Source organism: Trachurus japonicus, chromosome 6, assembly GCF_045865225.1.
Source record: "Trachurus japonicus isolate A0001 chromosome 6, Traja_1.0".
NCBI classification, from domain to species: Eukaryota; Metazoa; Chordata; class Actinopteri; order Carangiformes; family Carangidae; genus Trachurus; species Trachurus japonicus.
Window position 1 is genome coordinate 8612532 of NC_140912.1, and position 119906 is coordinate 8732437.

Consider the following 119906-nt stretch of genomic DNA (forward strand, 5'->3'; position numbering starts at 1 on the left):
GGTGGCTGTGATGGAGTGTTGGAGAGGTACAGGAATGCTCTCAGGGACATTCCTGCTGGAGCAGAGAAAGGTGTTTCTTATGCAAGGAGCAACTCTGCATTATGGTGCTGCCTTATCAATGACCTATTGAATAAGTGACCCTGTGTTATCGGAGGTCAATTTGTGTTGCTCTCAGAGGCTGATTCAGATTGTGGAACGGTTTGTGTGAAAGGATGAGGATGAGCCACTCTGAGAAATATAAGATGTAATATCTGTCAATGCAGTAATTCTGAAATTGAAAAGCACCAAATAAGATTTTTTTTCTTTAAATTCAAGTCAAAAATTGTATTTCTATTTTTTTCTTTAAATAATTGTAATTCATACAGAAGTTTGTCAGACTTTTGCAAACTGCATAGCATTGTGTAAGCACTGTGTGTAATTATTTCATCAGTATGGTGGGAATATACCTCCTGTTGCCCGGAGACATAAGAAAATGCCCACGTTGCACTTTTGTAATAAGAGGTTTGTCACACCATGCACAGAGCTGTACACTGCACTGTGTAGAAAATATACTTATCTATGGTAGTAATTTGGCCTTTGCAGGCATGCAATGCACACACACTCACACACACACCAGCAGCAGCATCAGCTTTTATGTCTGGATTTTTTTTACACTAACCTAAAATGCACATTTCTTGATTGCCATATGTTTTGCGATGCCTAATTGCAAATAATTTCCTGTGCATCCTTTATGCAACCTACATGTTCTAACTTACACTGACTGCAATATGCCACAACTCTATTTTATTTTCCCCCAAATTCTCAAAGCATTGTAGCTGTGCACACAAGCAGTGTAACTGTCATAATTAGATTGGGGGAAAAAAATTCTAAGGAAATTCACATGCGTTTTGTGATTACAAGAAATAATTTGCATTAAATACTGAAAGCTTATTCAAAGTAAGAGACACTGTTGTTCAGTGGGTACTGCAGGCTGGATGAGACACTTCCTCCCTGCCTCCGATCGATCAGTCAACCACAGAGACAGCTAATAAGCCACCTAGCCGAGCAGTCAGTCAGTCAGTCAGTCAGTCAGTCAGTCAGTCAGTCTGCTGTTTGGGCAGGGTGGAGGCTCGTAGACGGGCCCTTTGTCTGAGCAGAGAAGTCCCAGACACAACAGTGGCCAGCCCCGGCCCCTCACAATGGCTCTCCACACAAAGGCCCACACACTGGGACAATGGGCCGGGCTCAGAGTGGGGGTGGACGACTGGGCTGAGGTTACCCACCTGCACACTTCAGAACCGGACCCCCCCCCTTTACACACACACACACACACACACACACACACACACACACACACACACAGCCCCCACCCATCAGCTTTAAAGAGCTGCTGCAGGTGTCTTCCTGTGCCAGTGGCACAAGGAGGAAGCAGGGAGATGCTGTGTGAGTGAAAGCATTAATTTGGGTTTTATAGTGGAGGATGTGCCATGACAGAGAGACACAAGCATGTGGAGTTAGAGCTGGGGTCAAGGAGCAGCTAGCTGTGGACAGAGGCTCTGCTGCAGCTACATCACCCATATACCATATAACATTTAGATCAAATTACATTAAATCAATTGAAACAATATGATGAATTCAATTAGAACAAAAGCAGCTTTATTCTGAAGCAGTGGTGTGGCTTTTAGGTTTTACTGCTATTGGTGACTTTTTTTTCAGTGTGGTGATTTTAGCTTACAGCACCTCATCACTGTGTAAATGAATAAAACTAATAACCGGCCTATTAAAAATAAAACATTATAAATAGATATTTTTATTTTGAATTGCTAAATATAGATTCGGCATGAAAGATGTAGCTACACTCCTTACAGAAAAATCACAGGGAAAAAAAAGTTTTTTTTTTCTTTTTTAAAATAAAATTACCAAAAATTAATTTAAGAACACTAGAAGTGGCAGGAGCAAATTAACAACAAAAAAATAATTTAAAACACACCACACAAGGCAACATATGTGGAAACACACTCACTTGCTTAAACACACACATACTACATACACACACACACACACACACACACACACATAGAAATACAGACTCTGCTGAGCACAGTGAAATAGGAAAATGTATAAAATAAAAATTGAAGTTAAGCAGTTGCAATATTTTTACCTTTCAGTTGAGGATCGTATTCTGAGTTCAGAGCACTTACATTTTTTCCATGAAAGCCATTCCCATGATAAGTTACTGAATGTTACTGGCTGCAACAAGTGGTCTGCTTTCCCCATCCTCCTTTTCATTGGAGGACCAGAGTGTCAATCATCAGCCGGCTCAAAACGCTGGTGGATTCATATTGGGAGTGTCACCACATTGTAGCAGGATGCACAGACCCTCTCTACACTTCCAGCTGTGTGTTTTCCACATTAATAAATGATGGAAAAAAATTAGGGAATTTTTTTTTCCACTTGTGTGAACTTGTTGGTTGTCGTAATAGATAAAAAGCAGAGACTGTGCATGTGTGTGTGTGTGTGAGAGAGAGAGAGAGTGTGTTAAATGATGTATTTACACCAAGTGTAAAAAGCAACAAAAGACATATTTAATTTTCTCTTTTAATTGATTGCAACACATTTTATAACCACACATTACAAAATGCACATCAAATATTTTATCGGGCTCAGTTTGCAACCTTATTGATAAGGAGAAAAAAAAAACTACCAAAAATATGCTTTTACAAAATAAGACAATTATAATAAAGTAAATGCCACTTTGGATAACCGTAATCAAAAACCCATTTTTATTCTACATAAAAAAAAAAGCTTGACATAAATAAGTTAGTATAATTTCTCAGTGTTTTTACAAAATTATGTACATAGGTACATTGCAAAGATTTACACAAATACACAGGCATGGTGACTGCATTTACTGAGACAAGCTGTTCTCTCTCTCTCCAGGTGTACACTGGTCTCTTTGAATATAACCCACACTTTAGGCAACTAAAGGGAAGCTTTTAGATGCTCACATTTGCATCGTCAGCAGGCTAACAACATTGGTGAAAAAAAAGAACAAAACATTAATGGAAAATTTAAGTCTAAGGTTATCACAAAGTAATACAATGTGAAGTCAGCTGAGAAGCACAGGCAGTGTTGGCAACCATACCGAAGCAACCATGTATTTGGTATTGTAGGACATTCACCCTTTATTATGAGAAAAAAAAGAAAGGAAAAAAAGAGAACTCCTCTCTGAAGAGCAGTAAGGCTGATGAAACAATAGGAATACAGTCATGAGAATGACGACTTTACACCACAACCTGTGCAGTTTGCATGGTCTTTGTCCTTCAATATCTTGAGTACCTCAAAACTCCAGAGGAAATCAAACACACCGTTACACCGTGGCAGAGGTGTGCAGGAGTACTTGAGAAAAAAACAAAAGAAAACTAAACACATCATAATCCAGATTTCAACTGATGCTAAAAAGCACCTATCACAAAATAAATACTTTCTTTAAATTGCTCATATTTTTTTTTTCCCTGTGTCAATTTCCTGGGGAAATATAGATCTTCTTAGGAGGAACCTGCACTTGGTGACACTGAAATGACCAGAGGAAAGAAAAAAAACAACAAAAAAACAACAACAGATGAGCTACATTTGTACCGTTCTTCACTGCTGAGCTCGGAAGATGACGGAGTGAAGATACACTGTTAAGAAACTGTGAGAAGCTATGGTTTTTGTTTTACATGTAGCAATTAGGGACCGTGTCAAAGTCACATGCCTTTCAGAAAATAAAATAAGGAGGAGAAAAAAAACAGCATTTTGGAAAAAAAAAACATGTATCAAACTACACTGCAATTCTTCAAGTCAAATCAAAATTCACACCTTTTTACATAAAAGGATTTGTGTTCAAATCATAATGTTATCTTATGTGCTACATATGGAGAGAAATATAATATAATATATATATTTATTTACACACAGGTAGTAAAAAAAAGGAGCAAAAAAGGAAATCAAACCTAATTGCACACTGCTACATTGACTGCTTTTAGAGGCAGTAACTTTTAATTGAGTGCCACAACTTTAGTGTTTCTATTCAGTGCTTCAACAGCGTCCTCCCCCATCTTCAGGAGAGCTGATATGTTTCTGATGCTGTGTAGTTCCTCTTCCAAAAAAAAAAAAAAAAAAAGACAAAAAAAATATCGGCCAACACTGAGCTTCCCCACAGAAAAAGAGGGGAGGGAGGGAGGAGGGTGGGGGGGCGTACATCTTCAGCTCTGTGGGACAAATAAGATAAAAAGAAAATAAATAAACACAGGAGGTTAAAGCATCATCATTTCAACACTGACACTTTTTTTCTTCTTTACAAAAGATCTGAGAGTGAGAGCAGAACATGTGTGTGTGTGTGTGTGTGTGTGTGCACTTTCACTGGACATGTGGGCAAAATATTATGACTGTGTGTCCTTCAGTAGCTGTGACAGAGGAGCAGAGAGGACCGACTTGACACAATCCAAAAATATAGTGAGACACACAAACACACTGCAGACTGTCTATGTGAATGTTGCTGTTCTTTCTCTTCTTACTCATCCTTATTGTATTTAACAGCACTGAAGCAAACGATTCAAATCAGACAAATAAAAATAGCTGAAGATGAGGTTTCACTTGCATTTTATTTTATATTAATAATAATTTGTGCTTTCCCCCCCCCCCGATCTGGCAGTAAAACAACAGCATGTCCAAACTGATATTTTCCAGAGAGCCACAAACTCCTCCAGTGTCTTTTTCATCAGAAACACCATCTTTCCAGTTGTGCTAAAATAATTACCATCCCTAAAACGACTCAGCTGTTCTTGCACAAATTAAATCCATATTTCTATTAAGAAGGCATGATGTGGTGTGTGTGTGTGTGTTGTGTGTGTGCTCCCCTGCAGCCCTGACACTTCCCATGCTGCCACGACAATAACTGATTTCATGCCCCTGCACCCCCCTTCCCTCCCCCCCATCTCTCCCCCTCTGCCGCGGCCAAACGAGCACACTTGATTTCAGACCTTGCACGGCTCTTCTTGCACCGGCAGAGACAGATGTGTGTGTCTGTGTGTGTGTGTGTGTGTGTGTGTGTGTGTGTTGCAACGTTACTGTGCAGCAGCAGCAACACACACACAGGCGCAGAGAGAGAGAGTGAGAGAGAGAGACCAGCCCCTTCCCGTCCCTGCTCTGCTCCGTGCTGAGGGCAGTGGCTGCTGACGTGTTACTACTACACTGTTGTTCAGCAGTCTTGTTGTTTACAGTTTAGTCGGAAACTCGGGCTCGGGTCGTGGCAGGCTGCTGTAGTAAAAGGTGGAAATGCGCAGCCACGTTTTTTTCTGCTCGGTCTTTAATCTGAGTTCCTCGTGCATCGATCGCACGACATTCAAACAAGTGTGAAGCGCAAAAAAACAAACAAAAAAAACAAAAAACACACGCACACAACTCTGGTGAACTAAGTGAAGCAGCTGCTGCAGCCGCCTATACTCCCACTGTTACTACTACTACTATTACTACTGCTACTATCACTACTGCTGCCTAGTGAATGGGACCGACAGCTTTCAAGTGCACACGTACTGTTTCATCTAAACTGTGCTGTAGTGTGGTATCACTCCACTGTGTACACAATAAAATGATCATAGTCAAATGCACTGCAACACAACAGCTGGAAGAGGGAGACGTCGTGTGTAGTTTAGTACAATGAGGCTCGTAAACAACCCAGTGTGTCTGCTGCTCCCTGCACCAGCCCTTTGACGTTTTTACTCATATTTTATATTGTGTAAGGTTTAAAATAAATAAATAAATAAAGAGTGTCTTACCGTGTGTCGTCCTCACGTCTGTCTCTTGGGACTGGTCTTTCTGGGTGTGTGTTCTGCAGAGTGGCTCAGACTTGGACAACTAACGTCCTCTGAGCTGGTGTGTGACCTCTTGTTTTGGGCCGAGGGGTCTGCAAAAGGAAAGTTCACCGTCAGTGTGAGGAGAGGAGAAGAAGTACCGAAGAGAAACAGATGGTGAAGAATTAAATTCCATCCTTTAAGTTAATATGTCATGTTGCATGTCTACCCAGCCCCAGGTGATACGTTTTTTATTTTATTTTATATATATATATATATATTTTTTTTAAATTAATCTGCTCCCTTTTTACAGTCTATCAACATACTACTCGGTGCATTGTCTGCTGGGTGGAGCAGCAGCCCCGTGCTGGACGTGCTGCCCAGCCCCGGAGCCTCAGACCCGCTGCAGTCCGAGGCTGCGGGTCTCCGGGTCTCCGGGTCTCCGGGGCTGACAGCAGCTCTACCTCCCCGGCTCTGGGCTCGTACCGTGGCTCGCAGGTCTTTTCCTCAGCCCGGTGCACTGCTCCGTACACTCCATCTGCCCCTCGGACCTGTCGCTGCTGCCGTCGCTCGGAGTCACCACAACACAGTTATGATTCCCATTAAGATCCACATTGTTATTCCCAGCGGAGCAGACGCCCTTCTCCCTCCGGAGCGGCCGGTAGTAGAAATCCGGGACATCTTTGCGATCCACTAATTCCCACTGGAGCCTGTCGTTGGCCAGCGGCGTGTGATTGGCGAAGTCGAAGCCCCACTTGGCGGAGGCAGTCTCTTCCATCTCCCGCAAATGTCCCTTTAAATCCCTCTTTAACTCTTCGTGATCCACCGAGCCGAACAGGCTCCTGCAGGCTGACGGTTTGGGGTGATCCGACACCCGCGGGTCCGTCCGCTCCAACGTCGGGCTCCCGTTTGAAAGTCGCACATCTGACATTTTTTGTAAAAATTCCCCCCCTCCGAAGAAAAGAGACGGTTTGTGTACGAGCCGGCAGCGTCCAGGTTTCAGCAGAAAAACACGCCGCTCAGAAACAACAGGTTATCTCCTCGTCGCTGAGCAAGATCCAAAACAAGCGTGAAACGGCTTATGCCATGCAGACGGACGGCGAGGGCCGCGGGGAGCTGATCTGGAGCCGGCGCTGCTCTCCGCCGATCATCAAAACAAAGTGCACAGGAACTGAAGGCGCTCTGTCAATCTGCTCCCGTAGTGAGAGAAACTGCAGACAAACCTTCTCAGTACCCAATATGGCGATTGAGAGATGTACTTGGGATTGAGAGGGGAGCTTGACTTTAGGGGGGTGGGGGGGTGGGTGGGGGTGGGAGGGAGGAGGAGGAGGTGGAGGAGGGGAGGGGGGGATGATTGACACACAGAGCTATTTAAACGCGAAGGACGACGCTCATTGGTCCAATCGCCTAAGCCCGCCCACTTTTCTTAAGGTGGACCGGGCGTCGATGCCCGCAAACTGCTTTGTTGTGTATGTTCACACTAAAAAAACCCAAACTTTTAAATTCAAATGCAGACAGCTTTTGGCAACAAACACAACAATAACAGCCTAAACAGTTACAACTCGCAACACGTCTCCAACGTTTCAGTTCGATTATGTGTGATTATTATTTGGGTAAAAAATCTCTCAAAAATATACATTTTTGTATTTTTCTGAAAAGCAGTATTCTTCTTGGTTTAGTCATTTCAGCCACTGCATTTTGAAAAAAAAAAAAACTGTTGCCCTAGCTCTGAAGATTGTTGATAAATTTAAACATCAACAGTGGAGCATGAACAATTAAATTTAAAGAAAGAAGAAGAAGAAGAAAAAAATCCCCTAACATCAAACATAAGATTTGGTAAACAACAAATTACAATATTTTGAGTATAGATGACTCCAGCATCTTCCCTCCATTTCCATACCATACCTAGAACACATATATTCTAGACATTTACAATGCATAAAGGCTATACAGTATTTGCATCAGTAACACAAAATCAAAAGACTGTCAAAAAAATAATCAGTATGATTGGGAAAAATACGTTTTTGAGTTATTTAACAATCACTGACAATGGAATGACTTGTAAGTATTCCACCTTAAAAGAGATGACATTCTCAAAATGCATAGGGCTTCAAGGTGTGGGTCCTCTGCTAGAGTAGCTGTGCACCCCCATCACAAAAGGTGAAAACTAACCATTGATTGACATTAACAAAAAACAAACTACGAGCAGAGTTAAAGTGTATCTTTATGACACGGTTTCAACCAATAATGTGTGAGTGAGTGGGGTAAGTCAAGGTCAGCACACACCTGACCCTGCCCTCACTTCTACTGGCCCCCAGAACATCAAAAGAAGAAAAGATACAAAACTAAAGAGCTGCACATATGTCCCCATTTAAGAGTCTGCAAATGAGGAAAAAAAAAAAATCAAAAGACAGAGAATGACACAAGGCCATGCTGGCTGAAAGTTAGAAAATTCTTAGTTACACCACCGTGAAAAATCTCTTCTTTCTGACAAAATCTAATGCCAATCTTGAAAGAAACATTCTACTAATGGAAATAGAAAATTAATTAAATCTAAAAATAATCTACAACCAAAATCAGTTTGTTTTTGAATGGCTCTAAAAACCTGTTGCTTTTCTTTTTGGACAGTTTACACTCACCACCGCAAAGACAGAAAAAACAGCCCCAGTCAAACAGATGTTGGCCTTGTGCTTGCATCAAATTGAGAGAAACATGATTCGCTTAAAATAGAACCATAACCTGTTTGCGAGAAATGATGCAATTTAATTTTACTGTTAGCAATTATTTACCTATGGGGTCACAGCAGGCTATGTGGTGCAGCTGTGGCCGCTTGCACCGCCGACATTATGACTGGGACAATGCTGCCCCCTAGTGTGCACTCTCAGAAAGACCTCAGTGGGAATACAAAGTCAACAGGAAACGGACGTTATATCAAATGCTTTTAATAATAGCTTTTGATAAATAGTCACATCTGTACATATACACATTTATATGATACAACGATTTTTAAGCACAAGCAATCAGTAGGAGTTTAGGCCACGCCTACCATTTACATAAACATCAGTCCATCCACGTCTCGGCTGAGGTGTAGTGGCCTACCTTCAGTCAGTCCATTACAGTAAACAGGTCCCTTGTGACTTCATCATAGACTGAGCCACTTGATGATGTAGAAGTTCCTCTTGCCCACTCGGAGCAAGGTCAGTCCGTTAGACAGGATGTGGAGTTTAGGGATCAGCACTTGGTCTGGTTTGTCTGTCCGGTTGTGATTGATCCACACGGCTCCATCCGCAATCATCCGATACCTGCATGCAAACATTTACACTGTCAGTAAGGGTGGGGTTGGTTTCGTCTACATGACCTGTCTGAAAGAATACACCATGAACAAGCAAACACATTCAACACACACTGGACTGAGCTGCAGAGCTGAAGCTGAAAATTCTAGTATAAGAAAAGCTGAATATTTGGACTTTTATTTGAACATCATTCAAATATTTTTTCTATTTTGACTTTTAATAGATATATAGACAATACATTAATTTAATAGATAATGATTAAACATCTTAATCAATATTCATTCATCATATAAGTTTTATACGTTGAAAACCTGATGCTGCCACCAAAATACAAAGCAGTTCCACTGAATTTCATTCATGGCTCATGAAGTTAATGGAATTTAGCATTTCAATGGCAACACCTCTCTCCAGAAATGAAGACCAGCTGACAATAACGCTACACAATATGCTGTCAACAGTTTCCTCCTGGAGCTGCTTTCTTTTGAATAAACTGGTACTAATGAAAAAAAAAACTGTGTAGATCGCTACAGAGAACACAAGTAAGAGATGTGTGTGGGCTGACTCTACAACTTTAATTCACTTGTTAACAGATTATTGATTTTGATGTCGTTTTTAAATATTTTTATGGTGATTATTGGTGGAATTGGATTTTAAAAAATGAAAGCAGGGTGGGTGCCTACCCTCTGGGTCCTTCTGGGATCGCGCTGACTCTGCGGCAGACGTCTATCACTGTGGTCCCCGGCTCCAGCAACAGCTCATGAAAAGGAGCCTCCTTGAAAAGCTCCTGAAGCTCCTCGTCACTCATCTCCTCCAGGGCCTGCACACTGCTGTGGTACAGTGCGTTGGTACATCTGCAGTGATCAAATTAAATGTGTTAATTAAGGTGAATTAAGGATTAAGGATTTTTAAGAATGTTAAAAAACAAACAAACATAGAAATGGTTCTGACCTCTTTGCGCTTTCGAGGCCCTCCTTTCCATGCACCAGTTTGGTCACCTCTGCAGCCAGGCGTTTATGTGCGAGGCGTTTACCTGGATCCTCTCTCTGCTGCTCCATCAGCTTCTCCACCTCGGCCAGAGGCAGGAAGGTGAAGAGCTTCAGGTACCTGAGAAAAGACCACAATGTATACGTGATGTCAGCCTCCTGTTACAGTACCAGAGAATACCTTCAGAAAGGGTTCCAAGCTCTTCGTCTGGCCAACACATTGTGATGTATATACATTTAAATGCTTAAAACTGTCATTTTGCCCAGTGCAGCTGCTCAGTAGTGCATAATAACAAAGAATACATAAACCTTTGTCAAAATAATTTGTTCAACCTCAGTTTAGAAAGTCTCACAAATCCTGTGTATGTCCCACAATACATCCTACATGTCAGGACCAAAATTCATTAAGTCCACTGACAGCTAATCCATGAAATTTTGTGGTGAGGAACAAATCAGAGCAAGGGTATAAAACCATGTCTAAAGCTCCAGTGTCTCCTGGAGCACCATGGGCCTTGGTTATTTTGGTATTTGACTGGCCACCCAACCAAACCGAGTAATTGGAGGAAACCAATGACCCAACAGTCTCTGTGCCTGAGCCTGTTGGAAGGATGACCACCACAGCAGCACTGCATTGGTCGGGTCTTTACAGCAGACTGGCGTATCAGAGGCTATTTTGGATAAAAGGTACATGACAAGCCCACTTGGAGTTTGCCAAACAACATTTAAATGACTCAGAGACCGCATTAAACGTCCTTATCTCTTATCTGATGAAACTAAAATTGAAGTCTCTGGGCAGAACTCCAAACACTCTGTCTGGTGAACAACACCTGGCACTGCTCATCAGATCCTTGCAGTGGACCATGGTGGTGGCAACCTCAGGCTTATGTGGGCGCTCTCAGCAGTAGACACAGCAACACTGATCAGAAATGAAGGAGCATAAATGCAGCTGAGGACAGAGAGGTCCAGCCCCAGTGTACAGAGTCTCCACCTGAGACTGGGCTGAAGGTTCACCTGTTGGCATGACAATGAGTGTCCTCATCTGTCCTTGACTGGCACAGCCAAACGCTGGTGAAACTGCAGTTTTTACATAATAAAAAATTTGAATAGAGATTCTAAATCTGTGTTTACTTTGTCTTTGTAGATTATTAAGTGTAGATTGAAGCACAAAAAGGCCAAAGTGCAAAAACTGATTTGGTCCTAATAGTTTCCGGAGCCTCTTAGTCTAGACTAACAGTAGACATACTCAACCGGGAAAAGAAGGTGATGGGTCCTAAAGCACCTCTTTATGGGACGCTTTCAGCTATTACACTTTATGTTCACATTTCTTGCTTTTAATTGTATGTTTAAAGGGATAGTTCAACATTTTGGCAAATTGGCCCATTGCCATAATCCCTATAGTTTTAGGAGTAGGTTTGTTACCTTTAATTGTCGGTGCAAGCTATTTTTTAGAACGGCGGAGCAGAGCCGTGAGCTGCTTAGAGCTACGGAGGCTTATGGAATTTCTTGGTTTCCCTCATCAAACTCATCAAATACACAATCCAACAACTCCAAAACGCTCTGGTGGACAAGTTGTGACCTGCACATTCACCAGCACCACAAACTGCTGATGCGCGTTCCCATCGGAGGCAGTTTTTCGGCAAGCAGTCTCTGCATTTGTCTCGAACTATCCCTTTAATATTTCCTTTTTTTTTTTTTTTTTTACTATTTTGGGACTTTAAAAATTGTATGTTTTTTTTTCTGTTTCCAATTCATACTGTTAAATGTTTTGTTTTTATGTAAAGCACATTGAGTTGCACCCTTGGTATGAAATGCGCCTTGCCTTGCCTTACCCTTCGATGCTGCTGTCAGGCTGCCTGAGAAAGAATTGGTAGAGTTCAAATGGCGATGTCTTGTCTCTGTTGAGCCACACTGCATTGCCTGCCGTCTTCCCCAGCTTGTCCCCCACAGAGCTGGTCACCAGGGGGATGGTCAGGCCGTACACCTCCTCACCGCTCATTCTGCAATCATACGAGAAATTCAAGTGTTACACATCTGGATTGGTGTATCTGTGTAAAACTTGTGTGGATTGTTGGTTCACACTTTTCATTTTAATCAAACTCTAGAGTTGATATGATCATAATGTGTTATTGTTTTACAAAACTGTACTGTAAAATAAAGATGGCCGCTCAAAGTCTGAAGACCTTTGTTTTGTCTGATCTGCATAGCGATAGAACACAATTCATAATCCTATTAATGATCAGTATGTTTATAGAGGATTTCCATAATGTCCATCAGAGCAGTAACAAAAAGAAACTCTGCATAGGCAGATTGTATTGGGGGATTAGGATTATAAAGAATGGCTCTGATCAGTTACACAGGACATTAGTTACATTTTCTGGAATGTGGAATAACTAAGAATCGCTTAAGTAACAACTTTTCTATTTTAAGGGGGTCTGGTATAATATGTCTTTTTATATAGAAGACAGAGCTTTGTTATAGTCTGAATACAATGGACTTTTACTTGTGGAGGGACTCATGGACAGACTAGATCCCAATACCAAGCTGGTCTGTGTCTCCTTGTTGAATCTTGCTGTCAGTTCAGGTAGGTCAATGTGTCCTTCTGTTGTCTCTGGCCAAGCTCACCACACCTGTCAGTTTATGTGTGTGTGTGTGTTTTCTGTTTTGTACATTGTCTGGCAGATTGTAAAACTATAAAAAAAAAATTCCCTCTGGGATTAATAAAGTCTGAACTGAACTGAAGCAGTTACAACCCATCCCTATGTAAACAGCAGCTCACCTAATAAAATGAAGTGCTCCTCTGTGGATTGGAGGTCTGACTCCTAACAAGCCACATCACATTTTCTATTGTGGACATTTACCAAGGTACAATGACATATTACATAACTTAACAGATTTTTTTTGTTTTGTTTGTTCAACAAAGTTTGGGACCAAGCGCTCTGTCTTTCTCCATTCAAAATCCAAAGCACTGCTCCCACAGTGAGGTAGGCTACTGCACTCTTTTAAAGTAGGATGGACATTTACTTTTGAATGTATTCATGGCCTGACATCAAGTTGCCCAGCTGGTCGGTGCCTCCGAGCTGAATCCTGCAGCCGTATATTTGGTTCAGGTGGTAGAAGTCATAAGCTTGGAACACCTGGTAGGTGAACTCGGTCAGGCTCATACCGTCAGCGCTCTTCAGCCTGGCCTGCACGCTGTGGCGGCTCAGCATGGTGCCCATCCTGAAGTGTCTGCCGGCCTCCGACAGGAAGGCCACGACGCCCCGGTCCTTGTACCAGCTCAGGTTGTTGAGCACGGTCACGGTGCCCGGCTTCCTGGAGCTGTCGTGAAAGTGCAGTTCGTGGTTGGTGAATATCCTGTGGACGCTCTCCCTGATGCTCCGGGTGTTCGCCTCCACGACGTCCGCGGACATCCGCTCCCTCTCGCTCGTCTTCCCGCTCGGGTCTCCGATCTGCGCCGTGGCCCCCCCGAGCACCGCCAGGACGTGGTGCCCGGCGCTGCGGAAGTGCAGCAGGCCGACGATGGCCAGCAGGTTGCCCACATGGAGGCTGTCGGCCGTGGGGTCAAAGCCGCAGTACACGGTCTGAGCGCCGGACTGGAGCAGCCGAGGCAGCTGGTCCTGAGCTGCGTCCTCCGGGAAAGAGTCCTTGAGCAGACCGCGTTTACTGAGAGAGAGGAGCAGTCCGCCGTGGGCCGCGGAGGAACACTGGAAGTTAGACCCGGGTCTGCGGCCCAGACCCGGTGTCCTGAGGAGAACACAGGACCCATGCCGCGATACATGACGGCAAGTCCTCACCATGGACGCAGCCATGTTGGACAATGTGACAAACAGAGCGAGGAAGCATGGAGAGGTTCGTTGGGAGAAGAGCGCCCTCTAGTGCACTGGTCCTCAAAGGAGGAGAAGGGCCACTGTCCCGTTCAACTGGCCCTCGCCCGTCAGCCTGCAGTTGTTTAGATAGCACTCACTTTATGACCCCAGGCTCCCGGTGTCCTTTTTGACACCTCACTCCTTTATAGTCATTAGTGTGTTCTGTCTCTGCAAAGTAAACAAGTTGAACCGACGTGCAACCATACACACATTGCATCTCCTGAGGTCAGAGGCCCAGGAGCAGTTTGACTCACCCACTGGATGAGCCTGGCCATGGCCATGCAAGTCTAGTATCTGACAGAACAAGGGGCTTAATACAGGTCCTCTTGCCCTCATGTTAAACATCCATTATAGTTTTAAGACCACCACCTAGATCCACACAAAAAACAAACTACAGGTAGCTATAGAAACAATAATTGAGAAAACTATACCACCCCTCTTGCACTATACTGTAATGACTCTATTATTCTTTTTCTTTTCTTTAAAAAAAAAAAGATTTTTCATTTTTCAAGTTACAGTTTCACACTGCACAAAACCTGAATGTTTTGTTTCCTGATGTAAAGTTCCACTTCCTCTTAAAGAATATCCTACTCAGGTCAGTATTTAGCCAAATATTGACCTGAGTGCACTGGTCCTCAGTAAATCTGTTTAGGATCTTATTGTTTGCCTAGCCTATAGGGGAAGCGTTAATAGTTACCGTAGTGCCTTAACAGCACATATGCAAGAAGTCCCGTCCCCCTGCTATTCATGTATTTTATTCACTGAAGACATCCAGCAAGCCTTGACAAACCACAACATTAATTTCAAGACCAAATATACATGATGTTTTTAAGAGCCACAGATGGATACATCATATATTTAAATAAAGGCTAAATGAAAAAGTGATTTTTGTCACTCATGAACTCACATAATAACGTCATAATATAATATAATTACAGGCTGTTATGTAACTTGTTCCCTTTTCTGCATTCAACTTGTTGACCAGTATACTATAAAAATCCCTGACTCAAAAGACTGTATGCTCTTCATTACATCATACTAATATCGACTGCAAGCCAACAGATGGCGACCTTGTGTGTGGTTCAGCTAACATGACATAACTCTGCATGTTATGTATTTCTAGATGTTTGTGTGTGTGTGGAAATTTTAGTCTGGAAAATAATCATTTATTGAAATAACCACAGCAACCTACTTCAGCTGGAAATGAAATCAACTCTAGCATTAAAACAAACATACAGAATATAGTGGATTTTAAAATCATTTTATTTTGAAATCCATTCAATGTCAACTTGTTTCATTGTTTAAATGACTAGATATACATTCATCAAACATTTACAGTATTGTTACCAAGCCACAGTACACATTAACAACACATCCAAAGACAGTCTCTGATGTCTCTTTGCATGACACTATATCCACAAAAACAAACTCCTGGAAGAGAAAAGAAAAAAAAATCAAATATCTAATTCTCATGACTGCTGCCCCCTGGTAATATATTTCTTTCTGTCCGTTTTGGGAAATACAAATAAGCTAATATTAATCAATATTGTTGTTGGTGTTTGTATGCTGTAAGGCAGAGCACTAATTAACTTATTCCAGAAGGAGTAAGCGAGACAGATAGAGCAAGAAGGTAGAACAGTACCTTTCTATGTCCTGAGCTAGTTCACCAAAGGAAGACTAGGTTTCCCTGATACAAGTTAAAAGTCCCTTGTCGATTCAACACAAAACAGACATTCGTAAGGGAAAGCAGACATCACAAATTTACATGACTTCACCTCCAGGGCCTGCCTCTACATTTTCAACCATTTTTTGACCAGCTTTTTATTATTTCTTTTAAAGTCTGCCCTCTCTTTAAAGCAAATCCTTCACTATGAACTGTAAAATGAAACTTCAATAGCGCTTTCAAGCCTCTATCTTACTGTGGTTTACACAGAATATTTTCCTAAATGTGCTGTGACATCATTTCCTCTCTGCGTGGCCTGATTGTGTCGCCAGCAGCTAAATCTAGCTGAGGACACCAACAGTATACAATTCTAAGTGTGTGTGTGCACAAGTCAAGTTTTTTTTTTTGTTATGAATCTCTTGTGTTTCATGGTATGCTTCACACGCTAAGGCACAGGTTGTTTGTGGTTAATCCGCCAAGCATACAAAGGAGCACCTGAGTCCCCAGAGTCTGCGAGGGGGGGATAAACCAGAGCTGCATTGAGTGAATTCTGCATGTGGGACTGACATTCTGTGAGAAGATAATAATAAGTAAGAGGCAGCTTGAAAAGTCGGTAATCTACTCATGGCATAAGAAATATTAGGTGAGTTAGTACGATATAGCAGCGAGTGAGGGGAGAAAATCAGACAGTAAGCATGACAAAAAAAGATTATACAACAATATATACTGCATTTTCATTACTGCATCTTCTGTATTGTAATAGCATGTGATATGATGGCAAATTATGATGGCATTCACTGTATGTGAACAGAGACGTGAGCAATAAAATAAAATAAAATAAAGGTTGTTTTGTTCAATATGAAGAGGCAACTGATAGTATGATGAAACTCTGTGCATGTTAATCACCCTATTTGTTGTCTGAATGTGCAACCTGAGAAGAGAGTATAAAAAGAGGAGAGCAGTGTTCCACGATCTATGCTGAGTAGCTCACTATTTCATATGAGAAGTGTAGTTTCCATTGTATTCAGAGATCATGTAGGCCGAGCTTTGTGAGCTGTAACGTACAGCCCTTGGATGCTTCATAACAGCACAGTTTATCAGATAAATGAAGTACAGATGAAATGAAACCAAGTGCATATTGTAGATGTGATGATTCTCTTTCTACGAAATGGCAAGTGAACAAAAGCAACGTCCCTGCTGGGATTCAGGTCTACGGATATTCAGATGACTAGTTGCCCTATTGACTCTCAAGTCTATTTACACTGCACTCTTCGTGCCATTTCAAATATACAATGATTCGATTTAGTCATACATATATACTTTAGTATAAAAATATGATCCAATACAATTATAACACAATTATGTGGCATTTAAGCAAAAAGAGAACATACAGTACATAACTACACTTGCTGTAGAATTTAAAAGTTTCTTTTTTAACCAAACAAAGGAATACAAAAGTTGATCATCATTAGTACCTTGTATACCTCAAGAGTTAAAAGTTGGGGCGGGCAGTCAGTGCGATCATTTCAGCTATGTACAGTACACTCTGTTTATACAATGTGATCATAAACACAAGGTCCATTTCTCATAACTGACTTTTCTATCAGTTCATCATGATTTTAGGAGATTTTGGTTGGATAAGCAGATGGGAGGGGTGGGCAGGGGCATTCTCTCACAACTCCATAGGCTATATATGATGCAAGCTATCATGCACGTGTTCACCGTCAGCATTCCTTTACTGCAGGACTTCTGTTTCCCATGTTTACATTTGTTTTCGTTTTTTTTTCTTACAAAAGGCAGCATGATAACAAAATACAGGAGTGGCCTTTTCACATCATAACAGATAAAGAACAAAATCATCTAAATGATGCCACATGAAATACACATTTGGTCTTCATCCAACATTATATACTTCTGAAAAATGTCAAGACTCATTTCTTAACTGTTTAAAAAAAAGTCTGACTGGCTTTAGTTTATTCACTAAATCAAATATAGATGGCCAGGGGCTTGTGTTTGCCTTTTGTTGTATAGTTGAACCAACACAGAATCCTTTTTCACTCACAATGACATGTTTCTGATGAGAAAAAACTTGGTGTTGGTTTCATCTGTGAGGCCACACCATTATGATTTTCTTCTATGAAGAAGAAACAATGCTTACCATTTGCCATCATATGAAAAATGTGCACATTAGACCCCTGAATCTTAATCGACTGCATGTGTTATGACGAGTAAACACAGCCAGTGCAACACAACAGAAGGCAGAAGGACTGACAGGGGAACGAGGAGAGAGACAGCATGAAGAACTGAGAGGAACAATAATAATGAGATGTCATTTTGAGGGACTGGGCCTCAGTGAGTGAGAAATTAAGGAACAGATGAATTCATTTCTAGCAAATCCTCCCTAAGTCTGCCTGTATTAAGGTCGTCATGCGGTTTATCTTGGTCTTAGCCCTTGAATACCAGGACACAAAACAGGATGGAGTGCCAAATGTCTGTGCATGTGTTTTGCGAGAAAGGCATTCAACAGAGGTCCAGTATAAAACTGTGTGTTCTTCACGTATCACAAGGCGTGTTTGTGCTTGCAGTGTGTGCACACAATGAATTTGCGTCTGTGGACACTTAAGTCTGTAAAAACGTCAACTTATGCTTCTTTACTCCGAAGTGGAAAAACACGACTGCCTAAACAGGTTGTGTACACGCTGAGAAATAAAGGGATGACAATCCATACTAAGTCCTAATGCTACCTCGTTAGGAAGAGGAAGATATTGATCATTTTCCAGTATCAATACAAACAGAGTATGGCTTAGATTGCTTACAGTACAAATAAATGATTAGAATCAGGAGCCTGGTGACAGTCGTGTCTCTGTATAAAAAGGTGAGGAAACGTGCTGGAAGGCTGGTGCCTGGACAACCAGCCTTGCTTGGTAGCCAATTTGGCAGAAGCTGCCTTGCTTGAAATCTGTATCATTACTGTCTTAACATCGCGGCTGCCACAGAAGTCATTTGGGTGCTGTTTAACTGTGAAGGTCAAGGTATATGGCTCTTTGCTCTTTGACATCAGTATAAAAATGTACTCTCTAACGTACTGCTGGAGTGACGACTATCAAGTTCACCGTCTGTCCTCATTTTTTGTAAAGGGTGGGGATAAACAGAGGTCGCCTCAAAGACTTTCAATTAGTATTTAGTGTTTACATCCAAGAGGTTTGGTCTGAGATTGCATACACTGGTGTCTGGGGGACGAGGGGGGGGTCAATCAGCTGTACATCGCAGCTTTGCATACATGACTTCTCTGCCTGGGAAGGTCCACACAATGGAGTGTGTGGACCTTCAAACTGAGAGAAGCATCAGCATGTTGCCTAGACCTCAGGCTTCTTGTGCTGGCCGAAGCTAATTCTTGCTGCATGAGGAAAGGGTTTGGGGTGGGGGGGGTTAAGTGGTTCAACCCTAGCTTATGGAGGACTCTTCTTCTTCTGTCCCTGAAAAAAGGAGATGGTCTGTCGAGCGTCTCTCCCGGTTAATTCGTCCACAATCCTCAGTACATGTCTCTGTAGATCTCCTGCAGCAGTGGGTGCAGCGACGTGTCCTCTGTCTTTTTGATCTCCTGCACCAGCTGTGCATGCTCAGTGACCAGCTGCCGGAGGTCAGCCAGTTTCTGCAGCAGCCGGGGGAAGAGGAAAGAGTCGTCCGGATGATTGGCCAGCAGATGGAGCTGAAGCACCTGCACAATGCTCTCCTGCATTCGCTCGATGTGCGGCACATTCACCAGGCCCGGTCGATCTAATCACAGTACAGGAGAAATACAGTTGAGTGAGACCCTTCAAAATATCAGTAGCAACAGTAGTATGATCTCCTGATAGAATAACATATCTAATAGAAATCTTGTGTTATTTGAAGTATTTCCCTTACCAAAAAACCACATGATTCACATGTGAAAAATTTTGCACATGGGAAACATGTGGTTTGGGCCCAATTTTATATGAATCACATGTGAATTCCCATGTGAACCCATTTTCCACATGTGGTAACATGTTTTATACATGTGCTCTATGTGATCACATGTGTTACCATGTAGAGCACATTGGGCCAAAACCACTAATGGTTGTACATGCATGCAAATAACAGTATTCCCATGTGCAAAATGTTTCATATGTGAATCATATGTGAAGTTTTTCTAGTAAGTAAAGGCTTTCAAACAGCAAAAACATATAATATTCTATGCAGCAAATTCATCCTCACCTCCACAGCAGATGATGGCGGCCACAAACAGAGCCAGATCGCTGTCGTCCAGCTCCAGTGCATTAAACTTCATGGCAAACTGGAACTTTGGCTCCATCATGTCACTGAAGGGACGCCGCAGGCTCTTGAGGAACTCCCGGGTGATGAAGCCCGAGCCGTACGCTACAAGGAGCCCGTCCTTATTCATGCTGGAGGCGAGCATGGCGAAGAGAGCCTCGTACACTCCGTATTTCAAAAGAGTCACCTGATCGTTAAGGTCCAGGCTCGAGAACCCGGGGACAGACTTTGCGAACTCTGTGAGCTCCGTGACAGTTTCCACCGACGTGCACTGACAGACGTGGAAAATCCGAACCTCCGCATCCCTGTCCTTCAGCACTCCCGCAGCGCCAACCATCTTGGCCACCAGCGTCTGCTCTGCCAGTTGGAGGGTCTCCATGTCATGGACGACGAAGGGCTGAGGACAAAGGAGAAAGAGACACACTCTCATAAGTCATATGTGTTAAGTATGGTTAAAAAATGTGTCTAATTCCAGGGGAACACAGCCAGTACACTGTGTACAGATTACAGACTTTGGCCTACATAAATAAACCTGACCTGACTCAACTGCATAAATATGGAAAAAGCTGAATCAGCAATGAAAAACTCTAGTGACTGTGCTGTTTACACAAAATTTTTACTGGAAGGACAGGCTAAGCCCAAAGCCCTTATTGACACTTGAATATTTCCACAATGACATAGTTACTCTCCTTGACCCCACAGCTCCATAAATCCATCTAACACTCTTACACACAAAAGTTGCAGGTGTAAACAGCTTCTCTACAAACAAAGACAGACTGAAACTTTGTTGACAAATCACTCTCAACATGTTAAAAAAAGATGTGTTCAAAAGTGTTCAAAATAACCTCATTAGTGGGACACAGGTATGTGGATGTTAGCAGTTTTGAATAGCAGTGATTGATTCGAGTTAATAGGCGCTTTAAGCTGTGTCACTGTTCCAGCATCTGATGAGCAGCTCCACCTGCTGCTGCCCATCATATCACAGCTCAGACTCATGAACACTGTGCTAATTGTGGCCGGAGCAGCAAGGGGGAGGCATGAGGGACGTGACGCCGAGCTGTTTGATCTAGTGGCACTTCTGCGTCGATACAATATTTGATTATCAGGTATAAAAATGGGACTATTGTTACATTGTTTGTATTGAATGTTGATGAAGTATTCACCTAAAAATGCTTTGAAGCAATGTTTATGCACAATGCTACCTGAGCTTCCCTAATGGATACATAACAGCTAACAGCCTGAACTGATTGCAGAAGCAAACCATCACCATATTGTTACAATAACCACAGAGACATTTCAATATTTAATATCAGCTCATGCCAATTTGAGTTAACACCTTTTTTTTTTCAAAATTTATTGCGGGTGAGAAACATAGTCAACAAAGTCTGGCAGCAAAACAACTTCAATAAGTAACTAATTACTACACTGAGCCGATAGCTGATGGAACTATTGTAGACTTTGAGGAACTGAAAGAACTATATAAATTAGATGACACAAATTTCTTTCAATATATACAACTCAGAATCATACTGAACATGGATTTTTTGCTAAACCCATCTAGAGTCGGTGGTGGTTACTAATGTAAAGGATGCAGTCAATGGGAGAAGTGCCACTAAATTGTAAAATTATTATGCCAGACCATTAAGTGTAGAATTATTAAATTATTTAAATTATCTCTCACTCACTACAGAACAAAATATTTAGCTAAATTACTTATTAAATTGTGTGTGGTACAAAGTTATCTAGTTATAACGTGTATTTCTATCATATAAATATAACTACTGTATGAACTGAATGTATTATTATGAGTTGAATAATCTTTTGGATCACAGTTATAAACTCTCCACAGTCCAGTGCAGAAAGTGAGAGCTTGGCATTTGTTTTAGCTGTGTTTTTATTTTTCATTTTGTTAAGGTTGTAAACTGTTCAGGTGAATCACGATACTGCTGAACCAGTTGAGCCGGACAATAAAATCAGCTGCGCACAAATCTGCGCCAACACCGACACAATTATGTTTCCTCCCAGACGGTGAGTCTGATGAGTCAGTCCTCATGGAGCTGTTCTGTCTCCGTCTCAGGAACTCCCTGGACACCTGCTGCTGCTCACACTTCTTACACAAGGACAATTAAGTAGGAGTTCCTTAGGAAAGTTTTCTGTATCAACCGTGCAATAGTGCCCTGAGTGTTTATAAAAATAAAATAGAATTAAAATAAATAGAGAGTTATGTAACGTTAAGCATTTGATTTGAAGATCTTTTTATGCACTTCTACTTGCTATTATTGAAAGCGCTGTGACACCACAAAATCAGAGGTGCGTTTCCAGCTGCTTGTTTCCCAGCGCCTGTGGAGCCCACAGACTCCATCTGGCCTCTCCAAAAGGATACTTGACTATTTGGGAGCTTTGATCTCTAGAAGTGGGGAAGGTCTGTGTTTGAACATGGGTTTGCACTTGGAGTGACCTGTCGCTCTTGACCGATTTCACACCTACACACATCCATCCGTGGAATTCACAACAACTCCCAGCCGCAGTCCCTGACCCTCCCTTTAGCTGACCCCTCCGCTCCAATGAAAACACAGCGACAGAAACGAGGCTGAGGGAATATTTTCGGTCAGATCGGGGAGGGGTGATGAAACAGAGTGCAGGAATGGGGGTGGGGGGGGCGAAGTGATGGGCTCATACGTTGGCTCCTTATGTCGTTTCCATGCAGACAGACGTTTCCTTGTCCAGTTTGTGTGCTGGCTTGCACTACTGATTGAGCAAGTTATTTCTGTCATTGCCTGGCTGCAGATAATCTCCGAGGTGGTGGCTGCCAGGTCATGTTGAGACATGATGATGATTACAAATTTTCTGCGCTGTCAGAATGACATTAAAAATAGCTCAAATGGAAGAGGAATAAATTAAAAGTTGCAAGATGACATGACTTTGACCTGTGAGGAAACTCTGGTAATGAAGAGAGCCATGAACACGCAATCCACACACACATACACTCACACCACTACTCTTAATCAACATACGGGGGTGCTGGTCTTGCCGGTGAGAATGGTTCGAGCCTTGGCCTTGTTCATGTTGAAGTTCTTGAGGTAGGCCTCATAGATCTGTCTGGCCAGCGTCTTCTGGTCGGCTATCTGAGGGTCCTCCACCTCCCTGTCCCCCGTCACCATCTCCGCCTTCAGCTTTAGCTTCTCTGACTGAGGCATCCGACCAAAACGAATGGCTGTGAACAGCAGAAAGAAAGACAGATTGAGAATTTGTGTCGGTATTAATCAGGAGACAATATATATATATATCTATAAATGAATTAAAAACACTGGATGTGACATGTATTGTGTTTTTCTGTACAAAATCAACAGGCCATGCAACAGAACATGGAAAAAACTACTGTGTAAGACAGAGGAGAGCTCGTAACAAACTCAGCTTTAAAACTGTTTAAATACCTTGAACACAAAACCACAATTACCACTTATTCCAGATGCTAACATCTGGAGGAATCATTTTCAAAATCTCTACAAAGACACCCTATGAAGTAAAAAAAAAAGAGTCCAAGTCAACACAAGCAAAGAAAAGAAAACATTAAATGTATCCAAAACTATTAAATCCATCCAACAGAAAAAGGAGCAGTAGCAACGAAATGTTCAAAAATAGCATCACTGGAGAGCAGTTCTTGGACTGTTCTCCTGATAACCGGTGCCAAAGCCCCCCTGAGTCTATGATTCTGAGTATCCTGTTGTTTTCTAAATGAATGGACTTTCCTTGTATCTGTGGACCTTCAGTTCAAAGACAGAGAAGTCTAAACCTCATTTTAAGACATGATTTGTTTCTTTGGTTTATACAAGAAGACAACAGCAAAAAATAGATGTACAAACAGAAAATTGCACTAGATCCAAAGAAAACTGCTTTCAAATGACTCCCATCTCCAAAACAAGAGGCCAAGAGGTCAGGGAAACACAGAGCCCTTCATTACAGGAGGTTCTTTCAGAGATACAGGAAGTAAACCTATTTCAATCGAAAATAATCTTTATGTGTCCTTAAATTATGAACAATTCTGAGTCCAAATATTCAATCATGTAATTGAGGTGCATACAGTAATGGTGTGTTAGTAATCTGGTTCCTGAAAGAACATCTGTTCATCATCTGGAGCCGCTGGGTGTAATCAAATGACACAATTCCACAGGACGTGATTAAACAAACCTTTCTTGCAAAATTACACTGCAACATTTCGTGAGTCAGATAACATTAATATCTAATATAATAATTAACATTCACAAACTTTTTTACCCTTAAGGTCCAAACTTCCATGCCAGTAACGCACAACAGAAGCAGGATGTGGAAACAGAATCACTGTCCGTTGAATAAAATAAATAAAAGGGACTTTCATTTGTATGCATTACAGCTATAGGAAATTGTGAATGAACACACTGGGTTACAAGCCGTCACGAGGTGTGCTGGAAGTGGGCAGTGGTTGTGTGAAGTCTGCGCCAACACCATGCAAGAGTTGTTTTTCTACGAGAGGATGCTGGCATCTCTCAGACGGCCTGATCCCATTTGACTAATGAGATTAGAGGTGAACTGTTTTTAACCCCTCCTCACCAATTGAAAAAAAATCGAAAATAAGCACAAGCTGGTGCGTGCACACATCCACACACATACGAACACCCACCTCCCTCTGAGAATCCAAAATCCAGCTGAACTCACTGCCTGCATTTACAAGACCATAAAAGCATAAAAGGAGATCTGAGTTCCCTGTTTTCCAACGAGCCACCCTGCTGATGAAACAAATCCAGGAGCACTGAGCAGGGCCGAGCGGGGGGATGAGATGTGGAGCTAGCAGACAGCATGAGGGCCCATTAGATTACTGCTCACAAAGTGGATGGATCATCTGAAGCTGGTAAAGCCCCACAGCAGTCGCCTGGGCAGGAGCCAAGTCTAATTAAGATGAGAGGAAGTGAGTGATGCTAAGCTGAGCATAAGTCCATTTCCTATGAGCCGGTGTGAGGGGATGAGTCTGTGACTCAAGTTGGGAGGGGGGTGCAGCCTAAAGGTGGGAGGGTGACAGTCTGTCATTCAGTAGAATCATATGTGTGTCTCTGACTCCAGGGTTAGAGTTAGTCACTATCGTTACTCTGAATCTGTTATTTTCTGCAAGAACACAAAACGCAGTGTTTATTACAGTGCAGAGCAGCATGAGATCAGAAGGATCATTAGGTTTCTGGAATCAAGAAGCATTCAATCACTTGTTTGCCGTGTGATAATAGAAGCACCACACTGCGGAGGCAACAGCAGGCGAAGCGGTCGTTAGCTAGTCTGCATCATACTTCAGAAATGAAGTAAAGCACATGAGTGGTAAAGTTTCACCCAAGGACATTTTTGCAGCATTCAAGAGTAGCCTAACTTTTGGCTTTGTGCTTTTTCATTGGAGAAGTTGATCTTAGCATCCTACATGACACTTTCAATTTGATCAAATAAAAGATGCACTGTCCACTTTAGAATAAAGCCATGGAGTACTGCCATCCCCCATACCACATAAGGAATAAATATATTATGCATATTTTCTGATACTAAGTCAGACTCTATCTCAACTAAGTTTTGAATAGTTTATATTTTATTATAAATAAAACAGAGCATCAGACTGTGACTCAATCTGAATGCACATATAACTTATCTTGGCTTTTTTGAAACTTAATAATTTCTCATTTCACATATTTTTTTTATATAATGACAAATAATAAGAAAAAAAGAAAAAAGGAAAAAAGAGCCGTGAGCCGTTTCAGTAAGGAAGAACCAGCATGGTCAGATTCAACTGGAATCGATCAGCAGTCGATGCAAACTGAACGACATACAACCAAAATTAGCAGTTCTCTGGTCCTGTGGCATCTTAGACCACCAGACCTCATCGGGTTGCACTCGCGTCTCAGATCTCCTTCCTTCCCATCTACGGTTACATTTGGGCCAATGAAACTCAATACACATATACCATGAGAGGAAGTGCAGCGGACAGGAAAACTGCTGCTGCTGCTGAGCTTTAAGGCATTATATTGTTATCAAAATCTAGTCTATGGCTTAAGGAAACACTGGAAGGGCTTTTAAGTCAAAACCCCATGACAAAATGCAGAGGCTCAGTCCACCCATGTCCACACATTCAATAACACAATCTGCACAGTCTATATGTACCCAGCGCCTACACTGACAGGATAGCAAACTGCCCCTTTCCCCCGACACACACGTCATCTCCTAAAATCTATTTCAGAACTTTTTTTTCTATTAGGACATTGACCTTGGCCAAGGGTCAGCATGCCATGTTGTATGTTTACACAGAGTAAACAACATTGGCCAGAATCTCATACTTTGACCTCAATATTCTTGTATTCCAAACAAAGATAAGCAGCACTGACGAACGAATCTGACGTAAGGTATTAAAGAAAGACGTGTGTTTTGTTTTTTGGGGATTTCACAGATGTTGCAGTTGCAGGTGACTAACAAGTTTGTACTGAAGTATCAAAGTATCAGACTCTAAACATGAGTCAGACTGGAAAAAAAACAAAACAGGATTTGCTGAATGTATTTCTCTATGAAGGAAAGACTTTGAGCTGTAGTATTAAAACAAGGTTGCAATTTAAAACAAAAGAACCTCATACTTTAAGGTCACTAGGTTCATTAGCATTTATAATGATAACTTTTGATGTGCAACAATGCTCTGTCTTGAGTGTCTGCGCAGTAATGCAGCCTGTCAGGGCCCTCCATAGGGTTTTTGCAGGTTGGAATTCACATAATCGGGTGGGTCTGTTCACCTGATTATGTGACTCACGTCTGCACCAAAAGGGTTGAGTGGGTTCAGGCGGCCGCTGCCTGATACGACTCCAGCCCCACAGACACACACAGACTGATCATGTGCTGTAACTGCATGAGTAACAGGTCTTGTCTGATCCGAAATGAGCAAAGTTAAAAAAAAAAACGGTGTGAATGGGTTTTAATGGGTGAATTGTTGCAATGGGTGAATTTTCGCACTGGGACATACACACAGCTGTGGAGACGCCTTGAGTAGCGTTCAGCCAGTAACTTGCCTTAACTTGAAACTTAACACCCAAGTGTGGTGTCAGGTCGCTCACTTGTGCTAATTATGTGCATACGTGCCTGTTCAATCTTTCTTGGCTTCTGCACAACTGTGCTACTCTGTTAGGCAGTGTGTATTTACAAGTAACAAGAAACACAACATGTGTGAGTGTGTGTGTGTGTGTGTGTGTGTGTGTGTGTGTGTGCACGTATGTTGCTGAGCTTGAAACACTGCCCAGACCTGCCCCTGCCCCTGCACCGCTCACCGTTGTGGGACATGCCCACTGACAGGCACTTCTGGAAGCGGCAGTATTGGCACTTGTTGCGGTTCTTCTTTTGGATCTTGCAGCGGCGCTCACACTTGTCGTATTCCAGTTTCAGGCGGATGGTCCGCCGGAAAAAACCCTGGTGGGGAGAGAAAAAATGGAAAATGTGAATGCAGCTCACGTGGAGCAGAGATGTAACCACTGTCAAAGTTTTGACAATTATTTTCTCTGTGCGAATGATGAATTAGCAACAAAGGCCAGTTTAGGGAAACATTTCTTCAACAAAATACACAGTTAATAAAACCTGAAGCCTTCCAGCGGAGGAAATGAGGAAATTACCTTTTAATAGACTCTATAAGCTGTTATGCAACCAGTTTCAGGATCCAGAAAAAAACTATTGACCAATTCTTTATTAAGAAAGAAGCCCATTAGAGCAGCAGTTATTTACTCCCCTGTGAGTGGTGCATGGCAATATCAGATGCACAGTTTCACCATCAGTCTCTCCTCACTTACACAACCTTGACAAAAAGAAACATTAAACTCTGGCGAGGAAGAGATGGACTGAGTGGCATACTTGTGGTTGGCTGAAGGGTAGAAAACAGTCTGGGGAATTGCTTAATAACATATTTATCCAAAACTGTCACTCAGTGTGCCAAAACACACACACACAGACCCACACGCAGTCTGAAAGACACACAAACAGTCATAAAACTGAACATAACACAAGGTTACACAGACATGCTACGGCCATGTGAGCGCATGTTAAGTAATTTAGACTGACTGTCACCCACTGACCCCTAACCTCACTCTCTCACATACACACACACATAAAGCACGGGTGACATGAAGCCAGGACAGAATTAGAGCTCCACATGGCCATCATGCCGACTCTGCTTGTGTCCACTGTCGTGAAGGATGAGTGTGCTGACATCACAGAGGTCAGCCTCCTCCTGTTACAGTCCCATGACCAAATAACATGCAGATGAGACGTGCTCTTGTACAGTCGTGACCGTCCTCATGAAGCAGGCTGACTGGTTAACGCACAACACTTCTTAGCACCACAGTTCTTGATTTCAACTATGATTGTAATTTGTTTAGTCATGAATGTTCCGTGCGATTAACAGGTGATTATGATTTCATTTCCATCGTTTCCACTGACTCACACACACTGTGTACTAGCAAATGGAGCTCCTGTTTGAACAACACACCTGCTAAATTAGTCATGTGATATTTTTCACCTCCTACAGGTTGACAACAAGGGCTACAAAGGACACAATGCTAGTGTCCTGAAATGTGCTTAAATCAGATTGAGTGTGTGAATCTGAGATGATAAACATCGCTGCAGATCTGATCAAGAGGTGCTGACTTCAGATTATCCAGCCAATGTTGCAAGTAGGGGCTTCACTGTTACCCTTTGGCACTTCATAGGTCACATCTGATATGTCTTTTCAATGGCTCCCTCCTAAGTTAAACAAATGCACCTTGACTTTTGTGATAACCTGTTGTTTTACAGCCCTGTGACTTCACCCTGCATGGGTCACATAACACTGACTCTGCCGTGTGGACTGACCGAGGCTTTTGTTTAGTTCATATAAATCTGTATACATGTATGCACAGTGTATGCACACACTGAAGACATGCTCACTCTACTACTGCCAACACTTCCACTTCACTTGATCTGTTGCTCTGATGTGAATGTTTATGTAACGGCACGTTGACATGATGAGTTTATGTATCACTTCCTGATATCCATACTCCCACTGCTGCTTTGGCTGACACGTTCAGCAGAACTAAGTAGATTTACAGTACAGAGGTGCAGGAAAGTGTCCGTAGCCCACTCTACGTTAAAGGGATAGTTCAACATTTGGCAAATTGACCCATTGCCATAATCCCTATAGTTTTAGGAGTAGATTTGTTACCTTTAATTGTTGGTGCAAGCTATTTTTAGAATGACGGAGCAGAGCCGTGAGCTGTTCAGAGCTACGGAGGCTGATGGGATTTCTTGGTTTCCCTCATTAAACTCAACAAATACACAATCCAACAACTCCAAAATGCTCTCGTGGACAAGTTGTGACCCGCACATTCACCACGCTATGAGATAATAACAGAACGAGGCAGAGTTGTTTTCAAGGCAAATGCAGAGACTGCTTGTGGCTCTGCTCCGCTGTTCTAAAAATAGCTTGCACCGACAATTAAAGGTAGCAAACCTACTCCTAAAACTATAGGGATTATGGCAATGGGCTAATTTGCCAAAATGTTGAACTATCCCTTTAAGTTTTCCCCCCTTCAGTCACTAAAAATATAAACCACCAAATAATACCACCAAACACGTCACCAACACAGTCTTGCATGCACAAACACCTCCAGTGACACCATCTTCGCCCTTTACGGCCTCTTAAGAAACAGCCTTGGGTTGTTCTTCAACACGACTGGTAAACAATTAACTGAAAGATTATTGGGAGACCACATGTGAAGGCCAAGCCTGGTATTTCTGATGCTTTTAGGAGTTATCATTGGTCACAAGACACATGGCCTCTGGATTTCTAGCCTGAATGTCCTACTTTCTCCAGTGTTATACTTCCAAATGTGATTTATTGTCTTGAAACGGGTTAATGTGTAGTCAGAACACTGTGATTCTTGGCTTGGCTGCGCCTGAGTGTGGGTGACTTTGGAAGGAGGCAACTGATGGGTCTTGGCAGAGTTAGTGACGGAGGGCAGTAAGAAGGAAAACACATTGTAGGGTTGAGAAGAAAAGAGGAACCAGTTCAAGGAGAGGCACGATAACTTGAGTGAGTAATCATCGTTACATCGCTCCCAATGCTCTCCACCATACATTTGTGTGCGTAAATTTGCTCTCACCTTGCATCCCTCGCAGGCGTGGACACCGTAGTGGTAGCCCGAGGCGCGGTCGGCACACACTCGACACTCCAGATTGAGCGATGAGGAGGAAGATGAGAACTCGTCCTGGCCCGCTGCCACCCCGTAAATGACGGATGAGGGGCTCGACGCTGGCGTCAGGGCATCTACAAGACAAGAGCATATGCTTGGTTAAAACCTGCCCTGGTCCTTGTCCCTCCATATAATGCCCACATCCGTATGCAACTGATACGCAAAAGTAGGTCTGGTGATTTTCTTCTTATTGACAACAAATCCCATGAGAAGAGCAAAACCAGAGATGAATCGATTCCTACTGACAAGTATTGTTTATGTTGCAAAAATCTGATACATCTTATTCTTCCACCATAGACTTCCATTGTTGCTGAAGGACAATGCAGTGAGCAACACAACTGCGCTGGGTGATGCATTCCTTCAGTCCCACACACATCATCTTGCTGCTGTAAATACTCTGTAATTATTCTCAAATTTGATACTGAAAATAGTCGCCACCAAAAGTAACATTTTACATTATACAAAACACACATAAATTACACTTTTTCTACAGATGTGCACAAAGCAGATCCAGGAAAAAAAGGGCTCAAAAGAACCTTAGCAGATGGTTTTTTTGCAACAGAAAGAAAAAAAAATGTGCGTGCTCTTTAACTTTGGCCCTCTCTGGTGGTGTTCAATGTGCCGCCACCCACATCTGCACATTCACTTGCATCTGTCAACTCAGTATAATTTCCATTATCGCTGCAGTCCTAATCATCCTCATGACCTTGTATTTAGACAAAGTGCATACTTTTACTGTGTATGGAAAAAACCTCTCCGTATAAAGCACCGATGTTCCTCGCATAGATCATAACTAACTAGACAGTGCGTTTCCTGCAGACTGAAGAGATGATGATTGTCAAACAGAGGCTGACACCCCCTCCCTGACACCTTTCTGATGCCAGAGTTGTCCCGGCTGCAGAGAGGAGACAATATGCAGGATTTTAAATTTCACTCCCTCTTTTTTTCCACAGTCTTTACACCAACTAATTGCATAATTTCTGAAAGCAACACAAAGATGCCTTTGAAGAGCAGCTGTATAAAAGTGTGCACCGGTTTTATACGATTCATCACCCCTCACCCTCCCCATATGACGGCAGCCTTTTTGCCGTGCCCTCCGGTGTGGACGCTCAGGGCAGTGTTATTTTCACCACAGTCGGTTAGCAAATTGGGTCATTACTTCGAGACAACTGAAGGCAAATAAAAAGCTGCAGTCACAGCTGCCTTTATGAATGCGTCTCTACTGTGAAGTCTCATCTCCCTGCGGCAAAGACCTAGTAGAATTAAAGTACAGTTTGACCTCTTTGCCCCAACAAAAACAGTCTGTTCCATCATAGCGACTATTTCTCCAGTGATATTAGCATGCCGTGTTGGGAGTAGTATTACTGATCTTCCTCGTGGAGGACAGGTCATGAGGTCTAGCCATAGGTTGCCAACAGCTTTCTATTTTCACCTTGTGAAAGGGACACGGTCGTCAGAGCCTGCCTGGTGATCAAATAGCAAACATGAAATGGTACTAAATGAAATGGTGGCACTAAGTCAAGCCACATGAGTTTGGTGAGAGAAGCCAGGAGGGGGATAATCAGCGCTGGCAGTGGAGCTGGAGCTGCGGCAAGTGCACATGTTTCAACTGTGTGCGGACGGGAAAAGGAAAGCATGTCAGTGTTTCTTCTGCTCCCGTCTCTCACTGTTAGCACTTGTAAACACCTATAAATCCTAACCACCCTCTCACCGACTTTTCCATGACACCATTAAATGTTTCCATGATGCTTTTCACCCAGCGCTTCCCTCTCTTTTTTCCTCCCTTTGTCTCCCTCATTCACACCCTCTATTATTCCATTAAATGTCTATCTCTCTGGACTATTCACGGCTTGTTGATTTGTTGCATAATTTGGTAGTAGCATAAATTTCCCAGATGCCCATGTGACTCCTATTCAGGGGGAAACACAGCAGCAAAGTAGATGTTTCCTGAGAGGTGGTGCAAGGCGGCTGAGGAATGTGCGAATTCCTCGTTGGATATGGAGCGGAGAGAGAGAGAGAGAGAGAGAGAGAGAGAGACTGAGGGAGGGTAGAGTGGTAAAACAAGGGTGTAAGGAGAGGTAGATGAGGGAAGACAGGGAAGGGGAGGAAATACTGAAAGGAATGGGAAGGAAAAGGCATTAAGACACTCAGTAAGTGAGAAGGAGAGAGGGACAAATCAATCAAGATGAAGAGACTATCGCCTGAAGGAAAGAAAAAGTGGGTCAGTCAGGCAATCTGAGGAAAGGAAATAATTGAGAGGTAAAAAAGGCAGGAAAGTGTGTTCTCTCTGAACATTCAGTTGACGCAAATTAGGGATTAATGGGCTAAACTGAGGGAGCCCTGCTCTGACAATGGCCAGACGACTATACCACTGGAGATATTTTAAACCTGTGAAATGACAGTGTGGAACCAACCCCCACCTGGTCATGTCACTATATAATTAATGACCTAAAGAGATATTTCCATTCAATGACACCAAGGCCCTCTTCACCTAGGACAGTGGAACCTTCGGAGCCATTGCTGGACGACTGGTACTCGGGGACATCCAGGGAGCTGAGGGCGTCGTTGTCGATGGACTGGGAGATGTCGTGGAGCTCCTCCATCCCGCCCATGAAGTCGTCATCGGCGCACAGGGGGCTGTCCAGCAACGGGTCCTCCAGGGGAGAAGGGGGATGGTAGTGGCTCTCCATGTCGACCATCGCGGTGGAGGAGCAGGCTGCCGGCACTCTCACTCATCAGACTGGAGACAGAGAGAAAGAGGGAGGGGTTGGGGAGGCAAAAACACAGAGGTCAAAGAGGTGATATGGAAACGCAGGCAGGCAGACTGAGGTAGACAAGATAATAATCCATTTCTAAGGTCACCTCTGTCTTAGATTCTAGAGTCGACTACACCAGCAGCTCTATGAGGCAGCGCTCAGACTCAGCAGTGCTTGGTGCTAAAGGCTAATATCAGTAATATAATACCCATCATGTTTTCCATCTTTGTTTAGCTTAAAGGGATATTTCAACATTTTGGCAGATTTGCCTATTGCCTTAACCTCTATAGTCTTAGGTTCATCCCCTTTAATTGTCGGTGCAAGCTGTTTTTAGATCGGTGGGGCAGAGACGCGAGCTCTGCACGGCGTGCAGTATTTCCGCCTTTCCCCTCATCAAACTCATCAAATACACAATCCAACAACTCCAAAACGCTCTCATGGACAAGTTGTGACCTGCACATTCACCATGCTATGAAATAATAATGTAACATTACGAGATGGAGTTGTTTTCGATACGTTATTTCATAGCGTGGCGAATGTACAGGTCACAACTTGTGTTGTTGGATTGTGTATTTAGTTTGATGAGGGAAACGTGGAAATACCATGATGAGCAACTCACGTCTCTGCCCCGCCGATCTAAAAACAGCTTGCACAGACAATTAGAGTTAATGAACCTACTTCTAAGACTATAAGAAATTATGGCAATAGGTGAATTTGCCAAAATGTTGAAATATCCTTGATTTTGGGCTGAAACTTATTTAATCATCAACCATATTTCATGGTACTTTAAAACCTTGAACTGATATAAACTGGCCAAACATTTCTTCAAAATTCCTTTCTTCCTTTGACCCAAATGCAACATTTGAATCCAATGTGTTCTAATTGTGGTTTTAGTTTTAAGTGTAATCAGCACTGTTTTGTCTTCTGTGTTGGTGAGCCAAACAACTGGACAATAAAGGTTTATTCTATTCTATTCTATTCATCCTGAGGCTGGAGAGAAATCTGTAAAAGAAAACATCATGGAAATTCATCTTAAAGCTGTTTAGACATTCACTGAAAGATTACAGATGTCAACCTCGTGGTGGTAGGATTCATCAGCTGGGGACCATTCATGTCTGTATCACATCTTTTCAATTACATATTGAGATGTTTCCGCTTTGACCAAAGGAGGGGTGGACCGGCCAACACCGCCCTCCACTGATAACTGACAACATCAATGCCGCGCGAGTAATAGAGCTTTATCTGTCAGTGCACACGATTAAACACAACACTGCCTCATGCATTTGGGCCTAATTAGCGGCGCTGATGCAACACGTGGGCCTTCCACACAAACAGGTGCCGCACGCCGCTATAGTGGGGTCATCGGTGGGCAACGGAGGAGTGAAGGACACGGGGTATCTTATGACACAACATACTCCACTCCCCTGAGCTATTCACTCCAAATACAGTAACCTTATCCTCACAGGCCTCTTAGTGCGGCAGAAAGGGAAAGACAGAGGACAGAGAGACAGAGAGCGAGGCCCAGAGACATGTGGAGGAATGAATATAGGTCAATGGGCTGACAGAGGCTGCGCCGCGATAGGAAGGCTGGAGAGGAGACAGGGCAGACTTGGCTTGTACAGTAGATGGGTGAGATTTTGCTGAATTGCACATAGGAGTGGGGGGGAACTGGGAGGGGCTACGAGCTACACATGAAAGTGCATAAAGAAGTGAGTTTGCCTTCTTGGCTTAGCTTAAGACCGGACCTTATATCACACATGCAAACTTCATACGTCCGCGTGTAAACTGGGTCAATCTTCCGTAAGCCTTTTCCATCGGGCCCCACTAAGAATATCAAAGGCTATTGGGGTGGGGTGATGGGGTGAGTGGGGGGTTGGTAGCTATATGGCTATAAGATAGCAGCTGTTGGTTGTTCACAGCCTTTACACGTCTTTGGTTTAACCTTAACTCACAGCACACTGCGTTAGGTACAGTAGACTATTTTAGAAGAGAGGCTGACTGCGTGCTCCGAAGGTTTCTGCCCTCAGTGCTCCCTGTGAGTTTATTTAAAGCGTCTGATGACAGAAATTAATGGTATTCCACTGAAGCAGCTACGCAATGTACATCATTTGCATATGGTTTTGCCTTGAGTGCAGGTGGCAGATAAAATAGATAACAGTGATTCTTTGTGTTATGTAACTGTTAACAATAAGTATTGTAAACGGTGACATTTGACCTACTATTGTGCTAAATGCATGAACGTAAATTATTGAGGGTTCCAGCCATTGGGTTAAATTTTCAGGTTTACTATGGGATCAAGATGCAAAAAAAAAACAACAAAAAAACAAAAGAAAAGGTCACAGTGCGATAAATTCAATCTTATTTGTAAGATTCACATCCCTGAGAGCCAGAACTAACCCTGAGAAAGCCCACGTTCAAAAACACCACCCTATGAGAAGAGAAGCCTGGCACATGAGCAGGCCGTTTCACTGTGCTACTCGCCCTACAATACACTTGTAATTCTGAATGAGAGCAGTGTTAGCTCTGCTAGGATAAAGCAAACCTGTTTAGCATTCAGCCCCCAACTCCTGACCCTCAGATGTGTCTTTAGAGGACATCCTGTTTCATCCACTCACTTCACTCAGCGCTGTCTCATTATTATACCACCTCCAGGCAAAAGAAAAAATAAAGAAGCTTTCTAGGCAACTGCTTGACTAACATCCGTTCTGTCTATTCAGGTAATGCTTGCCCGGCTGAGTTATTATCTGTTGGAAAGATGAGATTTTGTGCTTGTGACAGAGTCATGAACTTAAAGGGATGGTTCAACTTTTTTTGTTTGTTTTAGGAGTAGGTTCGTTACCTTTAATTGTCGGTGCAAGCTATTTTTAGAATGGCAGAGCACAGCCGTGAGCTGCTCAGAGCTACGCTATGGAGGCTAATGGAATTTCTTGGTTTCCCTTGTCAAACTGAGTGAGAATGAATGAGATAATGACTATGATTATGAGATAATAACAGAATGTTACGAGACAGAGTTGTTTTCGAGGTAAATTCATGCAAAACTGCTGATGAGTTTTGCACCGACAATTAAAGGTAACAAACCTACTCCTAAAACTATAGGGATTATGGCAGGGCTAATTTGCCAAAATGTTGAACTATCCCTTTCCATTTTCCGTTAAAAATGTATTTTACATTTTTGCAGGCACAGTCCAGATATGGATCAGTCTGAAGTGGAGTGCATGGTGCATCAATGCTTTGTGTCAACACATGGCACACATGACTTTCTATTTAAATAAGATACATGTCACAGGCCCTTTTCTGAACTCATGACCCCACTACCAGCAACTGCGAGGTGGTGGACCAAGCTAACCTCATGTTGCCACCAACACACAACATGAGAATATAAACACACTGAGCAGCTTAGCAGCAGACTTCAGAGGACGAGAGAGGATTGAGACAGAAACACTAGAAGGTGGAGAGAGACATTACAGAGTCATTATCAGAAATGTGTGAGACAGAGAGAGAGCAAGCGAGGCAGAGAGAGAAAGACAACAGCGGTTCCTACGGTAACGGCAAACCTTTGTCCCGATAGGTCAAGACCTCGCTTATGCTCACTCAACCAAGCCTTGTGGACGGCGCTCCACACACTGAGTGGAGGATGAGCAAGGTCATATGTGTTTGTGTGCATGTTAGCGGTTGGGGTTAGGGTCCACAGGAGGAGAGTGGGGGTTACACTGACAAAAGACCCCTAACCAAGAACCGCTGGGGTCGCCATGACGATGTCAGGGCAATGCTGACACACGGGCTCACACTTTGAAATTTGTGTCGGAGAGGGAGGGTGGCATGTGTGAAGACAGCCATACTAGGCTACCTACAACCACTGGAATTCAATCTCTCATTGGAATCAATAAATCCCATTATGGTGTAGAAATAGGTTAAAATGTATGTTAGCAGGTCCGTAGCGGTGATAACGGAGCCGGATGTGGAGCGGAGCATAAATAATCCATACAGTCTGAGGGATTTCTGCGCCGCATGGTCACCCAGCCCCCCACATTATGCTCATCCATTGCCGTCAAGACCCACATTAAACAGACAGGCCATGAAGCTGCTACTAAGCTCTAGCTGAGGCAGATAAACATGCTCTCGATGTGACCTGGTCATGTGGACTGGCCCTGCCCCCCCAACCCCACAACAGCAAGCAACACAGAGTAGACTGAAGTTAGTTTACATCCGATCCTCAAGAGAACAATTAACCTGTAGTGCTAAGTGGATAGTCTCTTTAGTGACATCCATCACTCATGGGGCGTAGTACTACTTGTGTTATCAGATCCCACGGCATATGCAGTATACATCCACACAGATGGGTATAGTGGATGCAGCTCAGGGGCAACCAGTAAAGCTTTACGCTTTCCAAATCCAACAAGGATAAAAACTACAGACAGCAAACAGTGTTATGACAAGACAATAGAGATAAAGCTGGAAGCAGACCAAGACATTAGCATTTGTCACCTGAAATAGAGGAATGAAATAGAACTGAGAGCACAGAAGTAGAGGAGAACATTTGGCAACAAAGATAGAAAAGAGATACATTGCTCATCTTTGTCTGCTGTGTAATAATAAAACCAGTGTTTTTAAGTATAGGAAATAAATATTGTTAATAAAATATAAAAACCCACAAACAACCAAAACACTCCCACCCTACCTTCCTCATCCAAAAACTCAAAGTCAGCTCCCTGACAACATGAAATGCAGCTCAATCCAAGAGTATGTGTGATGATTGAGTGTGTTTGTGAGGGAGAGCAGACCACAGGTTAATGTTTAATCCACCCGTCCTGTGGTCTGAGTGCTGACAAGCCTGTAAGAAGCAGGGCCCAGAGGCCATAATGGTGGTCTTAGAGAAGGGATATGGGCTGATGGGGCTGTCCTGCCTGCTCTGCCCCGTTCCATTTGTTTGAAGAGTTCACTTGATGAGCTGAGCCTGGACCGTGCCCGCAGTGTAAACACTCGAGTGAACCCTTATCACTCGTGGGCTGATACGCTGGCCGGCGCCCTCTTATCGTTATGGAGATTGTCCAAAGTACAGGCCGCTGGGAGTGATTGGCATTGGACTTCAGCTGTAGTCTGAGACAGATGAGCTATATGATACTGTAGCTAACAGTTCAATCACCCTGTTATCAGGTCACTTAACTTAATATGCTGGGGGTCAGTGACAGTTAAGTGTACAGCATGCAGCAAATTTTGGCTGCTATTTTTAGCTCCCAAGGTCCGTACCTCTGTCTGAGCAAACACCAGCTCCCCAACTCATTTAACTGTGTCAATTTGGTGGCATACAAATTCAAAGGCATACAATGACATTTAAGATGGTTTATTCATAAATTTCCAAAAACTTTACTTGTTTTGAATGATTTTTATAGAATTTGAAACACCATCATCGGCTTATTCAACTCCCACTGCTGCGCTGTGTTGAGAAATACATTTTAAAATAAGTTACATAAAGCTCTTGTGGACTTTGACCTCTGCATTGACAGCGTGTTCAGTGTCAAAATAATAATTAAATGCCCACACGGGCTCACAAGACAAGAGCGCGTACAGTACAGTCTGACCATAAAACACTGCAGGATGCAGGAGGTGCAATGTGACAGTGTATCACGTTACCTCAGGAGGCCCACCGTGACCTGACCCCCCGTACTCCACACGGGCCGCTACGAGCGTGGCATTACGTGGCAGAAAGTGTCGGCGCGTGTGATGGGGAGTCAAAACAACATGAAAAAAATTGTGATGATGTCATCCATGTGAGGAAAAACTTTGCGAAGCGGTCATGTGATTGTCAGTTTGGGGAAAACATGTCTCAAACGTGTCTTAAATCTCAAATCTTCCTCTGTAACTGTGTAATCTAATATCTTAAATATTCTACCTCAGGTTTGAGTGAGTTAAAGTTTTTTAATTACATGCCTTTGGATTTTTCTAAAATATAGTATGACTTGACCAGATGACATCATCTATCATAGGTTTCTTTGTAGAAATGTTGCAAGGCATGAGCTAGCCTACGTTTGTTGTTTACTCAACTGATGATTTGATTTTATATTATTAGTTCCTGATGATCTGTTCAACACGTGTTCTTTGTTTGGAACATAACAAAGGAATGGAGAGATAGTGGACTGGAGTAAGCGGTAATGATATACTCCTACTAACAGCCTAACAGTGTTTTTCTGCCTTGGTCATGAAACAGCTGCTGTCTAACCTTGACCCTCCGTACAGCCACAGCTTAACCAGCTTCCCCAGTGTGTCAGATGTATCCACAGCTGAACCCGCGGCAGGCTCGACCCTCTCTGCCTCCAGCTGCTGAAATCTCCAAAAAGCTAACGACACTGTCCTTAAGCAACACCTCCGTTCTGAGGCCAAGCGCCGGCCGCCTGGACACCACTTAGTACTTATTTCCTAATCAGTCACAAAGATCAAGCAGACCAACCATTACAAAACCTCTCTACAGTTCATCCAAACTGTACATTTCACTTTGGACAAACTGCCAAAATCTTTTCCAGCTGGGTTTATCACTTGACAGATGTAGGGCTGGGGTAACAAGATAGCTGGAGGCACTTGCATATAGTAAAGTTCAGCAACAAACACTATAAAGTGTCGTTATGAGTTTCCTCTTATTAGCTGTACAGTCACCTGGGCTAAGGCTTTGGTTTATTGTGTTTATTAAAATTATGATTTGTGAATCATTTCAAATTTACATAATCACGTGGTGATTTACAGAAACAGTGCTGAATGGCAAAACTGCACAAAAACTACGAAGAGCCTACGGTATTTTGCATTTTAAAGGGGAACTATGCAAGTACGGTCGCTTTTCAGCTGTTTTGCTAATCCTCCTCCTGGCCATGTGCATTTTGTTTTCAACAAAGCCAGCGAGAAAGCCATACATGGAGCGGTGGGTAACATTATAGATCATATCCGATGTTACGACGTGTATATTTGTTCAGTCTTAATCTGTCGTAAACAAAAGATTGCAGATTACGGGATGTGTTTGTGTCGTGGTGCCACTTACAAGGTTGGTTTTCAGCCAAAGAGACACTAGGTGGAAGGCAGAGAGCCTCCATTCTCCCTGTAACAAGTTGCAAGTCATTTATTTAACCATCACAACTACTCTGAAGCTGTTTAATTGAGGTAAAAAATCCTGCATAGTTCCTCTTTAAGGTCAATATGAAATGCAACTTGTGGACATGACCAGTCTCTATTATGAATCTACAGTGATTTCCAAGAGAGAAAATCAACAATCTTATGCTCAGACATTTCAAACACTGCACAGGTTTTCTCTCCAGTGAAGCAGCACCATGAACACTGACCGTCATCATTGTCATTCCCCAAGAATAAAAATACTGCATGTGTGATCAGCACAATGTACATATCATGGCCAGAGCCAGAGAGAAGGGAATGTTCAAGTGAGTCTGCACCAGCTGCTCCGTCCCCTGAGGCTCTGCCAAGATACAATACCTTCATCCCCTGGTAACACTGGGACACAAGGACGACAGACAATGCTCTCCGTCTGTGAGCTTTGACCGACCACCTTGAGCTCCATGCTGTCAAGAAATATCAAACATTTTGCATGCTCTGACTTGATTTAGGAGGACAGTGCATGTGCTGCAACATTACAGGAGGTAGGTTTAAAGAGTATGTTTATCGTGCAAAAGCCACTACAGGAGAAATCCTATAATCTGGTTTACAAGTAAAAAAAATATTGATTTGATCAGAGGAAAACTGGTCAACAACAATTATGAGGAACTTGATAGATCAATAGAGGTATCTATCTAACAAAAACAGCAGAATTTGGGTTGTTGGGCTGCTGCAATATGTCATTTTACTGCAAAAATGGCTGATCACAAGAATAATTTAATCAACAATGAAAAAACTGGCTGCATCTCCATTCTCCACAATATCAAACCGTCAGAAAAGGCCACCTTCAATGTTCCCTCAAGCTGCCTTCATCTTACCCAGAACAATCTTTGCACTGAGGCACACTGAAGAATTTTCCCAAACCGTTCGGAGAGAGTTTTATGCATTACTGAAAAACAATAGAGTGAAGAGTGCCAGAGTGCAGAAATCACCAAAAAACTGAGATGAGAACAACATGAGGCTGGGAGCGTTTCTCCTTCCCTCTGACAGCTGTGTGTATCTCGTTTCATTTTCCAGCATGACACTGGAATTGTGAGTTCCCCCTTCCTGGCTGCCAAACCAGCCTACGTGTTTGCGGGGAGGCATGCAGCACACAGGCCTGGTGACAGAACAACACTAATTTGCTACTGAAGTAGGATCTCTGAGTACGACAAGACCTAAATGTTCTCCTGCATGGCTTCCTACAAGCTGCAAATAACAGCATCATTTAATTTGATCTATTTCACCTTCAAACACTTTTCTTCAGTGATATAACAAAATTATATAGCCCTAAATACAGGATTTTATTATATTATATCATTTGATACAATGCTCCTAATTAAACAACCGGCCTGCAGTAGTCATATCAATACAGTTTGCTAAAAACTAAAAGAGTCAGTTTAACCTGAGCAGAAATAGCAGCCTTCATCCAAAACAATCTTTGTCCCACCTTGACCCTTAGCATGGTCATCTGACATATTAATAAGCCCTGTCAGTTTCCATGCTGGTGTCAAAGACCTCTGTTTCACCAACTCAGGCTAAAAGGACATTGTATGAATACTTTAAAGTCTTTGCTCATTTGTTGTACCGCTAAAGTGAAGGTCTGGAAGTAATGGAATTAAAATAGAGCGGTAGACTGGGGATAGGTGAGAGAGGAGGATTTCTACAGGATGTGGCTCATGTGGATGAGGATCAGGCACCATTGCCTGAATTTCAAGCTGACAAAAAGAGTAAGTCTCCCAACTGAGGGTAGATCTTAAACAAACAGGATGTTGAAGAGACACTCACACAAGCAGACCAGAAACACAGGACTGAGAGAGACAAAAGAGGTTTCAAGAGACATTCCTTCAAGAGACCAGTCAAATCCTCCTGTCAAGTCCTGTCATGGTTTGAACATACAAATTCAGCTTATATACCATATCCCACCCCGATCATCACCACAGACAATCTCCTGTCCAGAGCTGCTTACTGTAAGTCTGGCTGGGGCGCCCCAATCCTATTCATCCCTGGAGGACTTTACCATAAGAAAGGCTCAACAGGGAATAGACCTGGCTCAGATGAAGGTCAAACCTGCCTGACAGAGGACACAAGTTGCAAAACAAACAGACCATGGAAGTGTCTACAAACAACAGGAGCGGCCGTTGTTCTGCTTACGACCACGTTTGGACTGAAAATAGCACAGCTTGAAAAAAAAAAAATCTACGTTGGTGTGGGTGTGTTACTACAGGTGCCAGTGAGACGTTGAAATTTGATCCAGCAAGTCCAGTTTAAATAACACAGCGATGATCCTGAAGGCTTATCAGACATCAAAACATTGGTCAGCTGATTATAACATGAGAAGGGATTTTACAACTATAGAGTGTTATCATGTCAGCCATCATTTTATTGTCCGTTTTTGATGAGTGGGAGGAAATCACGGAGCTGTTTCAGTTGCCACATCATCCACAAACATGTCTAGATGTGTGTTGTTGAAAAGTTGAACTTTTAGCCCTCTGAGGACCCTCGTGCTGCTAACTCATTGGCCTCAGATAAGAAAATAAGGAGACTGTGGTGTATGAGTGCTATTTTTGGCCTGAACGCAGCCTCAAGGCATCAAACAAAATACTTGCTGGGCCCAGAAACAGTTTCTCAAACAGCTCCCTCTGCAACTTACACATGTTGATTTTTTTTGGTTTTATTTTGCCATTTCTCCTGTGTTCAGATGAATCCAACACCATGAGTGTCTTTGAGTAGAGACGGCCTGAAAGGTGTCACCATGATTTACATTTGAATGATGATCACATTTTGCCTGATTGTACTGTATTCAGGCAGACTCCTCAGTCCACCATCTAAAACAGTTATAAAAATGTCTGTTCTTAAAGGCGAACTATGCAAATCTGGTTGCTTTTCCACTGTTTTGCTAACCCTCCTCCTGGCCATGTGCATTTGTTTTTAATGAAGCCAGCGAGAAAGAAATCCATGGAGCGGTGGATAACGTTTTTTTTAAAAATCATATACGATGTGTACATGTGTGTAGTCTTATCTGTCATAACCCTAACCATCACAATTCATCCAAAGCTGTTAAATAAGGGTAAAAGTGTATCATAGTTAAGATAACAATATTGCATAGTTCCTTCCACCTATAGGAGCTTGTTTCTCTGTGTTTGCTCTCACAGGTCAGAGATGCCAGAGGAGCCCTCAAATCTGCAGAGATGATTTAAAGACAGTGGAAGGGTTCACCAAGGACAACAAGCATGGAATGGGTGGAGCAGCCCTCTGGAATGACATTTCCTCCAATTTAATGTTTACACAGGACATATTCTGGTTAGATCTATGAACATGAAGTGTTTTAGTAATTCTGTCCAAACTGTGGTCAGTCTGTGGTGAAATAGGTCACTGGAACTGAAGGTTTTTTGTAGCTGAACATATTTCAGTACACCTCTTTAGAGACAGATGATAAACCCCTGAGACTGTTGAGCTGGGAAGACAGAACCAGAAAGTCCTGTTTGAGAAGCAGAAAGGAGAAAACTCAACCTCCCTCTGTTGTTGTGTCTTTTTTATGTGGTACATTTTGGATTCTGTATTTACACGTAATTATAGGGGGTTGGATTACAAGTTCACAGATCGTAAATAAAACAGATGGTAATGATCAACCGAGGCTATGAATCAATCTGCTCAAACCTGAGCGATAATAAATTTGTTTTTGTTTTTCAACACCACCCTCCTGTTCTCTTCCCTTTGCTCCTTCCCAACCTTCCATCTCCCACCCACCATGGACCTTGTGGACACTATTGTATCATTTTTTATCATATTTTTTTCAGTATAGTATAATCCTTGTTTTCCAATGTGATTTTTTTTCTGTTTTTGCTTGGTGCATGCTGGCAGCCTATAGTCGCCTATGCATACGGAGTCAACGTGCAAGATTCTTTGTTTATGTACATAATGAACACATTTCTGTGTCTAAGTGCCTGTCTGTCCTGGGTGTGAATGCAAGCCGATTAAAAGTCTCAGGTTCCAGGGTACGAAACTGTCAGAGTGCAGCAGCAGAAACTAGGTATGGTAAAAAAACAAAAACAACAGCAGCGTAACCTCCCTTCAGGCTGACTTAAAGAACCATTTGTCTCAGCAGTGGCGGAACTCTGACAGTTTGTGTCTGAAGACATTTTTCTTGCACTGTGCATGAGAGATAAGACTATCTCGACTGCTTTACGTTCCTCTGATTACAATAGCTGGAAGGTGAATTACAGGCAGTGATAAGGACTGAAAGAACATATAAAACACGGCCACTCCTGCAAACAGACTTAAGATCCTCAGGCTTCTGAGTGAGATCTTCATGGAATAAAGAAAACACAGGTGGAATTTATCATGGGAAAAAACAGTGTTCAGTAAACCACAAGAACAGCTTGGACATTTACTTTGCAGCATTTCTGAAATAACTGGGATGCATGAGACACTACTTTACTACCACTCCCACCTGGTACTCACCACTAAGAAAGTAAAAAAAAACAACAACCACATAGTTAATCAGGATTTGGTGTACCAATTTTTATCTCTTGAAATATAAGCCTATGGAGCATTTTATTGTTCTTCCTTCAGAAATATTCACTGTGATATTTTCAATGGGCTCCAGACCGTCAACACAAAGAAAAGGTCAAACGATCCTATGTGCTTTTAATGGACTTTTTAGTGACACTCACCACTGTGATGCAGAAGTAAGAATGGTTCTGACTGCAGAAGCTCAATCCCAAGGCAAATGTTACATCAATGTGGAGTCTCTCTGCTTTTAGTGTTAGCAAATACAGGTAAAAGCCTGGTACACATGCAGGACTGAGCTGAACCTCAGTGATTTAGCAGAGTGGAGCATCTGTCGTCAGTTCAGTCTCACTTTTAGGGGGGATGTGTCAGTGGGGAGCAGCTTCCCAATCACAACCGACAATCCTCTAAGCCTCCTCTAAACACAAACAAACCTTCATCACCGCGGCATCCAGTCCGCCCCAATATCAACTTACGATTAATGCAACAAAGGAAAATAAAACATGAGGTGTTAAGTGCATTAACTGCGGAAGCCCTTCCAACTTCCATGACCCCCACTGAAGGCATTTTAATCTAAAACAAATATGCAAGGGTAGACAAGTGAACCCACACACACAAACACACACACACAGAGATCCTTCTACCTGTGGGAGAGGAAAAGCTGCCTTCCATCACTGTTGAAGGGGACGGGACGTGAACAAGATTTGGGTCAAATTTCACTTTCACAGAGACAGAGCTAGTTTAGAAATCACGCTTGCAATCTTGTCATCTGTCAAAAACAAAACCAGTGCTGCTCACAGTGCTTCAGCGTAAATCATAGCAAATAAATGAATAATCATAATGTTCCACTCTTGTGTGGAGCTGTGACTCTGCCTGGCAGTCATGTGAAAGCTCTGCATGTTCCCAAGGAGGGGCAGAGAGGCAGTCGCTGAGGCACAGGGAGGGAGAGTTAGGTCAGAGCACCTGCAGCTACATGTTAACAACTGCTTCGCCTGCTTAGTGCTGCAAAAAGAAAAGCACTGGACACAGATCATAAGCTACAATAAAAGTCTGTGGTTTCTAGGCAACATTTCAAGGCCTTAGCTTCCAATCACAACTTCCCTGTAGCACACACACTCACTCACATACACACAGTATTTACACTGAAGAGACCACAGGCAGGTGTTATGCACGTGCTTCTAGAAAATAGAGCACCATATTTGGACCAGATTAAAAGAATTATCAACACATTTTTGACCTGCATGCTGATTAATCAGCACTGACCCTTTAACATCACTGCATCAGATACAGAGAACAGAGCCCTGAGAGCAATCAGCGGCTCATAATATCTAATTGAGGAATTAACAAGCCAATGCATAGCCTAATGAATAGCTTGCATGGGAGGGAGATGTTGCCTACTGATGAGCCACTTTAGCTGCGCAGGCGTGCAGACTCAAAATCATATCAGCCTCCCCCCACTATACAATAACAATGGTGTTCCAGTCCTTCAAGAATGCATTCATGTGCCTCAGTTGCCTATAGACAATCGTGTGCAGATTTGGCGCTGCAGAGCGGACTCACTGTCTCCAGCCACCACCAGAGCCCCACAACACAAATTCCCTCACAGACAGACTCTGGGTTGCAGCTGCTGCCGCCGCCGCTACAGGAGGCTGCACTTCTTTAATAATAGGCCAAATGAAGACAATCTACCTTGCAATAAACAGCCCAGTTCGAAGCCGCCATATCCTCGGAAAAACCACGCAGGGGGATGAGAAGCGCTCGTTTGCAAGATCGAGAGAAGCAGCGAGGAGGAGGAGGAGGGGGGCGGGAGAAAAAAAAAATAGTCCCCGGCCCCGACCCGCGTCCTTGTTTGTTTCCTCACAGCGCTGCCGCTGTCAAAAAATCCCCCACCACGTCCATACAAAGCGGAGCCGTGAGATCACACCCGCAGGAAGTGACCTCATGACTGACAGCTGGCAGGGAGAAGGCGCACACCCCCCTGACACACCTATAGTTTCGGCGAATAGAAGCAGAGCAGCAGTTTCTCTTGAGAAAGAACGCCCCCTAACACGGTGACAGCTGAGAGCAGCGCAGAGAGAGTCCTGCTGCCAGCGGTCTCCGTCCAAACTCACACCGATTCCACTCAGCAGGGAAAAGAACGGCTTAAATACAAGGTTGAAGTACAAGAACGGAGTGTGTGTGAGATGATCCGATACGATGATGTTGAACTGAATGAACACATGCTGGCAAAATTTGCATACCCCCAGAGCTGTCCTCAAATGACCCTCCATGGGTCATCCAAGTGCCTGCTTCCCTTGTGCTCCCAATTCAATTCAATTCAATTCAATTCAGGAGAGCTTTACTGGCTTACATTGCTGATCACAGCATTTTGCCAAAGCATAAGGATAACATGCAAATTATACGACATGGCTTAATGAAGCAGTCATTTCATAATCACAATATGTTTTACTGGCTGTAGAGGGAATTTCTGTACAGCTACAGATAAGACAACAAAGATAAACAAATATAAATGACTGATGATTTATGACTATTAAGAAAAAGTCAAGTATGCAGAGATCGGAGTGGCGGAAGACACATTTGTTTCATTTAAAAGTAACAGCAGCACCCTAACTGTCACAGTAAAACATCATTGCAAGTGAAAGACTTGCATTCAGAATTTTACCAAAATATATCAACAAAATGCATGGAAAAGAAACCTAAAGTAAGCCTTATGTGATAATGCATGCACCCTGTCAGTGTTGGGTTTTTGCAATTACATGTAGAACATGTTGTAAAATCAAACAAATGCACCAGAGGAAAACGTGCTATCTTTTGCTCTGGATAAAGTAGAATAAAATGGAAGTACTTTAGGCGAGACACTACAGGCAAAAACACAATTTTTTCATGCACTGATTCATTTGGGGATTTTGGGCTATTTTCCTTCCTTAACATGTATTCTTTCAGAAAAGTTGAAAGAAATGGTAGAAAATCCACACTAAGGTGTTTATTTTACTTCATTTTGTCTCTTCTGTCAGATTTCTCCTATAAATTCACCAAAAGTTAGCATGCTACTGTGACATACTGTCCTTGTCATGTCAGGTATCATTGTAAAGCTCTCTCTCTCCTGAACAATTATATAGGCTGCATGAATTGTCATTTCCTCCGTATCTGCAACCAATCCTAAAAGTATGATTTACATGAATAATCTATAGAATTTTATAGTACAAGTAAAGGCCTTTCTCAAAATGAGTCTTTCCTCTGACTCTGAACCCAAAATCTCCACTTCAGCAGCACTTACAGACACCAATCCTTCCAGTTTTATAACTGTCTATATTCTGAAGGTTTTTACAGAGGGGATTGTGTGTAAAAACTTCTGGCTCTAAAATGTTAACAAAATAAAACAAGAATTTTAAAAGCTGTATCCATTGTTCAGATTTCAGTTCTGGAAATGTATGCAAATTAGTGCATATTTCATTAGATATTTGCCTCATTTACATATACATAAAATTTGACAAAACTTGTAATACAAAAAATATTTGTCTTAATGTAAGTGATAAACTTGGGAAGTTTCATGGTGATATCTGTTAGTTTTTATTTTTTACCCTATTCACCTGTAGTGTCCCCCCTTTAGTGAAAGTACCAGCAATGACAGAGTATTGAGTTAATGTACTGTATTAGTTCTGCACAACAGACAGTGCTACAAGTCAAATTGTTACTGTGAACATCCTTTAAAGATAAATACTGAAAAATTAGCAGTTCCTCCATTTGAACAACTGCAGCACAATGAATGAAGTGGCTATGATTTCCACAAAGGAGTCCATGGACTGTCCATATATTTTGGTACAAGGCATGAAAACGTCTCTGTCTGTATCTGTGCACTGGTAATTTCAGGTTTCTACACCACATGTGTATCAGAATCAGGACGGAGATCAAAACTAGTGCCGATGTCACAAACTCACCATCAGTGAGCAAAAGTGAAACTCAAACATCCAAATCAGGCAATGACCAAAGCATAGTGGGGCTGTAGGTGGCATTTGCATATTTTGTTTGTATACTGTCATGTCAATAGACCTGAAGTCTGGAACCCTTTTTGTTGATCTGATCCAGATGCTCTAGCAGCATGAGATGTAGTTTATGAGACCTTGACCAGTGCCTGCTCCTTCTAGCTGTGAATAAGAAAATGATGTGCTTATCAGCAGGATCGCATGGCAGCTGGAGAAAGACCCTGTTCCACACAGACACGAGGCCAAGTTGTGAAGGTTTCCAGTCAAACTGTTGCAATAAACTGCCTTATTAATGAAACGGCTCCGTTTTCCCGGCTCATGCCAGATGCTGAGTGTGCAGCCCTGTGTGTGTGTGTGTGCCGATTGCATCTCTCTGCTCTCTCGTTTCCCCATCCTGTTCCTCATCACTTTCTGTCCATGTCTTTGGCAAAGCAATGTGGGCGTCGCTCTGAACTGTCCTGGGACTACAGTGGATCCCTCCCGACCTCCGTGTACACTCAGCACTTACATGCATGGTGGTGGAAGAAGTATTCAGATCCTTTACATGACTATAAGTGGAAATCCCACAATACATAAATCATTCATTTGAAATTGCACCAATGGCTGCCTCATCATGTAAGCATGCAAGTTAATGTAGCTGGTCGAGGTGAAGCTGATTTTGCTGTTGGATTTTAATCTGCAACAAGGAAACTTACATTGTGCATATTGCATAAGCTGTCATCTGTTTTGCACCTAAACCTTTTCCTGTAAAGTAACCATTAACTCTAGCTTTCATAAACTCCAAGTCCAAAGTACATTATCGTTCTCTGAGCTGTTGTAAGCTAGTTGTAAAAATGAACCACAAGTAAAGCACAACAGATTTCAGCTGTCCACTCACACAAGACACACAAACACACACTGCAGGAGGGTCGATTCCCCTCACATGTACTTCAGAGAGAGAATCAAAATGCCTATTCAGCAATTTTGGCATGTTAATGTTAGATCAGATTCTGGAGGAACCAACTGGAGAATGTGGATTCAAGGCCCATTTAGTACAAGACAAGTCAAGTTCTCTGTTGTTTTCATCAACTCTTCATGCAAGAAGAGATTCTATGTGTAAAATCCCACTGACTGGTTCAAATATTCCAGTTGCATGTATTGTAAACTATAATTTATAAGCCAAATTAAACTACAGTTGCTGGTTAAGATGAGCTGAGACAGCTCCAGGTTTAGGCCCAGCTCTTATATTAATATAGTGCCATAAAAAGTACAATGTTTGCTAATGAAATACAGAGGAACCAAAATATACAGAGTAGCCGACAGAGAGACGTCCAGTAAAGAGCAGAACAAAGACAGTACAAGAGTCACTGCAGTAGCCGTAGCCACTGAGACAGATCTTTGAGGGCCAGAAACACAGTTCAGCTCTACATTAAATATTAAATCAGTCAATGCAAAATCCTGCAGTAACAGGCAACACTCAAACGCACGCCCACAGTCAGCTCCACTGCACTGAGCTTCGCCACAGCTGCCGGCAATTTCTCCATTGGAGGAGGACATGGAGAAACATTAGGCTCAGAAGATACGGCTCGTTGCAACATGACTTATGAGACCAGACAGAAACGGAGTCCGCAGTAATGAACTACGGTCAAGACTTTCTGTCTGGACAGCAGCTGGTTTCCCAATTGCACTCAGAATGCTTTCCACATCTAGATGATATTCTGACAGCCGCCTCATTCAATTACAACATGTTTGTCCCTGAAATGAACCAAGTTGTAGTAAAACAGCCCACGGAGAAACATAAACCTTGATGGAGTAATTTATGGTGATTTATTAGAGTAACAGATTAGGGGAAGCCCCTCTACTCCATGCTTAACATCACCAAATTGTATGTTCTATTCGATTAAATGCAAGTTAATGAAATCCAATGAACCAGAGTGTAAATATGGTGCATGTAACTCTGTTGTTTGGCCAGAATGAGTCAGATAAAACTTGATTGACTTAGATTTTTTTTTTTTTTGACACAGACTTTTCTCTACTTGACCTTCATGTTTCCAATCACATGCTAAATTGTAACTTTACATATAACAAATCTGTGGAACTTGATTGCGTTTTTTTGATGGGGCTTTTTACATTGACCCACTGAGCCACAGGAAGTGGGTCAACTGGGAGGTTGAACAGCAGACAGAACTCTGCTGCCACCTGCTGCTGAGAAACTGCAGATGACGGTTTTGTCACTAATGTCTTCTCTTAAGGCATTCATTCAAGAGAGGAAGACTGCTGACCACTATGAGCACTGAAATTCATTACCTACAATGAAGTAAATGTTTCAATCAGTGCTGAATGTAACTTGCCATATCAAGTCATATTTTTACATGTGGATGAAAATCACAAATGCTCCCGACTGCTTAACAGCGCCCTCTATCTGTAGACTCTTGATTTGAATTAATTTTTTTTTGAAGAATAAATACAGTACATGGTGATAATTTGAATAGATAAACAAACTTAAATTACTTGCTGTACTTTTTTTTTGATAGCAATTATTGCTTAAAGGGATAGTTTAACACGCAAATTGGCCCATTGCCATAATCCCTATAGTCTTAGCTCATGACTCTGCTCCGCCGTTCTAAAAATAGATTGCAGAGGCAATTAAAGGTAACAAACCTACTCCAAAAACTATCCCTTTAATCAAATCAATGCCAGGAACTCAAATATAAGAATTTACTAGCTTCTCCATCTTACATTAGTACATTTAAGATGTGTTTACTGTGTATACTGCTGGTTGTGAGAGGAGTTCACACGATTAATTACTAAACAATAATGTAAATAATAATTTGGTGCAGATCAACAAGATAGACAGATATAACGATATAAGTCAAATTTGGAGGGAAAAAATTATGACAACAGTTTAGGCATTCTATATGTGAGGAAGTATAAAGTATCCACTAGGTGGCACTTTTGCCACATTAAAAACAGAATGGCAGTTATGCTGGTGATCAGTTATATTAAAAGAGTTTGTTTCTATGTGCAGAAAATCTAAATATAAGGATATGGAATAAATATCATTGCTATAGAAACAAGCCTTTTCTTTCCCCTGCCCTATATTTCCTACAGAATGGCACATTTTCTAATCAGCGTGGCACAGATTAACACTGAATCTATTTCCATGCAGGCTTAGTGCTTCTTCATTTCAGTGAATGCACTCTGCTCAGTGATTTATTTGAGAGGCCTGCCCACATCAAGCCCTCAATCCTATCCACTTACATTCGATCAATAATATTATTCCATTTATACAGCTATGACATCATACGGAGGCTTAGAAAAGCTTTACTGTGAGTGCTATTCTTTTCAAATTCCTGGCAAGTTTGGATAAAACAACAGTGTATTATTGAACTCTGACTGATATGTATCAGAGCGAGCCTCTAAAGCTTTTCATTATTCCGTATTGCGAGGGGAAAAGAACACCCCTGGGTGGACGTCAAAGCTTTTTGCAATGTCTTTTTGGAGAAGCAGTGAGGCAGGAGACGAAGGCTGGAGGATGGCCTTTTAGAGATGTAACCCCAGAGACAGGATTCACACAGATTCATTGTCTCATCAGGCTTAATATTCAGCTCACTTTGCACTATCACCGAGGCCAAGGCTCAAATCAGTTCAATATGGTGGGCGACAGAGGACAGCTAACACAGTGAGTGCAGCCCACATACAAATACTCACACAGGACACGGTGCAGTGGTCGATTCCTCTCCCCCCACACTGCAGCGTGTCTGTCACATAATCATTCTCACTGTGTCAGAAACATTTGGCAGATATGTAACTTGTTGAGCATGCCATTACTGATATGTGTGAAACTATAACATGCAAAGCAGGTGAGCATGTGCAGCTGGCTTCTTCGTGCATCTGTGCACACATATTTTTTAGAAAAATGCTCAGTACACCTCTGACACAAACTGGTTATATGACTTTAAAGCGAAGCTACTGGGGTGAGTGAGGGCTCTCACTGTTAGTTACAAACCCTCAACCCCCCACCCCCTAAGTCTGACCTTGATATGAGATACAGGGCTACGGTCTCAGACAGTGAGGCATGTCTGATGCCCAAGTTGGCCTGATACCGACTGGCACTCACCTTGTCATCTATCTGAGTATGTGCGTATTTATGTGTGCTCTTGGCCTGGAGAGCGATAGAGTACTGTAACCATCATCTGTTGCCATATGAATCATGCTGTAGCCCAGGAGGTGAGATTGTGCCATGGCTCTTCTTTCCATCTGCTCTGCTTTGGGGCTTTACGACATGTCTGAGGCTGCTGGCTGATCCCAGGACTGGATGGAAGTAGTCAAGTCAGGCTTTTTCACACATATTTCTAATGTTTTCTCAGCCAACAAATGATGATAAATGTGTTTGGGTATGTTCAACACAGACTCGTACACTGAATACACTGCATTTGGTATCTGGCGAGTGGTCTGTCATTTCTGGAAGTTGATATTAAGTTCCAGATTTCACTGAAGACAGTAAGCTCCATACCTATACTATATGTATACATCATCACAGCAATGGCTGGACTTTGGAAAGGATTTGGCAAAACTGTACAACTGTAATCTCAAATATTTAAATTCATGGGGTGTAAGAACAAAATATCAAAAAGACGAACTGCTTCATTAGATTATTTTATTATATTTTTTATTTTTGTTTCAAGCAGAAAATTAAAAGCATAAAGTCAATTTACCTGCTGCTATGACTCACTGTGGATGTCTATGGTCCAGCTTGGAGATGACTTAATCACTGTTGTCTGTATGGTGAAGGATTGCTGCCCTTCAGGGAAGGCAGTAGGTTGTATAGTTATCTCCTGATTGGGCAAAATCACTACCCTGAAACCACACAACCTACTACCTCACCCCGTACGAACATCAGAAAGGTCCTACAGGTCGGCAAAATCTGAGTCAACTGGTACTCAAGATAATCATAGTACAGTGACAGGTAATCACAACATTTTATTATAAGGAAGGACACAAGAAAAAATAAATGCATTGTCTTACATGTTTGCAATAGAAACACTTTACAATTACCGACTTCACATGTTGAGTTTTTAATGTCTAAAACATGAACAGTATAAACAATAAGAATCAATTAGTTTGAGGAAAAGACAAGCAATGACAACTGGATTAAAATAACGTTGTGTAAAAGTGTTTTGTGGTCATTGACCAGCAAGACATAACAAGACACATCACTTTTTTTTATTGAACATGAAGTCTGAAATGACAACAGTGAAAAGCTAAAACTGAGTTGTACTCTTAGCAGTCAGTGTGTAAACATGCACATTCCAGAGTTGATCCAGATCCAAAAGCTTCAACAATGGCATCTGAAGACATTACAGCCACTTCAGGAAAGACAGTAAGTTGTATAGTTATCTGACAGGAAGGGTATCACCCTAAAACTATACAACCTACTACCTCACCCCAAAGGACAGTCTTTAAAAAACAAAGTCCCTTCAGGTCCCCGTTCATGCAGGTAATCCACTTTGACACACCTCACTGAATACAAAACAGCAGTTATGATTCACAGAAACACAAACACACATGCCACTCTCCTCTGGGACACCTCACCGGTGTGACTGGAGCTCGTGTGTTCTGAACACAATGTGACGACGGGGTCGTCCGGTTCATGGCTCCTGCTCAAGGGGAATTCAAATGATCTCACAAGGTGCACATGTCCCAAACAAATACTGTAGCCAAGGTATTTCCATATTCAAATGCAACCAGTGTATAACTTAAGAGGGTACAGTGACATCCAAAATCAGGATTTTACTGAGAAATAGTTGAAACGCAGACCTACGTATTAAAATGGATACTACTTTTAAACTCTGCCCATTAAAAACATACAGAGCAGGTTTAGCTCTGTGTTCAGTAGGCTTATGATAAGTGCTGAAAGACGGTTGAAAACAAGATTGTTATTGCTCAACAGGTTTGGCTCCCAGCAAGGGGAAGGTTGGAACCAGGTAATGACTAGAAATACATATATATATAGAAACTATTTCCAATATCATCTTTAAGTTTTTCATTTAAAAAAAATGTGATGTACTTAAAATTCTTATTCCAAAATGGTTCAAAATAAGCAAATTAATCTCTCTGTAGGTGAAATTCATGCAACTCAAATGCATCCTGGGACATGAAGTTGCAAATAGAAATAGTTTTACTCTAAAATATCATCGCCAAAAAGTTTGTGAACGACTGCTTTAAAGCTAAGTATTACTGTTCACAAAATGGCACTGGAGCTGTATATTTTGAACAGCAGTCTGAGCTAATTCCACCACCAAGTTTCTACTTCTTTTTTTTCTCTTTTCTTTCTTAGAGCTGTTTTCTGTGCCTCAGAGAGGAGAGTGTTAACATCAGTGACCAGTGTTGAGAGTGGGCGAGCTGGAGCTATAGCTCATATCCTGGCCCACATGTGCGGAGCAGAGGGCCGCAGCTGCTGCTGCCTCTGTTAATGTTTCTCACCTGCTCTGTAACACGCAGTGAAGTGGTGGTGGTGGTGGTGGTGGTGGTTGGGGGGGACTGGCCTATCGTCTCCTGCCTCCATTACGGTTTCAGCAGCACATCAGGTAGTCTCCATCTGAAAGGGGAGGGGGGAGAAATCTTGTTACTCTTGCAGCAAAGGAAATGTAGAAACTCTTCAACGCTCTGACTTTTACGTTTGACTTCAGGGAGATCAATTGCCAATGCCCCAGTGGGCTGACAGTCAGCACAAGAGTTGTTTTTGATTCTCAGGTGACAGTGTATTGTTTACATGCAATTTGAGTATGTGGTTATGTGTGTTTACAGCATGCTTGTATGACATTCTGGATGGCTCATACTTGTGTGTTCTGTGAGAAATGCTAGACAGTAGCAGTGTGCACAACTCTAAACACTTGAGCGATGTATCAGGTGCATGGTTGTTGCCATCAAAACAGAACAAACATGACGCGTTGTTTGCCTCACTATAAGCCATGATCAGTGCAGCTACACTGCGCTGATCATGGCTTAAAGCCAAGACACATTTTGTTATTTGCCCCACTTTTAAACAAGATGATGATTCATGTGTGTTGTGTTTGTTCTGTGAGAACACCGCATGTTTAACTGTCACAAGACGCTGACACAAAGTAACATCAGGGTAATCTGTGTCAGCACATACCTCTACAGTAATATTATTCCACGCACAAAAACAGCTCTGCACAATACAAAAAGGAATGTCTTGAGCTGAGGGGCCACATTGTTTCTGTTGTTTCAGTAGTGAGACTGAGGCACTGCATTATTCAGAGCTGCTTTACTTACACTGTAGCACTGGATGAGTGCATTTTAAGTATGCACAGACACTTTGCAGACAGACAGTAGGAAAGATACAGCATGGCAGCCCAGAGAATGCACACATGTGTATGAGCGCACACGTGCACAGGGGTGATGGCAGAGAGAGAGTGAAACAAACACAAGCCACAGAGGAGACACAGCACAGGAACTCCTTTAACTTAGAACAGAATTAGATTAAAGACAAGCAAACAAGAAGAAGAAGAAGCTTAGAGGGGTTTAGATGAGTGATTTGCAGGAAACTTCAAATGAAGAGGGAAATCTTTTCATCGTGTCTGAATCATGCCATTGTAAAGTTAAAACACTACGAGCTTAAACCATATCTACATTTAGGAAACGGTGCGCTCTGTGTAGAGCAGTGTTCATGTGACAGTCTATTCTCATTGTGCAGCCCTGCAAAAAGCTCCACGGTGTGGGCCCCCAGACTTCATAAGGTAAGGTCAAGGCACACTGTCCTCCTAGTCTGCTGACTGGACATATTTCAATCTAATATAGTAGATGGCTCTGGGGTCCTGACCAACAGAGAGGATGTCCAGGAAAGCTATTGCTTTCAAGTGTAGCCAGTTGCGATCATCCAGTGACAGGGAAATATTCACACTCGCACCCCCCCCCCCCTCCCACACACACACACACACACACACACACGTACTGCAGAGGTCCAATATGCAACACAAGCATGCGTACACGCACACACACACAGGCATATACCCTTTTGCACACTTGTTTAGGGCTCTTTACACAGTTATGCAATTCAATCTAAAAACACCTCCTTTACTAAGAGCTTGTCCACCTAAAAAATTCAGCCTTCTTAAAAGTGTGCAAACTCAGCAAGCACTTGAAAGCACAGCGTCTGTAACTGATACGCTGCTTTAGCCTTCCACCTCCATTAGCTGTTTAGAGGGGCTGAGGTGCAAAGTCCTGCTTACTACACTTCAGCGTCTCATAATGTCACACAAACACATACCCACTCTGTGGGGCATGCACACACAAACGCATAAACAAATACATACTTGCACACAAGGACACGGTCTCAAATGCACTCTATGTACACACACACACACACACACACACACACACACACACACACACACACACACACACACACACACACACACACACACACACACACACACACACACACACACACACACTGACACATGAACATGGAAAAATACTCTTTGGAGGGAATAAGGCAAAACAAGATATTCATTTACCTCATCACATTTTCACACGCGTTCACAGCAAAAGGCATGCACTGCTTAAAAAGCCACTTTAATTCAATCACACTTCAGTCTAAGTGCTACAGTGCCTATCTATCAATCAATACCAAAGCTGAGTTTGGCTGCAGTGATAGTCAGATGGAGTGGAGTGTGCTGTAACCTTGTAACCTGATCTTTGGGGTTCTGGCGGTCTGTGGTCAGTCAGTGCGGCGGGTGATTCGGAGTAAGAAGATGGACATTTACACAATATTCATCTTCATATTTCCAATGCAAATGTGCCATGATTAAAAACACTACCATAAGTCATTTGCTTAGTGTTTGTGATCCCACAAGTCCAGGCTGCAGATACTTGTATTGTGTTGCAGGGTTTTGTTAATTTGTAGCGCTGGCGTCACAATATACACCTCAAGACATTTAGGTCAGCAAAAACGCATCTGTAGTGAGGTGTATTGCAAAATTTCGAGTGCAGAAAGTTCGGTCACATTTTTACTTAGATTCATTAAGTCATCAGATAACCAATGTTTCCACATTTAGACAAGAAACAGGTTTTCTATTGACATCAATAAAGAAGAAGATCTAATGATCTCCAGTGTTTGTTCACTGTAGCTCACTCTGGATCTCTATTTAAACACTTCACTTGGGGAGTTCTGAGACAGGGCACTCTTCTTCGTACTTTTTTGATTAACTCTTAAAGGGATAGTTCAACATTTTGGAAAATTGGCCCATTACCTTAATCCCTATAGTTTTAGGAGTGGGTTCGTTACCTGTAATTGTTGGTGCAAGCTGTTTTTAGAATGGTGGAGCAGAGCCGCGAGCTGCTCAGAGCTACGCTACGGAGGCTAATGGAATTTCTTGGTTTCCCTCATCAAACTCATCAAATACACAATCCAACAACTCCAAAATGCTCCAGTGGACAAGTTGTGACCTGCACATTCACCACGTTATGAGATAATAACAGAACGTTACGAGAACGAGTTGTTTTCAACATCTAACATCTGAGGAAGAGCCGGTGGTGCTCGAAACGTATAGCTTTAATAAATTATTGCATTGGAGCTCTTTTGATGTTGCAGACTTTTCTTTACATTCATGTCACGTTTTTCTTGGTCCAGCATCCACCCAACATTGGACAACTAGGATGTGCATTTGTGCAATCCGTTTTTTTAAACTTATATTTTGAACTATCCTTTTAAGCCTTTGTGAATACTTTTTGGATCTGCAAGATTATATAAATGCTTATGGTTATGAGTTATGTAAGTATCAACTGTATACGTGCTTATCAGGCCTTGTGTTTATACCTGTGCTGCTTCTTTTGTATCCGGGATGAATTCCAGGTACAGGTACAGGTACAGGTACAGGTACAGGTACAGGTACAGGCACAGGTACTATGTGATATATAGGGCTTTATGAGTCCTGGAAAGTGAAGTGGTGTCTGGGTGCAGACAGGAGGAATCCAGATAGACACGGTGGAGCATTTATAAAGGGAAGCATGGCTTCTGTACCCCCCCTCAGGGTAGCACAGCATGACCCATCTATTTATACCAGGGCCAGGGGGAGGCAAGCGGGAGGAGGAGGTGGAGGGGGGAGGACAGGAGTGAGGGAAGAGGAGAGGCTGCATGGGCAGGTCCTGTTACACATGCCAGGGGGGATGGCTGGGGCAAGCCACAGGGGGATTCTGCTCAAAGTCAGACAGGCTGACCTCCTCGTCACCTCTGCATGAGGCAGATATTGAGCTTGTGTGAGTTTGTCTTGGAGGAGTGAAAGAATAGGCAATTTATGGGTGAGTACAAAGGTGTTTGAAGGCCTATGTGTGCATGTTTGCATTAATGCATGTGTAATTTATGCACGTCTGTGTGTGTATGTGTGTGTGGATCATCATCATGTGTATACATGTATGATGGAGTGTGCATGTACTCACGCCTATGTACATAATATGTGTGTCTGCCTGTCAGGCCCGTGAGACCCAGTGACCCTCCCGGATTCCCACTCCCACTCCCCCCTCCCCATCCCCCAGCAGAGCCATAAACATGCCAGGTGAAGGGGGCTGGATAAGGCAAAGTTAGCTGATCCCGGCGCGGCCCCCCGGCCCCATCCTTAGAGGTAAAAAATGACCCCAATCATTGTAATGACAGGGCACGCAGCAGGGGTCGCCCAGACCACTCAGCCCAACCTTGCCAGCTGCTTCTCATCTCTCACACACAGTATACAGTCACATGTACACAGAGAAACATACACACGCCCGCATGCACGTGTGTGTGTGTGTATGCAGAGACGCAAAGAAGGATGCACAGCGGGGTGCAGGCGCGCAGAAAGGTCTACATGGAAATGACTTGTTTATGAAGGGTTCACAGGTGACTATTACAGTTGCAGTAAATAATCAGACACATAAAGCACGATGCCTCCAATCAGTTTCATCATAATGCTCATTAGTGCTCATGGTAGTCTAGCTATGAATGTAGTCTATTCAGCCGGTAGGCTTAAGGCTTACACTGATGATCAAACCAAGGACACTTACCTCATTAATCATAAGAAGTTTAAAAATGGAGTTCTGTTTTTCCTTCGCCTTCATCTTAACTATTACAGTTGAATACCAGGGGAGCTTTGCTTTTATGGCTTTCAATACTATAACCACTGGCAAAAGTCCTACACTGCAGTATTTCAGTATACATCTCATGAAAATATATCAAATATTGGTAACACTTTATAATAAGTACACACTATTAAGCATTAATAAATACTGAGTTCTTCATTTATAACACATGCATACTCATTAGTATGTAGTTTATAAATACAGTTAATGCTTATCAATGATGAGTAAAACATTTTTAACTGTGTTTATAATACTAATATAGTATTTATGTGTTATAAATGATGAATTCAGTATTTAATGCTTAACTAATGCTCAACAATGTGTACTTATTATTATGTGTTACCCAAATATTATACCAAATATTATCTGTTGTATTGCACAGGCATAGTCTTTTTTTCCACAGTGCTAATGGGAGCTGGTGAAACGTGCGCTGCCATGTGGCTGCTGGTGACCTGCAGGACCCCCTGTCTATTAGGGGGAAGTCTATAGTCCTGACACGTCTGCATGCCCAGCTCTGCTCGAGCCTGCCTGCAGGGCCCCTTTCAGCTTGGGCAGTGCCCCATCGAGCTGCATCTGTCGCCAGCTATATTTAGAGGGTGGGACAAATACCTTTCTCCCTGGATATGAAGTTCAGCTGACAGACAGAGGGCCAGAGTTAGGCAGACAGGGATCTGTACAGTTTGTAACCTTGAGGAGCTTGTTGCCCCCAGGCTATAGCTGGCTGTAGTCAGCCTCACTACAGTGGTTAGCAGTTACAGCTGAAAGCTAAGGCTGTAAATACAGCGCAGCTAACCACAGTTAGCATTGAAAAGCTTGGTTTGGCAGCAGTTATTAGCACCAGTGCCTATAGTTCCAGGAGCGCTGCCAGCATGAAGTGGAATATACAGTAATGGACGCTGATAAAGAAATTTAATACTTCTCCCACTGTGAGTGACAGAAGAATAATGAATACATTTCTGTGGATTTGAGTCACCTTCAAATAGTCCTACATTTCTGCCTATAAGCATTTGTGTGTGTGGCAGTGCCAGCGAGGCAGCCAGTGTGTGATATATGACCATGTTGCACCGCCATCTGCTCTATATAACCATAAACAAACGCAGGCAGGCCAGCTTCACAGTATCATTTCCAAGAGGTCTATAGCGGATAAATGTATTCATGCGTTAGTCTCCGGATAGATGTTGTAGAGATATGTCCTAGAAACAGGCTACGGTCATGTAATACCATTCATAATTCATTCCACAAACACAATATGGAGGCCACTCTGTCCAATATGCAAACACATGGCCAGATTAAGGAGTGGAGAGCCAAAGGGGACAGAGTGCATTCTGAACTGTAAGCAAAGCCATTGACTGTCTGTCTGTCTCAATGAGAGCTTGTCTGTGACAGGCCTAAATAGGCCAGGTTTTACTGCTGGTGGGACCTCTGCTATATTTTGCACCTAGAGTCTAAATCAGTTACATGCCAGCAAAGATACACACTGAGTTTTTACAGCATCACTTCAGGCCATAAACAGATATAGTACCCAGATATACAGTGGTGCCGTTTCTCTGTGTGAGCTCTTACTACATTTTGCTCCACCGGCAACAAGGTCAAAAATTACATGCCATTAGGTTATGATGTAAACACATGTTGATGTCTTCTGCAATTCTTTAGAAAAGAGGACCCAAAGCGTCCTTATAAGGTTCTATCTGCATTCTGACCAGATTTGAGATATAGAGGTTTAGAACCTTATAAGACCAAAATAGAGTTTGAGTTTGTAAATAGAACATTTTTATTTTCCAGATTAAGTGACTAATAATGCATAAAACTTGAAAAAAAAACACCTCCTATTATGTTAATAAGTAGTACCAGAACTGGAATATGTGAATAACTAAATTTTGACAAAAACGTCAGATAGAAAGGTTGGCACACTGGTCAAAACAAAAACAAGAGACCCAAAACAGTTGGTATCTCTGTTAGGCCAAAAGAATTCTGGTTGAGCGACAGTTCGCAAGTAAAACGTGAGTTTTCAACATTTAGAGGCTAATTTCAATAACTGTGAATGTAGAAGGAAATGAAAGAAAATCCCTCAGCGACAGAGATGAATGAATGATTTCCTTTAGATGTAAGTGCAGGTCAAATGACAGAAGCCTCAACTGATGGAGAACAACTCCTTGCTCACCACGCTGCACGCTAAAATAACACCGGGCCATTTTGTGTGACTTTGTCAGGTAAGTTGAGCAGATGGAGGGCTGGTCAGGGGGAAAAAAGCAGCAGCAGACGCCTACTGAAAGCTTGATATAGTATCAGTGGTCGTAGTGTCAGATGAGAGGACTTTAATAACATCTGCACATGTAATCATACGCCTGGCGCGCACTGAGCTCCAGAGCCGCGGGCAGCTAGCTTGCCGCTGCTGGAGTTTTGCAGGGTGGGGCTTCAGGGTGGGGGGGTGGGGGGGTTACTGAGTGCATGTGATACAGGCACAGTTGAGTTTGAAGCTGCAGTTAACAGCATGCTGCGGTTTGGGTGGAGACAGGTACATAAGCAAAAGTTAAAGCTTTACTCTGGCTCTGGAGGACTGGAAGCAGGCAGGTAGTGTTACTGCCGGTGAGTCTGGGTGAGGAGTGGATGGAGAGCGGAGGGTGGAAGGGGGTCATGCAGCTGTGGTGCCCTGCCAGCACATTTTGCCCACACTGGAAAAAGAACCGTTTATGGCGTCCACCCAAGGTCAGCTCTTTGAGAAGAGGAGCTGGGAAGGGTCCAGAGGGGGGGAGGCTGATTGTTTGTATGCAGTCAGTCGGCAACAATTAAAAAACCTCTCCATAAGGAAAAAGAAGGTATTAAATATTCTATCCTTGTACACCAGAGCACCAGTTCTTACAACTCCACCCCGTTTATTTGAATTTCGCACCCACTTTTTTCCTCCTCCGCTCTGTCCTCCTCAGACTGCTACCTGACTACTTTGGCAGTGATTCACAAAATGGCGGCGGGGAGCTGAGAGCTGGAAGGCAGAGAGTGGAAGCCATTTTCTAACAGATCCAGGGCCTGGCACAGAGAGAGTCAAGACTTCCTATGCCTAGTGGACAATTAAGATTGCACCCCGTGTGTTTCTGCGCGCATGCACGAAAGATTATGTTTGTTTTTTTGTTTTTTTAATCTAGTGCACTAACAAGCCATTGGGACCACTTGGCCTTTCAAATGGGATGAAGGCACAATATGCAGCTATTATGATTTAATCTAATGCAGGCTTGTATTATAATAAGTCTGAGAGAGAGAATGAAAATAAATGTAGACAGAGCAGTTATGTGCCATGCATCAAACAAAGGAAACTTATGTAGCATCTAATTACAGACTTCATCTCATTAAATGAAACGCAAGACAACACAACAGCATTACAATATATCATTAAATAATGACATATTCAATTTACAATACATTATAGTACTTACATCGCTGCTGCGATCGCCAGTCTGTCTGTCCGTGATCTCACTTGTTGGCCAAATTGTTTGTGCCTGTGGCTGAAGTCAAAACCCATCTTACTGCCTAAGGATAGGAGAGAGAGAGACGGAGAAAGAGAGGCAGAGAGTGAGAATTGTAGAAAGAGATCATTTACTGCAAAAGAAACAGAGAGGAGGAGAAAACAACAGAGAGAAGCGGTGAGAGTGATCAGTTGGAGAGCCAGCAGCAGCAGCAGCAGCAGCAGCAGCAGCAGCAGCAGAGGGCTGGAGGGTCTCCTCTCTGTAGCCTGTTTACTAATAAGCTCGCCCCACGGTCTTGCCTGGCCAAGGAAACTCATTAGTGGAACATGTAACACACCGCACCCTCTCTGCTGGCCTGTACACCGGCCAACTCTCCCTGCCGCATGCTCACCCAACACCAACACACGAGCTCCACCGTGGTCTTGGCCTTGCCCAGTAGCACCCACTCGCTGCATACGTGCACGCATTTTGGCATGCTGTGTTACTGAAAGCCTACAGTGTCATGTGCGTGGGTGAAGTGCTGCATATGCGTGTACTTGTGAGCATAATAAGTGATTTTCTGCACATGCGGGCACAGTATGTTCACGTTCACACATGAGGGCATGTACAGACTGTGCAGCGTTACTGTGCGAGGCAGCTCTCGACATGTGCCCACGTTGTCTAGTGTAAAGATATGTATGTATGGATGGGTGCATGTGTGTGCAATGCTAGGACCACTGTGTGGAGGTGAAATGGGACAGAGGTAGTTAGTCATGATTAGTCAAATCTAAGATTGCAAGACCATAAAGAGGGTGACAGAGATAAAGAGAGACGTGAGCGTCGTCCTCTAAGCAGACCAAGGAGGACACCGCCAATTAAAGGCCTCTACTCGGCGTGGCGGCGGCTGTTGGAGGGTGATCATTCTGTGCAAGGACGCTAATTGCAGCGCGGGACACAGCCTTGCCAGGGAAGGGTCTTTTATATATTGTTTCTAATGTTTGTAATTACAGTGCAGTGCCTTTGGACCGCCGCCAGCACATGTTTATGGGCTCATGAGTAACCCAACTCCTCCAGCCCGTGGAGGGAGATTCATGTCCGAGCAGTGCACTCACTGCACTCTGCGTAGTGTTGTTTGTGTGTATATGCATGTTGATGACTCATAAAGCCTGGAGCCTGGACGAGTACGTGCAGGAGGAATAGTCTACAGGAGTATGTACCACATTAAAGTATTGTAAGAAAACACTAAAGATACTGTACATGATGTACATATACACATATATATACCTACCTAACTTATCCAAAAATCTTTTCGGTTTTCACTTATTATAACCATACTTATAATGAGTTATAATGCAGTTATAGCATTGTATGACTATCATCATAACAATAATCATAACACACTATAAAGCATTTTATCATGACTTATAAGGTCAGGTATTATAATGCGTTATAATTGTTAGCAACTCACTGACAATGCCCACATCAATAATACATTATAAATACAGTTATAATGTATTATAATTGGCTTATAGACGTGTATAACTATCATTATAAACACTCATAAATTACCATAAGCCTTTATAACAATAAGCATATAGCAATTATAACTCTATTATAATATGTGACATTATTAGCCATTATAAAATGCTCTACGATGTGTTTATAACTATAGTTATACAGTGCTATAACTGCATTATAACTCATTATAAGTATGGTTATAATGCATTATGGATATAGGCGTCAAGTAACGTGTTACCATATTTTCTTCTGAGAATTACAGTTACAACTGACACTTATCAGTAGGCCAGTTAAAGGGATAGTTCACCCTAGAATGATATTTCGCTCATTATCTACTCACCCTCATGTTGACTAAGGGCTGGAAGAATTTTCAGAGTCCACCGTCCCTTCTCTGAGTTACAGGGGGTCTTGGCGTAGCAGTGCATTTCAATGCAACGGTTGCAAAGGGACACCAGAGCTCTTCGTAAAAAAACACACACAAAAAAACATCCAAATACCTCCATGATGCTCGTATGTAATGTCCGTCTTGTGCTGAAGCCCCAAATTGCGTAATTGTCCCGAAAAAACGTCGGTCTCAGTGCGAACCTTGCGCATGCGCGCTGGCAGCGGAAGACCGGACAACAGACACTAGGAGCTAATGCTACAAACATGCTTGGAATGTGGACTTATTTAATTTTTTTCGGGACAATTACGCAATTTGGGGCTTCAGCACAAGACGGACATTACATACGAGCATCATGGAGGTATTTGGATGTTTTTTTGTGTGTGTTTTTTTACGAAGAGCTCTGGTGTCCCTTTGCAACCGTTGCATTGAAATGCACTGCTACGCCAAGACCCCCTGTAACTCAGAGAAGGGACGGTGGACTCTGAAAATTCTTCCAGCCCTTAGTCAACATGAGGGTGAGTAGATAATGAGCGAAATATCATTCTAGGGTGAACTATCCCTTTAAGCACAGCATGCAAGGGAACTTGAACATAGAAACAGTACAGTGGTGCTGAATTACACAGCAGAAATCAGTACAACAGACATCAAAAGAAAACCTAAAAGTCATAATCTAAATCAGAAAGTGTACGTAATGACACATCAAAGCAGATGGGATTTTGAATATTTACATTTCCCCGTACCAAAATGAATCACACGGAGACAGCTGAGGCCGGTGTGTTTACTTTTATCACAACATGTAGTCAACATAATTCGGCTCAGGGCTGATGAACAGCGAGAAAGTGGCGAAGTGGAGGTGAGGTGAGGGGAAGGGATTTACAGTATTTTGATACTCAGAGAGTTGCAGGCGAGGCCTTTCAACACTTCCAACTTTACCTCCAAGTGGAACAATTTTGCTGATTCCGCAGTTTTTCTCTGACTAAATTGCCTTGGCGACAGCGAGGGCCAAAAGCTGAGGAAATATATGAGCGTTGGAAAAGAAAAGTTGAGTGGGCGCAGCTCAATGTTATCTGGAATATCGCTTTGCCTGGCAGGTACATAAAACAAGTATCTGTCCTGACGACGTGTGCCGAGAGACACTCACACAAGATGCTGCACACCGCGGACTCACTGACACACACACACACACGCTGACACCCTGAACATCGGCTGGTCAGAGGTAAAGAAAACATGTAGTTCTGTTTGAATGATTCTAAATATTAATCCGGCTGGATGAAAGTAATCTGCCTAAATAATTCCCTTGGGAAGCTTGTTAAAAGGCTCAGAAAGGCCTGCACTGTAAGGCAACTGTAGAAGAAAATCCTTCTTGATTAAATAAACTTTAGGAGGAAAAAAAACACCTTGACCTGAGCCAAAGGGCCCATGATGTAAAGCAACCATGTTAACATCTACAGGAAAAGAGGGGGAGGTACAGGGGAGGAAAAACTACATCATCTGTCACCCCGAAACTCTTACCCCGTCCAATATTATGTCATTATGACTGTGCTCGCTGCCTCTGTGGAGTTGCTGTGGTTTTGTGTTTAAATTACATGTGACACTCCCAGCTGACATCCTGATTAACACAGGGAGAATAAAATGGCCCCCCAATCCTCAGTAGTCAATGGGGTAATGCTCTAATGGCTTCCATGTATGATGAGAGAAGTGAGGAGAAACAGGTTTAGACTTTGCTGTGCATTTACATGCAGCCTATGCATTGTGGTAAATGCATCAACGTATGTTATTTTTCCTCGTTGAAAGTTTGTGCACAGAAATGTACAACATAGAAGCGTGTAAATCTGTATGATACTGGGGGTCGTGGCTGCTTTGTTGAGTCTCTCTGCTCTTTTCAGGCTTTTGCCACTTCCTACTGTTACTGTACTGCTGATCCTGTATTGTACTGTACTGCTCCACAGCCTGTAGTGGCCACTGTAGATCCACTCATCTGCTGCCCCACATTCACAGTGCAAGGAGGGCAACAGAGCGCCTGAACCACCACAGCCTCTAACACACAGACCCCGGTCCGAGGAGACAGTCAGTCGCACACCTCGAGGAAGATTTAGACACCTTTTTTTTTCGACCGAATGACAACCGCTGAATAAAACCCCGAGGCAGATGCCGCCGTGATTGACACAAGCACGGTTAAAATGAAAGTGACTGTCTCACAATGTTTCTGCAGAGTGCACAGTGACATTTAGATGTGCTAGGCTGTTGAAGTAGGATTTCAATCCAGGCTCCATTTCTACAAGCAGCAACCTGCCTGAGCTAACCTGCTGCATAGTGTTAGGTACTTTGCACCGCTGCTTATAGTCTGTCAGTGAGAATGCCGGACCTGAACTCCAACATCGTCAAATTGATACCCCTACATAAATATGTTTTCAACCTGCATAATATCGTGTCAGATTTTATTTTCCATTTCCTTCGTTTTACAAGTAAATGCACAGAGTATCTGCTTACTGCAACTTGAAACATGAGGACTTCGGGAAATCTAGGCTGCTTCTGCAACAGCAAGGGCATTCCACATCACATATACATTTCTGGCCTTGTCGTTTATGTAGCAATTAAATTCTCCTGCGATCAGAACGAACATATTATTTTTACATGGCTTCAAAATTTCTCTATATAAAATGTATTAATTTTCAAAAAAATCTATCACCGTGCATTGATTTATTATATGGAAAATAAAATGACAGAGCATTAGTGAAGACATCAAAATCCTCTTACAGGACTACATAAATGCATTTTTAGTGCAGGCAGCCCAGGCAGCACAGTATGTCAATCAAATCCCTAACCCTGACAGTCCTCCAGAGAGCTTAGACATACAATATAACTTTCATTATGCCGGGTTTTTCGGTTTTTATTGTATTTAAAATAGCACACTGAAACCATTTTAGCGGCAGAAATAAAAGAGGCTTCATTATTATGGCAGAAAAATATATTTACAGTGAGTGCTCACTTGGCCCCCATTCACCACTCCAATCTGGATTTCATATTAGCCAGGAGGAAATTGGATGGAATTCACAACATCACAGCAACCTCATAAATGAAACAAAATCACATAATCTTAAATACCAATTTATCCACTTAACAAATGAAGCAGTGTATTGGTGGCTTGCTGCTGTGTTGTACTGGTGAATGACTCATTTTCACTGTGTGTTGCACTAGTAAGAATACACTGAGCACTGGCACATGACCTAAACCACACACTCAACACTTGAAAGTATCTGGCAGAAACACTCAGATCTGGAGACATACAGTAGTCTATACAGTGTTGCTGCTGCACACACCACCACTACAGTCTCCAACAGGAAACGTCCTATTCAAAAACTTATCCAGAGATCAAAAACCTCTTTCATCTGCGCTTAGATTACACTGCTAAATAATAACATTCCACCCCCACATGGTATTGTTCCCATCTGTTAATTCCATGTGTTAATGTTGTGTGAAATAAGATTTTTTTTTATTAAATATACTTGAAATGTGGCAGTGCCTCAGGCTGGCAGTCTGTGAGAAGTGGTTGCTCTGTTTTCTTATCTTTTATGCCTGTAGCATTATTGAGAATAACAAATAATTCAATTCTGGAGAAACTGGGATCACACAAAATTAAATAACTCATGTAAATATTGCTCTGTGTTTTTTTTTCCGCACTTGTCCAAAGGCATGAATAGATAAATCCTAGGAAAAACTATATTCTAAGAATTCTACTTTGACACAAATAAATAAATGTACAAAAATATTCATTAGGACCCTTCGATAGTTAAACAATAATAATGAGACACTTGATATATTTGTGATTTTGCCATCCAAGATCGAAATAAATTCAATAAAACAGGGATGAACTCAATATTATACTGAAAAAAATCCCATAAGAAATTAGGCTACTGCAATTAAAGCCAGCAAGTGGAAGACATGCATGTCACACACACACACACACACACACACACACACACACACACACACACACACACACACACACACACACACACACACCAAAGTGTGGGATGTGGTGTATTCGTTAATACTGTATTCTCTTCATCAAAAGCAACATCGTGACAAACAGATTTTTTTGGTGTCCTATAGTTATTGTGTTTCATGTTTCTTTGTGTATTTTCCTCTGTATGGAAAAATAATTGAATTGTATGAAAAAATTGAAAAATACTTTTCCCTCTTTGAAACTTTTGGTGAGAACTTTTTTAGAATTCTTTAAAAATTAATGCTTGCAGGAAAAAAAAATCACTGCATCATTATTTTGCACTATTTAATCTTTTTCCATCTGTACATTCCGTGACATGTTAATATGATAAAAATTAATGTAATGAAGGCATCAAATACAAATTTAAACAAAGCACATGAAATGTATCCTGCGCATTCAAATAATTTAAATATGTGTAAAAAACCAAAATTACATTCAATAATAATTACTTAGAATTGTTGTGTAAAGTAGTGCATTTTTCGATTGATACCAAAGGTTTTGAGCTTCAGGCAGTTGGAAATTCTGTCACCATTACAAAACATGCAGTATTTAGCAATAACTGGTAAAACGGAATCTGATATAAAGTACAGCCCTCTCAAAAATCCAGAAATCCACATCCAAGTTCAAGGCCACAAGTCAAGTTCAAGTTTGGGAACTTGGTGTTCTAGCTGTGGCCTGCAGTGTCCCTGAGCTCTGTATCTGCAGTCTAATCAAGACACACAGGTACCTTTGTATAGTATAAAATGTAAAAAAGAAAAAAAAAAAAAAGAAATACGTTGACTGATAAAATGTTTTAAGTGGTCACTTTCGTGTGTCAGGGCTTTAACAGAAGAAATACTTTGAACACACCATTTCATCAAGCCCAAGAACACACCCTGAAAATGCAAAAACACACAAGCATCTAAAAAAATATGCTCCCTGCTGTGAAAACATACTGTATTAGTGCCTGACATCTTGCCCAGAGAAAATTTTTTTAATTATATGTTACGAAAATATACATTTAAGTATGCATTTGCGTATGTGTGTGTGTGTGTGTGTTTCATGATTGGCTTTGTTGTGTAGCTGCAGTGAAGCTGAAGTTTGCTCCAGAGCACAGAATGCCTCATTGTGGGCTGTACCAGGCTGTTGGATTGGTCAGGTATAGTTTTTCACAGAGGAAATACTGCAAACCCTCACCACCCTGCCATCTGCCTCTCAACATGCAACCTTTCCCTGGACTACTGCCATTCACTGCCAATAAGGCCTTAGGGGTGGAGTAGTGTGATACTCTGCCAGCCAAAACCATGTGTCCACTGCTAGTTACGCAGAGCTTATATTCGAATGGATGACCATAATCATCTGCGTATGTGAAGGCTGTACCTGATACTGAAGGCTACTGTAACATCAGCGTGGTTGTGTCCTTCAAAATAAGGTCCCCACTCACACAGAGCCTGGTGGGCAGCTTTACATGAAGACCACAGCACAAAACAGGCCAAAGATGGAAGATTTCCATGAATCAGCTGCTAATATGTCAGGTTTAAAAAAAACAGAACATTCGAAAATAGTTATTATGATGTAATAAAAATGTTATGAATAGTCCAGGGGGATCGTAAATTGCCATATAAACAAATTGGCATATAAAACTCCGACCTGTATTTTCCATTGAATTGATAAAGTTAATGGCCAAGTATCTGACAAAGAGCCAAATGAGCCAGAGTAAATTATGCTTTCTCTAAAGTGAAGTCTGAGTCATTTTGGTGGGACTGCTTTATGACAGGATTAATGCTCGTTCACGTTTGTTCTTCCCTCAAATGAAAAAATGAGATGTTTTCATTTGCATCAAAATAACTACAGAAGCATTTTAAAAGATGCTGCAGACACCAGTTGCCAAAATGTTATTATGCAAAAGAATAAGTGTTACGACAGCCCGCGTTCTAATGTACCACTCACATACGGTAAAATACCTCCACAACCGTGGCCTTCCACTCATCCACTGATTAACAAGAAGTAGGATAATCCTGGCAGCAATCAAAGCGCTATCAAGGTCTTTTGTTTTTTGTGTTACTAAATTATAATTCTGTTCTGTGGAGAGCTGGGAAAAGTTATAGAAAAGCATTATTGAAGTTAAAAGGAATAGATCTGTTGCTCGTAAATGTGCTGTACGTGCCTAAACTACATGAGCATGTAGGGTTTAATGATGTGTAAATGCACAACGGATTGAAAAGAAACTTTGTGTGAGACCCTCAAGTGCATCATGTGTTTATTTGTACAGGGCCCTTGTTACACTGAAAGCCTTAAAATGTAAACACACGGATATAGTTCGATCGAAACCATGAGAGCGTACACAAATTAAAACAGATATTACTCACCAATATTTCGGCGATGATGCCAAACGTCTGGTCGGGATACGGAGTTCGGCAGCTCTTCCCGCTTTCATCCACATCTCTCTGTCAAGAAGAGGAGAAAGCTATAAGCTCCCTTTTTGGTAGGTTCCTGCAAGACTCAGTCATTTCCCTCAGACTTGTCCCCTTCACAGCCATGCTCCAGCCCCAGCCTGAGCCTGAGCCTGAGCCCCCCCCCCCCATCAGCCTCAGTCTCAGATCCAGGCTCACTCCTTCTCCACAGCCACAGTCTGAGCCCTAAGCTCAGGGCTGCACGGCTCGTCTGCCACCGGCTGGGTCCAGGCCTGGTGAGGCCTGAAACAATGGGAGGCCATGAGGCTGTCTGCAAGGCTCCAGCTAAGCCCGTCTACTAGTTAACAAGTCTTTGAATGAGGAATGTTAGCAAACAGACAAACAGCATGTCTGATGCATGCAAATAGCACAACCAGTCCAGTCATAGCCTTGGCTGGGCACATGAATAATTCAGCAGTCTATATGCTGCTCTCCCACATTACTCCCTCCCTCTTCCCAAATGAAATGCCTTCACTAGAATAAGTGTGGCAAAGTATTCAAACCCCGGCTTTAAAAACACCCTTGACCACTACATCAGTCTGAATACTTCATATAAACATGCAATAATCGCCATGGAGAGGTGGCCATGTACAGACACAACATGCAGGGCTACTTTTGACATTTCGGCGAAACAATTTGAAATTTCGCAAATACTCAATTTTTTCCCTCTTATTGCCTTTTAATGTCTTTTGTTTGCAGTTGGCACCTGTCCCAGAAAGAGCTCCGACTCAGCACACCACTCATTCCCCTGTTAGGAGAGCGAGTCGGTGTGAAAGAGAGAGAACAAGGGTGAGAGAGAGACTCAGAGGCAGGGACGGAGAGAGAGGGAGGACATAGGAAGGAAACAGAAGGAAAGACGGAGAGTGAAGACGAAGGAGGTGCGCTGCTTCGCACCAGCCGCTGGTGCTAATGAAGGACGTTTTCTTTCAAACACAGATGTGTACCATGCTCAAACACTGGTCACATTCTCTGCTTGTCATCCACAGTGGTCATCCAGACCACGAGCCCACCACAAGCAGGTTACCCGTCAGAAATGGCGCCCCGGCACTCCAGGTAGAACAAGGCCCATCACATGGCGAAACACCACCTTCACAAATTCCCATCCAAAAAGCGAGAAACCAAATAAATACTACTAGGAACCCATCCGCGGTGAGAAAAAATACGAAGGCGCAGTACATTTTTAGAAAATAAAATACAGAAGAACGGAAGAAAAAGCACCAAAATCCAATATGATGCAAAAATCAATGCGCGAAAAAGTGAGAAAAGGCCTCTAAAAAGCAACTTGTTGCCTGGTTTTGCAGAGCTGCTGTGCAGCTAGTTGGAGGCAGAGGGTTAAAATCCAGCTAGTAGTGAGTGAAAAAAAAAGCTCCGTCTATGGAAGGGCGGGCTGTGGGGAGGCCCTGACTGTAGAAATAGCAGCAGACTTTTTCTTTTTTTTTCCCTCGCAGAGCTTAAGTCTCCCCCTTGCGTGTGGCTGGAGCAGAAAGAGGGGAGCAACCGAAACAGAGAGAGAAAAAGAAGAGAGAGAGGGAGAGGGAGAGGGAGAGAGAGAGAGAGAGAGAGAGAGAGAGAGAGAGAGAGAGGGGAAGAGTAGAGGAGACAGCGAGAGCACAGTGGAGGGGAGAAAAGCTCCACTGATGATGAAATAGGAGGTGCGGCGGAGCGCGCGAACCAGTCACTTTTTCATCACATGGCCAACACGGCAAGGAACTGTATTTGCACTGGAGACGGGGGAGAAGGAGGGAGGGAGCATAAGATGGGTGGGAGACGGAGACACACACACACACACAGAAAGAGAAAGAGAGAGAGAGATAGAGCGAGAGAGAGAGGCAGAGTGGGAGGGTGGAAAGCACTGAACGTGGGAGGGGTGGAGGAGGAAGAATGACACAGAAGTCCACTCCTCCAGCAGTGCGCAGACGCAGTGCACACACTCACACGCCATACTGGGATACACTATACAGTACCTCAGCTACTATATTAACTAGTGAAAAAGAAAAAGGGAGAAAACACAATGGTTGAGCGTGGACTGGCCTGCTTAAGGAGCCTTGAAATATGCAACACTTGTGAGAGCTGGCTGAATTATTAACCTTATCTCTGGCTGCAGCGGGGGCTCTTGTCGCTGCAACAGTCTTGGGAGCACGCTCTGAAAGAAGCACACACTCTCCGAGTCCATTAACTCTTTAGCATGCCACAGTGACTAGCGCGAATGCACAGAATAGACCTCGTTTTGCACACACACATACACACACACTCACACGTACTCATACACACAGGAAAAAAGATAAGCTTGCAGAGTGTTTATTTCAGTAACATGTGGCAAAGAACGTACGGCCAGGACCCTCCTCTTTGCCCCGGCTCTGTCACAAAGCAAACTGAATGCTGAAGCTGAACCCTTGCAGCTATTTTGGCACAAAGTCAAAAGGCTGATAAGCATTTTTGGGTGAGACTTCGCTGCTTTTCCTCGAGGAAAAACAGCTGCCACTCCGCCGCGTGAAACGCATTCAACAGTTCAGTGAAAATTTGGAGAAACCTCCTCAGAGATGCTGATTTGAACTTCTTCTTTTTTTTTAAACGTAGGAGGGATAAAAAAAAAATTAAAAAAGGAAGATTTTACACAAAGAGTAAGCAAGAGACAGAGAGAGGGAACTGGAGGGGGGCGGGAGGAGAGGGGGATCTAAACAGCATGGCTGTTTCCACCATCTTAGATTGTATTGATTATTCTTTGCTGTAACGTCTGTCTCTCTCACACACACGCTAGCTCTCTTTCTCTCCCTCCTGTCCCTCCCTCTCTCTTTCTGCCTCTGTTCTGCCACCTTCTGTACTCGGCGATCAGCATTTGGCTTTTTCCATTTGTGGCAGATTACTGTAACGCTATTGTACAACAACTTCCTGCCTCTTTTGGCTCTGGTTCTAAAAACTGCAAAGGCAGAGCTCGTGGCTTTAACTTTTTTTCCGCTCGGCCTTGAACTACAGGAGCTCTATAAGGAAATAAAAGGAGGAAGGGGATATGTAAAGTGTATCTGTTACTGAGGAACTATTTTGATTGCATTTCTGCTTTGTAAACTGCTGAGCATTAAAGAGGGCAAGAGGGGACTACATGCAGACACAATGAGAGGAAAAAAAAAGGTGGGGGTTCAACTTTTCTTACTTTTACTCTGTGAAAACTTTTCTGTTGGTTTTTTGGAGGGCAAACTGCATTATTAGTGCTCACACAGATTTGTCTAACATGGCTGCTACTGCTTCAGGCTGCACAGTTTGTGAGGGCTGCTTTCATAGCACGGCCACCACCCCGTTCCTCGCCGGCTCTCTTCTTCACTTCAGCAGCAAAGAGACTGCTCTCACCACAAAAAAACTATTCTCCCCTCTGTACCCCTCTCTTTGCTCGACAGGTTTCTAAAAAACACAGGTGGTTAAACACAGGCAGTGTGCAGAGAGGAAAAGGGGGGGTCGGGAGAGGGGGGGGGGGATTCTAACATTATTTATACAGAGTTAGTCTGGAAAAAGGCTGGACTGGAATCTATTTATTCTTTTTCCCTAAATGAGATACGAACTGGGTTCAGGTGTCTGCGTTGGTATGAGTTATAGAATCCTATTAGAAGGAGTGCAGCTGTACGTCACATCTCGCCATGCATTTTAACCAATTGAGAAACACATGACTTCATTATGGCTGTAATGTATAAAGCTGTCATGCGTATATGTGTACAGGAGACCTTATGTGGAAATAACTTGAATCAGAAGCGTAATATGTTACAAGTAGAAGCATGAAATGCAGCTGCTTTAGACACTCACACTTTGTGTGTTTGTGCGTAGTGTGCACACACTGCACTTTGCATGGCATAAAGTTCATTTGAGGATACAGTTTTGGTTTCGGGTCGCCTGCCAAGTTGTACCTCCGTGCCCCCGTATTGTTCCTCTGCTGCAAGACACGAATATTTATAACATTTTATTTTGAAATTGTATTTTTTTATTTTTACAACTAATGCAGAGTTTGTAAAAGCAACAAAATAAATTTCTTTCTAAAGACAAAAAGTTGTTTCTGCACCTTTTCAATCATTTACTTCTTTTAACAACTACTAATGTTATTTATTTGTGTGTTTATTCGATTTTTTAGGCTGAATTGTGAAATGTTTTGAGGGTTAACAGAAGTACGAAGTCTGCTCTTTGATTTACACACTTGATGGAATCATGCGGAGAAAAGCAACAGCTTTTCGTCTGGTGTGCGAGGCTGCAGCTGCATCTGTGTGATACAGAATCAGTCAATCAGGCCGATTGATAACACAATGTGAAACAAAATGGCAGACGCCGCCATGTCATGGATCCTGCCTGACATCATTTGCCTATTCAAGAAAAACGCAACTACTGTAATCTGCAAATCTTTTCAGTTGTTTTTTTGCAAAAAGGAATCACTGCCGAAATGTGTTTTGTACCTTCTTAAAATCATATTAAGAATATTACACAAAGGAACAAATATGTTTATAAAGGTTGAAAAGATATAAAATGAGCAGAAATATAAAATGATGACATGTGCATCCATACGGGAAAAAAAGTATGATTTACAGTATTATCCCAGAATTATATATGGAGATCAGAGCCTTGAATAAAGCGTCAGCCTCACACTGATAATGCACATGGCCTCATGTAGCATATGTGGTGCTAAGGTCTGCTGCAGCCACAAGACCATAATAAACACATATTTAAGGGCCTTATGTGACATTTGTCAGTCACGACCAGCACTGTATTAAGAGACAGTCCAGATATGACAGGGCTCATATTACTGCATTAATATGCTGTTTTTCTGTGTAACTTTCCTTCTGGGGCTGCAAGAAACAGTGAAGAGAGCTGTAGGAATATAACATTTCAGTGGCCAAGGGATTCGCAAAGATAAACAATATTTGCACTTAGTCATTTGCAAACATCAAGGGCGCATTAGGAGGCTGGGAGGGGTGGTGGATCTGTGCTTGGTCAGCAACCACCACTATATCAACATGCTAGACATGATATGTAGCATATAAAAACACATAGATATTCTAATGGACTTATTCAGGGGGATAAAAGCTAACCACAGAAGTATAACTGCACTACTTTATACTCTCCATGAGCAGGAGAGGGGTCTGTGAGGTGGTCTTGCTTAAGCCCCGCACGTGTCTAAACAACTTCTCTATTACACCCGAGACCTCTGAGGGCACTCCCCATCGAGCGGGGAACAAAGGCCATGACCCCTGGGTCAAAAGCGTTACACGGGAGGCCAAGCGGGCCCATTGAATTTTCCATTGCTGTTTGCTTTAAGAAGGTAAAGATTACTAACACATTAACTAATGCCGATTAGGAGGTTATCCCTCGTGGGACCGAGGTCCCAGGGCAGCACATCACGTCTTATTAACACAGCCTGACCTTTGACCCCAGCAGTCACCTCAGGCAGCCGACTGTGACCACCACTTTCTGCTCTCTGCTTGACACACACATGCATACACACACACACACACACACACAGATGGGGGGGTAAAGAATATCACAGAAAGGTGCAGCACAGCTTGAAAAAAAAAATGTTGTCTGGACAAACACAAATAAATGATAGAATAGTATCAGTGCTCAGTGTCTGCAGTGGAAACGCCCTCCTCGACCCCCGCCCCCCCCCCCCCTCCGTGTGAAAATGAAGGATGTTTGATTGTGCAGTGCATCATCTCTGCATCTGAAAATAACCAGAGCAACATTTCCAATAAGAACAGCTTCCTAATTAAACACAATTGATTCAAATAAGTCGTTTTCAAGGCCTCCGACTTTGAAGCACGTGGTCTATCGAAGTTCATAAAATGGGGGCATGTGCAATAAAGTTCACATCACAAAATGGTGGACACAGGACATGCGCAGTATTGATGTTCCAGATATATCATATGATGATGGTGATGATGATGATGATGATGTCCTGGATGGTCATATGATGAAAGGCAAGAAAGGGGTAATTTCTTCACAAACATTTCTTCTGCATCAGCTGAGAGGTAAAAGTTAAATGTTGTGTCCAAAAACAGCAGGACAATCATATCTCATAATGAAGCATATTGCATGCTCACCATTACTTAAATTATTTGCTGGTGCTCAGACCTCCTGTAATATAATTTTATATCAATATTAATTCAACGGAAAACATATGAATATCAGGACTGGTGAATTTTCTTTGTAGTGATAAAAAGTCATGTTCAAGTTTCCACACGCAAAGTCAAATCTTTTCCACTGTTCAACTTCATGTAAAACTTGTCAATATTATAATTGAGCACTTGTTTGAAAATCGTCTAACTGAATACATTCAATTATTTTACAAAATGAATACATTAAGCTTAATTTTATTAAATATATATTCATTTTGAATTTTCTGTTGGTTTTAAACCTAATTAGGATAATGAAATGCTGCCTGTTTATTGTGTTCTGACTAAGTGCTGCGTTTATATATAATAAAAAAGAAGGAATAAAAGACAGTACTAATTAACAACTTATGAGTGTTCAATGGTCAAATATAGAAGCAAAAATGTGTAATATTTGAGTTTAATTAGTTTCTGTAAAATGCAAAGCACATTTTTTTTTCTTTATGTTATTTTTTATTGTGAAGTGTAAGAAGGAATTTATTATTAAAAAACAAAAATGTCAAGGACACCGAGTGTGTTTGATACAGAGTTTGAGTCTGGCCAATATTTAATAGGTATGCATTATAAACCTAATTATTACTAATTATTAATTCAGCACATACACAACTCATACAGAAACATTTTAGACTGATAAAACACATGTTGTACTGGAGAAACTGGGTTTTATTGACTTTCTAAAGTTTGATGTTGTATAATTACAGAATAAATCATCCACAGGACACTATAGATGTGTTCAAATTTTAATAGATACACCTATGACTACAATTAATACAGTTTAACAGGGTGGTCATAAATCAATTAACTTAAAGCAATACTTTTTTTATATATATATCTGACAATATTATTAGATATTTTATGCTGGCATATTTTGGCAAAATGGTACATTTGAATATAATATTTGAAAATCACTTCATTGCTTGTAAACGCACAAGTTATTAAATTAGTTTAGTGCATTTTTATTCCAAGTTAGTTTGATTGACTTTGACCTAAATGTTTTACAGTGTGTCCTGCTGTACTTTTCTAAAATCAAAGCACAAAACAGAGCATTGATTTCAGCATGTGCCGAACAACGATCAGCTACCTTCCGGTGCGATATATTGATGTTTAACATCATAAATCAAATAAAATCTAAAATCAGATGAAATCTGGAGTCATGGTATGACCTGCGTTTGGAATAATTTTTAAGGCATAAACTACAGAAACTACATTTATAGAAATGTCTGCTGGATCGATTCATTTGTCAAACGAAAATAAGAATCCAGACTTTTATTGAAGTAATGAACTCACCTTGTTGTTTCTCTCTCAGGATTCTGACAGAGGCAGAAGAAGAAAAGAGACACAGAGGGAAAAAGAGTGAACCAGAGCTTCTCCTGGGAGCATGCTGGAAATTATGGACCTATTCGATATCAGACCTCAGAGTGGACAACCTATCCAAAGAGGGACGCGCCCTAACTGTAACTAACAACTACTTCTGGCAGCCCTTCCACAGCCAAACATATTGTCCTGGGTCAGGGCAGCTTTTGTATGGCAGCATCAAACTAGGGCAGCTGAGGAGAGAAATCCACATCAAACTACAGGGTCAGTGATGGAATAAAAACTATGCATTAGAAGTAAATGAATGTATTTTTTAATTTATATATTTCACATATAGACTGAGTTCTTTGATCTTTTTCATTTTGCTCCTCATGTTAGGGTGATAACACTGAGACAACCTGGTTTAAATTTGGAAGATCTGGATTTTATATTTGGTATTATAGCAGAGGGAAGCACAAATTGGTAGTTATTATATGAAAATATATGGAATGAGATGAATTATGACGCAGTGTCGCTTAATGTTAAAAAAAATATACATGTTCTGTAATAATTAAACAACTCCTTTTCATAATGTCACTCTTTATTCACTATATTTCTCAATTTACTGCTATTTCAATGTGATAAAAAAAACATTGGTGCTAACTAAACCATAATGTGAATTGAAGTTACCTAAGGCTCTAAGAACCTAAGGAAAAATACTCTAAAGTCTGTGACGCATTATAATAATAATAAAAAAAAAGAAAATAATAAAAAAAGAAATTTCTCATTTTCTGTCCACTTGACAGGCCGATGCTGGGCTTGTACATACCTGAGCTCTCCCTTCGCAGTCCTCCCCTGAGGACTGCTAATACCTACTTTAAACAGCCATGGCCATTTTGTTTTATTCTCCCTCTACATGGAGCCAGGAGTGCACAGGCCTGGCATTTTAGGGGCCACGTCAAAACGCCCGTACCTGCGCTGCAGGGCTGCGTGGAGTCCAGCAGTCGAGCCATACGCACTCAGCAGTTCACTGCCTCAACAAACACTTTATGTGTGTGTGTGTCGTTTTGTTATCTCACACACTCTCTCTCCTTTTCGAGCGTCCTTGCTCTACTGAGAACAGCAAAACATGCACCTAATACACTTTATCCATTTCATAAACATGCTCTCCTGGTGCCTTCGCCAGCACAGAGCCACTGAGCCTCCAGCCCCTTGAATCACTTCACAACACTTGCTCTTTTCTGACTGCCACATTAAAGTCAGCTCAGTCACAAAACAGCTTTGATCGAGGACAACAAGTGAGGTGGGAAATATTGGAGATACTCATCCAAATTCCCAGTTCAGCCACGGCATTTAATGAGCTTGATAATTGCTGCTAACTTTTTGCACGGTTGAAAAAAAAAAGAAGTGGCATCCTTTAAAAAGGAGGGAAACAGCACTGATATTGATTTGAAAGTGACGAGGATAAAACACTGATTAGGTAAAGTCCACTCGGGCTGACGGACTGTAATTGATGTGCTTAATGTTATTAACACAAGGAGAACAGCAGCACTTCACAGGACAGCTGCATAAACACAGATTTTATTACTCCGTGGGCTATTTCTGCACATTTAGTGGCTCTTTTGATTCCTCTAAAATATTATTTTCAAGAGGAGCAAATTAATGTGTTTAAGAAGTGTTTCAAATATCAAGGAAACAGAGCTGGTGTACGTGTCTAAAATATACATTATGCAGTTTTACAAATTATATTTTATTTATCAGTTAAAACTCATATTTTACTTATTTTGCTGTCCATATTATTTAGAGCTTCGAAAAGCACATTATAGATAAGCCTTCATGTAAAGCCCATACTGTGCTTTACATAGACACAGCTTCCTGCATTTGGCGATAATAACTAGCCACTTCCTTTGCATGAACACATGACTTCATACAGATACAGTGACTTGCTCTGTAACTCTGCATCATGTTTGCATCCACAACCACAGGGCACTGAGGAGCTTGGTGATCTGAGGACATGCACAACATCAACCTGATCCTTTGGTGTACACAGGTGTTCTTTACTGTATTCCTGTGTGTTTACAGCTGGTGGGCTGGTGTGTTTGATATCGAGGAGCTGGGCTCTCTGCTCCTGCAGGGTATACAGTATGAGATATACAGGGCTACATTTTTCTCTATACACCACACAGCAATATGCAATTACTGTTATTTTGAGTTACAATTTTTTTTTACTTCTTTACAAAGCTGCTTGGGCTGCAGTTCATACATGCATTATTATTAATATTGCTATTATCAGCACTGTAATCATTATTTCTATACCTCTGTGGGAGCACACAGACCAGTTTGTCATGATTATAGCTACAAACACAATATAGTATGCGGGGTAAATGAGACACTTTATTGGTGCTGAATTCTTACAGTCATATTTCTAATTCAGGTCCCTGTGCTTCCATTCCATGCACTACCTACTACTAGTAATACTGCACTGACCACATGGTGTGCAATATTCCCCGGTCCGCCCATCATCATCAGGCTAAAGGTGTGGACAGCGTATGGGAAGCTGCGATATGATGGCCTCTGACCTCTCACACCAGCTCAGGGAGGCAGAGGGTCACACAGAGGACATGGCAGTGGAGGGAGAAGTCAATCTTATCCTTCCGTTCCGCCACAGGCCTGTGTGCAGCGACAGCAAGATGAGCTAGAGGGCTTTCCAAAATCCACACTCGTTTGGCTGGGAGCAAGGCATCAGGGCCGTGTGTGTTTCAAAGGAAACGCTGAGGAAAGCGTTTTTGTGGCAGCACCCATGCACTTGACAGTGTGTATTAGCCTGCCTCTGTGTCTTTGCTCCGTCCCCACCCTGACTCGATATCCCTCAACACCAATATCTGTCATCTTTAGTAGCCAAAATGGCATGTGGCCCATTTGTCTCGCAACAGTGGAGAATTCTACCCCGTCTCATCTTGATATGGTTCTAACATGTACGGACAATTTTTTGTCATTATCTCCACACATTACAAATACCTCTGGCTCTGCTAAACAGCACAGGGCACAGGGGTTAAAAGGCATGAGGCACTGAAACGGGAGAGAGAAAGAGAGAGGAAAGCATCAGCTCTCGGACTGCTGTCAACTGAGCCTGTGCCTCTGTAATGTGGACAGCGGGTGGGTGTGTGTGTGTGTGTGTGTGTATGTGTGTGTGGAGGGGTGTGGGGATAGACCTGGCACAAAACCAATCACTAATGCCCCTTAAATGTCAGAGACTGCAGAAAGGAAGGGAGACAGCAAAAATGAGAGCACATTCATATTTCAGGATAGCAGATGCTATAATGTGTTGATGCCTCACAGTGAGTGCACACAAGGACACCAGGAGAGTGAAAAAGAGAAGGCAGACATGAAAAAGGGGAAATGAAAAAGGGAGAAAAAAGGAGTCTGCAGCAGGGATGGAGGCAGCTCCATCTGATGGTTGTCTCTATTCGACAAAGTTCAGACTGGTTCTGTCTCTCTCTCTCTCTCTCTCTCTCTCTGTCTCTCTTTCTCTCTCACTATACTCGTTCTCGCTCCACAGACGAAAATCTGGTGTGGTGGGGGTCGGGGGGGACGGGGGGTTGAGTCTGGTGTTGGGGGTGGGGTTGGATTGCTGGAGAGAGTGATCTTTTTTTCCAGTGGGGTGAAAGGCGGACGGTCATGTGTGCAGAGCTCATGACAAAAGGCCCTTTTATGTGCAGCGTATGCAGATAGAGGAGGCTCCTTTGTGCACAGATGGAGATCCCATGCCTGGGTCTGCCTGCGGCGGAGAGGGAAGGGAGGGAGGAGAGGAGAGAAGAGTGTTGGTGAGGGGAGGGGAGGGGAGGGGTGTCTCTGGCACTGAGTGCCATCACTGTGTCTGGTGGGGGGAGGGGGCACGGAAAAGGAAAACCAAGCCGTCCTGGTTCTGCCAGGTTCATACATAGGGAGGAGGGGCCACGAGGTTTGCTAAGAGGATATGGAGACTGGTGACCCCCATAGTGAAATCACAAGTACAGCCCCATCTACTGTCTAACAAGTGGATGAGGGTCAAATATTAATTGCAAACAATCTCCGTTGTTTGTTTTAACCAGCTTGGGAAAACGTGAACCCGTGCCAAAAAGTTTGGACAACGACACGAAAGCATGAAAAACTTACCTGATGTTAACTAAGGATTATTGGGTTAGAAAGGCTTAACCTACTTTTTTTAATGCCAACCATCTCAAGCCCCTAACAGGTTCAGCAATCAAGCATATAATAAACACATCACTAAAATGGTGCCGACTGATCATATGAAAATATGACAGAAATGACATCAACATATTCCCTCATAGAAACCTCAGCCACCGTCTGCTTCATTATAATCTTGATGCTGCTGCTTTGACCCTTGTACTGTTTCTGTTTTGCCTGTAATCTATCCCCTAATCTATCTGTAGATAAGAGTGTCGGCTAAATGCTGAAAGTGTCCACTCTATCCCGGTGCCACCTCTCTCCCCTGCGAGATGAGGTGACTCCCACTGACATCCCGTCTGCTGAGAAGACGTCACATCCTCTGAGCAGCCTCCTCCCACCGACCAGGACATCTCCACTCTCCAGCCAGACAGACAGATTCCTATCCTGCCAGAGCACCAAGTCATATGGCCCTTTTCACCAGTGGACAGATGGACAACACCCCCCCCCCCCCCCCTCGTACTGATAGTCGTGTTAACTCCACATAAATCTGAAGCTGCTGAAACTTGCACTGAGCTGAGAGTTGTTCACATTCAAATGCAGGAAAGTGGAAGACATTAGTCCAGAGTTTGCTCACAGAGAGCTGCACTAATTAGCATGCTTGATAGGTAGCTAATCAAGTAATGATAGCTGGTGACCTTCATCAAATCATAGTATTATAGGATGATTAAAGTAAAGAGAGAATTTCCTGAAAATGTTAATTCAATATCCACTCTTTATATTTTTAACTTAATATCAATTACATCTTTTCAAAGACGCCAACAGTCATATTTAAATAGAAATTTTAGGCTCCAAGTGTGTCAGAAATTTTGAATTCTGATCTGTGAGGCAGTCTAGTCTACTGTATGCCTGTTTGGACTTTGCCAATATTCTATTTAACTAACTTAATGAACAGTAAATATTCAAATTTGTTGCTAATACTGGTCTTTATGATCTTTATTACACCAATTAGCCTGTAAGCATATTAAAAACAAAAGGTCATATTTATCTACAGTATTTTATCAAATTAGTCCGTCTGATGGAAAAAGATTCCTATTAACTGTATTTTCTCTATGCAGTGTGCAGTCTCTTCTTCTTTTTTAAGCCACATTATCAAAACCATAACAGTCAAACAAGTAAAGGATCTCACTGTGTGCTAATGTAGCCTGCCTAGCAGGATTCAACACATGGCAGAAAGCTCAGATAATTTAATCCATTTGGTAAATAAAGTCATAAAGACATTTTCTTAGGACAACAGTGTTAAAAAAACAAATGACTATTAGTCTAAGAGTTTTTTTTGTGAGAATCCCACGTTTCTGTTATGCTTTTTTTTTTTTAAATTTGCGCAACACATTAGCAACAATAGCACGACACTAGTATTAGGGGTTAGCCCCTCATTGCTATGAGTTGGTTTAAAAGTCTTTCTGCCCCATTGTTGTCAAACATCTGTAAATGCATCAATGGAAACTTAATTAACATTAGATCATAATATGTGTCACATTATTTTCATTTATTATATTATTTTGTTCCGTTTTTTTTCATACAGGCTATGATTGTGAATTAATTGAGAGTGAAATTTCTAGACAAGGACACAAAATGGTTATGATTAACTCGGAGTAGTGAGTCTGACTCTCTTACACTTTATTGCTCTCTGAAATGCCTGCAATTCAAGTTCAAAAGCACTTTATTGGCACAAAAACAACACCAAGATCATTATGTAGTAATGTGTTTTACATTGCAGTATTTGTGTGTGAGTTAGCGCCTACTCACTGTCCTTCAAGTTATGGGTCTAACATTAGCCTATTGGCCAGTAAGATATATGTCCTTCTGGAGTGCAGGAATATTTGTTCATTTCAAAATGCCATTTACATTCACATTTTGGGAGGAAATACTTCTCTGTCTTAAACTAACCTGTTCAACAATGTTCTATTGTCTTCCGGTTACCATGATTTTTAAAATGTATTTATATATTTTTTTGTTAATCGTCTCTGTTCAATGGCCAATTCGTGGTCACTGAGCCTCTGTACACAGTCAGATTCTGCCTCTGACAGTAGGTAGGCTATCTGACAGTTAGAGTTATTCTGTTTTATCACTATCTCTCTTTAGGGGACAGTGACCGGGGGCCTTTAATTTCCTTCTGTCCAGTGTTTCGAATAATGTCTTTAAACTGTGTTATAACTTAGTGTACAGTGGTTGGTGTTTGGAAAGCAGTGTTGCTGCGGTGACCCTGGTCTGAGTGTGTTTGAGAGGGGGCAGTCTCAGCACCAACTGGTATAGAGGACTCCTTTCTGGGCTCAACTCTTGGGTTTGAAGTGCTTTGGAATGGAGGGTGTCTGGGAGGTTGGATTTAAGGCACTTAAAAATGTGAGTGGTCCTTTTTGAATGTTAACTGTCAGTGGGTATCTGCCTGGTTCTGCTTGATTGGAAATCATTGGTGTTTGTACATGGAAATGTATCTGCAGAATCCTCTATGTAAAAGTGAAAACACAGTAGGCTACAGGCACAAAAAGATAAACTCACAGACACACACACACACAGGCAAGCAAACCTGATGGCAAGCCCAACAAGGTAGGCTTAGGATAATTAAAGTGATTAGGTGTTTTTGTCTGAGCACTGTCTTGGTTTGCTGGCTCTGGCCTAACCCATGCCCGGCCCGCCTGCAGTCTGCCTGCCAGGAGGCCAGGAATGAAAGGCTGGCACTTACCCCTCTCTCCTCTATCTGATCCCCTGTTGCTACCCTAGATGCCAGCAAAGATATTTCTGCCCCTAGTCAACAGACAGAGAAGAAGGATAGAGATGTGGAGGCATGCTTGTCTGAGATAGAAAGAAAGGCATTAGATTCTAATTGAATTCACTATTGGACAAACTACACGTCTACAATTCAAATGCATCCTTTTGTGGGAAATCAGTGCTTTAAAAATAATTCAGTGAACTATGCTCTCCATTTAGTTTTCAGTTATCATTATTGTTATTATTCCTCACAAAAGGCAGAGATATAGAGATTGAAAGTGGTTAGAGACAACACATCAGCAAAAATGAGGAAAAATAGAGACGAATACTGAGTGACAGAGACAAAGACAACGAGATGATGAAGATGACGATGAAGAGGAGAACTCTTTCGATATCTGCCTGTCTCAATTGACCTGTAAAATCTTCGAGACTGGAACAAATGCAAATAGCGCTGACTTGCTCGCACCAAAAAATCCTGAAGGCTTTTCAAGTGAGCTCACTCTCACAATGGTGGGGTGCTCAGAGCAGGGTGAATATACGGTCTGGGCTCTGAATGGCACAATGTGTGTGAGAGCCAAACAGGGAGCTGTGAAGTGAAGGCTCAGGACCCTCCAGGCTGCCTGCCTCTGTGCTGAGCTGAGCTGAGCTGAGCTTCGGCTGTTTCACAGTGCAAAGCTGACCACCACCTCTAACAGTGATCTGATCGCCGCCATCAGGCTCACGCTGCACTGACATGCTGCAGGGCTGTGCTCAATATCAAAATGAAAATGAAATTCAAATTGGAAATTTAAATCAGAAATAAATAATACCCATTATTTTTACGTCAAAAAACGGATGTGGACCTGGCCACAAGCAAACCTCACAACCCAACTAAAATATGAAAACTATAAGAATTTAGTGTGTATTTTTCTATGCAGAGTCACCCATGAGGTAAAAGGTTTTAATTCTTGCAACAGTGGATGTCAAACGCCCTTGAGCAAGACGGTGACTCTTACTTTGCTCACAAACCTCTTGATATACTAAATGAAAAGAGTAAATTCTAAAGCACCTTGTCACATATATAATTTAAGAAATATGGCATTGATTGTAAAAACACACTGTCACCAATGGATTATTAAAGTTTTCAGTCATTTTGTGTGAGTGTGTGTGTGTGTGTGTGTGTGTGTGTGTGTGTGTGTGTGTGTGTGAGTGCAGGTTTAATCAAATAACTTGAAAATAAGCAAAGTACTGATTTGGACACTTTCATAGCATTAATGTTAATTATCAGCCAAGTTACACAACTTCAGAGATCATCAGAGCTACATCTCTGGAATGAGAACTTCCAAAAACAGAAAAATTGGGATTAGTATTTGTTGACAAATGCAGCTGATCAAACACAGCAAAGTTCTCTTCCCTTGTTTCTCCTTGGTTAGTTACAACTTAAAAGCTACCGCATATTTACAGAATAAAGGAAAACTCTGAAATTGCCGCAGCAAAAGTGAGACGTTTAATCAAATCACACCATGTCGACTTGTTAGAAACCAAATCTAACCATAAATTGAATGTAGTTCTGAAAACAAATTGATTAAGGGTGTGATCTGGTGATCTACAGCCCCAGTCCCCGTCCATGACTGAGGAATGTTTTGGTGATATCTCTTTAAGAGAAGGCTGAGCCTACAGCTGTGAGAGCTCTCTGCTTTGTTGCTACTCTTATTTCTACTTTCGAACTTCATTTTCAGCCCTTGCAAGATCTTCAGAGCCGTTCTCTGGACGTTGGCAGGCACTTTCGCCAGCAGCCAAACTTCCCAACATGCCTTGTGGTGGGGCTGGCTTTGTTCACTAGAGTTAACTGTGAAGTTGCTCGGCTCGGCATGAGATACAGAGGCTCCTTCCCCCTCAATCACGGCAGGTTTACACCACATGCATAATATACGGCAGAATGAAGTTTTCACATGTACACTGTATTTATAGCTCTTCATTTCACAGTTTCATTACAACAATATTGAAATTTTTTTTTGCAGAGTGCCCTAAAGCTTTTGATGCATGGCTGTAATCGAAAAGCTGTGGTTAAAGTGGTTATAACTGACTTATTATAATGTTTTATTATCAAACTTTTGCTTTCATCATCCTTCCAAATACTTGAATTAAACGACTGGAATTAAAGACATGTCTTCAGTCACACTACGCTCGGTCCACTCTCTGTAAAAGATGGATCATCAAAGCTACTTAAAAGCCCAAAATGAGACCTATTTTCTATGATGCACAACTAAATTACATTTAATCCTGACACCATGGAAACAGTTCCAAACCCTTTGCTCCAAAGTGGATATTACATCTTCCACTGGATGACATGCAAAGGGACAGTGTAGGCAGCCTGCAGCATCTGGTGGACACCTGTAACACTGCAAGTCACTGGAGAGAAAAAGGAAGGCCTTTGTAATTCTGCTAAGTCACCAAAAATCTGGGCCAGAGTATACTAACCCTGAGTGCACCACCAGCCAGCTCCAGAACCTTCAGCGCAGCAGCCATGTGGGGTATTTAACCCCAACGTTCTATCACTAAATCAAAAGGCAACATAAATAACAATGAACAGTCGGTGGATGGCAATAAAAACGTCATCACCAATCTGGTCGGCCTAGACAGGACCAGCTTCTTGGGGTGGGCAGCAAATCAAGCAACCATTTTCAATCATTCCCAAGGTCACTGACACAGAGAAAGAGGAAGGAACGACCTGTGCACTTTATTCTAACCTCCTCATGTGGTCACACTCTCATCTGCAACTTGTTAAAAATGATGGTGTAAATGATGAGATATTGAGAACTACCACTGTATAATGGTAAGGCCTTTAAAACTAAATCACCCTTTGCAGACATTTGCGCTGCAGTGTTGAGTCATGTTACACAGCAGCAGATGTGTGATGTAGAACATGGACAGGATTTAATTCAAATTGAAATAAATTTAGAGTGAGACCTTCAAATAGATGCCTTTCATTGCACTAAACTGTAATGTTGTTACAATAGTGCTGCTTTGTCATCTGTAATTCAATCATTGCATCCTCCAAGTCAGGAGAGGACACAAACGAAACAAATAAAACTAATTCATAGGGTTTTAATATTTAATGGTCAATGATTATATGTCACAGATGTTGCAGTTGTTTGGGGGCAAGTATTGTAAAATGTACGGAAAATGTACTCGCAGTGATTGTTTCAGGGCTCGTTTTTTTGCAGGGAGAAAGAATATTATCAATATGGGCGGAAAATTTATAATTGCAGTTGGGGACAAAATCTTTAGCCCTCAAAGACAAAGAAAATGGAGCCAACATGTGTTTTAGCTCAAGCACTTCAGACTGGAATCCAGTGTGCACCATGAGCTCTTTCATTTATGAGAGCTTATCACTACAAGTGAACCAAATCACAAAGGGACAGCCACTGACACCAGAGCAATTACGTTGTACAGGTCTAATCCCTTACACAGCACTTAGGACAGTTTTAAAGGCCACCGGGGCAAACTGCAGAGCTCCCTGAACTGTTAGGGTGCAGTTTGGTCCATTTTACAGCCACTGGGGCACAGGCCTGATTGTTAAGACCAGGGAAAGTAATCCCTGGAGTCAGGCCACTAAACCTGCTCTGTCCCTGTAACCATGGCAGCAGACAGGTAGTGTCTGGGTCACAGGGCAAACATGGCCGGGCTTCAACACGGGCTGCCAGTTAATAAAAAACTGTCCTGGTGTGAACACGCACACACGTATACTCAAATGTGCTAGTGTGCATTCACACCAATGCAAAAGTGTAAACACACACATGGTCACACTTGCACACACACACACACACACACAGGTTAAGGGGAGAGCTGCCTGACCTGACCTGAGATCTGCTGCGAACACAGACTGGTACTAGGTATCAGTTAATCAACAGTGCCACTAGATATTCAAGATGCTTAACCATCAGCGGCTGCTAAGTACAAAGAGTCACAGCAACAGGTGAAGGGATGAAGTGATCACACACTGAACAGACGCTTCATTCAAAGGGTATAGTCTCTGTCAGCACCACAGACTGCACCACAGACTGTCTGTGTCTGTCTATTTCCTGTTTTTTTTAACAGTATGGTCTCATCACTTCACTCCACTATTAGATTCCATTAGAAGGGCAGTCTAGGGAGCCGTAAAATAAATCTTACAAAAAAAAAAGAAGGAAATTTCAAAGAGCACGCACTGCTACCACACCCCAAAACACTGCTATTTCAAATAAAGATAAGAAATAATCATGTTAACAATTGAGAGATGAATCGTCCAGTTTGATTTTTTCAAACCGTGGTCTGGTCTGTGTTGCCCATTTTTTTTTTAGAGAAACACATGATCTCCCCTGGCCCTTTCCTCCATTTACCAGCTCTCCCTCTCTCCTTTCAGTTGCTATGAGACACTCCAGCTGAAGCCAAGGCTTCCACAATTCATTACTGGAGGAACAAAAGCCAAAGCAGTGGACAAAGCAGGGCAGACCAACTCAAACCAGCTCCCACTTAACACACACATCACACCTCTGAGTGCTCCGCTGACATACAAATGGCCAATTCAAGACCTCTTCTTTCTCCCTCTTTTTTTATTTTCATTTTTACAAAGCTGGTGGAATAGATGAAGAAAACGCTCAAGATACACAGCGAGAAGTCAACAGGTTGAATATTTGATAGTTTAAAGATCAGCAGTGGTTTCCCCTTTGAATGCAAGATATGATTCTTATCAGGTTCAAAAACGTTTAGAAAGGATTCCAGGCAACAGAGTATCTCGAAATGACAGCAAATGTAACATTCAAAGTGCCTTTTGTGGTGTAACACACAGCTTTTTTTTCATGGATATTCTGCCAGCAACCGAATAGGCTACAACGCACCATCAGTGCAACATCACCTGTCTCTGGCTTTTCACCATTTCTGCCTTGCCAAATCATGAAACATCTTTTTTTTTTTCTTCCTTCCAACCAATCAGATCCCAATCTCTGGCTGTTCTCATGCAAAGAAAGAAAGGGGAAGGCCAATGAGAAATGGCCCTCCTCCTTCCCCTTGTATCCTACACTCACGACAATCACCGTCTGAGAAATGCCAACGGACGGGCAATCAGTCATTGTAATTAGGCTGGCTGCCATTCCCCAGCCTTCATAATTCAGGCTGGAGCTGGAGGACAGAGGTAGTGAGAGCCCAGCTGCCGGCTGCCACAGCCCACCGCCACTGGTTCACCCAAACCTCAACACAGGCCACTCCCTCTCCCCTCTCCCCTCTGTGCTCCCTCTGATGGGGGAACCAGCAGAATTATAAGGGGGCTGGCTGACTACAAAATTAAAAAACTCCCCCCCACCACCCCCACCACCCCCTTCCTCCTTGTCTACATCCCAAAACCGCTCCCACTCACACTTTCTTTTCACTGCACTGCAGAGTTTTGTTCTCTAAACTGCAGGAGTGTGAGAGCATACCTTTTTTTCCTCAAGATGTTTTAGTAATTGCTTTAAAAAAACAAGGGTCTCAATCTAAATATATTAAACACATCTATAACAAGTGGGCTAGTGTCATGTTCTCTGTACAATTTTATTTGTAGGTGTAAAGCTTGCAGTGGGGGATTTTCCACACTGTTTGTAGGAGCAGGGAACACTGGATTTACAGTACAGACATGGCTCGCTCTTTTCTCTTTGGAATTCACAGCTAAACAGGAAGCTATGGCCGTATTCTGCAGAGATTTATTTTATTTGCTTACAGGCCGCGGTTGACTCAGAAACTGGCTTTGCCTGTTGTATAGGACCTGAAGTTTTCTTGGCAGTGAAATGAAGAACTGCAAGTTCAGCCAAAATAGACAATGAAGCAGAATGGAGAAACATGCCAAATTGCTGGGGCAATTCAGTCCAGAGGCTCATTTTTCCAAAATGATTCACACTGGAAAGAAAAGCATTTCCCTGTCCTTAGATGAACTTAGTGTGCTCTCTGTCGGCTTTACAAGGAAGCAATGGGGGAGGGAGGAGGGTGTGTGCACACTCGATCACACACATGCGCGCGCACACGTGCACACACATACACATGACCAACACAGCCATCACTGCAGATTCTTTGCTCACTGTGGAATTAGGTCATGCACATAAAAGCCCCAAACACAGACACAGATACAAACATGCACTACTTTAGGAAGACGTTTTCAAAGTCACAGGAGGAAACCACACACTTCAATTCTTTGTGAAGAAAAAAGCCAAATATGAAAAAAGCTGAGTGGGTTAAGTAGCATTTCATATATACTGTACTCCGTGCTGTGCTGTACACTAACAGCTTGTCCCACAACTATAGTACAAACTGTGTTTTTTCAGCATGTACTCAGTTTTCAGTGCAGCCGCTGCAGTACAGTGGAGGAATGAGTGAGGACTACAGGCAAGTTTTGCCTCAGTCAGCAGTGTCCTGAGGCTGGTTTATTGGCTTGTCTGGCTCAGATAGTGTTCACCTGTTCCTTCTTCCCACTGCAGGATGACAGTCAACAGTCTGCTGCGGCACGGCCAGTACGAGACGCTCAAATGTGTTTGTCATTATTTGTTCATCACCAACAAAGATCTCAGATGCTATCAAACAATATCCTGAAACGAATGAACTGCAGCAGTAAGTACATCAATTACTGTCAAAAAATAATAGAGTCTTATTAGAGCCAGAAAATATTCTCCTGCAGTTTGCTTATGTATGTCAGCACAACATGATATCTGCAGCTTGTGTTGCAGGAGTGCAGCTCCCTTTGTAAATATCCTCTCATTAAGCCTCACAGTAAAATTAGATGGTGCACTAAACAAACATTAAGCATTAGGTTACATAGAAAAGATAAAAGCCTTCTGTATGGTTTTGCCGGGAGCTTTTTTTTTCATGTGCTCATAAGTGTGCTGCTACCACTGACAGTAAATATTTGTGCAGCTGTTTTGTATTTCATCAGTGATATGCAGCAGATATAATAAGAGCGATCATTGAAAACGAGGAGCAACAAAAAACATGTATTCACTACAAACTGCTGCAGGAAAGTTATTATAACAGTGTTAGTTATTTTACCATCGGACTAAATCATTATCTCCTCACTGTCAGTCGTGAGACGCCGCTTACTCATCAGATTATACTCAGAAATCTTTTAATAGCTGCTGTAATATAATTAATGATTCACCCAATGTGCATCCAGTGAGCTGTGCACTGCACACAGCTATTAACTGATGAGCTCCACAAGCAATAAAGAGCTGGAGATAGGAATACAGCAAGAGATGTGCACACACACACACACGTCTGGAAGGTGGCATGGCTGTGTTTGGACAATGGCAGGGAGAATAAGCAGCCGGCCCTGTCGTATCATACAACCTCTAACACTGATGCAGAGAACTGGATGTCCTGGCTTTACAGGAAATATCCAGGGAAATGTAGAAAATAGGAGGAGAGCAACTAGTTCAAACCCTGCAGAACCACACAAGAATTAAAGGACTTGTTTCAAACGTTGACAGAAACATTAGCGGTGAGGTGGCAGTGGCTGCAAAAAATTAGATTTTAGCAATGAAGGTGAGGCGAGGAGGGAGTTTATTACAACTTTTTAAAGCAGGATTCGTCAACAGGAACTCGGCTGTTATTATCGGCTCTAACGCGCAGGGTTACTCGGGACATTTTTGTTGTCAGGTTTTGCTCTGAAAAATCCCTCGCTCATCTCCAACATGCCAATGTATGACACAAAAGGTGTTGTCATGTTGAAATGAGAAATTTCCAGTTGTATGTGAATTCCGCCGACACTGTAAAAGCGGTGCAGTCTGGATACGCAGGCGTCAGCAACAGGTGAGACAGCGTCTCTTAGATTGATTTCAGTGATGATGGAAAAATACTGCACACACACACACACATACATGAATACACAAACACACACACTTATATTTGCTTCATAGGGCAACTTAAAATAAAGCTAACAATTCAAGCTGCAAGTAATAATAACATTTTAAAAAATTGATTAAATTTAATAGATCACAGACTCATCTAAGTATTTTTTGGACATGTGATGTTTTTTTTTTAGAAATATACTGTACAGTAAATACATTGTGCTGTACTGTACCAACTGATCCTCAGAAATATTGCAGATCATGACACCAAAGTATCATCTGAACACATTAACATAACTTTAATGTGTACTGTGTGCTGCTTTTTGACAATTATTACCTCAATGTTTTATGCTTTTAATAATTTCTTATCGAGTGCTCTTCCTCTAAAGGTCAGTCAACCGAACAGTCTCATATAAATCCAGTAAATTATATTTATGTATATTTCTGATGAGTCCCCACACAAGACCTCTAAGACCGTTTCAACTTTTAAAAACTTTCTTTATCATGCATGAACACAGTTCACCACGACTTTGCTGAGCCAACTATTTTCTGATTTCTTGACACTGCAACATCCCTCGTCACAGCATCATCCAGACTCACTTCAACTTTTGCATATTTGTACTCATCAACTGCAAAAATGACACTGAATCTTCACAGCACTTTGTGGGGGAAAAGTTAAACTTAATTTACAAGATTTCCTTTTTTTTTCCTACGACATTGAACCTGCGGCCACATGCCATCTGACAGATACAGGAAATAAACTAAAAGAAACAACACCCAGCAGAAACTCCCCACCAGAGCAGGACTGCAATATTCAGTCTAAAGTATGAATGTATAACAGGAAATCACACAAAATAATTATTATAATATTGAGTATGATAATCTAGTTCATTGTCAAACCTACACAGAGGGCTTTACTGTCTTTTAAACTTTAACACAAGTGGAAAATCTACCCTGAAGACCAATTCAATGTACAGTCTCTACTTGTGCACAAAGGAAACAATATGAGCACTAAGAATGTCTACACACAGCTCCTCTTGTGAACAAATGTGCGTTTATTTAGGATCATCACCTCACTATTTAAACGAGACACTCACAATCAGTCACATGTGAAACAGTTGTCACAGGACTAAGGAGAAGTTGCAGTCGACTCACCATAACAACACACCATGTGCTTGTTGCTCGTCAGATTAAAGTGTCCTCCTCAGCGTCCACGGTGAGACAGGCTGGAGCTGGAGGGGGGGACACCGGGGAGAAAGCGGCGCGCTCCGGCTCCGGCTCCGCGGCTGCAGCAGCTGCGTGTTGTTGTGTTGTGTTGTGGTGTGTTGTGGTGTGTTGTGGTGCCTCTCCCTCTCAGACCGTCCAGGAAGAAGGTCGACAGAGGAGCTGCGTGTGTCCCTGCCGCCGCCGCCGCCGCCGCTGCTGTTCTCCATTTAATTCAAGCAGCCTAGAAAGTGATCCTCTGCCGAGATCTAATCTACGAGGTGGTCTGACGACTGTCGTGAGGACGGGATTATTCACATCCCAGCGAAAGCTTTTCATCTGTTTCATCCGCTGCGCAGGCTGTCCCCAATATCTCCGCACGGCTGCATGGCGAGTCTGTCTGACTCACCACACTGTGCATAAGAGCTGAACTGCAACTTATTATCACAGTCAACAAGGGCTTTTTGATTGGTAAAGCGCGAGGCTGAATCAAAAATATTTATTTGGCCTCGTGACGTTCCTGATCATTGGTGCTGTGTTAATTCAGGTGGTGGTGCGCACGTGGCTGCTTCAGAGCATTCTGATGCTGGAGAACAATGACGGCAGAGTTTGACTTTTATGTTATAAGAGTTAATATTTAATCCTATGGGAAGTGATAAATAGCACGTAGCCTCCATTGAAGAGGCTGGGAGGTGACCTTAGGGCATCTTAGGTGGTGTGCTGTTCTGCGCATTTAGTTCTATGGGTTGGGCCTGAACTTCATTTTCATTTAAGTCAGAATGGTCAAATTCGAAGTGTTTGATCATGCAAAATCTCCTCATCAACTACCGCACTTGTCCGGAAAGCTAACTGTAACATCATGTAGTCTAACAGCTGCAGCCATCGCCCTGTGATCGATGCAAATTTGACCTCTGTTGATGCAAACTGTGACAGACGGGTTAGCAATTCTTCTGAGAATCAGTTCTGTAAATTTAATTTGCTTTGCTTTTAATTGTTATACTTGTTCGTTTAATCCTTTGGGAAGTGATAAATTGCACGTAACCTCCATTGAAGAGGCTGGGAGGTAACCTTTAGGGCATCTTAGGTGGTGTGCTGTTCTGCGCATTTAGTTCTATGGGCTGGGCCTGGACTTCATTTACTTTGATAATTAGGGTAAATGCACATAAATCATCAGTGGCACACCTAATCAGAATGACATACTAAATATGTTATGTACAAGCAATGAGGAAGAACCATTTTGGCTATTTAAGAATATTTTAATATTAGCCGACGACTCATTGGAGTATATTTATTCAAACAGGAATTTAAAAAAAGTCAGAATGGTCAAATTCGAAGTTTTTGATAATACAAAATCTCCTCATCAACTACCGCATTTGTCCTGAAAGCTAACTGTTACATGTAACATCATGTAGTCGAACAGCTGCAGCCATCGCCCTGTGATCGATGCAAATATGACCTCTGTCGATGCAAACTGTGACAGACGGGTTAGCAATTCTTCTGAGAACCAGTTTTGTAAATTTAATTTGCTTTGCTTTTAAGTGTTATACTTTTTAGTTTGTGCCGCACCTCACAGGCCACATGCTTTACTTTGTGTAGACAGCTGCAGACAATACATCTTACTCCTTTTCATCAAATTTGCTGAGTTGCATTGCAGGTGTTTCTCAGGGGATGTTTGGCATAAACACAGTAATATTTGTGAGCTCAGCAGTCAAACACCAAGTGTCCTCTGTGCACGGTGCACTTAAGCAGTCAAGTTACTCACTCTGCAACCCTTCAGACAGACTGAGTGGCCTCTGAGATGTTTTAATGGTGATTTGAGCTATCACTCAGAATAACTCTCACTGTATCTTAAGTTGCACCTGTTGCAAGAACTGCTCTAAAATACCAGACTTGACAGACACTAAACACAGGCTGCACTGACTTTTTCATCCAGGGACGCACAAACAACTTTTACCCAGCAACATGTTTTGCTGTGAAGCCGCAGGCCACTTAGGCCTCTTGATAGCCGCTATTAATACAAACCACCTCTCACATTGATGTGACTCATGTTTCTGTGAAGCCTCACCGAAATTCATGATCGTTTTGATCCCGGTGCGCGGCGGCGGCACAAGCAGCGCAACCCTGTTGACCCCATACTGCATGGAGACAAGGGTAATGAGATTAGCTGTGCATGAGTGTGACCGTCGTTTGTGACGTGTCCTCGACAGATTGTGCGTGCACAGCTTTCAGGCTCTGCAGTTCATGTGACAAAATCACCACAGTTAGGAGAGCGAGGATTACTAGGCGGGGTGATTGGGTTCACAGAGCGGCGAGCTCAGGGCAAGAGTTAGGCACCGTGGGCTTATGCCAAAGGAAATGACATAACACGTCAGGGATTTCTGACTGTTATCAGAATGAACTTCCTTCCTCTTAATGAAATTTGGTGAGTTCCATTTTAATGCAATGGGACCAATGGTCCAGTTTTAGGCCTTGTGTAAATATGTCGGTGTTTTGGCCGAACTAGACATTTTATATTATGTTCTCCGTTTCATTGTTTTGAGGTTTTCCTGGTTTCTTTCCTTTTTCTGTTCAGATTTTCTACATTTCCTGGGTAAGGCCGATGAACTTGTTGCTCTCACTGAGGGTGAGAACACGAGGATATGAGTATAGCTAGCGCGTGCCAGCTTCTTGTGAACAGAGGGATGTGTCTATCACTTAATGCAGCGTAACCTGTGGCTGCAGTGCTCTAATGCTGTCTATGATACTGTATGATACATATGGCAGAGTTCCTTAATGCATATCAATACAAAAAAAACAGGTTAAAAGTAGCTTTAATTCAAGCATTCAGCATAGACTATTGTGTAGTGTCGTCAGTATATGGAACTCAAACTTACTCCTGTGAGATCCAAAACAATTGATTTATTAACCAGTCAGTCAACAGGGAATTGATATGCAACAACAACAAATCTCCAAGTCCAGCTGCTAAATTGTTAATTGATCTTTCAGTATCTGAAGACTATACAAATGAACAATTATTATTAAAATAAAATTTAAATAAAATTGTTAGCAGCACACCTCGGTTGTGTCATTGTGTGACATTTGTTCTGCTGTGTTTGTCTATCAAGAGTAACACCTGAATATCATGTGTGGTTCATACACCAGTCATGTCTTTGTAGATTGAAGGAACAAATAAGTCAAAGATACATATTTGTCAACTTTAGATTTGCTGCTCGGCAAAGAATTTGTGTGTGTGTGTGTGTGTGTGTGTGTGTCGTCATCTAGCTACTTTAAGAGCATTGAGTATTTAAAGCTGTGTTAAACCGAACTGATCTCTTGAAACAATTTGAACCCTGATATCATGAGACTGTCAGCGTGTTGTTAGTCTGCGCAGCCACATAGAAAGTCTCTGGGAGAGGTTTGGCCCTGGACACCCACCCCTGTCTGGCAGCTCCAGACGCAGACACAAGGACAAAGACATAACTATGACTCTGCCTGTTAAATCGAATCATTTCTGTCGACTCGAAGTTAGACTGTTCAGGAGAGACTTCTGCTCAGTCTCAATGCTTTGATTAATTACACGCTGACCGCTGGATCAGAGCAGTTGCATTAGACTCAGCTGTATTTAGCTTTATTTCATCAGTGGGCATGTTTGTCAGTGCTGTGTACGTCTGCCTGAGCTTTCATGCTGCATCATGAGGGAATTTCCTGAGTGAGCGTAAGGAGGGAAAAGAGACCACAGTTTACAGCACTTGAAGGCATGAAATGGTTTGTGTTCCCACAAGGAAGACCTCATGCCCATGTCCTGACCCATTTGAGTGCACAAGAAATACACACTGCTTTTGTTTTGGTTGTGTCATGTCCTTGTTTTCAGGACTTGCACAAATAACTGTGTTACGTTGTTTGTTGTATTGCACGATTCATCATATGGTATTTAAGAAAAACGTCTAAACTGCATGACAAGTTTGGACATAGTTTTCCTCCAGATGCTATGATATATATGATTTATATACTGTATTTATATAAAAAAAGACGTATTTGTCAATATAATGCAAAAGCATGAACCAATTGACCTTGAGATAATTGATTTACTTTTCTGCTTTAGGTCCCGCCCACACTCCAGCACTGAACGAGTGAAAAGCTAAATTTTCTATTTTTGATCTAAAGTGACTCCCAACAAATGTGTGACGGACCATGAATGCACACATCCTTACTTCACCCTGCTTCTATACTTTGCCTCACACAATGAATCTCTTATGCCGCTCAATCAAGAGTCCAGACACAACATGTTTGCAAATGCAAAACCACTTGATATTTAGATTAAGGATTACGACTTACTTGTCTCATTGCCTTCTCTCAAATTCAATGGAGTTTACCATCGTCCATAAGCATGTGAATTCCAGCTATGGGGTAAAGTGATGAGGTCGCCTCTGACTATGGTGAGATGTTTTGCTTGAATGCTCCTTGACCCAAGACTGTCTGGAGGCTCTTTGCACACTAAGCCATGCTTATTTGTAAACAGAATGCTTTGCTGAAGTTCTCCACGCTCACCCTCCACCCTCTGAATAAGGCCACTTTGCACAAAGAGACCATTCTCACTGGTGTTTGGACCTCATTTCTACTCTGTATACTCCAAATTTGTTGTGGAGGCCTTCATTTGCTTTGGATTGAGGGAATGCGGCTACATTTTTTTTTTTTTTTTGAGAAATGAATGCATTAATCAGTAAATTGAGCATTGTGCATTGAGAGTGAATGACACGAAGGCAATGTTTAATCTCAATAGTTCTTTGGTGCCCAGACCACCAAGCTGACCAACAATACACTCCCTAAAATGCTGCATGAAATCAAACAAGTCTGTAAAGCAAAACTGGCAGCGGACCTCAGACTCTTGGCGGTTGCTAACTTTTCTCACATTCTCCCTCCTGTTAGTCTGCAAAATTTCAGAGGTACCTCCTTAGGAAAACATGTTCATTAAATTCCCAGCAGGAGTCCGTACGTGGGCTTCACCCTGTCATTGACAGATGCATGAATGACTCAATATGCGTCTGGATTTGTAACCTGCGAGGGCTTAAGAAAAAGCCCGGGAGACAATGGCAACTGAGGCAAAGCTGCAGAGCCTTCAGTCTAAACAAAATCTCATTGTTCCTGTTTTCCACAGTTAGGGGGTTAGGCATTCCCTCACCCACCCCCCACCCCACAAGACTCCCAGAACCTCAGTCCGCCGTCCCGCCCCAGTCTCTGTACTCCACCAACTCTGAGTGCTGTTAGTGAGGCTAGTAATTAAACAGGGCTGCCTCTCAGTTTCTGCAGCTCCATGGGGGGAGTCCCTCCATGAAATGTACTCCGCATTCTGAGTCCAGACGGCAGCTGATGAGGGATTATCTGCTGGCAGAGGCATGGCATACTCCCCACCATAATCTTCAATTAGTTCAGTTCACGGTGATGTGTTGGGTGGACCTGCCACTACCTTTCCCACGGCTTCTTCATAAACCCCACACCAATTTCTTGAATTATATTCTGATCACTGTATCAGTGTTAGATTGGTAGAGGAAATGAGTTTGAAGTGTCATCATTTTGTTTTGCGAATAAGTAATAAAATACTTATATTTAGCTTTTAAGTAATTGAAGTATTAAAGTAATGCGACCCACACTTTAATCTAAGTTACATTCACCTTTCAATCACCAAAAATGTTTTTTTCTTTTAAACTTTTTAAAATATCAATATTAGTTTCAAGACAAATAAAAGAAGACACAAAAACACATTAAAACAACCATGTCTTTTTTCTGTCCTCTCCAGTTGGATATTATTTTTAATGTCATTACACCACTTCTTTCAGTGTCTCATGTAATCGAATCAGTTTAATATCCTGTTGGAAAGTTTTGATGTGGCAGGCAGTGAACTGTACTCTATGCACTCTGAGCATGTTTGAAGTGCTGAAGTAAGGGTTCACAGCATTGCTCATATTGGTCCTTCTATTTACTCCAACATGTGTTTATAGTTGGAACTTGAAATGCTCATATTGGATTAAATGTACAAGTTCAGTTTTATTGATATCTGTTGTCATTTATTAAAATCTGGTCTGACAGTCTTTACTCTGCTATAGAGCCAAATTTGTCGTTCTACTGTACCATGAGTGACACTTATTGTGAAAGGTTTATAGATGTTCCCAACTAAGTACCTACAAATAAATAAAAAATAATTATGTCAGAAGAAATGGGAAAAAAGCTAGAAGAAATCTTTGTACATAGTGGCTTCAGAAATTATTAAGAATGTATTGTATTGTATTGTATTGTATTGTATTGTATTGTATTGTAGATTTAATGAGTAAAATTGCTACTCTGACCAATATAAAGTGACAAAGTGAAAATGGTATTTAAAAAAAATTGGTAAATCTACCAAAAATCACAAGCTGAAATCTCTCATACACAAGAGGTATTCAGACCCTTAATGCAGGTCTTTGTAAAAGCCCCCTTTAGAAGCAATTACAGCTTAGTCTTCCGGTGTAAGTCTCTACAAGCTTTGCACACCGGTGTTTGGGCAGTTTATCCCTCTCTTCCTGGCAGAGCCTCCCAAGGTCTGTCAGACTGGATGGGAAGCATCTGTAAACTGCCATCCTCAAATTTCTCCACAGATGTTCTATTGGTTTGAAGCCGGGGCTTTCACTGGGCCATTTAAGGACAGTCACAGTCATGTTGCAGTCGTGGCTGTATATGCTTCAAGTCATTGTTATGCCAGAAGGTGAACAATCTCCGGCTGTGCACACTCTGGAGCAGGTACAAGGACGTTTTGAAGGACCTCTCTGTATTTGGCTGCACTCATCTTCATTAGCTCTGACCAGTCTTCCTTTCTCTGTCACTGAGATGGCAACTCATAGCCCGATGCTGCCACCACCATGCCACGCCATGGGGGTGGCATTAACAGGTGATGTGCAGTGCCAGGTGTTTACCGGACATCGCGCTTGGAGTTCTGCCAAAGGACCTCATTTTTTTGTCTCATCATCCCGGCGAATCTTTTTCCTCATGCTTTCAGAGTGCATTAAATACTGTTTGGCAAACTCCAAGTCAAATGCCTTTTATTCAAAGTGGCTTCTGTCTTGCTACTCTACCATTAACGCCTGATTGATGGAGTGCTGCTGAGATGGTTGTCCTTCTGGCAGGTTCTCCCATCTCTGCAGAGGACTTCTGAAGCTCTGTTAGAGTGATTGTTGGCTCTTCTTCCTCAGTTTGGTCGGACAGCCAACCCTATGAAGAGTTATAGTGGTTCCAAACTTCTTCCATTTCACAAATATTGAGGCCACTGTACTCTTGGGAACACTCAAAGCTTTAGAAATGGTTTTATACCCTTAACCTAATCTAGGCCTCGCAACAATTTTATTGTGGAAGTCAATAGCAAAGCTCCTCAGGCTTTTTAGTTTTTGCCCTGAGAGTGTGAAATGTGGGACTTTCTAAACGCGGGTGCATGTGTTACTAAACTACGTCTAATCAATTCAATTTACCACATGGGGCACTTTAGTCAAAAGAACAAACATTCAATCTACTTTGAAGTTTGCCAAGATGTGTTGTTGATGTCATGCTAGCAAGCAGGAAAGTTGTGAGTATCATTTTATGAAGCTGCATCATAGTTTCTGCTGGCACAAAAAAATACAAGTTTGATGGCACAAAGGATTTAATTGTTTTGATACATAATTTGCCAGATATTGTTAACTTTGTTATTAGCGTAGCTACAAACCTCCTACGTCATCCCCTCTAACACTCTACATTTTTCTAAACTAACCTTTGCTAGTGTTTTACTCCACTGTGTTTTGGGTGTTGTGTTTGTGTGCCTGTCCTTTGTTTGATGATGTTTTATATTACATGGTTTGTTTGGCTTCTGCAAAGACCATCTGGATTTTGACAATGCTGTTGCCCTGGCAATACACGTCCATCAATTTGGGGGGTGGGGAATCTGAAGGATCACTGGAGGGGAGGGGTGTATTTGTTTTGCTGTTGATGAAATATCAAATGTCTTTCTCCAGAGTGGTTTAATCCAACTTTAAAGCAAACAGGATGCACTTTACTACTATTGAGAGAGCCACTTCAAAGGCTCTGAATAGTTTTGAAAATTGATTTTTTTTTTCATCTTATCCATTTGTAATTAAATCAAGAACTAATGGAAATAATGCATATAAAGGACATAACCAGCCTGTCAATCTGCGCTAATGTAGCTGATGTTACTTTGCAGTAGCTCTCTTCAATTCTTAGGATAGGCATGTTTTACAGTCATCAGAGCTCTGTTCCATCCTGGTTCATTTACAGTTTAAACAACTAACAATTCAAAAGGTGTGTCTCAAATTACAAAAGAGGAAACCTGCTAATTAGATTGCATGAACGTTGTTTACAAAAGCTCAGCGAGGAGTTTTAAAGGACACTTCAGGGACAGGCTGAAATATGAGAACACTGTTCAAGTACAGCCTGTTTAGTTGTTTGAATATAATTATTGCATTTTTATTTAAGAACATCAAGAATCACATCCAATGCATGCCCACTTCATTTGTAGCAAATTAATAATTGTATTTGAGCTGTAAATGTTAAACTATGTTGCCATTCAGTCCCATTATTATCCATATATGCTACCAAGCAAATATCCACTGATATCTTCACACTCTGGAGGCACGGGCTTGTAAAACCCTGTGGGAGATTATTTTCTTATAATTCTGCAGTGCCCAGACCTCCTAAAACATTACCATTTTAATAATTTATCTTTCATCAGGCATCTCAAGTTCTGGGGGCTTGCGTGTTAAAGTGAAACTGGGTTTGTATTAAATGAATAGCAGTGTTTGCAGAGGAACACAATATTTTGTGGATCCAGTTCCCAGTGCTTTAACATTGCTTGAGCTAATGTTGGAAAATATTGGCTATGATACTATATGTCACCAATAATACTCTAATGCCAAGAGACTGCTCAACTGTAAATGTAGGGTCTTTTGGTAAATAATATGATAGAGGTCTATAACTCCATCTTGTCAGCACGGGGGTTATTTGAGCCATTCATCAAACAGCCAAATGACAGCAAAAAAAAAAAAGAAGAAGAAAAAAAAAGGTTGGACAAGGAGATGGTGAAATGAACTCCTCAGCCACTTCTCCATCTCTCTTGTTAATCTGATTATTTTTCATGGGAAAACACCAACGAAATGTCTGAGAAACCTGGAAAAAAGCCTTGTAAATGATGGGGCAAATCCCAAGCCCTCCTCAGATAACTTATTATTCTTCATATTATTATTAAAAACATTAACACTGACGGATTTGTGAAATAACATTTGGCAACAAATGCATTTAACAGCTCTACCTAATGCAACAGGAAAATGTCAATCAGCTTTCCTCAAATACGTCAATGGAGCCAGTGGGTCCAAGTTTTCCAAATGTATCAGCTTACTAGAGGGTGATTTTTTATTATTACTCAGTTTATAACAAAATTAGCTGAAGTTGTATTTCTATCTAACTGACATCAGATTGCAAATGTGTAAATGTTTTAATCCAGAAAAAAAACTCACTGCAGCAGTAGCACTGTTTTCTGTTGTGCAGCAGCCTTGATGAAATATCAGACCTGCTCTAAGAGCACAGTATATTTGTTCAAATTCAGCTTTGGAAAGATGACAATAGGTGTAACATTCTCCATTTTATTTTCTCTCTTTTATAATTTCTGTTTGATCTTGACATAACCCACAAGCTTTTCCCAATAATCATCTACAGCATAATCAGATAATATAACTTAATGCCACAGTGAGTGTGATGCACCCTTATCACACTCCTGTCTTATATCTGTGGTTTTATTACAGGGGTTGGTATCATGCTTGTGGTAGTCAAAGGGTAGTTTATAGTATCAAGACTACTTTCTACTGATTATAGATGATATATGTGGATTTTTCATCTATTTGATCTTTAATCATGATGATGTAATTTAGTTAAACACAACTTGGCGCTAGTTTTAATAAATATGTGCTCCTAGTCAGTCTCCAGGATTGTACACTGTTCATTTTCATTGGCAAAAGACCTCAGAAATATTAATAACAAATTACTGTGATGTGAAAAAAAACAAGAGGCTGCAATATCTCAGGCAAACAGGTCACATTTAGTCATGACTGCATAAAAAATAGACTTAAGAGATCCAGAGCAAAACATTCAGCCGGTGGTTTAGTCTAAGGTGCACAGCAGGTCATGTTGCATTATTATAGGAGGAGTAAAAACCGCAGCAACACCCATAGGGTGACTCACACTCATGTGGAGAAGGGTCATCTCAGGTAAAGTGATCACGTGGGCTCCCCTGGCACTTCAGGTCTGGCACTTCATCCTATTATTTTTGACAAAAGCTGGCCCATATGCTGTGTTCTGAAAGAAAGTCAGCCTGACACTGACACGAGGCCAGCGATGCTAGGACACAAACAAGGCATTGGACTCCCCTCAATTTACCTGTGACCTGCTTTTTAAGGACAAGTCTGTCAGGATGGGTGCCCATGCAGCCAAGTGTTTTTCTAGATGTGTGTATGTGGGTCTTGTTTGTTTTCCTTCGGAGCACAGTGATAGGCTTAGATAGGCTGGCAGACGTGCCTTAACAAGATGTGGGGCAGGCCTTGATAACACACTCACATGAACTGTCTATTTTCGGTCATGAGACTCCATGGACCAGCTCACCCCAGCCAGTGCAAATGAAAAACAGTTGGCTGCAGATTCGAATATCAAAATATAGCTGGAATCTTGTTTTGTTGCTACAGTCATAGAAACACATGCAGCATGAATAAAACTGTGGCTCCAGAACATGTACGTGTGTGTACTGCATTCATTATGTGCATGTATTTGTCTGTGCGGTGTGCTTTACATGTGTCGGCCCACATGTGATTTTGCATGTGGCATCTAATGTTTACCTCATGTGGCCCTGCCCTGCTGTTTGTCGGGACATTACTACATCTGATCTCTGTCAGTGCTCTTGGACTGTCTCCATTTACGGGTTCTATCCCTCCGGCTGACCCAGAAGATCTTTTGCCGATTCAGGCTGTCTGTTGGGCCATCCCCACAGCCCTGCTGCGGTTCTCTTACTCAACACAGCATGTGTTATTCATCACATGTTGTCATGAGCTGTCAAAAGCAGCCATGACAAATGCTGCTTTTCTGTTTATGAAACGATCATGTTGGCCTCACACTTCAAACCACTATTATCATCTGCAGTCGACAGCCAGTGCTGTGCAAAAAAAGAAAAGAAAAAAAAAAGCTGCCAGCACAACAGGAACGACATGAATATAAAGAGTGGTCACATTTGTGTATTTATCACATAACAACATACTCTTTTCCCTTATAGCAAGTGACCTCAAAGAACTTAGTACATGAAGCAATCAAACGTTGGTCACTGCACAATACGATTACTGTACATCTCTCACAACCCCCCCCCACTACTCCCAGAGATGACAAACATGCATTGTCCACGTCCATGGATTGAACAATCACTTGCTTTGTGGTAGAACGCTCAAAGGTCAGCCGAGGTCAAGGATCTTTAAGAACTGGAGGACTGTAAAAAATGCACATATATGAGGAAGGGAAAATAGGACTCATACAAGAAGGCTATTAATAGAAGCACTTGCAGCGTATTTTACTGTACGTCTATCATCGGCAGTTCAAATCAAACCTCCTACTTCTGCATCCCTGTTTTGTTTTTGCGTCTAGAGGCGAGACAGGCCGGCCCGCTCAGACAAAGCCGTCCCTCTGTCACAGTCAGAGCTGTGCTGGAGATATTTCGGCTGCTGCGCAGAGTCCCTCTGCAAATCTCCTTCCTTCCCTTCACCCCCTCCTTCCTCACACAGGCTGAATCAGCACACTGGGCGTCCCCACCCCGGGTGTCGCTTTGCGTTGGTATCACCACAAATTTGCTTACATCACAAACAGAAAGCCGTCTCCCCCAATGACAGAGGTCCAAGGGGAAGGGTGGGCGGGAGATGAATTTGAAACAGTCAAGATGGATCAAGAGAAAGACTCACCGACTACTAGAAAAAAAAAAGTTTTGCTCAACTGAGATTTAAGGGGAAACAGGCATAATAAATCAAAAAGGGGGCTCATGGAGCTTCTCTGTAGTGTTGTTTTGGCTCTTGCTCTCATTTTAACTTTTAAAAGGCATCTGTGTTCACTTTTTGCTGTGTAAAAGACCACAAAATATTTGTCCTGATGAAATACACAACCGAAGAGTTGATTCTAACCCTGTGCGATAATTAAACATGAAGCAAAGGAAAGAGATCGGTGTAAATTGGCGCATATGTGAATATTACTCAGTGAACTTCCATCTGACCCGTGTGATTACAAGGGAGCTCGAGCAGAGGAGTTTACACGTGCAGCAAGCAGTCGAGTCCAGCGGCTTCTGGCTCTGGGGTCTGCTCCGCTAAAAGGTGCAAAGTGGTCTGGATCCAGCAAAGACTGATTGTGTACTTATAGGAAATTTGGTGCCCAATCAGTTAGTATAATTTACTGGGTCAGCGGCCCTTGATCTTTATCTCTCTCCCAAAACCTTTTTTTTTTTTTTTTCTCATTTGGAGGAAAGATAATCTAATTCCTAGTAGTATATTTTCAGGCCATTTGCTGCAGGATGCCTGCTGACACATGCAGGAAAAACAAACAGAGAAATCTTAAGTAAACAAGAGAGTATCAAATAAAATGTAATGAAAGCAATTATAATCTGTAACAGTGCACTGAATGGTTGATTTTACAATAATAGGCAAACTGGTTTTAAATGCTGTGTTTTGCCCCATTGTCCTATTAAACAATTTAAAGATGAGCCCCAAAATAGTGATACATATTTTCTGTTATTTTATTTTAAAGAATAATACAGCTGGCCATACACCATGTACTTGTAAGTGTCAATAAAACCAAAAATACATTCATCCAATTTACAATTCTTTTTGACTTCCTTATTTTGTCTAAGCCACAATCTCATTTTTCCCTGCTCATGATCTTAGCTTTAAAAAAAAGAAAAAAAGGGCCATGAATATCAACAAAACATGGTTTCCAATGATAGCTGGGTACTGTAGTTTTTACCAGATGTTGGTCTGACAGTAGGAAAGTATTTATCAAAGACTATTTTCATCTGCATATTCAGAACAGTTGTGAGCACCGACAGCAGACTGATGGTTTGTGTGGGATAGACTCAAAATAAACTGCAGTGCCCATGTTTATCATAATTAAGGAACGCGTCTTTCACTGCGGCGCACTGATGTGCTTTTAATTGTTCTTGGAAAACAGTGGATGTCTGCAGCACAGAGGAGGTGGTAGTTGTAAGGTTTCATTCTTCGCTCCATGTCAGGAAAGTATTAATTGAAGATAGAAGCACCAGACTTATTCATTAATGATGGTCAAAGTTTCTCAAAGGGTTGAGGGGCTCTTGAGTAAAGTCCAAAAGAAAAACAAAAAAAACCTAACGTTGTTAAGGAGGTGTGTGGTGACCATCAGGCAGGGTCCATGGTTGCTGACAAAAACCATGCTGCTCTGCAAGGTTTAAAAAGTTTCCTTCGCGCAATCATGGACGTGAATGACATTTCCTCACAAGGGAATAATCAGATTGGGGAGCGCGTTTGTGATTATTATTCATTTTCTTTACCTATATATTCCAGATTTCTTATGTCAATCCACACACTATGAGAGGAGACAGCTTTGACCACTCATTCCGGTTGAGATCGGCCTGAGATTGTACAATTAAACAGAGTATTTACATATGTTTGATGTTTAAGTGCTTTGTGCTATATGTTAAAACGCAGCCGGGTGCTATAATGCATTTTGACTTGGAGAAGTGAGCACAACGTCTATCTTTGATCAAACTCTTTCTGAATCTTAATAGGGGTACTGTTACTGTACAGCGATACGCCTTGTGGGACTGGGAGCCCGGGCTGTCTGAGCCAAACACTGTTTCAATCACACGGGGAGCTGGAATTGGAGGAGATGTGTTCCCCCGAATCCAGAAAGCCGTGTGCAATTGACTCTTGATTGCACACGGCTTTCTACACACACACACACATGTACACTCTTACACACACATACATACGGTCCACTGTGTTGTCTATAGTCAGGAAGTGCTAATGAAGTTATTAATGATATTCATGTGTGCAGTGGCGTGCAAGCGGGGACCAGGCCTCCCTCAGCCAGCTGGTCGATCTGTCTCAACTTCACTTCATGGTGATTAATAAAGTGGGGGAGAAAAGAGAGAAAGAGACTTTTCACTCTGAGCTCTGCCAAGTTAAACTGAGCAGAGAAATGCAGCAGACAGACAAAGATACCAGCAAGGAATGAATTAAAACCTCCGACTGCACAATAAGAGAAGTGATTAAGAGAGTACTGGTCGTTTTCCTTCTAAATGTCCACTGTGTTGGGACAGTCCGTTATCGCGGCGCTATAGTTTGGAGCCGTGCACTTCTGCAAAGATGACAGCAATTAAGATGGCGCAGGGACTGGGGGCGGTGGGGGGGGGGCACAGTCAGACCTCAGCTACATGCAGGCCGGATCCATTGGCTCCACACTACCGGGGCTGCCTGAAGTAAGGACCTCCTTCCCACTGCTGCCTCAATGCTTGTCCAACAACTCCCTCTGCTGGGTGTACACATAGATCAGAGGCAACTAGGGCTGCTTCAGTTTGATCAAGATCACTGGGAGGTTTTATACAAAGAGACTGCAAGTCCATAATCAGACCGCGCTTTTTAGTATGTTTTTCCCGTGTCTTTCAGATCATGAGTCGTCTAAAAGGTAAACAATAACTTAAAACTCAATCAAAAAATGAATCAAACGTCTGAATTCATTAATTTCCTATGCATGTTTTCAATTCATAGTAAACTGAGGGAGAATAGAAACTGAGTTCAAAATGATACAAGTTCATTGAGATGGATTTTGTGTGGCATACTCTGTCTCCATCTACTGGAAGGACTCAGCTGTCACCTCTCCAACTTTATTCCAGTGTCTTTCAATAGCAGCTGGTTGTGTTCATGAACACATCAAGCTGTGGAAAATACAAATTTGGGGTGCTTCTTTTTTTTCCTGATAGTGTTCAGTAATATTCGGGAAAATTTCATTTTGCAACCTTTTTTTGTTTGTGAGAGCAGAAAAGTACACCTACAGTACACAGGACCCTGTTGGAGGGAGTCGTGCACAGATCTCATCACCAAGAGCACAGTTTTGAAAAAATGTTTCAGGCACATCACTTATAGATTAGACTGTACTGACCTGATTCTTTGACATATTGCTCTAATTTATTATACCACACACAGATGGACTGTGATTCCCAAAGACATCATCATTCGAATGGGTTCCTGATGACAGCGGTCAAGTCTGAATTTCAGACAGGAGTGCCAGGATCCAACCGCCCATTAACCACCAATATATCCCTCAATATATTTAATCGCTTGGTTATGAATGATTTATCTGTCCGACAGCATGCGGCGCCAGCACTGTGCACGTCCGGGAGCCATTATTCTGTTCAAGCTAAATAAAGATAAAGGAAAGGCTTATGTTACCTTTGGTCAAAAAAAAGTGGAATTGCATTGTCCACTTTTACTATCTGCCACTTTTCGGTGCACTTTCTGTTCGTCTGCTCCTCTGCCAGCAAAGCCTTCGCTACAAATTCCTCCAGATTCCAGTAAGTGGTGTCAGACAGCTTTCCTGGGCTTAACGGGAAATCTGTCTTTGGGGTGCAAGATTATAACCTCTGCAAACCGCTGGTCAATGGAAAAGTCCTAATCCACTCATAGACCAACCACTCCCGGGTGTAATATTGGCTCCAGGAGATATGGAGGTGGCTGATTTGACCAAAAACAAATAATGTCTATGAAGAATAAAATAAATACTCTGAAGAAAAGCATGTGGGGAACGGAAGAACATTTTGGTCTCTGTTTTCTTACAGTCATTTCTGGTTATGTTAGGACTGAAGTCGAAGATGAGAAAACGTGGCTCTGACAACGTGAGCCTCTGAAACTCTGAAACTGCACCAGATCTGAAGCACTCATATTTCTTCATTAACTAATTAGAAACAACAGTGTCATCTGGGAATCTAGGGGTCACGACCATATAAACGGGTTTTATACAACCATTACACTGGTATTCCACACTCACAGCGGCCTCCCATCAGAAGCCAATGATGACTTTTACTCTTGCACCCGGCCTAATTCTTCTAAGACTGTCCAAACAAAGGAGACGTTCTTTTAATTCTCCGAGGGAATGCATGTAGTAAAAAAAGTGTGGCACCGCAGCAAAAATAAAACCAAATGGGAAGCCTTTCATGTCTCTGCAGCTTTAGTTTATAACGGGTTTTTACGCTATGACTGAAAAGATCATTGTCCTGCTGGTGGCGACTGAGGTAATGGCTCAGTGTGGAGCACAGCTCCCCTCCTGTGTGTCCGCCAGCCGCTGTTGTCGTCTTCACCAAAAACCCTGACACCAGACACAACGAGGAACCGAGGAGGACATGAGGAGGACACAGGAAGAGGAAGAAGAAGAAGAAGAAAAGAGGCCCCCCCCCCCCCCCCACATACACACACACACACACTCCCTGGAGCGGCCACTGTCCAAGTCCAATGGAACCCTGAGGCGCCCTTTGACCTCTGCTGTCAAACAACCCAGAATGCCCTCTGTTTGCAGTTCGAGTGGAGTCTGCTGGTAGGGAGCTCGGGCTTTTGGCAACGCTGCTTGTCAATCTTCTGTCTCAGCGGAAATGTCTTCTTCCTGCTTAAGGGCAGACACCCAGACCGTCAGACAGACAAACCGCAGGCAGCCCAGCGCTCCCGAGTTGAAATAGCAGTCACTTCTCACAGGAAGTCCTTGCTCACTGGGATGCTTCACTGCTCAGACACAACAAAGTGGCCTTTAACAGACACAAACGCACAGGCAGAAGAGTGTGTGGCTAGAGTTGAAATACTGTAGGAGCGTATGTGTGTGTGTGTGTGTGTGTGTGTGTTGACTACGCTTGCAAATTGTGTGGTATTCATGTCTTTGGAACAGCTGGAAAGAGATGAAGTTGAAATAAACAGTCCTAATAGAAAGATGGCTTCAGATAATATATTCATACGGAATTCATTTCAAATTTTGGAAAAAAAAGAAAGAAAAAAAGCTGATGATAGTCTCTGTGGTCTGGTTGCCCTTTGTAACACATGTGTTGGTTTGCAAACTGATAGTCGGTAAACTGTCACCGATGTTACCCGGACGACGTCTTGCGCGTTTATTGTTCTCGACAGTTTAAGTGATTCTCACTGTGACCCTCCTGACCCAGAATAATTTAACTGTCTCACATGTCTGGCATTTCTTCTTCTTCTTCTTCTTCTTCTTCTTCTTCCGCTTCTTCTTCTTTTTCTGGCGGCGTCCTTATCCACTGTCCGGCCTCTAGAAGAACTACGGGAACCTCCCTGACCCAATTTAGATGTCAGATTACTGTTGTGGAGTCAAACAGGCAAACAAGCAGTGTGTGTGGCTGTGTAACGGATCCATCCAAACATTCCTTTGTGTATGCGAGGCCCCTGCGAGGTTCAGTGTGCGGGTGACACAACAAAGAGGACCTGTGTTTGACAAGCAGCCCGATGCCAGGCCCGGTGGCGAGGCTGCCAGAGAAGCCCGGGACACTGTGAACCCACCTGAGGGAAGACGACGTCCACCTCACAGACATACTGTAGGGATTCATCTCATTTCATATTCTGATCGCGTGACATATTCTCTGGTCTTTCTCAGCTGGGACAAAATAAATTAACAGGCTGTTTGTTTTACAAGTATACACCGGATAGGATATTCACAAATCATGAAAATATGAAATATGTAAGATAAAGATAAAAGTGGTGTTTGCTGGGAGCGATAAAAATAAGTGGGCTAATAACTTTGGAAGCAAAAAACAAAACTGTATAAATTTTGGGTTTTATCTACAGAGCTCTAATCTTTATATGCCTTTCTGAGATCTGGTGTTTTACCACTCAGCCCTGGAACTGGAGGATATCTCAGTCTGAAAGATCATAAAAACAGAAGAAGACTTTTTAAACAAAGTCGAAGCTGGCTAAGATCCAGAGCTCTGAGACATGAGGAAAAAAGGCCCTCACCGCGATAAAAACGGCCCTCGTAGAAAAAGCATCTTGTTTCTGTCTTCGTTTACTGTGTGCAACATGTGCATACCATGTGGCTCACACACACACACACACACACACACACACACACACACACACACACACACTTACTTAGCTTTTCCCAGAGCTTTCAACTGCATCTTTCTCAGCGGATGGACAGGTGCATGTGATTCCAGGGATTACGATCTCTCTCGCACGTCATCTGTCACCACATGACAGGAGGTCCGTGCTACCGTACGATCACAAAGACCATCAAAAGATCTTGTCTGGCCGCTATCCCTTTACCTCCATCATCTCGCTCTTGTCCTCATCCAATCACATCCTGTCACGCTCGCCTTTCGCCAATCACGTGTAAGCCGTCAAACTGTCTCTCTGCTTGTCATCCGACTGTCAGAAAATCTGCGACCCGCCTCAACCCCTTCACCATCTCACCCGCAGATGCCTGAATCAAACCATGTGCTCAGAAGTCTCATGAAGACATCCCCGTCCTCAGGCTCTACTCCTCACCACCGTCACTGCTCCTGAGGAAAAGGCTCTCACTCCTCTGGGCCACATGCCACGCTGCTCCACCTCTTGTACTGGAAATGCCAAATCAAATACATTATTTATCAAACTCTTTTGTCTCTCTTGATAAATGTAATAATGTAGTAGCTGCTGATTCATGCTCTTGATTTGGTCATTTTTATTCCGTCCAATCCATTGATAAATTAAAATGTAGAGAGATCCTTAAATTGTATTGTGTAATCGGTCAACATTACAACACAATAACAAAATGTACCAGCTGTTTAATGTGCCTTAAGCCCCGGAGGGAGAAATATAACCATTGCATAACACAAAGTCTTGGCATGAGCCAAGATGCGATTTGAAGGATGATTGGTCGAGCTAATTGCTCCCTTATATCAACAGCAAATCTAGCTTGAATATCACTTCACATCAGCCTTCCTGAAAAAGGCAGCACTGCGAGGAAATACTTTTGTGCCATTTCTTCATACCGCAGTCTATCAGGCCGGTATTATTAGGCCTCACTATACAGCTGCCAAGCCATCAGCGAGCAGGAGTTGAACGCCACAGATGGCCTTTACATATTACATATCCAGTGTTTGATGTCAGGATGGTATATGAAAAGACACTCTGACAGTGCCAAAACAGGAAAACCGCATTCCTATATCCAGACATATCAGGCCATTGGTATAGAAACCTCAATCTGCCAAACGCAATGCTGAAGATAAACAGCATGGATGGATTGAGGGGAATGGCATATGCAGAGGCAGAGTGGATTGAGAATGGCCAAACACTTAAAAAAAAAGAAAAGACTTGCAAAATTAAAAACAAGCTGATCTGATTCCAATATTTTTATTCTAAATGTAATGTATGACATCATTTAAGGCAATTGCTCTTTTATAAAAAACAAAAAAAACAAACTGGAGTTAATTTCTTGTATATTTTTATTAAAGGGATAGTTCACTCAAAATTCAAATTTCACTCATTATCTACTCACCCTCATGTCGACTAAGGGCTGGGAGAAGTTTCAGAGTTATCCGTGCCTTCTCGGAGTTACAGGGAGGCTCGGCGCAGCACTGCATGTCCATATGGCGGTAGCGAACGGGGCTCACTTTTCTTCGTCCAAAAGTACACACCAAAAAACATCCAAATACCTCCATACTGCTCGTCTATAATGTCCCTCTTGTATTGAAGCTCCAACATGAGAAATTGTTCTGAAAAAAATTAAATAAGTCTATGTTTTAAGCTTGTTTGTAGCGGAACCGGCGGAACAATTTCTCATGTTGGGGCCACTACAGGGACATTACAGACGAGCACTATGGAGGTATTTGGATGTTTTTTGGTGTGTATTTTTGGACGAAGAAAAGTGAACCCTGTTTGCTACCGTCATATGGCAGTGCAGTGCTGCGCCGAGCCTCCCTGTAACTCCGAGAAGGCACGGATAACTCTGAAACTTCTCCCAGCCCTTAGTCGACATGAGGGTGAGTAGATAATGAGTGAAATTTGAATTTTGAGTGAACTATCCCTTTAACCCTTATCATTGAGCATTGTGGCGAAAATGAGGGCAACCAGCTTCCGCTGGCTTTTTGAACTCAGTGTACCAGCTTCCTCCTGACAGGTTTGTCTTCGTGACTGCCATTGTGAAGGAAACGCAATAGTGCATGACTAATATCTTGGTGACCCTGATTGGAATGCTGGAACATTATCAATTGCCATGGAGTGCAATGTATCAGGTGCATTTCTGAAATTCTCCTTGATTTCTCAATGAACTTGGCCCTTGTTTTCCGAATGCGACCCGAGGCCAAGCCTTCCCGTTTTTTTTGTGTGCGTCTTCACAAAAGCGAGCCTCATAGTGTGCTTGAGTGGCAAGGGGACGGAAATACAGGCTGTTTGAGCTGGGCGCAGTGCAAACACAGACAGTGCACGGATCATTGTGTGAGACGGAGTAGAGAACCAACGACCTGCTCGCACTGCAAACACTCCCAGCTGTTCAAGTGTGAAGTTAGTGAAGTTAGCTTGTGTGTGTGTGTGCGTGTGCATGTGCCCATGCACTTGTGCCCGTGATAGCTGCGGTCAGATACAAATATGGGGCCACACCTTAAGTCAATGTTCTCTGTTTAGCTTTCACAGGTATGTAAACTCCAACACCAAAGCATGCATTTGATGTACCTGCAAAGTTTACCCAAAAGGGGAGGAAAGTTAATACCTAATTCAGTTTTGCAAAGTCATCTCATCCATAAACCTGGCTATTGAGGCAAAACATGTTCATAGCATTCACTAATATCTCCGTGCCAATAAGACCAGTGTGCGCTGGAATCAACAGTACAAGATGCAAGTGGTAGAGGCCCGCTGAAGATACTAAGAACACCCTACATGTCATAGAGGAACCTCAAACTCACTGTTTCGTGTAATTTATGCTTTATTAATGCCTTTTTTTTTTTTTTACTCCAGCTGCTTTTTTGAAAATAAAACAGCAATTATGCTGTTGAATTGTTGCTTCTGGACGTGGGGAACATATCATGATATTAATATTTCAGATGAAACTCTCGTCCAAAGTGCCAAAGTGATGTGGACTCTGTCTGTTCTCAGACCTTTTCTCATATCCTCAGGCTTATTAGAGGGCAACGGAGAGTATTGCTTGTATTTGCTCCACTGCACACAAGGTCTGGGGCCTTTGCTACAGACACAAGCCATATGTCTGTCAGATTTTATTGTGAATGTAAATGCTTTGGGTTTCATTCCCTGACCAAGGAGACGAATGTGGTTAACGTATTATTTTTTTGTAACGCTGGTCTTTTTTGTTGTTGTTTTTTAGTTTTTTACTGAAGTCATTTTCTCTGCATTCGATGATCCCTGTCATCAGCTTATTGTTTCTCATCTTTTTTCATTAAGTCAAACTGGACAGCATCCATGAGAATTAAAAATCTTGCAGCAACATGCCCCTCCTGCAACGCACCATTAACTCCATGTCCCTAAAACACATACGCCCCTTAATGGCCTCCCCGTTTTCATCAGCTTCAAGGCCGATTCGCAAACTTTGTCACAATGTCCTGTCCATCTGATTTCAATTCAGGCATCTGCATAGAAATCATTTATTCAGGCCAGTCCAGTGGTTTTAGGGGAAAAAAACCCAACATGCACTACATGGCTGTATACATTATGGTGCATTTGCTTGTGTTCTACAGTACATATTAAATCAGAGTCTGGATGTGTGTCCAGTCATAGTGTTAGGGTTAGCCATAATGTTGTGATCTCTAACATAATATAATTTCAGTTCAGTTCTGCTCACACATCAACTTCTTGTGGGAAGGTTGAAACTGTTTTTAAAACCACAAAATCAATAACTGATTACAGATAATTAATGAGCTGGTATGAATTAAAGTATACAGATACATATTCTAAGACTGAGCTTTTCATCGCACGCCTGACTCCCAGCCTGTCAATCACATGTGGCGACATAAAACCATAAAAACAAACCATCAGTTGTCAATATGCTGATGGTAGCACTGCAGTCTCCTCAAGCAGAATTTATTCTTGCTTAACTATCATATAGAGTAATTATTAAGTGTTTATTATAGTACGTTTGTGAAAACATACGTACCCAGATACGGTCACACACACAAATATCCATAGACCAGGTCTAGACACATGGCACAGTAGCAATAAATCCTAATCTCAGTCATTCTCAGGCTTCTCCAACTTGAAACTGGACTCTTTCCTTCCCTCTAAGCCATTTCATTCATTTTACTGAATGTGCTCTTGAACAGAGGCTACAGCTCTGGCGTGGTGTCCCAGACTGTCAGATTTGGGTAAACTGATCCTGCCTCCCTGTTCTGTCTCGGAGCCCCGGCCTGATCAGGAAAACACCCATGACAGTTTGGCTAGCGGCCTTGCTAAGAAGTGAACCCTATTTAAAATAGCAACATTGCAAATTAGCGTTTGAAGGTTTTAACATGAGAAAAGACACTGCTCTCCCTTTGAGCTGCAGTTCAAACTTTACACAAGCTCCCAGACTGGTATCGGACACTAGCAAGAGGGGCCAACCCTCAGAAAAAACCTGCTTTCCATCGAGAGGGCACTGCGCAGCATTTCAGCCCCGGCTAATCAGCCAGTAGGAAGCAGAGCTGGGATACAGACAGGCCCAGCCCGGCAGATCTGCTTGCATGCGTGCGCACATGCACATCCACATAAATGAGGCACTGAAGGACCTGATACATCTGAGAGCATGGTGAGGAATTAATCAGAGCACACTGTGTTTCCTTGTCCACAGCTGTGACCAGAATGAGAGAGAGGAAAAGGTCAAACCCATTGGTCAGGAAGGGAGGATTGGAAGGGTTGGTTTAACCTTTGACCTGCCGGTTAGATGTACGAGGAGCCATCTGACATCCAGGTCCAAGAGGTCACTTTCTCTCAGCGCGGCATGGTGAATCCTCTTCCCCTGCGGCGGCTCCCTTTTTTTCCTGCTTCATGTTCTCAGAGTAAATCTAACTTCAGTTAACTCAGGGAAGTGTTAAGGTCGGAGGGAAGCAAAGAGCTAGCAGGAGATGGCTGATGGAGATGGAGGGGGGACGTTTGCAAGTCCATCACAGCCTTTTCCCCCCTCTTGCCTGGGGCCCAGTGTGGATGCGGTGGACCCAGCCCCAGACGCCACTCCATGGTTTGGCACGCTCTGCATTTCAGCCCTCTCACTGTTTCCAGCTGAACCAGCTCCCATGCAAACACATGGGCAACCGGTGGGTTTTCTTATTTAGTTGTCGGTCAAGAGTACTTAATAATATTCAAAAAGACAGTGCGACATATCATCCCGTGCTAGCCAAAATATGATCCCCATCTTTTTTTTTTTCTTTTTTTCCCCCTGTCTTCCCAGCATTTTCCCCTCCACAGTTCGGGAATAGAGCATGCAGATGAAAAGGAACAGATACACAATGGTGCAATCTCGAAAAAAAAATTTGGCTGACAGTTGTTAAAGTAATGGAGCAAGCTAAGAAGAGGGCAAGTACGGAGCAAGGAGGACAGGACTGGCTTCCAGGAGACTGGAAGAGGAAATATTTCAAATACAATGGCCTGTAATGCAGCATAAAGCACAGGCAGTGATGTGGCGTATGACTTACTCAGATTGATATGTCCTTGCTAACCCAAATGCTCTCATCCCTGCCTCAGCTTTTTGAAGTTAAATAAACAGTGTGTCACAAGATCCTCCACATACCACCCAAGTGCAGTGTGTGTGAGAGCCTCTGTGTGTGTCCACGCCGCGTGCGTGTCTACGGCTTGATTTGTGAGTCTCCACGCATACTTACTGTATGTGTGGACACTGAGGGACAGATCATGTGTGCTGGCGTGCACAGGAATGTGTGCGAGCGTGCAACGGGCGAGCGTGGATGTGTGTGACATGTCTGTAACGACAATGGCGGGTGACAAATAACGCTGACGCACTCTGTCCCTGTTCTTTAATAAAAAAAGCTTCAGCGCTTTGAACATTTTAATTAAACTAAACAGGACCATCCCCACCCAGGCCTCGGCGATGAGCTATGTACATTTGAAGACAAACAAGACCATCTTTTACAGGGTAGACATCAAATACATGTCTTTTTTATGTCATCCTGGGTCCGCGTGTTGACTTTCATTATTTCTAAAATCCATCTGGAATTTTGATGGGCATGTTTTGAAGGAAAAGGCCTTGAAACCACAATGCAGGGATGTCTTGAAACAAAGGTCTCTGTGGTTTTGTCTGTTTCTCGTGGTCAACAACAGCCTGGCAGCCGCTGTGCTCAGATAGCTCATGTCTGTAATTTTAGTTTATGCCATCATTATTACAACACGTTACCCATTTTTCATGCAGTTTATTGGAAAATATACAGAACTCATGGTTCATGTGTGCTTTAAAGTGACTGCACAAAGTCTATAACATTAAGAGAGGAGAGTATTTCTAACAAACCAGGTCGAGCAGTGTTCGCTTCAGGAAAATGAATTTTTTGGGTGACGTGTAAGTTGTCTCATTAAAACAGCGGTAAAGCTAAAATGACCAGAGTTGCCTTGTGAAAATAACATCACAGTACTTGACTTCTTTGCACAATATCAATCATCCTCCTCACTAATTCTTCAACTTTAGTGACATTTCAAAGTAAGTAAAGAGTGATAGAGTGATAGAAAAAAGTGATAGGTAGATGGCCTTTAGTGAGCTGGTACCCAGTCATTTTGATTTAAAAAAAAAAGCCCTATTACTATTTGTCACCATTCTCTAACACATGTATGCTCTTTTGATTTGTTGAGTAAAAAATTAAAGATTAAACTTCCTTGAAGAATTTCACATTTTTCTCACACATGCTTCCCCCATACTGTAATTAAAGTGGATTTCAGAATTCAAACAGAAGTAGAAATAAGTTGCAGATGGCATTTAGTTTAACTGTAGAATATTAGGAGGGTGATTTTAATTCAAAGTAACAGGTTGAAAAGTAAAAATATTTGTTATAACATTTTTAAAACTTAAAAGTCAGATT

The 119906-nt window shown here is 42.3% G+C and overlaps 3 protein-coding genes and 2 long non-coding RNA genes across 7 annotated transcripts; all 5 read right to left on the reverse strand.

Moving 5' to 3' along the window:
- Window positions 1-4028: 4028 nt before the first annotated feature.
- cdkn1bb (cyclin dependent kinase inhibitor 1Bb) lies at window positions 4029-7020 on the reverse strand. The gene is made up of 3 exons (XM_085778571.1): window positions 6300-7020; window positions 5799-5926; window positions 4029-4232 (listed from the first exon to the last, which is right to left on the reverse strand). Exons 1-2 carry the CDS (start codon window positions 6742-6744, stop codon window positions 5811-5813), a joined length of 561 nt encoding a protein of 186 aa, XP_085634697.1. The 5' UTR covers window positions 6745-7020; the 3' UTR covers window positions 4029-4232; window positions 5799-5810.
- Window positions 7021-8739: 1719 nt separating this feature from the next.
- On the reverse strand, window positions 8740-13951 carry yars2 (tyrosyl-tRNA synthetase 2, mitochondrial). The gene is made up of 5 exons (XM_085778570.1): window positions 13111-13951; window positions 11919-12086; window positions 10055-10210; window positions 9787-9957; window positions 8740-9115 (listed from the first exon to the last, which is right to left on the reverse strand). Exons 1-5 carry the CDS (start codon window positions 13896-13898, stop codon window positions 8956-8958), a joined length of 1443 nt encoding a protein of 480 aa, XP_085634696.1. The 5' UTR covers window positions 13899-13951; the 3' UTR covers window positions 8740-8955.
- Window positions 13952-15773: 1822 nt separating this feature from the next.
- On the reverse strand, window positions 15774-46480 carry pparab (peroxisome proliferator-activated receptor alpha b). Of its 3 annotated transcripts, none has more exons than XM_085778579.1 (7): window positions 46259-46480; window positions 32665-32913; window positions 30084-30247; window positions 27225-27363; window positions 22926-23125; window positions 19855-20308; window positions 15774-19395 (listed from the first exon to the last, which is right to left on the reverse strand). In XM_085778579.1, the coding sequence occupies exons 2-7, from the start codon at window positions 32870-32872 to the stop codon at window positions 19151-19153; spliced, it is 1410 nt and encodes a 469-aa protein (XP_085634705.1). In that variant the 5' UTR covers window positions 32873-32913; window positions 46259-46480; the 3' UTR covers window positions 15774-19150. The 3 variants fall into 3 exon arrangements, with proteins under 3 accessions (XP_085634705.1, XP_085634707.1, XP_085634706.1); XM_085778581.1 differs by lacking the exon at window positions 46259-46480 and adding an exon at window positions 45214-45259; XM_085778580.1 differs by lacking the exon at window positions 46259-46480 and adding an exon at window positions 37608-37829.
- A 7014-nt stretch (window positions 46481-53494) lies between these two features.
- Window positions 53495-72914, reverse strand: LOC146985543 (uncharacterized). The gene is made up of 3 exons (XR_015035975.1): window positions 71362-72914; window positions 63096-63189; window positions 53495-55132 (listed from the first exon to the last, which is right to left on the reverse strand). It is a non-coding gene; the product is annotated as an uncharacterized LOC146985543 (long non-coding RNA).
- LOC146985544 (uncharacterized) lies at window positions 55144-57444 on the reverse strand. Its single transcript, XR_015035976.1, has 3 exons — window positions 56990-57444; window positions 56506-56901; window positions 55144-56474 (listed from the first exon to the last, which is right to left on the reverse strand). It is a non-coding gene; the product is annotated as an uncharacterized LOC146985544 (long non-coding RNA).
- Window positions 72915-119906: the final 46992 nt, after the last annotated feature.

What these genes read in the sequence shown, in the direction of transcription:
- cdkn1bb (XM_085778571.1), bottom strand. Translation starts at nt 6,744, where the DNA reads ATGTCAGATGTGCGACTTTCAAACGGGAGCCCGACGTTGGAGCGGACG. An exon ending in GAAAAGACCTGCGAGCCACG is followed by an intron (nt 5,927 to 6,299) that starts GTACGAGCCCAG and finishes TTCCTTTTGCAG; the next exon opens with ACCCCTCGGCCCAAAACAAG.
- yars2 (XM_085778570.1), bottom strand. Translation starts at nt 13,898, where the DNA reads ATGGCTGCGTCCATGGTGAGGACTTGCCGTCATGTATCGCGGCATGGG. An exon ending in GGCCATGAATACATTCAAAA is followed by an intron (nt 12,087 to 13,110) that starts GTAAATGTCCAT and finishes GTATGATTGCAG; the next exon opens with AATGAGCGGTGAGGAGGTGT. An exon ending in ATCCCAGAAGGACCCAGAGG is followed by an intron (nt 9,116 to 9,786) that starts GTAGGCACCCAC and finishes GTTTGCATGCAG; the next exon opens with GTATCGGATGATTGCGGATG.
- pparab (XM_085778579.1), bottom strand. Translation starts at nt 32,872, where the DNA reads ATGGTCGACATGGAGAGCCACTACCATCCCCCTTCTCCCCTGGAGGAC. An exon ending in ACGCCTGCGAGGGATGCAAG is followed by an intron (nt 27,364 to 30,083) that starts GTGAGAGCAAAT and finishes TCTCCCCACCAG; the next exon opens with GGTTTTTTCCGGCGGACCAT. An exon ending in CGCCATCATCTGCTGTGGAG is followed by an intron (nt 19,396 to 19,854) that starts GTGAGGATGAAT and finishes TACTGTGATTAG; the next exon opens with ATCGACCGGGCCTGGTGAAT.